The sequence below is a fragment of the Gobio gobio genome (assembly GCF_949357685.1).
Source record: "Gobio gobio genome assembly, chromosome: 19".
Classification (NCBI taxonomy): Eukaryota; Metazoa; Chordata; class Actinopteri; order Cypriniformes; family Gobionidae; genus Gobio; species Gobio gobio.
Genome location: NC_137112.1, coordinates 13,547,988 through 13,678,362, shown reverse-complemented (window position 1 = coordinate 13,678,362; position 130,375 = coordinate 13,547,988). Strand labels below are relative to the sequence as shown.

General features: G+C 39.6%; 3 protein-coding genes across 33 annotated transcripts; 2 read left to right on the top strand and 1 right to left on the bottom strand.

The window, feature by feature from the left end:
• Window positions 1-8,600: 8,600 nt before the first annotated feature.
• LOC307143596 (uncharacterized protein) lies at window positions 8,601-12,286 on the bottom strand. Its single transcript, XM_079845323.1, has 8 exons — window positions 12,210-12,286; window positions 11,888-11,987; window positions 11,710-11,790; window positions 11,530-11,586; window positions 10,654-10,686; window positions 9,864-9,885; window positions 9,661-9,767; window positions 8,601-9,571 (listed from the first exon to the last, which is right to left on the bottom strand). The coding sequence occupies exons 1-8, from the start codon at window positions 12,237-12,239 to the stop codon at window positions 9,534-9,536; spliced, it is 468 nt and encodes a 155-aa protein (XP_079701449.1). The 5' UTR covers window positions 12,240-12,286; the 3' UTR covers window positions 8,601-9,533.
• A 32,613-nt stretch (window positions 12,287-44,899) lies between these two features.
• Window positions 44,900-94,793, top strand: znf740a (zinc finger protein 740a). Of its 27 annotated transcripts, none has more exons than XM_079845017.1 (18): window positions 44,907-45,017; window positions 46,735-46,889; window positions 47,036-47,227; window positions 49,439-49,555; window positions 57,667-57,790; window positions 58,616-58,699; window positions 62,735-62,818; window positions 65,021-65,104; window positions 68,993-69,076; window positions 69,492-69,575; window positions 69,790-69,873; window positions 76,458-76,541; window positions 79,647-79,730; window positions 83,188-83,271; window positions 85,030-85,113; window positions 87,649-87,732; window positions 88,997-89,115; window positions 92,014-94,793. In XM_079845017.1, the coding sequence occupies exons 2-18, from the start codon at window positions 46,845-46,847 to the stop codon at window positions 92,176-92,178; spliced, it is 1,686 nt and encodes a 561-aa protein (XP_079701143.1). In that variant the 5' UTR covers window positions 44,907-45,017; window positions 46,735-46,844; the 3' UTR covers window positions 92,179-94,793. The 27 variants fall into 27 exon arrangements, with proteins under 27 accessions (XP_079701135.1, XP_079701143.1, XP_079701157.1 ...); XM_079845006.1 differs by having other exon boundaries at window positions 44,925-45,017; window positions 49,439-49,585; XM_079845026.1 differs by lacking the exon at window positions 62,735-62,818 and having other exon boundaries at window positions 44,925-45,017; window positions 49,439-49,585.
• A 7,888-nt stretch (window positions 94,794-102,681) lies between these two features.
• hnrnpa1a (heterogeneous nuclear ribonucleoprotein A1a) lies at window positions 102,682-122,243 on the top strand. Of its 5 annotated transcripts, XR_013818566.1 has the most exons (12): window positions 102,682-102,778; window positions 103,384-103,506; window positions 103,580-103,726; window positions 106,382-106,592; window positions 106,685-106,777; window positions 109,236-109,340; window positions 109,440-109,595; window positions 110,752-110,910; window positions 113,196-113,265; window positions 116,154-116,221; window positions 116,294-116,419; window positions 120,833-122,243. XR_013818566.1 is itself a non-coding variant. In XM_079844475.1 (10 exons), the coding sequence occupies exons 1-9, from the start codon at window positions 102,767-102,769 to the stop codon at window positions 113,255-113,257; spliced, it is 1,068 nt and encodes a 355-aa protein (XP_079700601.1). In that variant the 5' UTR covers window positions 102,682-102,766; the 3' UTR covers window positions 113,258-113,265; window positions 113,693-115,051. The 5 variants fall into 5 exon arrangements, 2 of the variants coding, with proteins under 2 accessions (XP_079700601.1, XP_079700600.1); XR_013818567.1 differs by having other exon boundaries at window positions 113,196-116,221; XR_013818568.1 differs by lacking the exons at window positions 116,154-116,221; window positions 116,294-116,419; window positions 120,833-122,243 and adding an exon at window positions 113,693-114,168 and having other exon boundaries at window positions 111,034-113,265.
• The last annotated feature ends 8,132 nt before the right edge of the window (window positions 122,244-130,375 follow it).

Sequence of the window (130,375 nt, the reverse complement as noted above, 5' to 3'; positions counted from 1 at the left end):
CCTGTATAGATTACCGGACCCTCAATTCTGCCACAGTCAAGTATAGGTATCCTCTTCCTCTGGTCCCAGCCGCCTTGGAACAGCTCCGTGGTGCAAAGGTATTCACTAAACTAGATCTCCGTAGCGCTTACAATTTAATTAGAATTAGAAAGGGAGATGAGTGGAAGACCGGATTCATCACTCCTGCAGGCCACTATGAATACCGCGTCATGCCCTTCGGGTTGTCCAATGCTCCAGCGGTCTTCCAGGGGTTTATGAATGAGATATTTAAAGATTATCTGAACCAGTTCGTTATAATCTACATCGATGATGTCCTTATATATTCTACCAGCCTGTCCGAGCATCGCCATCATGTCAAGTCAGTTCTCCAACGTCTTCGGGATCATCAGCTGTATCTAAAACTCGAGAAGTGTGAGTTCCATCAAGAAACCCTCCACTTCCTAGGGTATGTGATCACTCCTCAGGGAGTCACCATGGACCAGAGGAAGGTGGATGCCGTTGCCAACTGGCCATTACCCATCACTTTCAAAGAGCTGCAACGATTCCTGGGCTTCGCGAACTTCTACCGTAGATTCATTCAAGGTTACAGTCAAATCAGTGCTCCTATCACCTCACTCCTGAAAAAAGGGGCCAAGTCTCTGTCCTGGACCTCCGAAGCCACCCAAGCGTTTGATGTGTTCAAGCAATCCTTCAGTTCCGCTCCTACCCTTGTGCATCCCAATCCAGATCTTCCTTTCACCGTCGAAGTGGATGCGTCCAACACTGGGGTAGGAGCGGTCCTCTCTCAACAGCAGGGGAAGCCTCCTCGACTCCATCCATGTGCCTTCTTCTCCAAGAAGATGTCCCCGGCGGAGCAGAATTATGATATCGGCAACCGGGAACTGCTGGCTATCAAGCTAGCTCTGGAGGAATGGAGACACTGGCTGGAGGGAGCGAAACATCCCTTTGTAGTCATCACAGACCACCGAAATCTGGAATACCTTCGAGAGGCCAAAAGACTCAACACTCGTCAAGCTCGCTGGTCCCTTTTCTTTACAAGATTCAACTTCAAGGTAACATACCGTCCAGGGGACAAAAATGTCAAGGCTGATTCACTATCTCGTATACACCAACCCGATACCTTCACTCCAAAGCCAGAACCTATCCTCCCTTCAACCTTGATTGTTAGTCCCATCCAGTGGGGTATAGATGACCACATAGCCGACGCCACCCGAACCGAACCTGCTCCGCCGGGAGGGCCAGTGGGACGGATCTATGTTCCCATGCGTCTACGTCCGTCCCTCATGGACTCGGTCCATACTTCGCTGGGCTCTGGACACCCAGGCAGTCAACAGACCCTCTCGCTCCTTCAACGACGGTACTGGTGGCCCAGTATGAGCCAGGATGTGTCCCAGTACGTTAAGGGCTGCTCAGTCTGTGCCATGGCCAAGGTCCCTCGTCAGCTCCCAGAAGGTAAATTAGTACCCCTGCCTATCCCAACCAGGCCGTGGTCCCATCTGGGGATAGATTTTGTTACCGATCTTCCTTCTTCTCAATCTCAAACATGTATACTGGTGGTTGTTGACCGTTTCTCGAAGGCCTGTAAGCTCATCCCTATGCCAGGTCTACCCACCGCCTTCGAAACGGCAGAAGCATTATTTAATCAAGTTTTTCGTCACTTTGGGTTACCAGAAGATATCGTCTCCGATCGCGGACCTCAGTTTATATCCAGGGTATGGAGAGCCTTCTTCAACCTTCTGGGAGTCACAGTCAACTTGACGTCAGGATATCATCCCCAGTCCAATGGCCAGACTGAGCGGAAGATACAAGAGGTCGGACGGTATCTTCGATCCTACTGCCATGACCATCAAGACTGCTGGAGCAGGTATCTACCCTGGGCCGAGTATGCACAGAATTCCCTTCAACAATCTACTACAGGTCTCACGCCTTTTCAGTGCATACTCGGCTTCCAGCCGCCCCTGTTTCCCTGGTCAGGTGAGCCTTCAGATGTTCCAGCAGTCCATCATTGGTTCCATCATTGGTTCCGGGTCTTTCGGCCCTCAGGAGCTGGCCGTGGAGGAGGGGGTACTGTCACAGATGCATCAGCGTCAGACCTCTACACTCCGCCCATCCGCTCCGCTTCACCCAAGTTCTGATTCATCGCACCTGTGTTCATCACCTGTCCCTAATTCCCCATCACTGCACTTCCTGTTATAAGCACCTTCAGTTTCTACAGTCATTGTCAGGTCTCGTCGATACTACATCGTCATACTGACTCACTCACTCTATCCTTACCTACGAAAGACTTACCTGTGTTCCTTCATCCGACGATCCTTCCTCAACCAGCCTGCCTTCTTCAGATCACCTGCCTTGTACCATCACCATCCCGACTTCCATCCTGCATCAGATAAGAGACTCACTCAGAACACTTCATCAGTTACCGCTCCAGTTATCTCATCACTTCTTCCTGTCTGCCGTGACCATTATATATTGTGTTTAATAAATATCCTTTCAACTTACCTGTTTGTGTCATTCAGCAACCCTGACACATGGCAAATAGTTGTTGTTTTTTTAATACAATTTTTGAATTCTCTTTTCCATACACTTAAGTTTAAAATCACTAAGCTCAATACCTTATGCTATGGTCTAGAAGACTTAGAATGTAGCGCAGAATGTGGACTGTTTTAGGGTGTCTTTCTAGTGGTTATAGTATCTAGATATCTGTAATTTTATGGAATAGAGCTCAAATAGTGGAAAAGAGTTTAAAAATTATATGAAAAATACAGCATATTAAAATGATTTCTGAAGGATCATATGACACTGACTGAAGTGTGGAATAATGATGCAGAAAAGTCAGCTTTTACAGGAATAAATTAAATTTTACAATACATTCTCATAGAAAACAACTAGGCCTATTGGAAATTGTATTAATATTTCTTAATATTTGTGGTTTTACTGTATTTTTGATCAAATAAATTCAGCCTTCTTTCAAAAACATTTTTAAACTTTTTTGAATTATTTTAAAAACATTTTAATTATTTCAAACTTTTGATTACCAGTGTTTAAAATAATGCACGTGAACTAACTAGCAAATTATATATTTATTTTAATATATGACACTTTTCTACACGGCACATAGGCTACTTGAATATGAAAGTTGCCAGTTTTACCATGTATGTAAGCCTATGAATCATTTGAAAATTATTGTGAAATTACTGAAGAAAACCTGGAAACAGAAAGAGAAACATTCCCTCTGATAGCCTATGCTGAAAACTGCGACACCTACGTTAACGTTTCTTTGTGCATTGTGACGAATAACTTAAAAGGAATTCAAATCTGAGAAATTCTCAAAGGTCAGCAGTAGTTTATATCCCTGGAAATGAATGTCCGTCGTTTAACATTTTTAAAATCATTAACAGTCTGGAAATATTTCTGTAGCCTATTTACTCGTCATTTTCAGCTGTTTATCCTTCCTCGGATTGCACTCAATTGCTGTGCTGCTCGGCTGCTGTGGACAGTAAATCCCGCCTCCTATAATTTGATTGGATATCGCAAACATTTTGACATTGACGAGCGCTTTTGCACCACTGAGACAGATCAGGCTAAATAGATTAGAGTTATGATTCAGGTGGGCTAGACAGGCCATTGGTCTGGGCTGACGGAAGGATATAGGCTACGTAATTTTACTATATTTATTCTTCATATATATTTACGTAACAACGGGCCGGCCCACATTGTCCAGCGGCCCACCGGGAAAACGGCCGGTGTGCCAGATGGCCAGTCCCCCCTGCCAACAGGTCCAGATATTGAGTATGCCAAATACGGGCGTCTGCAACGCCTCTGCGATTCTCTCAGATTGCGTCTTTGATAGTTCACACTGTGTGATTGTCACTCTTATTGTCACTTTGCCCAAGATTTTGGGCATTTGTCTGCGATTTTGCAAAACTTGTTGGCGAGTGGAAATCGGGGCTAAAATCGTGCAGTGTGAACTGTGAACTCTGCATTAGTTACTGATTATCTCCACCTGTGTCTAATTGAGTTCTCGAGTTACCTCCTGTGTATTTATACCCCTGGTTCGGTTCAGTTTTCTGTCTGTTCTCGTTAATGTATGGTAGGCCTAGCCTACTTTTTTTTTGTTTTGTTGCATTTATCCTTTTCTTTTTGATAGTTAATAAAGCCTGCTATTTGAATCGTTTTTGTGTATGCTACCTGCATATGTGAAAAATAGCTTGGGTAGGTCAGAATTTTATTTTTACAGTCATTCATAAGAAAATATGAATCTGTATACATTTTGTATTTACTTTTTTATTACATTTACAAATGTTTGTTATAATATTATATAATTGCTTATTTGCTTATTTTATTTGCTTTATTTATTTGGGCTTATGGGATAGGCTATATGTTTGGAGTCATAAACAGTGGTTATCAGTTCTGGGTCTTGGGGAGCCACCGCTCTGCACATTTTGTATGTCGTCCTTATTTAACACATCTGATTCAAACCATTAACTCATTAGCAGAGAGATTCATAAACTGAACTAAGCAAGTCATAGAGGGTATGCATTGACGTCTCTTTCCTGCCGGAACACACCCCCTCAGCCGGGCCGAGTGGCAGAAGAGCAGCTGATGACTGGAGTTAATAGGGGGAAAACAATTTTCGGTTTAAAGGTCCCATGGCAATGGCATGGATTTTTTATTTTATTTTATAATGTATTCTGAGGTGTACTTATATTATTAGTATGATTTTTACATCATAAAATGTCATAATTTAGAAATAAAAGGCATTTTTCTATACTGATGTTTGTCCTCTGGCTGAATGCCCTGTTTCAAGGGGCGTGTCTGCTGTGAGATTTCAGTAAAAACGCCCACTGTTGTGATTGGCTGACATTTTTGCATTTGAAATGAGTGTCAGATCTTGTAGCGGAGGGGCGTGGTTTAACGAGGTCTACGGGGCACGAGCAGGCACGAGCCTGCCAGAGAGACGAATGGACCTGAGTTCACTTCTCATCAGTTCTCTCAGCACGTCTCAGTGAACTGTTGTAGTTACTAACATATACTTCAGGTTATTAGTTTATTTCTAGTCGGTGGGACTGTCACTCATGTCAGAAAGTTAGTAACTTTAGTAAATGATGGATCAGCGCTGACCATTTAGAACGATTCAGTTCGATTTGGTGAACTGGTTCGACTGGTTCACTAAAAAGAACCGGTTCAAAAGAACTTTTCGTTCGTGAGTTATATATTGTTATATATAAAGTTATATATTGTAACTACTGAGTTGTGAGAGCGCTGTCAGCACGAGTTTATTTTGTTTGTATCTGAGAGTTCTGAATAAACACGAGTCCCAGCCACGCCGAGCCCGTCTTCCTCCTTATTCCAACTTTGTAACACATGTAATGTACCATTACAACTGTCGAGATGAACGAGTTACGAGTAAGTGTTGATTATAGTATTATTTTTAGATATTTTCCTACGACTGTATGCACATTTAAGAACAGATAGATGCAACGAGGACGTACAAAAACACTGACTCACAAGATAGAAAACATGAAAACACCTTTCTGTCGGGAGAGAGAGAAGACGCAGCATGAATAATAAAGTTCTGTGTGAACTTGAATAATTAGCTACACATCAGAAATCACTGATCACAGATCAGAAGGAACTGAAAAAAGACTTCTGTTTTCATTTGTACATCCAAACACTGAGAAACTGCCAGTATTCACTCGTTCACAAGCCATGATCTCTCACGGACAAACAAATATGGCGCTCGCATGGGCGTGCCAAATTCTCTGGGCGGGGGAAAGGGAGGTAACCGTTCCTGTTATGATGTCATAACAGGAAAATTCAAGATCAGCTCGTCTGGGCTGTCATTTTCTCAAAGGCAGAGAAAGACAGCCAGAACTCGGTTTACACCGATCAAAATTTCTAGCCATCATAAAATGAAAATTTCATGCCATGGGACCTTTAAACTAAAGGTTGGACTCTATATAGTGTTCCTTAGAACTTACTTGCAGCCAGGAATCTTGTTTTCCTGACATTTATAGGAGTCTGATTTCGATACATAAATATTTATCACTGTCAGTCATCACAATTTCGAGAGTGAATCCCGCATTTATATGCGGATATGGGCCTATGTATTGAAGTGTATATGTGGCCGCTAATATTATGCTCTTATTACAAAGAGAACAGATTTTAGACCAGCAGTGTTGGGCAGCTTTTCCTTCTAAAATAAATCAGTAGCAGGAGCAGCAGCGGCAGTAGCCTGGCTCCGCCCTCCTACGTACTTCCGCTCAATTTTCATTTTCCTTCAGTACTACGTCTGGGACTGCGGTGTATGCTTAGGTTTTCCCCCGAACAATTTTTTACCGGTCCAATCAGCGAACAGAGGGAGTGGCTGAGAGCGATGACGTTGATGTCGTGCGCTAGTTTGAGTTGTAGTTCAGTAATGGCGGCGGTGAAAGATGCGAGTGTGTGGCAGCGCTGACGAATGTCCAGAAGTTAAAACCGGAGTGTGGCGAGGTGGACGAGCGAGCGAGATCGGTGTGCGTGATTGAGACACACCGGTCTCGAGTCCTCTCATGAGGGAGCACGGAGGCATATAAGGACTAGAGAGGACTAGGCCTGGATTTTAAGTTGGGTTTTGTTATGTTTGTGCGCGGCAGTCGTCCGTGAGGGGCTGCCGCTTTTACTTTCATTTTGTGTTTATTATTTGATTAAAAGTTGTTAAACGTTCGCCGGTTCCCGCCGCCTTCTTCCCTGAACAAACGAACTCCCGTTACACGGAGCAAGAACAATCACTGCTGTACTGCTGATGTTGTGGTCCGGGAAAAGTCTTTTCCAGCTCACTCCGTTAGTGGTGAAGGAGTTGCTGAAGCCGTCCGTCTCCCACCACCCGCCAGAAAAACCCAGGCTGAATTATCGACTGCTTTTGACAAACACCAAGGTCGTGTGGTAATGTAATTGCTGTCCGAATCCACATCTCTGAGTTTTCAAGAAAATATCACTTCAAAACTCACTGTTTATATCCTTTATAGACCCTTTCAGAGCACTGTACGGTTGCGTGAGCTGTAATTTGCATTTCTAGACTTGTATTTCTTTAAATACTGGCAAGTGTGTACAAGAGCAAAATATTTCATCACCGCTCAAAAAATAAAAGAAGAAAAGCACGTAAACATTTGAATTGGGCTGTTATTCACGGCAGTATTTATTCTTATCATACCAAGCATATGACATTTTATTGACAGCATACAATCATGTTATGATTGCACGAGATATGCACCACGAGAGCAGCGCGTTCCGATCACAAAAATCTCCTCTCCACCATGAATAAATAACAATCCGAATTTTATTACTGACACTGAGGTGGTGTGCACAGTTAATGTGAGAATCAAAGGCGAACGGCGCGTGACATACGTCACGACCAAACGTTAGTGATTGGTTAGGCAGATCCAGAGTGACTCTTGGCAGATCCAATAGTTTTAAACTTCAACAGAGTGCCCGCCTTCAAGGAAGTAAACGCTTGTCAATGGAGAGTGGCCAGACTCTAGGCGCTTCTCAATGTCAAGGAATGATCCTCGGAAGCCAGAATTCCGAGGATGCTACGTCATCGACGTCCGTCGAAGGGCTGTTCCAATGTCGAGGATCCTCGGGATTTCAACCAAGGTCTGAGTCCTTCGTTCGAAAGATATGCCATATACAGGAAAGGATGCATACGAGTAGACTTCGCGCACTTAGCGTTCTCAAATCACCCACAATCCTATGCGCGCAGCTTTGCTATCTTGTTCAAAAAATACAAAATATCAGACGTTGGCGGAGTGTTAACGGGGCAATATGCTTTCAAGTGTAAGTATTTACGTTACCAAACATTAGTTATAACCGTAGTAAATGTAAGTAAAGTTTAACTTTTAAATGCCAGTACAAATTACAACCGTTATACAAATGACGTTATTGATGGCTAACGGACCTTTTCACTGACGTAATGAGGCTGACGCGCACTTGCTAGCCTGTTCCATTTACCTGTTCTCCGAATGCTAAAGAGGAGCCTCGCCTAGCCTCTGAAGGAAGTGACTTGGAAGGACCAGTCCTGCAGAGGAAGGATCCTTGACATTGAGAAACACCTTCTATGTACAAATGAAATGTACGAGAGTCTGGTAAAACCAGGCTACAGCGGCAGTGGTTTGAGTGAGAAAATCACACGCTATTATCAAGTCCGTCTCCCGCGGTCCGGAGGGGAGCATAGGGATGTCCATGGAGTCTGTGGACAAGCCTCCCCCCGACACCCCTCTGGCGCTGGCCCTGATTTTGTGTGTTTTTCACTGCATTCACGCTGTCAACCAATGCTGCCGCTCAGCCTTTTTGCCACTCAGTGGGACATAACCGCAGTCACTCCAGCCGACTGTGACGTCATGTGCATATTAGAGAGACATGCAAAATGTGCAGTGCTGCGGGTCCCCAGGACCAGGACTGAAAACCACTGGAATAAACCACCCGCATCTGAGTTCTGCATCACCTGCCAGTATATTACAGTGTATAGGATACACATACTGCAAATTACTGGTGTTTTTGATGATATGTTGACCCTCCACAACACAAATACAGATAAATGAACACACAAGGACCGACTTATTAAAAAAAAAGCTAACTTTATTTTTGTCTTTTTGGCAGTTACACTTCATAATTCATAACAAAAGTCCACAATTACAGTTCGTTTTGCATTGTTACATCAATATAAACTTTTTTACTATGAATTTGCAAACAGATTGCAACATCTGTAGAAGTGTTTGTTCAGTACCTTTTTCTGTCCCGCTTCATATTAAGTGTCATGTAATAACATTTAAATATTTTGATACAATGCACCTATACATGTTTTTACATTTACATTTTAAAATTACTTTATTTAAAATTACCTCATGTAATCTGCAATCCCATCTATCTGTTGAACCTTCTTACACCTTAACCCACCCATACCACCAAACCCATCCTAACCTTACTCGTATCCCACCTCAATAGCAGAACAACATCAACACAATAAGTACATTGTACCAAACTATTGTTATTATTATTTGTAATGTAAGTACATAGTAGTTAAAGACGCTTAATGCAACGTAAGGCCGATTTTTCCACTGTGGAATAAACTATAACATATTTATTTGGACAAATAAAATTCTGTCGAGGTACAAATATCTGATACAAAAAAATACTTTATGAATTTAAGAGTAACAAAATAAAAATGATACACAGCATCATTATAAAATAAATCGGATATGTCTGAAGAAACATTTCTAAATAAACAGATGTGACCATACACATTCACAGCATGTTCTTAACTACAGGCCTCGGTGGCTCTATAGAGTAAACTCAAATCATATGATCTCCTGTCACATGAGAGATATGTTCTATACTGGCTCTTAGACAATTAAAACTTTCAAATAAAAAAATCTATACTAGCCTGCACCTTATGACCAACTATATAAAACGTATTGTATTGCAATATTTCTAATTTAATTGAATCCTTATGATAATTCACGTGATGTCTACTTTTTCCTGAGTTAAGAATTTCTTTAGACTGTCTCCGCATCTTTTATATGGAATGGTTCTCCTGAAAAACACAATCAACACACATCCGGTCAAGATTTCACTAGTGTTTGTTTCAGTACACAGAAGATGAAGAGCGGATTGGTTGTTTACCTGCAGAGCTTTCATCAGATTCACCAGATTTACTGATTCTGATCAAGCAGACTGCCACGATCACAGCCAGCATGAAGACAGCAACAACTACAGGTAAGCAACCATACCTGAGGATTGGTTCAATATTTAGTTATAAATGAAACATTTACCATAAATTCAGTTTTCACCAAGCAAAGAGGTTAAACAAGAGAAGATAAACTCACAAGGTTATCGATGGCAGTTGTCCTAGAGGGAAAAGAGGGGGAAAGCAATTAGCATATATTCATATATTTTATATATGCATGGATTTATTGAGGGGTATCTGAGGGTACGTTTACACCACAACAATGTACTAAACATGGAAACGTTTTTCATACATGGTTTTTAAAAGTTTCTCATACAGCCAGCAACGATCCATGATCACATGAATCCACAAAAATGACCAAAGACGCTGTATTCTGCGGCCCGGCCATCAGTTGGGGATCCCACTTTGTAAAGAAACACTGAGCGCCTATAGACTGAACACGTAATACGCGTGACGTCTTCTAAAATTCATGTTTTTTTGTAGTTTACTCAGAGATGATATTGTTAACGTTTTCAAAAACTTGCAGTTTGAAAGAACTTTTGTGTTTTCAGGCCATTGTTGTGTAAATGAATGGCCAACACGCATAAAAAGTTCTGTTTTTAGTTGAAAACGGTGTTGAGTGTACTACAAACGAGCATGTAATATGCAGTTGTTCAGAAATACATAAAATTTGACAAGTAGTCAAGTGTCAAGTCAATTAATTGCATTGATAGTGAAGATTATGAAATTCCATTCATAATATTTTGGTGTAGTGACCAACCCATTTCAGCCAGATGTAGGCGTTGTTTATCACTGCCATGATTAAAATTATGCATTTCAGGGTTTATGATTTTATCAAGAAGTAGATTAAAAGTCATTAAATGTTACTTTTATCTTTAGTTCTCTAAGCCACAGGTAACTGATTATGGATTATATGAAATATGACTCACCTTCAACCGATGCTGGTGTACGAAAAGGCTGGTCTGCAATAGGAAAGAAGAGAAACGAAAGAGAAAGAAAAAGGAAACTAAAATAAATGACAAAAATAAAATGCAACTGCAAGCAGCAGGTAAAAGGAAAAGTATATGAAAAGGAAAAAAACAATGTCAGGTACAAAGGCAGGAAAATTAGCAATCTAAACTACACAAACCATGGTGAATGAAATAATAATGGCTGAATGAATGACACAATATTTAGGCAGCGGTTAGCACAAAGCAGCATACACACGGGTTAATTGTACAAATTATATCAAATACGTTTGAGTTCCACCGAGAAAGTTTTTGCGCCCCCCAAAGAAGTTTTGTGAGCGAGCATAAAACTACTGATGGAAATGTTATGAATCAAATTACAAAAAACAAGTTACCGCTGCTGTGAGGGTGTTTCTAATACAGCGTCTATGGGAGTGATGGTAAAAATGTACATATTTCTCTCTTTTGACTGCCGTTATCAATCTCACTCTATTTTTTCCCTCTTTTTGAAACTATTGTGGCGTTTTTCTTTTGCTATTTGATCAAATGGGCACACAAAAAAATATTTAATGTATTCTCTCATTCACAGCTATAACATTTAACCCAACTATGAGAACTATGAGAAACCCGGAAATGTGAAAAGGGTCTATAGAAACATAATTTCACAAAAGTTTTGAAGTATATTTTTTTCCACACATCTCATACATTTCCCTTCACCATGTCCCTTTAGGGGCTCCGTAAAATTGCATACCAATTTGCAAAAAAACCCGAAAACATTTCAAGAGATTTTACAAAAACAGAAATGAATGACGCTGCAGTAATATATGAAACTTTTAAGAAATGAAGTATTATTCTCACCCATGCACTGTGTGTCTGCGAACTGCGTGCAGTTGGAAACAGTTATCTGTCCAATATCTGTAGTTTGAGAAAAAGAAATGTATTCTCAGAGAAGTGCTGGAATGAACAGTCCAGTCTGGTATGCCAAGGCATAGACTATAAACTCTCAGTCATGTAAACAGTAACGAAACCATTTCATACCTTCACATCTGCTGCATTTATTACAAGACACACCAGTGTGGACTCCATTTTCTTTGGAGCAGTTCATGGCAACATACCAACCTGTAGATTATTTGGATACATTGTATGATTATTTATTGATTAGCATTGGTCACCTCAGTATATTCAGATGTATTATTATTTAGTCAGTGGAGCTCACCTTCTGGGCAGTTATGGCAGCACAGCGAATCTGGAAGTTGGAAATGGTTCTCTGGGCATGTGTTGACACATAGAGTACTGAGCGCCCCTACAAATATTGCCTGAAGATATGAGAATAATGTTTCAAAAACTCTCAAATTACATATGTCTAAATCAGGGATTAGAAACAGGAAACGAAAAACATGAACAAAACCCCTTTCTGTGGTTCCAGAGTGAAAAGATTATATTTACATGCTTGGTAATGTTTATTATACAGTTTAAACCAACAACCAAAGACGTTTTCCCAGTAGTTAAAGTGGTTTGTTCGGACATGAAACACTTACCAAAACTCGTTTGCTGTCTGTTTGGTTCATGGTTGTAGGCTGAAACAAGTGTTCCTAACCAATGTCTTCTGACAGTCCTTTATGCTCGACTCGGCCTTTAATCTACCAGAAACAATGACGCATTTAAGGCGTGGCCTCTCTGAGTTCCTGCAAGCCACTTCTATCCGTCCCTCAAATGCAGGAAATCTGAGATAAGCCGTGTTTAACTGAAAGGTAGCTATGTGAGCAGGCGTGTCACCACATATGTGATCTATATCCAGTTACAAAAATAATCTTGTTTCTGATTGAAATCTGGTTTCTGTCCCAAACAGAAATAAGATTATTTTTCTTACCCCATTGGGAGATCATTTTGCTTGTTTTAAGCAAAAACTCACTTCACTTAGATTTTTTCCCCCCAGAAAAACAAGAAAAAAATACTAAATAAGAAGAGCATTTTTGCAGTGTATACACTCACTGGCATTGCATTATTAGGTACACTTTGCTAGTACCGGGTTGGACCCCCTTTTGTCTTAATTCTTCGTGAGAGAAATTCAGGTGCTGGAAACATTCCTCAGAGATTCTGATCCATATTTGACATTATACCATCATGCATTTGCTGCAGATTTGTTGGCTGAACATCCATGATGTGACTCTCCCGTTCCAGCTGGAGAATATCGCTGGAGAAGGGTTAGTGGCCCACATAGTCTAAACGGGACTGGACAAAGACTACTGCTTAAATGGTGCTGTTGACGAGGGTGCCGGCTACTCAGGAGACCCGGGAGGATTAACAGGGACCAAGAGATTTATCTTGAAAAGACTGATCTTGATTTAGCTGCCGGCGCCATCTTCTGGGGAGACTACAAATGGATGTCCCCTCAAATAGTACCCTATTAGTTTAGGGGTGATTTTGGACACAGCCCAAATTGTGTCCCAATTTGCCTATTTATACAATGACCTAAAAGTATGTACTCTTTTTGTGAAGAAAAAGTACATACTTTTGAGTGTATAGCAGAAGAGTAGGCAAGCTTTGGCACATACTATTTCGTCATCTTTAACAGACAGCTCTGCCGCTTAGTCACCATAAACTGCCCTGTCAATCATCTTGTCACAGTTAAAATCCTCCACATTCAATTTAATTCCATTTCATTTCCTACCGTACACTCTAAAAAAGTTCTAAATGGCACTAAAATTGGTTCTTCGCTCGTAATCATAGGGGAACCTTTTTAAGTGCTGTATAGCGCTTCAGCGGTTCTTCAGCGGTACTTTTGCTAAGGTGCTATATAGCACCACTGACTAAGGTGCTATATAGCACCGCTACCATATACAGAACATGTTAAGATATGGTGCTATATAGCACCAAAAGTGGTTCCTCTATGATTACGATGAAGAACCACTTTTAGTGCCATATAGAACCTTTTTTTTAGTTTTCGGGTATCTTTGGAATACTCTTTTCAACATACTACGATTTGGGACATACTAATTCTATTTCCGAATGCTATTTAGGACGGATAGTATATGCGAATGTCTCAATCAGCTCCCTGGTTCAGTAGTCAGGGCACGGATCAGGACATAAGTCAATGGGCTGACTCCCTGATCAGTGCCCTGACTACTGAACTAGGGAGCTGATTGAGACGCACCCAATATTCCTAGATGCATTGAGTTGCTGCCATGTGATTGGCTGATTAGATATGCGCGTTAACGAGCAGTTGAACAGGTGTACCTAATAAAGAGGTGGTTATTTAATCATTGAAGTGAATATTCTTACAGTGATCTAGTAAGCCATGATTTGTGCATCTAATGCTGCATTCCAGGCAGGTTTTTGAGCCCGTAAATTACAACTTCAAACCACGACTCACGACTTTGTAGTGTTCCAGGCAAAGTCAAGCCAAACTGCCTGAGCTCAAGGAATTGTGTGGTAGTTAGATGTAAACTAAGCATGGCGGACTGTACGGGGTGTATGCTCATTTACAATCATTTCTATCGCCAAAGGTGCTTACTCCTTGCTTATTTGAGGGAAACGGAGGAGAAAAACAGCGCAGACGGCAAGAAAAGCTGTTATACCTAAACACTGCATCCGTAGGGGGCTGCCATTGTTGCTTCGCGGGCTGTGACGTCAAAACTCGTAACTGGGAGTACATCGATCTAGTACGAGTTCACGGGTGGGAAGTCACGAGTTTAGCTGCCGTTCCAGTCCACTTTCACGGGTAGAAGGTTGGAAAAACACGGGTTACGGGTTGCCTGGAACGCGGCATAAGTATTATTTTCTGGGATTTTTTAAAATTCTGATTGAATCAGAAAGTCTCTCGATTGCCTTTTTTTCAACAGTTTTCTGGTCCTATGTTTAAAGCTAGAAGACAGCCGCTGTAAGAACCATAAGTTGTGTGTTTCTTTATATAAATGTGGAATTAATAATTGTGTGCATTGAGCAACGGTCAAATAATTATGAGTAAATAATTTAATATGTGTAAATATAATATTTCTTAGTGACAATGACATTTTTGTGACATTTTTTATTTTGTTATTAAACTTTACCTAAAAGAAGTTACTGGACTATCGGATGCTATCGGAAATCACACTGAAGAAGCAACAAATATGAGAATCTGGACAGATTGCTATCACAGCAGCATTTGCCTCTGACAGCAAAATCCAAACAGGAATTATGTGTAGTTGCATAGCAACACGACACATAGCAGTATCAACATTTGAAGTTAAAAATTACCACTCACTGTGTTTACAGCTCATACGATTAAAATGTAAGATACGGTTTTATTGTGAAACTGTTGTTTAACTGCTGTTATAGCAAAAAACATTCATTTGTTGTTTGATAGCTAGCTTGACATTACAAAAGTTAGTGGCGTACAGTAGATCAAGCAGCTCATAAAGGTGGGGGAGGGCATCAATCATGAATGGGAAGGACCACCTGGTGAGAAATCACCAAATAATTAGGGGATAGTTGTAACACACAAGGTTTAACACTTCCCACACATGCCAGCATGACGAAACTTAGTCTAGTTGCCATATCAACACTATATAGAGAAAAAATTGTCAAAATTATAAAATCTTTGGAAGATATCACTGAACATTTATTTAACCATAACAAAAGAAAGTACATTTCTTACATTCGTACATTTTTAATTTCTGTTTTTTGTGTTTTTCTGTATTTAAAATAAGACAAATCTGATATTATTTTAATCTTATATCAGGGGCCTGTTTCAATAACGAGGTTCAACCAACCCTGAGTTTAAACTTGAACTCTGAGTTGACTTATACTCTGAGATGGGAAACACTTGAGTTTTGTGTTTCAGAACAGCTGAATTGAGTTGGTTCAATCAACTCTGAGTAGACTGACTCTGAGTTAAGTCCCTGCACCACGACTATGATAAGCCAAGATCAATGGAGCGCCGAAATTAAGATTCACCATGGCAACAGCACCCAACAAAAAGACGTCTGCATACTTCTGGGTAAAACGTAAGTTTAAATCTTAATCATTGTTATAATATCAGAGGTGAAAACTGGCAGAAGTTATTGAACTAATATTCATTTACATGCATCCCACAGGCAAAAAAAAAATGAAGAAGAAAAAAGAATGTGGTAACAGTTAAAAATTAAGTATAAAAACAGATTTCAATCAGGTAAAGCTTTAAGCATAAAAGGTTCATGGGTGTAAGTTTCATGACTTTACAAACATTTGACATATTAAATAAATATCCTTCAGTGTCTTTTTCAATGTGCCGCAGCTTTTCCTCAGTATACTGCTCTTTTCACATAATGGGCCCTATCTTGCACCCAGACTTTGTACACCGACGCATGTGTCATTCCTATTTTGCACCTGCGCAAAGCGCGCTTTTCCCTCCACAGAAGCACGTCGCTAAACTAGTGAATGAACTTGCGCTCCCTGGGCGGTTCAGCGCAAAAAAGGAGGCGTGTTCCGGCGCAAACAATCCCTGGTGCTATTTTGCTGTTCCATTAAACAATTGCGCCACTGACCAGAAAAAACCTAGTCTAAAGTCAGTGGCGCGTTGCGCGTTGTTCATTATGCTATTTTAAGGGCGCATGCTTGACCATAATGTATAGCGTGCACAACGCGCATACACTTTGCTCATGTAATCTACACAGATGCAACAGTTATTTTTGCAAATCATAAATTGTTACACTAAAAAAATATTAACACATGAGATGACGGAAATCATTGTGGTGTGCCACGAAGATGTGAAAAAATAGGCATAAATCTAGCTTACAAATGATTCAGGCTAATTGTAATAATTAAGGATAAGACCTGTGTGCCCAATAGTGGCAAGACATATATGTATATAAGGACATCTGACAAATTGGTTTGTCCGTCAAGAACCAGGAAAAAAAATCGACTGAAAAACTGGAAAAACTGAAAGACTGAAAAAAAAAAAGACTGTGAAATCACCTTTACCATAATGTACAACATTACAACTTCACTTCTCTGTCTTTCACTGCTCTTACAAGTTCATCAGTCTCCTCGGCTGTGAACCGCTCCTGGCGTGCGCCTGGTAAATACGCCATAATAATAGCAATCCATTATGGAACTTGCGCACCTGCTTTTAAAGGGAATGTTGGATGACGCTCGGATTGGTTTATTCACGTTACGCCCAAACCACACCTATGAATAATGAAGCTACTTCAGACCAACCCATTTTAGATTTGCGCCGGGCGCAAGAGCCATTTATCCCGCCGGGAAAATAGCAACAGCGCCGAGACCCGCCCACAAAGTTACTTGCGCTTCGCGTTTTTACACTTGCGTTTCAGATCGTTAAAATAGGGCCCAATGTTCTCTAATCCAACCTGTTACATTTATGAATTAGGATAATGAAATTAACACTTGACTTCTACTCAGCCAACAGCAAGAAGGCAGAGGCTCACAAAATGATGGGAGGACCTGCACCAGCACCACTGACAGAAGAAGAGCAGGTGGAGGAAGAATATTAAAATCCAACAGGAAAAAAAAGAACTGATGCTTTTGTATTTATATGATGAGCAAAAGAATTGTGAATAATATTTGTTTATTTAACACCTGTGGTGTATGGCATGTATTTCAGACTACACTTCCATCTGGTATTCTTCCATTCCATATAGTAATCTGTTTCATTTTCGGAAGGTGCGATTGGAATATGCATCCAACCACATTGGAAATCCTAAAGGAAATTCTAATTAAGGTTACTTCCAGAGGTTGCAGCAAGATATCAAGTGAACATCATTTAACCTGATTTCTAGACCACTGACCTCTTTGATGCTCTCATGAGTTCTTGTGCCCAGGAAACAACACAAACATATTCAGAAAGAGCTCACGTGAGAGTGAGGTAAACTTTCCTTACCTCTCTGCATACAGTGGCCTTACTAATATGCTCCGCATCCCTGATATTATATAGAAAACTATCATTAAAACATGGTACTGTTCAAATAAATATGCATGTGGATATAGCAAGCAAAGAAAATCCTCTCCTGACATGAATGTAACTCCCTGCAAATTATTGCAGCCTCATACAGACTACAGAATGCTATTTTTGTCATTTTGACGGTGAAAATATTTGCAGTGAATGAATGTACCTACACTGCAAAAAATGCTTTTATTTTGTCTTGTAATTTCCAGTCAAAATATATAAAGATTCTTAAATCAATGTGCATTTTCTACGTAAGAGAAAATACTTAAGTATTTAGTTTTGTTTCCTAGGGGGGACAAAAAGCTAATTTAAGTGCATTTTCCTTATTTTGCACATTATCTGCCAATAGGGTAAGAAAAAATTGTGGCCCCACTTTATATTAGGTGGCCTTAAGTGCTATGTACTTACATCAAAAAATAAGTACATTGTACTTACTGTGTTCAAATTGTATTGCAAAACACCTTTGCTGATATTGAGGTGGGATACGGGGAGGGTTAGGGACCGGTGTGGTGGTATGGGTAAGTTTAAGGATAGGGTTAGGTGTAAGGGAAGTGTCAACTGTGTAATTACAAATGTAACTACAGAAATTAATTACAGACGTAATTACATGCAGGTATTTTTTAAAATGTAAGTACAATGTAAAAACATGTATGTACACAATAAGTGCATTGTATCAAATTATTAATTAAAATGTTAGAACATAGTAGTTAAGGCCACCTAATATAAAGTAGGTCCAAAATTGTCTGTATGAAAAGCATTTGTGCAGCGTGCATGAATGAATGAAGTATTTAAACACCGCTGGCACATTAAAAAGGGGGAGGAGACCGAAATAAACTCTGGGTTTACCAAAGAAAACCTGCTCCAGACCAGGTTAGGTTCACAGAGTAAGTCACCATGGTAACTGACTCTGAGGTTAAGTTACCTCTCTTTTAGAAACAGGCTTGACTCACCCTGCTTTCTCGGGTTTGACATACCTCCTATTCTGAAACAGAAAACCCAGAGTTTCCCTCATTTCAGGGTTAACATACTCAGAGTTTTCACTTAACCTCCTTTCTGAAACGGGCCCCTGGGTCATGAAAAGAGAGAGAAAAAAACACAATGAGAGTGAATTGTGGGAACAGCAATCAGGTTAACTTGTGTAATCTCCTCTCCAAGTTTGATGTCAGCAAATAACAGTAAAGTTAAGTTGATGTGCATCTCTCTTCTGTTCTGTCTTGCTTACCTAGCTGGACAGGCAGGCTATGCATCTCTTGGTCTGTCTAGCTTGCTAATGCCAGCCGCTTTCAGGGCTGTGTTCTGTGACTTTGAGCCTGAGAAATAAAATTATTTATTACGTTTTTGATAAATGACAAAGGGCAACGGTGTTTGTTTACTTTTCCAGCTCGGAAAAGATAACATGAACATGCGCTCATATGCGCGTGCACGAAATTAAACGCGCATTTTCCAGCAGAAATATCTGTGTGGAGACCAGACAGACAGAACAATTTATGGGCGTGATGGTCTTCCTCCTCATCATAAGTGCACATAGGCTACATACTTTTAAAACAAACAAATTATTATCTAGTCTTAGTCGATGTTTAGTTACAACTTTAAACTACTGCACAAATCATGTAAGATAGAAAGCAATGTATTGACAATTTGACATTGATTGACTATTGATTTATAGGCTATATTGAATTTAAAATGTTGATGTTGATTAGCTGGGTATACTGGTCAATATGGATGCACATCCCTCAGTAAATAATAACCATAAACATGCATAATATAAAACACAGTAGCATGCTATGGCAAGCCATTTTAGCTTTTATTCATTCACAGTTTATGCATTTTTGATATCAAGAATTAAATGTGAATTCTTGATATTAGGTATGGAATTTTTACTAGTAACAATGTCTATTTTGATATCAGGGATTACATGTTCACTTGTACAAAAGTGAATTCTTGATATCAACAATGATGTCATATCTGAATCACTAGTTCACTAGTTAAATATTACAAGAGCCAAGCCATAGTATAAACAGTATTTTATATTTGAAAATGTATAAAAGGAAATCCCAATTAGAAAAAATTGAATGGGTCTGATGCAGCTTATAAAATTTGTTGTTATCTATAATTTGCAGGTGCTATGCTTAAGTTTGTCAGAAGACGAGATGCCATATTTTTTTACAGTCTATGGCACAGACACAGTACAGCCAGCTTCACCAACAGTAAAGCCGTCTTCAGCAAGTAACACAGTGACAGACCCAGGTGAAGTACAGGCAGCCTCAGCCAGTGCTAGCACAAACCCAATACCCCACCAAAATTTTCTTTGGGGAATTCAGGGGTGGAGTGGAGGGCTCGTGGAATGGATCGGCCTCGTGGGCTGGAGCGGCCTTGCAGGCTGGAGCGGGCTGAAAGAGGGTTGGAGCGGCCTCGTGGAAGGCTGGAGCGGCCTCGTGGAGACTAGGAGCGGGCTCGTGGAGAGCTGGAGTGATCGGTTCACTCCAGAAATCGATGAGCGGAGGACGTCTTCGATGGTTGGGGCTGTGGGACGGGCAGGACAGAACAGGGAGGCCCACTGGAGGGATATGTGGAGGGAGCTGGCGATGGTTGAACTGGCCAGGCTGCTTGTTCTTCTGAGGGGACCGGACGAGGCTGACACCACTCACTTTGAACCTCAACAATTTCGGAATCGGAACAATTTAAAAATAGAATCAGATTAATTGTTTCTATAAGGGAGAAGGAACAGGCTGGTTCAATAAAGTGAATGGTGTCCTCGTCCAGGCCCTTCAGGAAGCAGGTGGAAAGTGGAGCATCTGACCAGTTCACCAAATAAGCGAGCTCAGCAAACTCCAACACGTACCTCTCCCGCGGGCGAACGTCCTGCTGAAGCCTCCACAACCAGTCCACCGCTGATGCCTTTTCCATGGGGAGCAGGGGAGAGCTGGGGGATGAGGAAGAGGCCCATCTTTAGAAGTCCTTTCTGTCTTGGTCCGTTCTTCCGTTACAAACCAGGGTGTTGCAGGAAGGAAACAGGAGGCGGACTTAAAATAAAGGTGAGGGATGGCTGACGCGAAACTGACGTTTCAGCGCTTTGCCGAGATATTTTCTTAATCAAGTAACTCAATTACAAATGAAAGTTTGTTGCTCGCGTTACTCTCTTTTGTGAAAAATGAACGCGGGCTGGAGCAGCCTTGCGGGCTGGAGCGGCCTCGTGGAGACTTGAAGTAGGCTCGTGGAGACTTGGAGCGGGCTCGGCAAACTCCTCCACGTAACTCTCCAGCGGGCGACCGTCCTGCCTAGGCCTCCACAGCCGGTCCACCGCTGATGCCCATCTTTAGAAGTCCTTTCTGTCTTGTACCGTTCATCTATTACAAACCAGGGTGTTGCAGGAAGGAAACAGGAGGCAGACTTCAAACTTCAAATAAAGATGAGGGATGGTTGACACAAAACTGACGTTTCGGCGCTTTGCCGAGATCCCGAAGCGCAGATGTTTTGAAACAATGCTCCGAACTGTGATTTGAAACACCCATGTCACGTGACTATGGCTTAATGAAGCTTCAAGTGTTTCATCTGTTGGCGCCTGTCGAAACTGCGTTTGGTTGAAAGGGGCGGGAACAAACCACACAGTCACACATCTGTATGAACCTAATTCCCCACTGTTTAAAAGTGAAGTTAATCCATCTTCACCTCGTGGGTTTTTGTGAGAGGAGAGAGGTTTTGTGATAGCAGTATTTTCCCTCATTTGTATATACTTGCTAAAAAATATTTGTGCATGCCAGCAACAAGTGTCCCTTGTGAGAGGATTTTTTCAAAGGCTGGAGAAATGATATGTAAAAAAAAGAAGTTGGCTAAGTCCTTCAACAGCATAGCAAATAATATGTTTTGAATTAAAATGTTATGTAACAAGTGTGACACATTGTAGCTTTATTTTATTAATCTTAATTTTTCATGACCAAAAAAACCTATAGTTATTCACAATGAGGAGGCTACAGGTTACAAAACCAAGATCATGTAGCTGTCAGACAGATGTTAAAAACATTTTTTTTACATGGATCATTGTCAAGGTTATTTCAGATCAACACGTGCAAGTGACCACTAGGTGTTGCCGTAGAGACGGGTGTCGGATTGATCTGAAGCTTCAAAACAATATGGCACATTTGCTTCAACTGTTTCAGTGCTTCACGAAGCCTCGGTCTGCCCATCACTAGAAGCAATGGGCTGCGAGCTCTCAGTGGTTCAGGAAGCCTCATTTTGCCATCACTACAAATAGCCCATCTTGCTGGCAGTGTCAAACTTCCATAATCCAAAAGACGAGAGGAAATGAACAAAATGAGTTTTAATAAATAGAGTAATACACTAGCATAATACTATCAACATTACATCAACGCAAGACAAAGGACTGAAGAAACTGAGTGCTTAAATACACAGGGATGGCAATCAACAGAACAATGAACAGGTGATGACTAATCAGGAACCATAGTAACAAACAAGTGGCGGGAAAACTGATAAGATTCAAGATTTCAAGATTCTTTATTGTCACTATTTGGTACAGCGAAATTAGAACAATTCTTCCAGTGCAGTTACATATACTTAGTGCAAGCTAAACATCTAATTTGAATAAATACAGATTGGAAAGGAAAGGCATTTCTTTTCAATAAATTTGAAGAAAATATGTCAAAAGTGGAATTAAAGTGCCTAATGGTTATTTAATCAGGTAAGGTTAGGGTGTAGGGATGGATTTGTTTTATTTAATAAACATGATCATTTATTTAATAAATATAATAATTTACCGTTATTATTGCTGTTTTATAATCTACTAAAATACAGAGGTGCAAATAGTATATAGCCTAACCACTATTTACACTTATTGCAAAGAAAATACTGCTATTGACTATGACTGAATGGGAAAGTGATTTTTTATGGGCAGTATGTAATACGAGTTAACTCTCTCCACATTCTTTAGAGCAATAAAATCAAATCTTATCAGATGATTTGTCTTGCTTGCCATGGTAACCCTTTTCAGTTTCAGAATGAGTCAAACCTGAGAAAGCAGGGTAAGTCAAGCCCATTTCTGAAAGAGAGGTAACTTATCCTCAGCGTCAGTTACCATGGTGACTTACTCTGTGAACCTAACCTGTTCGGGAGCTGGGGTCCGTTCTTCGTACCCCGCTAACTCAGTTAGCTGGATTTGATGGTTAACGATTTGGCATGATCTTGGATTGTTTGGTTCTTTGACGCTCATCCTGATCTTGCTGTCATAGCAACAGGTCCGTAAACTTAAACCTGCTCGGCAGGTTTATTTCATGTAAACAGGATTAGATTGCATTTTGAGGTGATACTTAAAATCTGTCCCAGCCACTGCTACCTTATTACAAGAGTTCATTGCTGAACCAGGGGCAATACTAATAATTTTAAATAATAGTAATAATATAAAAATGTTATAATGTATATGTATATGAGAATTTATATAATATTATGATGTTGTGTATAACACAGCCACTTGATTGAGCGATTTATTTGTGATGGAATAATTACTTTATAATTGTATTGGAGGTTTACACTGTTGTACAGTTAATCTGGAGCCGTGCATTAGTTTAAGTGATCACGGATATTATGGGAGGGGCTTGATGCAGCGCAAGAGATGCAGATAATTTGATCTTGACCCTTAAGAAAGCGTCTCACTGTCACCTTACAAATCTGCTTCAAATTGAAATAAAAATTAAATTACAACATTGAAATAAAAATGTAAAGGGTGTACAAATACTGGGGGGGGGTTGTGTAATTTGCCAAGTTTTTTGCCAGGTGGCTTTTTTAATTATATGATGTCATTACGTTGCTGTCTTGACGGCAGCCAATCGCTGAATTGCTGATCGTGGTTTGAGTATCGATACATCTGCCCTCTTCAGGCAACACAAGAACGCGCAGTAATCTTAGATAATTTAATCAAGATATTTTAATCCAATCCGCAAATTCGTTTGAAGAACCAAATTAGCCAGACATCCGTTATCGCGATTAAAAGATCTGGGATCTGTCAAATCATCTCAAATGTAGCTATTGACCTTAAGAGACCTTCGGGACAAATGTGGGCAAAATCTTTTTTTCTTTAATTTTAAAAATACTTCCTGTAACTGACAAAGAAATCAGTTTATATTTCATTCTTCTTTAATTATTTTGTTAAAGACTTTTAATTTGAAACCACTAAAGAGCTGTTTGAGTGGAGACTTTTATTATGAAAGAAGTTCAGAGTAACGCAGGAAGAGAGGTCTGCACCGCATGGCAAGATGAAGAGTATTCACAATTTCTAACATTATATTCTACTCATCTGAAGTTAAAGGGACATCAGATGCAAGATTTACTTTTCCTTTGGTAATAAGCAGCCATTAAAGTAAGTTTTTCATTTGTATTGTATGTGATTAATGTGGATTGTGTTGCTGTGTGGATAAAAGTGATATCTATACAAAGACTATTAAAGCGAACTTAACCATGTCTAAAATGTTTACAAAGACAACATTTAATTTGTGTCCTTTTATATTCTTTATTTTTGTGTATTCTGTTCTCACCGCATCTTGAGTTGGATGGTTATCTTCATGGTGAACCAGTCAATAAATTGCCAGTCATCAGAGAAATCCTTGTGTTCGTGAAATTACTGGGGGGAGCTACACTTCCCTTAATTGGAGCGGTACAAGGCTTGGCTACTTTTTCTAAGTTTGCCACCTGAACACAAAAAAAAATTTGACTAAATTTTACAATGTTAAGTGGTTGAAAAAAAAAAAAAAACTCCTTAATTGGGCCTTCGTGGACAAAAATGGGAACCCATAGGAATGAATGGGGATTTAATAGATTTCAGAGCTTTTTTTTTTATTTGTCCAAAGAAATAAAATGAATCCAACACAATGCAGATCATACATACACATAAATGAAGGGGTGAGTCTGTACAACATTCTGAATGTGGCAAATACTCACACACACACACACACACACACACACACACACACACACACACACACACACACAAAACATTCAATGAGCCTATAACAAAGCTTTTTTTTATTCATTGTGTCACTCACACATACAAAAACAAAGAATTGAATGAGCCAATGACAGAGAGCATTTATTTTGAATGTGCCAATCAGCCACTGCAAGCGCGCACGCACACACGCGCACACACACACGCACACACACACACACTTCAAAGTCAGATCCAAGCACTGCTGCAAGATTTGTTGTTGCCTACAAACAAAACATGTCTGCTGCATGCTACCTAAACCTCAGTGGCAGTTGCTTTTTCAGTTAATTCTGAAGCAGCACAATGCAAAGAAACGGTGCCATGTCTGTGTTCGCAACAGGAAAAAAAACAGCATTGTCTGTAAAAAATGCTAAGAACACTCAATCACTATTACCTCCTGCCACAAGTGCATGTAAGCATAATAAATATAAATAGTGTTTTTGTCAGGTTTACATTGTTTATACTTACCATAAAGTTAACACTTTTTTTTTTTTAGTTATGTTTATTGTTATTCTTACTTGTTTGGTACCATTAACCTTTTTGAGTTAATTAAATGTAATTATTTTGTTAAAAATAAAAATGTTACATGATCTCCTACTTCGTCTTTTCCTTATTGCATGGTCAGATTTGTCTAAGCATGTTTTGTCATTTTTGTATAGTCTAAAACAACACAGATGGTTTTTTTTTTTTTTTTTTAACAATTTTGACTTGTGATAAAATGCAAAACTTAAGAGGTTAAATTCGTTAAAACATTGGTTTATAGAGTTCAGCCTTTATGCAGCTGTGCAGCCATTGGGTACTATTGATATCTAGTGGCTTTATTTGAATTTTATACCAACATAGGTCACCAAAGTCATCACATTTTTAGGTTTTGGCTTTCTGAACATACTGGAATTTTTTACTGAAGTTAAATTAATTTTAAATATACATAAATTAAATATATAAAATAGATATATTTTACATAAAAATATGGTACTTTTAGTGGTAAATAAATTCAAAAATAAAAAACTGCATAAATTGATAGTTTTTATATTATTGAAGATATTGATATAATTATTTAAAAAAATATTTGGGATCATACCTCAGACCCCCGTGCCCAAATGTGTCCACGAAGGTCCAATTAAGGGCTGTAATATGAAGGTCCCTTGAGGGGTTAAAGGGATAGTTCACCCAAAAATGAAATGTAATGAAAATTCTGTCATCATTTACTCACTGTTAAGGCTGAAGGAAGATGGAAGACCAGGGAGGGGTGCAATTCACTGTCTTTTATTTAACAAAGGAAATCGTCCTCAATGGTAAACAGAACATAAATGTCCGGCAGCAATCAGAGCCAGAACCGAGTCTGGCAAGCGGCTGTGTAATGATAACTCAGGGATCCGAGAGGACGGAGGCCAGGGTCCCAGTGACGCCTATAGCCGGTCAGGGAAAACCTCAGTAGCAGAGAAGGTGAACAGCCACAAGCAGGCGCCAAACAGGTACTCTGCAAACAGGCACAGCTTGATAACAAACAGTCTCTAGGCAGAGAATAACTCACTAGAACAAAAGGCAACGGTCTAGCAGACAGGCGGGACAAGACAGGACAAGGTGAAGTCACGAACGTCTCTCATCAATTGTGAATGAATAATCCGACAACAAGACAAGAAAGTAGAGGGAATAAGAAGCTGAGATAATCAAGGGAAAAGAGGGAGCAGGTGGGGGAATCAGAGCGGGAAGGGGAAACAGCTGTAAAAGATAATGAGCAGTGAAGAGGATGAGTGAGCGTAATGTGTGAGTGAGTGTGTGAGTGGCCACAAGAGGGAGACAGAGAGAAAGGAAAGAGAAGCCCAGGATCATAACAGTACCCCTCTCTCAACGAGCGCCACTCGGCGCTCTAGAAGGCACCTGGCGAGAGGAAATCAGAGATGAGCGAAGGATCCAGGACGTCCCGGGAGGGAACCCAGCTTCTCTCCTCAGGACCGTATCCCTCCCAGTCGACAAGATACTGATGACCGCGTCCCCGCGAGCCCTTGAGCGTTTCATCCACCAAAGGAAGGGTCTCATGTGGAGCAGTCCCAGGGGAGAACCGGGGAAGCTGCGGCCATGAGATTCAGGAGCCTGCGACATGTACTCACAGAAAACATGAAGCCAAATCCGCGGATTAGCGCAGCTCCTTAACTGCTTCCGGTGTCAAACCGTAGCGCGCGAAAGTACGTCGACAAGCTCCGCGCATGCCGCTGAACGCCGCGCTTCCTGGCCCCTAGGCGGGAGAGCGTCATCATTACAGGAAGGCCCGAAATCCTCAGAGTCGGACGCTGCGGTAAACACGACATCATCATCCAGTCCGAAGGAAACCGCGTCACGTGCCTCCGGGCTGGGACACAAATAGTCATGTGAAAAACTCGACGGGCGGAGTCCCGCGCACGTGCTCGGGGGAGAGAGGGAGAGAAAGGGCGAGGCCCGTCTGCTGGCACTCCACTCTTCGAACTCTATATCCGAACCCCAGGTCGCGGATCCAGGAGAGGCCTGCGTGGCCTCGGGAGCGCGACGGGGAAAAACGGATGACTCCTTCACAAAAACCGCGAGCCTCGAGCGGAGGGTTTTGAGAAGGAGATTAACACAAAATTAGCATTTTGAAAACCCCTGAACCGCCTCGCGCGCGTGTGAAAACCCCAAACATTTAACACACTTACTGTGGGGGGGGGTCGTTGTTCGCGATGAAGCGAGTGCATGGCAGCGGGCAACGACGAAAATCCATGGCACTTCACCGCAAGGAGAACAATGTTCCACTATCCGCAGTCGCTGAAGTGCTGGTGATAAAGTCGAATGAAATCCAAGATATTTGGGCCAGAAAAACCGAAACCGAAGGGCATTAAATGGCCGCTTCGTGAAGGCAGAGAAATCTGAGGAGCAGATGGCGCGCGCGCGCAGTATAAGAGTGACAACGTCAAAGGGGGCGGCACGCGTGCCATCAGCCAATCAATTGGCGTGATTCTATAAGGGCTTCAGACAATCGGCACACCCAGAGGGCGTCCCATTACGTCATAAAGTGACGCAGCGTCGAGTGAACCTATGAAAGAGAACCTTATATCACGATGTGAGTAATTTTATTTCACGATAACGATATATACGTATATCACAATATAACTTTAAATAAGGTTTTAAATTTATATCCAAATTTGTTGATATCATTGAAATATCATAATTCTTATCACAATTTTCAATATCATTTAAAAAACGAATACTAACCTAAAAAAAACTCTCAAGCTTACTGAAGGCAATCAAACAGATAAAGAAGAGATTTTCTCTCTTTTTGTTGTTTGATTAACAGTAATAATGTCACGGTTCATCATTTCATTGTCTCCTTTTCTCTGTTCATGTGAGGTTGTGTTGGAGGCGTGGTCACTGATTACGGTGCTCATCACCTTCACCTGCTGACTCTATCACCAGGCTTTATATGCAGGTCTCTCACCCGCACTCATTGTCAGATAATTTCAGGCTTCCCTTGTGTGTTCGTCGGCTTGTGTTCCTGCTCCCTCCATGTGATCTCCGTTCCGGTTCCTGGATTCTGCTGAGCTGTGTTTGCCCGCTGCTTCCCTGCTTCGTTGCCTGCCTGGGATTGTCTGCCTGCACCTGCCGTTCTGCTGGGATCTGCCTGACCTGTCTTCATTGCTTCTTTTGTGACTTTTGTTCGACGTTCTATTGCAGTCATACTGAAATAAATGAGTATTTACTAATCGCTATTGGATCCTCCTGTCTCTCATTTGCAGCCGTAACAGAACGATCTGACCAACAAGATGGATCCAGTGAGGATGACTGAACTCCAGGATTATCTCAATTCAAGCAACCAGAGAATGGATCGACAGGATCAACAGGCGACCGCTACGGCCCAGGCAATGCAGACTCTGGCGAAGCAGGTGTCTGAGCTCACGAAACAAATTCAACAACTAAAAGCTCCCACTGCACCCCCACCACCGCCGCCGGTTCCCCAGCAACCAAGTAACATCAACCCGCATGAACCCCGGATCCCCACGCCTGAATACACGCCCTCAACAGTCAGACATTACCCACCATCATTCACACCACTGACAGGATCACACTCACCATTTCTGGCAATCACTCAGAGACTATCACGTTCCTCCTCACGGACTGCCCTCACGCACCCATTGTCCTCGGTCATCCCTGGCTTAAGAAGCACAACCCCAGGATTGACTGGGGACACAGTACAGTCGCAGCTTGGAATAATCAGTGCTATACCTCTTGTCTTGTGTCTACCCGTTCGTCTGTGTCTAGTTCTGTGTTTCAGGAGGAGCTAGTTAGAGTCTGAGCAGATGAGCAGTTCTCTGATGTCATGGGCTGATGCGATCTGTAGGGCTATGAGAATAGCTGCTATCTCTGCATATTGCGATGACTGAGGACCCAACTTGAAGTGTTGTGGTGGGCATGGCTTATCGTTCACCCACAGCACTCCCGCACCTGCCTTGAGGACGTCGTCGTGGTTGTAGGAGCACCCATCGACGTAGGCCGTGGGCATGCCCTGGCACGGATTCGGTTCAAAGTATCTGTGACAGGTCAGTTGTTGTTGTTGGGGTTCTTGTGCATCCGCTGCAGCAGCAGGCGTGTTATCAGAGCAGTTTTGGCATGCAGCCAGGCCATTGCCCAGGGTAGACTTGTGATTCTGTGCGTACCATGCCTCAACATTGCGTCCCTGGAGGGCCATTAACCACGTGGCTATACGTGAATTAGTGACAACGCCATCTCGGATGCGTTGGCTGTTGAGGAACATTACGGGCTGGTGGCAAGTCTCAATAATAACATTCTGTGCCCCAATGTAGTTGGAGAATCGCTGAATGGCCCACACCGTGCAGAACAGAGCTTTTTCACAGTCTGAGAACTTGCACTCTGGTGGAAGAAGCGTCTTGCTGGCATATGCGACCACCTTCTTGTCTTGGTCATGTCGTTGATATAGGCCAGCGCTGACGGAAAACCCGGCTTCCAGGTAGAATTCCTTCTGTGGATCGGGGTAAGCAAGGCATGGAGCTGTGCATAAATGTCTTTTTAGTGCCGTCATGGCGTGTTCTTGAGCGTCTGACCAGTCTTTCTTCAGCAGGGCTGTTAGAGGTCTGGCAATGTCTGAGTAGTTTTCGATGAACTGTCGGGAGTAATTGCATACCCCTAGAAAACTGCGCAGCTCAGAGATGTTAGTAGGAGGCTTGATGTTTTGAATGGCATGAATACGGTTTGACTTAGGTTCAATGCCTTGGGATCCGATTAGCAGGCCCACGTAGTTGACCTTGGTCCGGCACCACTGTCCTTTGTGGAGGGCGATCTTGGCACCGGCTGCGGATAGTTGGTTCAAAACATAGTCTCTTTCTTTCAGGTGGTCGGCCACCGCTGTGCTCTTCATGAGAACGTCGTCTACAAAGATCAGGTTGGTCTTGAGAGGTGTAGCAGGTTCATCAGTCTCACCGACAGGCTGGTGGGAGACTGTGTACTGCGACGTGACTGTCCTCGGTCAGCTCCGTTCGGCACACCTGGTCTTTGGTCATCGGCATGACAGATGTGATGGCAATGAATTTGAAGGGTGCAGTGAACAGTGTGTTATCTGTACTCCCTTCGGGTATCAGTGCAGGTGGAATGGGCCCAATGATGGGTAGTTCAAGTTCAAAATCATGAAAGTCATGGCTCACTAGCCATCCCAGTCGGTAGGCCTTGGGAATGTTGATGTCAGTTGCTGTGCAGTTGTTGAAGAGGATGTAGACTACACGAGATGACACTTCAGTGAGGGGTGTGGCTTCAAGTGTGAGTCCGAGTTCCACACATTCAGGTGAGGGTTGGAAGAAACCCAGCGTGTGGTTTAAGGTGTGGCCACATCGCATGTTGAGCCGAACAGCGACCCCTTTGGTGTATGCTGGTATCACCGTTCCCTGTTCGTTGACTAGGGTGCAGACCTCCGTGATGGTCTGTCCTGACATGACGTTGTCATGCCTGATGGAATCATGTGGCTGTAAAGTCAGTGGGGTTTCAAGTCAACCTTGCCTGAGGTCCACAGCAGCGATTAGCCCCATGTCTGATTCTGGATCAGAGTATTCACGAATTAAAGCTCGTCGTAGCTGTAGTCTGCTTTGACAGTCTCTGGTTGACGGTCTAGAAAGCTGCGTACGTCCCGGTTAGATGAGATTCTGAGTAGGTACAATCTGTCCCAAGTGTTCGCGTTAGCGACAGTCTGCAGGTGAAAGTCTATGTCTTGCAAGTAGGCGTGAACGTCGTGTCCTCCTGCAGGGTCTGGTCTGATCGTAGGGATATTTCTGGCCAGCTTGTCAAGGTCTTTATGAGCTACGTGGCTGCTGACCCTGACTTCCTGGAAGGGCTCCCCTTCCTTCGCCGCTGGCGGGGATTTGTGGAGGCTAGCGAGTGACAGTCTTAACAGTGAGCTGTCACCCCCCTTTCTAGCTCTTGGTTCTTGGCTAAAAGGTGCGGACCAGCTGGTCGGGGGAAACTCTGTGTGGTGCGTTTCCCCTTCCCGGTCACTTTGCAGTTTATATGAATGTTTCAGTTCTCTGTGAACAAGGTCAAGTTCATTTTTGAGCTCATGTCTTTGCTGGACAAGCTCATTGATCTCGGCTCGGACAGCCTGCAAGTGTTTTTCGTAGGCTTTGGCTTTAGCATCTTTGTCTTTAAGTGTAGTGTTGGCTCTCTCTAGGAGAGCCTCGCCTCGCCGGAGCTGTTCGTTGAGTTCTTCCCTGGTGTCCTTCTCCGACTGCTCTCTGCGATCTGTGTCCAGACGCAGATTTTCCAGGGTCTTTCGAAGTCTTTCTACTAGGGCTGGGCGATATATCGCATGACATTGTTAGGCGCATCTCGTCAGTAAAACCGGTTCCTTGATTAGTAGTAAATCGCCATCACCTGCTTTCAGATAGAGCGGCATTTACTACACAGAGCCGTAGTTCACTGACAAGCTGAGCCATATCGCATTAATTATCACGGACGTATCGCCTGCGATAATTAATGCGATATGGCTCAACTTGTCAGTGAACTACGGCTCTGTGTAGTAAATGCCGCTCTATCTGAAAGCAGGTGATGGCGATTTACGACTAATCAAGGAACCGGCTTTACTGACGAGATGCGCCTAACAATGTCATGCGATATATCGCCCAGCCCTACTTTCTACTTTTTTCTCTCGTTCTGTGTCCATTTCACCCTCTTTCTCAGTCTCTAGAAGTAGCTGATCTAGATGACGCTGGGTGAGGGCCTGGTTTCTCCGGGCCTCCTCGACTTGGAGCTTTAGCGCTGTCGCTTCCTGTTCCAGGTCGGTGTGGCTCTTTTCTCTTAGCCGTGCCTGGGCGACAAGGTTGTGGGTGAGGCTCCCGAGGATCTTGGCCAGTTCTTTGTGAGAGTAACTCTGCGTCGGGTCTTGTGCCGTCAGCTTGTCTAGCTCTGTGTCCAGTTCCTCCTCACTGGTGTCCTCGGACAGAACGGTGCTCGTCATCGCTTCCAGCCATATCGCTAGGCGATCCCATGGGACAGCGGGACTGGATGAACGGGACATACTGGTTCACTGTTGGCGAGAGAAACACAGCCCACACACACAAAGAGGCCAATGCAAGTTTGTTCTAAGGTTAACGAGCTCTTGTACGGACTATGCCGACGACAAGAATTTTGGCTAACTGATGTAGACAGTTAGACAGTTAGGCAATTAGGCGGGCCAATTTTTGGGTCGGCCTGAAATAGAGACTTTGACAGGCGGTAGCCCTGTGGGTCACCTGGTGACGCCGGCTGCTCGGTTGTCACTCTATTACTTAGCTTTCCTTGGGGTCTCTTGGTGAACTGAAAGAAACAAGATTACGACAGTCCGGACAGTGAAGGTAGGAAAGAGCACAGTGAAAACAAACACAAAAATGAATTGGTCTGCAATAAAAAGGAAAATAAGCGCGAACGCTGGGAGTGTTAGAGAAACACTAAAGGGGCTAAGCCTGCTACCTTTCGTAAGAGTTTCTGATAGGGCCTACAGCATGTGAGCAAACCTGAAGAAGGGCATCAAACAGGCCAAGCACTGCTACAAGCTAAAGATAGAGGGTCACTTTTCCAACTCTGACCCTCAACGCATGTGGCAGGGCATTCAGGCCATCAGTGACTACAAACCCACCCACTCCACCCCCGCAGCCACTGATGTCAACTTCCTGAACGAGCTAAATTACTTTTATGCTCGCTTTGAAAGAGACAACAGAGAAACTGCCACCAAGCTCAAACCCTCAGCTGACCCACCAATCACACTCTCCTCCACAGATGTCTGCAAGGCACTGAGCCGGATCAGCGCGCACAAGGCTGCTGGACCAGACAACATCCCTGGTCGTGTTCTCAGGGTGGTCCTGGAACACTTAAAAGACTCTCTACCATCCACATTGGACTCACACCAGTTTGCCTACCACAGCAATAGGAGCACAGAGGATGCCGTTTCCATGGCACTGCACTCTGTGCTCACTCACCTGGACAATAAAAACACTTATGCACGCATGCTGTTTGTTGACTTCAGCTCAGCATTCAACACTGTTATCCCAACCAAGTTAATAGCCAAACTTGGAGACCTGGGCATCAACACTTCAATGTATAACTGGATTTTGGACTTCCTAACTGACAGACCCCAGAATGTTCGTTCAGGACTCACCTGCTCCACATCCATCACACTCAACACTGGTGTACCACAGGGCTGTGTGCTAAGCCCGTTTCTCTACTCCCTCTTCACCTCCGACTGCAAGCCTGTGTATGGATCTAACTCCATCGTCAAAGTTTGCGGACGACACAACGGTGATTGGTCTCATCAGCAACAACGATGAGACTGCCTATAGGGAGGAGATCCAGCACATGGTGCACTGAAAATAACCTGCTCCTCAACACCACCAAAACGAAGGAGCTCATCGTGTACTTCAGGAAGGAGTCAAGAGGCACACACGACACCATCCACATTAATGAAATGGCTGTTGTACGTGTCTCCAGTTTCAAGTTCCTGGGGATCCACATCTCGGCGGACATGTCGTGGACGACCAACACCTCCAGCCTGGTCAAGAAGGCTCACCAGCGCCTCTTCTTCCTGAGGACACTGAGGAAGAATCAGCTCTCCTCGGCCATCCTGGTGAACTTCTATCGCTGCGCAATAGAAAGCATCCTGACCAACTGTGTGGCAGTATGGTATGGGAGCTGCTCTGTTGCGGAGCGCAAGGCACTACAGCGGGTGGTGAAAACTGCCCAGCGCATCACAGGGACTCCACTACCTGCCATCGAGCACATCCAGAGGAAACGCTGTCTGCATCGAGCTCGCAGCATCCTTAAGGACTCCTCTCACCCAGCCCACAGACTGTTTTCTCTCCTGCCCTCCGGCAGGCGTTTCAGGATCCTCCGGACCAGGACCAGCAGACTAAAGAACATTTTTTTCCCCAGAGCTGTCTCTTTACTGAACTCTAACCTCCGCTGATCCACTTCCCTCATATACTGCAAACTCTCCTACCTCACATCTGCCTTCACTTTGTTATTTGCACTACCGACTGTTTATTACAGTAACAACTGTTTACTTATGTATTTTGCACTACCATACCTTAACTGGATTATGCTCATTTACTCTGCCGACTGTTATTTACAGTACCAACTGTTTACATTTGCATTTTGCACCGTACTTCTAACTGTAATATGCAACCACTTTCCACTGCACTTATTCCATCATTTAGATATTACTATAGACCGTAATGTGAAAACGTTTTTCGTTTAATCCCATTCCCATATATGGGGCACTTAATTATTTTCATTCCAATAAAAAGATCTATTGGTTTTGAGTGAGAAAATAAAAGTTCTCCATATGTAATCCTGCAGTTTATTTTTTATCAGTGTTTAAAGTCGGCAATAGTTCCTTCCTCGCGTAATCATATTTTGGGTCATCATATTTAATATTTAAAGGTTTTTTCAGAGATGTTACTGGATTTAAAAGATTTGGAGGAAAACTGAATAACTGTAGGTTGTGAAACGGTTAATTTGGGTTAACACAGCATTGGTGGGTGTTCCGATAACTTTCCGATAACGTTCTCAGTGCTTTTGCAGTTACTGTGAGATCACACAATGTGAGTTTTAAAATGATGACCCAAATGTTTGTGGTCCACAGCGCATCCCTGAAAGTTAAAATTCTGCTGTTCGTGATCTACAAACTGAATACAGTCAAGACAACAAAGGCATAAAGATAAACTCTTTTCAATACTCATGTTTGCCAGCCTGGTCTCCCACCTTGTTTAGGCCATGACATATTTGACTTATCCAATAATGTTGCATTGTATTTTAAGTATTTCATTAAGAAGAAGCAATGGCTTACATATTCAATTTTGAACCGGCGCATCAAGCAGTTCAAGTACAGTTTGAATACCTTTCTCGTTTCCTTACTAATTGACGTCCTCATTTTCAAAAGATTTGCGTTTTTGTTGTTTACACAGAGACCATTTTCAAAAACATGCACTTTTCAAAAATTTGCGATTTTATGCACCCAAAAAGCTGTGTTTTAAGCTGTGTTAAAACGTTTTGTTTTTAGTTGAAAACGGTGTAGTGTAAACAGCCCCGTAAAGGGTTAGTTCACCCAAAATGAAAATTAGCCCATGATTTACTCACCCTCAAGTCATCCTAGGTGTATTTGACAATCTTCTTTCAGATAATAAAATCGGAGTTAGCCTTTATTTAAAATGTCCTGGCTAACCTAAGCATTATAATAGCATGGCAGTGAATTGTTGTCTCGTTAATGAAGTCCATAAAAGTGCATCTATCCATCATATAACTGCTCCACACGGCTCCGGGGGTTAATAAAGGCCTTTGTGTCACAAATATCCATACTTAAAACTTTATAGACTAAAATAACTAACTTCTGGCAGATTGCCATACGCATCGATTTACGGTGAAAGAGTAACCTTTGACCCTTGAATCCCTTACGCATGCATATTGATGAACGCAGAAGGGCAGAGGACAGAGCAGAGCAAAAGAAAACACGAATTAGAGTCTGAAATGAGAATTTTTAAAGAGAAATGGCAGAGGATTTCGATATAAAAGAAGAGACTGGCTTGAGTTTCTTGCCCAGCCCTAGCCGCGTCAAAGTGTGCGATACTCCTGTACATCACGTCAAAGGATACTCTTTTGCCGTAAATCGAATTGCAAATTGCGAATCGCTTCAGAAGGCCTTTATTTATTTATAAGCCATGTAGAGCAGTTATATGATGGATAGATGCACTTTTATGGACTTCTTAAACGAGACAACAATTCACTGCCATTATAATGCTTGGATTAGCCAGGATGTTTTTTTTAATATATATAACTCTGATTTTATTTATCTGAAAGAAGAATGTCATATACACCTATAGGATGACTTGAGGATGAGTAAATCATGGGCTAATTTTCATTTTTGGGTGAACTATCTCTTTAAAGTCACCCTGTAGTCAATAATTGTATCCCTTAAAACTCTTTTTTTATCACCAAAATGACATATTTAAAAGTTTGGTCCCACTTTATATCAGGTGGCCTTAACTATTATGTACTTACATCAGAAAATAAGTACAATGTACTTATTGTGTTCATATTGTATTGCAAAGCACTTTTGCTGATAATTGAGGTGGGATACGGGTAAAGTTAGGGACAGGTGTGGTGGGATAGGTAAGTTTAAGGGTAGAGTTAGTGACAGGTGTGGTGGTATGGGTAAGTTTAAGGGTAAAGTTAGGGACAGGTGTGGTATGGGTAAGTTTAAGGGTAATGTTAGAGACAGGTGTGGTGGTATGGGTAAGTTTAAGGGTAGGCTTAGGAGCAGGTGTGGTGGTATGGGTAAGTTTAAGGGTAGGGTTAGGAACAGGTGTGGTGGTATGGGTAAGTTTAAGGGTAGGGTTAGGGACAGGTGTGGTGGTATGGGTAAGTTTAAGGGTAGGCTTAGGAACAGGTGTGGTGGTATGGGTAAGTTACAGGGTAAAGTCAGGGACAGGTGTGATGGTATGGGTAAGTTTAAGGGTAAAGTTAGGGACAGGTGTGGTGGTATGGGTAAGTTTCAGGGTAAAGTTAGGGACAGGTGTGATGGTATGGGTAAGTTTAAGGGTAAAGTTAGGGACAGGTGTGGTGGTATGGGTAAGTTTCAGGATAAAGTTAGGGACAGGTGTGGTGGTATGGGTAAGTTTCAGGGTAAAGTTAGGGACAGGTGTGATGGTATGGGTAAGTTTAAGGGTAGAGTTAGTGACAGGAGTGGTGTTATGGGTAAGTTTAAGGGTAGAGTTAGTGACAGGTGTGGTGGTATGGGTAAGTTTAAGGGTAAAGTTAGGGACAGGTGTGGTATGGGTAAGTTTAAGGGTAATGTTAGGGACAGGTGTGGTGGTATGGGTAAGTTTAAGGGCAAAGTTAGGGACAGGTGTGGTATGGATAAGTTTAAGGGTAATGTTAAGGACAGGTGTGGTGGTATGGGTAAGTTTAAGGGTAGGCTTAGGAACAGGTTTGGTGGTATGGGTAAGTTTCAGGATAAAGTTAGGGACAGGTGTGGTGGTATGGGTAAGTTTCAGGGTAAAGTTAGGGACAGGTGTGATGGTATGGGTACGTTTAAGGGTAAAGTTAGGGACAGGTGTGGTGGTATGGGTAAGTTTCAGGATAAAGTTAGGGACAGATGTGGTGGTATGGGTAAGTTTCAGGGTAAAGTTAGGGACAGGTGTGATGTATGGGTAAGTTTAAGGGTAAAGTTAGGGACAGGTGTGGTGGTATGGGTAAGTTTCAGGATAAAGTTAGGGACAGGTGTGGTGGTATGGGTAAGTTTCAGGGTAAAGTTAGGGACAGGTGTGGTGTTATGGGTAAGTTTAAGGTTAAAGTTAGGGACAGGTGTGGTGTTATGGGTAAGTTTCAGGGTAAAGTTAGGGACAGGTGTGGTGGTATGGGTAAGTTTCAGGGTAAAGTTAGGGACAGGTGTGGTGGTATGGGTAAGTTTCAGGGTAAAGTTAGGGACATGTGTGATGGTATGGGTAAGTTTAAGGGTAAAGTTAGGGACAGGTGTGATGGTATGGGTAAGTTTAAGGGTAAAGTTAGGGACAGGTGTGGTGGCATGGGTAAGTTTCAGGGTAAAGTTAGGGACAGGTGTGGTGGTATGGGTAAGTTTCAGGGTAAAGTTAGGGACAGGTGTGATGGTATGGGTAAGTTTAAGGGTAAAGTTAGGGACAGGTGTGGTGGTATGGGTTAGTTTAAGGGTATGGTTAGGGACAGGTGTGGTATTATGGGTAAGTTTAAGGGTAAAGTTAGGGACAGGTGTGGTCTTATGGGTAAGTTTCAGGGTAAAGTTAGGGACAGGTGTGGTGGTATGGGTAAGTTTCAGGATAAAGTTAGGGACAGGTGTGGTGGTATGGGTAAGTTTCAGGGTAAAGTTAGGGACAGGTGTGGTGTTATGGGTAAGTTTAAGGTTAAAGTTAGGGACAGGTGTGGTCTTATGGGTAAGTTTAAGGGTAAAGTTAGGGACAGGTTTGGTGTTATGGGTAAGTTTCAGGGTAAAGTTAGGGACAGGTGTGGTGGTATGGGTTAGTTTCAGGGTTAAGTTAGGGACATGTGTGATGGTATGGGTAAGTTTAAAGGTATTGTTAGGGACAGGTGTGGTGGTATGGGTAAGTTTAAGGGCAAAGTTAGGGACAGGTGTGGTATGGATACGTTTATGGGTAATGTTAAAGACAGGTGTGGGGGTATGGGTAAGTTTAAGGTTAGGCTTAGGAACAGGTGTGGTGGTATGGGTAAGTTTAAGGGTAGGGTTAGGAACAGGTGTGGTGGTATGGGTAAGTTTAAGGGTAGGGTTAGGGACAGGTGTGGTGGTATGGCTAAGTTTCAGGGTAAAGTTAGGGACAGGTGTGATGGTATGGGTAAGTTTAAGGGTAAAGTTAGGGACAGGTGTGGTGGTATGGGTAAGTTTCAGGGTAAAGTTAGGGACAGGTGTGGTGTTATGGGTAAGTTTAAGGTTAAAGTTAGGGACAGGTGTGGTGTTATGGGTAAGTTTCAGGGTAAAGTTAGGGACAGGTGTGGTGGTATGGGTAAGTTTCAGGGTAAAGTTAGGGACAGGTGTGGTGGTATGGGTAAGTTTCAGGGTAAAGTTAGGGACATGTGTGATGGTATGGGTAAGTTTAAGGGTAAAGTTAGGGACAGGTGTGATGGTATGGGTAAGTTTAAGGGTAAAGTTAGGGACAGGTGTGGTGGTATGGGTAAGTTTCAGGGTAAAGTTAGGGACAGGTGTGATGGTATGGGTACGTTTAAGGGTAAAGTTAGGGACAGGTGTGGTGGTATAGGTAAGTTTCAGGATAAAGTTAGGGACAGGTGTGGTGGTATGGGTAAGTTTCAGGGTAAAGTTAGGGACAGGTGTGATGTATGGGTAAGTTTAAGGGTAAAGTTAGAGACAGGTGTGGTGGTATGGGTTAGTTTAAGGGTAGGGTTAGGGACATGTGTGGTGTTATGGGTAAGTTTAAGGTTAAAGTTAGGGACAGGTGTGGTGTTATGGGTAAGTTTAAGGGTAGGGTTAGGGACAGGTGTGGTGTTATGGGTAAGTTTAAGGGTAAAGTTAGGGACAGGTGTGGTGGTATGGGTAAGTTTAAGGGTAAAGTTAGGGACAGGTGTGGTGGTATGTGTAAGTTTCAGGGTAAAGTTAGGGACAGGTGTGGTGGTATGCAGAGCCGGCTCTCCCTATAAGCGAACTAAGCGGCTGCTTAGGGCCCCGCCGCCACTAGGGGGCCCCCTAACTACAGATTGCACTCGCCAGCGTCGCCGCAGTTTATCACGCAAGACGCTCAATTCGCGTCATTCGCACCGCGCGAAAAGCTCCTTCCGCGCCGCGGGACCTCTAGACGCGCGTCAACGCGCCTTTCCATTGACTTAACATTGAAATCAAATCACTCGCTCCAGACACTCTGTTTTCGTTTGGTGTGAACGCAGCATAACGTTAGCTGTCCATCGATTATGCTGAATCAACATTGCTTGCGCTATGGTCCAGCCGTCGGCCCCAGCTCTGGGCTACAGACCGCGGAGAGACAGACCCACCTCCTTTGAATGTATTTTCTTTTTAACAGTTAACGTTACATGACCTACACTAGTTCTGGGAAAGAAAAAACCGAAAAATCTTTGTCTCAATAGACGCTTATTACAATAAAAAAATAGTTTAAGAACATTCGAGAGAAAGAAAGTAATAGGAAGAGAAAGAGCAATCATTTGACAGTCAAAATCAAAATGAAGTTTAAAATAAAGCGGTTAAATACAAGCTTTTTCTTATGGTCTTAATTGAATAGGCAATTAAAGATTATTAATAAATATTAATCTATATACTATTATGAAATATTTTATATATTGTTAAGCTAAATCGCCCAGACCATTTAAACCTAAAGAAAACACAGTGTCCTCTCTGAAACATTATTGAATGATGATCGATACAAGACACCTAAAAGCAAAATGGATTTGTGGTAAATTTTAGTAAAGAACACTGTAAAAAAAAGCAGGTCCCCAATTGAAAATGTTCTAGTGAGCGATCACATCTAAATTTTTCAGTTGGCCAAATTGAATTAATGTGAATTGATGCAATTTAATTCAATTAAAATTCAAGAAATTAAATTTGGCCAACTGAAAATTTTAGATGTGATCGCTCACTAGAACATTTTCAATTGGGGACCTGCTTTTTTTTTTTACAGTGAATGCAGTCCAAGCTGTGAAGGTTTAAAATATGAACAGTATGTAAGAGTTAATCAACCAATAATTAAATAATATAATTTAACATTGGATTTCTTTTAATTTACCCTTAACATAATTGTAAAAAACTAAATGTCACTTTCTCAGGAGGAGCCATTCTTAAATATTTTGGTGGTCATGGAGAAACATTTCATGAGGCTGACACAAGTAAATATTTCCCACTGCCTTTCTTTTGAATAGTTTTGTGCGCAACTTCAACATAGCTAATTTTCCTCTTGCAAATAAAAAATTTAGTTTTATAATCATAATTCACTATGTTGTCTAATTGTACTTTAATATTAATTTAAAATTAATGTGTTTTATCTACTCTGCATACTGTATTTATTATTAATTATATTATAATCTCAACAGCTGGAGGAGGTGACTCTACTGCTGCTTCAGTAGAGCATAGCGAGCCGCATACCACTATGGCTAATGTTGTAAGTTAGCTATATATTGTTAATGCTAAATTATTAATATTTATTTGTTTACAACAAATTGACCTTAAATTTGCAAATCTATAATCTTTACTTTTACTGTTTCAGTGAGTGTACTTTAATAAGCAGTAAAATAATTGTAGGCAATCATGTTAAAAGATATACAGATGAAATATGTAAGTGTTAGATTGTATACAGTTGCTGGTTTGCAGTGCAATACTCCATTATTCACTGCAAGGCAGGGCCCCAAAATTATCCTGCTTAGGGCCCCCAGATTTACAGAGCCGGCCCTGGTGGTATGGGTAAGTTTCAGGGTAAAGTTAGGGACAGGTGTGATGTATGGGTAAGTTTAAGGGTAAAGTTAGGGACAGGTGTGGTGGTATGGGTTAGTTTAAGGGTAAAGTTAGGGACATGTGTGGTGTTATGGGTAAGTTTAAGGTTAAAGTTAGGGACAGGTGTGGTGTTATGGGTAAGTTTAAGGGTAGGGTTAGGGACAGGTGTGGTGTTATGGGTAAGTTTAAGGGTTAAGTTAGGGACAGGTGTGGTGGTATGGGTAAGTTTAAGGGTAGAGTTAGGGACAGGTGTGGTGTTATGGGTAAGTTTAAGGGTAAAGTTAGGGACAGGTGTGATGGTATGGGTCAGTTTAAGGGTAGGGTTAGGGACAGGTGTGGTGTTATAGGTAAGTTTAAGGGTAAAGTTTGGGACAGGTGTGGTGGTATGGGTAAGTTTCAGGGTAAAGTTAGGGACAGGTGTGATGGTATGGGTAAGTTTAAGGGTAAAGTTAGGTACAAGGTAGTTTGTGACGTTAGAAACATCAGTGATTTCAAACTGTGTTTTTGAGACTGTCTTTGGTTCACTGCAGTTTTAAGCAGAAAATACTCAACAATGGTGTTGACTTATGAATTTGCATGATTTGTCTTAAAGCATATTTAAACACCACATATAAACAACATTAAAAGCTTCATTTTCACCACTAGGGGACTTTAAATACACAGTGATGACAAAATAACGAACAGTTGAGAAGATGCATCAGAGTCCAATGAAACTAATGAGTGGCGGGAAACAAAGACAAAGAAACACATGTGGCCGATGAAAACAAACTGAGATCTTATGAAAACTACAACAAACTGATTTAAACATTGTTGGAAACATTTGGGATAATGTAAGTACACAAGTCAACAAAATATTTTAATCCAAAAATCTTACATATTGTCCCTTTAATTCATAATGTTAATGTCTTCACTGTTGAAAAGGGGTGAAATGTGCAGAAGATGCTAGAAAACCAAAGAATATGAGAAACTGTGCTCAGTTTAACTACTCAGGACAAACAAGGGACTCATAAATCACAATAATCACAATTCAAAACATAAAAACGGAAGTTGATCATCAGGGAACAACTCACAATATTACAATTCAAGGGTATGTATACTCTTTGAACTGGTTAATTTGTGTCAATTCAGTTATTTTGTCTTGTGGACTATATGTCAACATCTGTGAAACAGCTCATTCAGGACAGTACTAAATCAAATCTAACATGCGCTATAACACAGCCCTGGACTCAGCAAAGGTGCTCCTGATAGCAGCTCAATGGCACAGCCTAGTGGTCAGTGTGAAGGAAGTTGTGAGACATGCTGTGGACTGAAGACATCCAGACAGACAGAAGGGATTTTAACATGATCACTCTGAGGGCTCCCAACTAAAGTGGCACAAACAGGGATGTCCTGAGACCAGAGAAGGACTGGTGGGAGCTCAAGGATGCTGGCTGCGGATTTTGACAATACTGGCCTTTTGACTAGAACTGGCCACCATGGTGGAGCCTGGTTTCTCTGTCAAATGGAGAAACTACATTCACCTTTGGGTTGCACACTAGGGGATTAACTGTGAGAGAGAGATACAGGCAGAAGGAACAGTGACTTGAGAGCGTAGTGGTTAATAAATAACAGCAGTGCTATGAACTGAACTCGATGAGAGAAGTGGATGTCCTTGACTTTCGAAAAAAAAAAAAACTTGACCACCAGCTCCGCAGACAAGCAGATGATAGTTCATTCTATGCTGTTGCTTCAAGGATGTTAAGGGAAAATCTGAAAAATTAAGTTTAAATCTGATTGGACCTCTATCTAACATAATTAGTTAGATTGCTTCTGTTTTATTGAACTGTACCTGTTTCACAGTTAAAATCAGCAATAAACCCCTGGGCCCAGTTGTTCAAAAAGTTTAATCTGGATCAGAATGATCTGGATTTGTAAATCACATGGTTTGCTATCCAGGATCATCTAATCCATTTTACCTTTGGGCCGGTTTTTCAAAGCAAAATTGGATTGGATCACGCTGATCCAGATACACACCTTTTCAGATGACCAAATCTGGATTACTAGTGCTCTACGGAGCCCCTAAAGGGACATGGTGATGGAAAAAATATGAGATGGCGGGAAAAAAATACTTCAATGCTTTTGCGTTCTCTCAGAAAAGTTTTGCGAAGCGTTCACCTGGGAAACTTTGCATTTGCTCGCAAAGAACTTTTGACTGGGTCATCTCTTATTGTGCCAATGTGGTTTACAAACAATGAAAAAAAACCCACTTTAAATTAAATATATATTACTTTAACAGTTAAACTAATCAAGAGCAAAATAAAAAATGTATATGTGTGTATTACATGATACAAATGTTGTTTTTTAGTTTTAAAGTTGTATTAATTTTTTGTTCCTGAAATCCACCCTTCTGCTGGGGTCAGTATAATCCTGATTTTTTTGGGATCAAAGGCATCCCAATCTTACTAAAAAGTTTTGAACAACATTGAGATTGAACCCTTTTTCAAGATTTGATCCAATCCATTAGCCAAAATCCGTTCAGATTACTTTTGAAAAACTGGACCCAGTGTGTTAATAAAGGCCTTCTGAAGCAAAGTCATGTGTTTTTGTAAGAAAAATATCCATATTTATAACTTTATAAACTATAATCACTGGCTTCCGGTAACGGCCGTATGCGAGTTCTGGTGGAAGAGTGACCTCTGACCTCTTAATATATAACTCTGATTGTGTTAAAACTTAAAAGTCATATACACTTATGTCTTGAGGGTGAGTAAATTATGGGATAAATATCTTTTTTTTTTTGGTGAACTAACCTTTAATGACTTAATTTGTATCCGATGTAGCTATAGGTGGGTTTCACATCAAAATAGAAATGTTTTTTTATGCCACAAATCTAAAAAAAAAAAAATGTGTCCCCAAATGAAATACATGAAATCTTTAATATTTAACATAACTAGTTTCCAGAGACACAAAAGATTACTTCAAGACTGTTTTGACTGACTAATGATGAAATTCAGATATAGCCATTCATTTCATGTGTTGATATAATTATAATCGAATTAGGCTAATTATATTATTATGAAAAGCTAATTACATCTTCATTGACACCTTTCTCCAGGGTGACCATGTAGCAAAACCTCTTTATACTTTTGTTCCATATGTTCCCATTTTTTCTATACAATAACACGGGCCAGCCTTCGCTCCCCACATGCATCAATAAGCCTTGGCCGCGACCATGACCCAGTTCACCACTGTTCCTTCCTTGGACCACTTTTGATAGATACTGACCACTGCAGACCAGGAACACCCCACAAGAGCTGCAGTTTGGGAGATGCTCTGACCCAGTCGTCTAGCCATCACAATTTGGCCCTCGTCAAACTCGCTCAAATCCTTACGCTTGCCCATTTTTCCTGCTTCTAACACATCAATTTTGAGAACAAAATGTTCACTTGCTGCCTAATATATCCCACCCACTAACAGGAGCCATGATGAAGAGATAATCAGTATTATTCACTTCACCTGTCAGTGGTCATAATGTAATGCTCGATCGGTGTATGCTATAACTATTTTCACAAAAGATCTAATTACTTCAAAACTGTTTTGACTGACTAAATGATGACATTCAGATTAGCCATTCTGTTTCATGTGTTGATATTTTGTACCATCTATGGTCATGAAAAAAAAATGAAGTTGGATCTGGCATCTCTCTACATCTAATTAGGCTGATTATATTATTATGAAAAGCTATTTACATTTACACCATTCTCCAGGGTGGCCATGTAGCATAACCTCTTTATACTTTTGTTCCATGTTCCCACTTTTTTTCTATACAATAATTTTTTTTTGCTGCCGTTGTTGCTTCGCTCATGAACACTAGTGACGTTGCAGCCAGTGTGCGCGTTCTCGTGGAGCTTTTCCGGTGGCGTTTCCTGTGTTTGTAAACTGACCTGAGCTGGAATAAAAGAGCAAAATTGTGCAACACGAAGGTAAGATTCATACGCACTACATGTATCGTTTCAATACAAATGATAGCTGTTGTTCTTTTATCCCGAGGGATGATGTGGTCTGGTGCGCTTTTACAGGCCTCGGGAGATAGAGATCGGATTATAGAAAGCCATATGTACACGAAACACATTATCACACATGAACGCGTTTTAAATAAACTCCATCTCGAACTAAAGCACACATGACTGATACGAGACCTGCGGTGACATGTTTAGAAGGGTTTAAACTAAACATCTTTCGAGAATGAAAGGATTAGTCGTGTTAGATGAGGATTGTTTGTTTGCGGGGGAGTTTAGTGCGAACATCAACGCACTGAGATGTTTTTCACATGCTTGATGTGTGTGTGTTATTCCATCTGTCCTCATGCATTAGTCTACAACATGCATGTATGTCTTCGGTGTTTGCTTTTAAACGCATAATTAAATGATGTGGCATTAAATATAGTCGTTATATGTTGCCCGCAGCACCTCACTTTGTGGCTCTCTCGCATTAGCTAACACACCTCAATCAATTCCATACTTCATGACCTGAATTGGTCATGTCAACTGAGCAGGGTTGAGAATCTTCTGATTTACATATGCCTCCCTTTTTGAAAGGTCTTGACACCGCTAATCATGAAGAGTGTGCTCACAAGGACTTTTTTAAAGGGATAGTACACCCAAAAATGAAGATTCCGTCATTAATTCCTCACCCTCGTGCCGTTCCAGACCTGTAAGACCGTCGTTCATCTTCGGAACGCAAATTAAGATATTTTTATGAAATCTGAGAGATTTCTGTCCCTCCATTGACAGCCTACGTAACAACCACTTTGATGTTCATAAAGAGATCAAACGCACTGCGTAACACGAGAACGAACCTCATTGGTACTTGCACATCAAGGGAACATGCTTGAGCTTCTGTTTACCACAACTGATGTGCGAGTTGAGGAATTTTTATGTGAATGTAAACATTTTTCCCATTTTTTAACTTTCACCATTGGCATATAATGAAACAAAGATTGTTAACGTCAACAGATTCTACTAATAAACCTACCAATCTCTGTAAAAACAAAATAATGATGCTGCCATCTTCATAGTCATTTTTACACAAGGGTTGGGCACCGACCGAATTACGTCGATACTACCGAATCACATTAACTCAATCGGTGCCACATTTCGGTACCTGAGAACGCATCTGGAGATATAGTGTCTGCATGTATTAAAAACACTATTTAAATACGAATCCTGCATGTCTCTGTGTGAATGAATGGCACAGATGTGCGGTTTAATTTACCACACACACACAATAAAGTTTTAAAAATTGATAGTTTTCTTACTCAAATGCGCCTCTTCGCTTCAGAAGGCCTTTATTCACCCCCCGGAGACGTGTGGAGCAGTTATATGATGGATAGATGCACTTTTATGGACTTAAAAATGACCCAACAATTCACTGCCATTATAAAGCTGGGAAGAGCCAGGACATTTTTTAATTAAACTCCGATTGTATTCGTCTGAAAGAAGAATGTCATAGACCTAGGATGACTTGAGGGTTAATTTTCATTTTTAGGTGAACTATCCCTTTAAGTGCTGCCTTCAGTGGATGAAAGCCTGTGGTTGTTCTAGTCTAGGTTCTAGGCTCTAATCAGCCTCAGAACATTTGCTGTGTTTTCTTTGTGAATGTCTCATGTTTCTACTCTAATTCATCTTTGTCACCACAAAGAAAAGACATTGCTGCCCCATGATAGAGTCCGGTGAGACTTGTGTGACACTTGGTCCGAACTGACGTCTCATCTGCACATCTCGCCTGTCTCTCAACCGCTGTCTGCCACCATGTCACACATACCCGGCAGCTCGGTCCGGGACCACATGAAATGGGTTAGTCCTCTCCTCGTTTCATACATGTGTATGTTTTTTTTTTTTTGTGTCTTATGTTGTCTTTGCTTTTCGCTTTAATTCCCAAACTCTTCCAACAACAGCTGCTCTTAGTCTTATATTCTCCGTTCTGTATTTGTTTTCTTAAGGCAGGGCTGTTAGGTTGTGAAGCGGTGCTGTCCAGCATGGCTCTGATGCAGGCCAGTTCCATCGGTGCTCCTAAGAAAATGATGTCGCCGCTGGGTCCAGCTTCAGGACACGGATCTGCCCAGAGGGATGTACAGGACCGTGGGACGCAAGGACACATGGTCTTACCAACGAGCATGACCTGTCCTCCACTGGTTAGACACATTCAGATTAGTGTACAGCTGCAAATAGGTTATTTTGTGCCATCTGTAAAAGTTTATACACTTCATATTAACTGACGATCGACTGAAATATCGCTCAATCTATTTAATCGTCTCATACTTAGACATTTTCAGATTTGGCTCAGTTGAAACACTGATTGGACGATTACTTGAGACATGATACGGATTTTGGAAAGTTGTAATGTATCTTTTAACATACCTTTAGATGTTAATTCATGTTTATTTCGCGCTGTAACGGGCATTAAAGCGGAGGAGATGATCAGTTCACGTGAGCTGCTGCTTCTCTTAAGCTGAGGCGCTACTGCGATCTGTCACACCACATTATACAGCGCCAAAACGGTATTTAATTTTTAAAAATTTCAAAATAAAATTTTATTTGAAATCTGAGACTTCATATCAAAAGTAACAAAGCTAAAGATTATTATTATTTTTTTTTTGTATGGGAGGCGTGCTAGAATGATCCGTTCATTCATCATCTGAAAACGGGATGACTGATCGATTCTTGGGATTTAAGAATCGATATCGGTTCCAAAAAATGAGAATTTATTAAAATCGAAAAATCTATATTTATTTACCTAGCCCTAGTGTTTTACGCATTGTTTTTTTCAACAAACCACCATATAAAAGATGCTTTATCAGATTTGAGATGAACTGCGGTGCAAGTGCATGCCGAACCGAGAATGGAGAACCGTTTTTACACCGTTACACCCCTAACACCATGTCCTAACTACACGCGATGTGCCGCGACACGCGATAAAAGGTATCTTAATTTGAGTTTTTGTCCTAACCAGCCGCGCTGGAACAACAACACAAAACATGGCAATGATAATCTCAGGTAATGTTTATGTGATTTATTTATATTAAAAGTGTGCAATGTGACTTTGAATATCATTTAGTGCTCCCAGCTTTGTAGCGTAGTCGTACTAAAAGCAACAATGGAGAATTGACCTCATATCTTGAAATTAAACGCATTGAAACAAGAACGTTCAAACTGTGAACAAACAAGCATATTCAATGACAAAGATTGTTTTAGCAACTCTGTATGTATTTTTTACTAATGCTTAAATGGTGTAATATTTGTGAATTTGATTATGTACTTATTCATTTCTTTGCGAGTGCCGGCAAGATTAATCTCTGGTGCCGCACACTTGCCCGCGAGAGCCCGCCCGCACGCTGTTCTGATTGGCTGTGGCTTTTGGACAGACATGTTGCTTGTCTCTGGAATCTTGTCGCGTGTTTTTTTTTCATTTGGAAATTGGGCATGTCCTCCAGTTTTTGTTATTCATTCTATATTTCTTCTGAAACTAGCATAGAAAATGTTATAAATATACAATTTTCCTTTAATAATTGAACATACTAATTTGCATAATTTTTTACAACAAAAATCTGATCATTGGATAATGCATTAAGAGTCAAGGGTTTTTACTTAGGGGATTTTGTATATATCTTTTTTTATCACTCCATAGATCAGAAAATACTGTCAACAGCCAGAAAAATACATTATTTAAAAAAAAAAATTATGAAGAAAAAAAAAGTATAAAATCAGGCAAATTAAATTTAAAAATCTCCTTTCTTAAAACCTTAAGAATATAGATAGAAATAAAACCCTACATTTATTTATTTATTTTGGGCAAGTGAACATTTTAACACAAAGAAACATAATTTACATCTTTTTTTGACAGTTTGTGCGGTTAATCCACAAATAAAAAACAAAAAACACAACAAAAAACCCCCACAAAAGACTTATATGTAATGTGCAAAGTTATTTTCCCGTTTGCCCAAAAAGGAGTGGGAAGAACTTTTTTAATCCCACTCCCATTTCTCATAAATCATATAACAAAATAATAAGCTTCCTTTTTGTTTTCATTGGACCATTACTTCATATCATTACACTTGAGGACGAAAAGTAACTGTTTTATCTTTGCTAACTTAATAATTAGATTGCAATAATAACTATAAGATACCAACAATGGTAAGGAAATTGTACAGATACCAACACTGTATCTGTACAGTGTCTGTAAAGATCTGTAAAGATTGATGTATGTAAGTGTTGCAGATTTCTACACTTTTAAATGCACTCATTCAGGTTGATGTTAAAATGTATTTCAGAAATCTCAACCCCACCTATTTCAGAGATGGTAGTTCCTTCAAAGGTTTGTAATTTATGTGTTTGTGTGTCTGTAGCTTCTGCGGAAGGAGGGTGATTTTACAGCTCCTCGACTGCTGGATGAGAAGGAAATGAGACCCAATGAAGACATGGGGCTGAAGAAAAAGAACAGGAAGTCGGGAACACCCTCAAAAGTGAGAGAGCAGGACGGGCAGGCGGGGAAGGTCAGTGTGTGGGGGTGGGCGTGTAGTGTAGTGTAGTGTGTCAGTCCTGTGAATGCATTGTCAGTCGGCCACAAATAACACAAAGTTTACTCCAATACTCAGTGAGACATTTGCAGTGTTGTTTGGTCGCATTGGAGGGTTTCTGACAGTATTGTAGAGAATGTTTCTTCGGATATATAACGTAGCACGCATTTGGACGGGCTGTCCCTGTATGGTAATGGTGTGTTAGTGTTGTTGTGGGGGAGGAGATGGCTGGTTTGGGTCGGGGGGTGGGGTGTCTGTACAGGGAGGGGACCGCCGTAGCACAATAACTGTTATTGTGTTTTCACGGCAGCAGTTTCTACTGTGATTTTTAAAGGGCTCTGATGTTTTAGGACAGGAAATTAATACCAGAAATGTTTTATTTTTTTGTGGGGAAATGTTTGGTCCCCAAAACATAGGGAGGGAAAATGGCTTCTAAATCATACTATTGAGGTTTTTTAAAAATATAAAATAGCATAAGTTTTCTGTGATGGTTAGGGTTGTGAGAGAGAATATATAGTTTGTACAGTACAAAAATCATTGTCTATGGTATGCATGTGTCCATAAAACATGCAAACGTGTGTCTACAGGTTTAGCTCTACTTGTGAGCAGGGCTGTATTTGAAGGGGGATGGCATCCCCCTTGTTGAAAGAAAAAAAGACAAAACTCATCCCCTCTGTAAAACCACCACCCCCCTTACCATCCCCATTAGATTGACAGTGTTGTGTATTATGTAGAACGTGACATTTTAAAATGATCTATATGATAATTAGCATACTATAAATAACAGCGATTGACCAATCAGAACTCAATATTGTAACGCGTTGTGCAGAGTCAAGCAAGCTTTTGTCATTTTTCGTTCTTGTTTGAAATGGCCAGGAGAATGGTTCAAGCTCATCTTTTGATGTTCTTTAAAAAGAAGAGAACTAAAAATATATGATATTTCTTTGATTAGTGTTTAAGGACATCCCCCTGACACATTACAAAGAATAATGAACAGGGCTGGGACAAAATATCGACAGGGGAATATATCGTTGTCCTTCTCTGTGATACTGTTGCTAACTTGGACAAACAAACGGAGTTGCTAACCAGTGTTGTCAGATTGGGTGGTTTTTAATTTGATTGTGCATGTAAAAATGGGCTTGGGCGTGTGGACAAAATTTGGACCGGTTTGGGGTCAGTGCGGCGGTTTCAAACATCTGCATTTTATAGTCAAATTGGTTAATAAACAACTCTCAAGTGTGCATGTACTGCATAAAATCCGTCATCATGACACACACAGGCCCACGCAGAGTCAGCTGGCTGGTGTTGACAACGAGCACGCACTTTCAGCCAATCAGCAAGGCAGACGTGCTCATTCAGTACATGACCTGACAGGTTTTTAGCGCGATAACTCATAGCTGTTTATTTAAGTAATCATTATGCGAAAGTAAGTTGTATCTACAATAAAGAGTGGGAGAGTGATTACACCTGTGGTGTGAGATGTTGACTCGAAGACTCTTTATAAATATAACCAACTCTGAGAGCACAGTTGACTGACTTGAATTGAAATTGAATATGGGACTATATGACTCTTGTCCATCATCATGTGAACACTGACCAGGAGTCCAGGAAATCTGCAAGTTTCAAACTGTCTAGTCTGCACTCTACTCATCCCTGACAGCTGCTGAAAGAGGTTTGAATAAACAATCAGTTTTGACGGTGCTAAGTGCGTTATGTTCTATTACTTGAAGCCAACACAGCCCTATACTCCCAAATATGTAACTTAATTCATGAAAGACATACTGTAGTTCTCAAAGCGCAACACAAAGGTAAGCGCATTGTTGTTTTTTGTTGGCGGATTATCGTACAGTATTAATAAATGATGCAGTTTGGCAGTGGTTTGTGCATGTGTAAAAAGCCTGCTAATGTCGTTGTTTTTTCCGATCTCTTATATTGGACACTTTTTGCACTTTAATCGGTTTATTCTTACTGTTGACATTAAAAATCGCCGGTTATTTCTTGATTGACATTTTGACAGTTTCCAACTGGACATTTTAGTCATATTTGCTAATTCCATTTAATGTATTCCCAGTTTTGATTCGTTTTCCTGGAAATTGTTTTATTTTATTTTGTCATCAACATTGTTTTAAGGAGATAAAATGGTACTTAGAATTTTATTGCCATACCAATCAAGGTTTAAATCACATAATTTTGGCAGTTAGGCCTAAAGTTTTGGGCGGGTTTTAGGGCTGTAACGATTTGACCAAAAATAAAAACCTCAATTAATTGAACATTTGACCTCGATTACGATTAATGAACGATTATTTTGCTTTTTTTTTTTTTTTTTGCCCTCAAGTTTTTTGAGTAAGTTCCTGATAACGCATTTACTTGACAAACTTTACGAGCACGAAAGTGAAAGCGGCTTCGGGGCTTGCGAGCGCCGTCTCTCTGTGTGTGTGTGTCAGCGCAGCAATTAACTGACCTGTATAAACTGTGTAAAACATGCAGTTACTATAGTGATTCTGGGCATCTATAAACACAGATAACTGCTCCTGCATCTCTGTGTGCCTTCAAACTGCACTTGATGTGACTGACGGGGCGGAGTCACGTGAAAACCGAAATAACCCACATGGGAAAAATACGTCGGTTAGAGGTTCTGAATGTCGGTTTCGGTTATTTTTCGATTAATCGTACAGCCCTAGCGGGTTTTTTCTTGGAGTGGGCTGGTTTCGGGAATCGTCGACCCAATCTGGCAACACTGTTGCTTAACTGTCTTATGATGACCCCTGTCAGTTTGAAAACCTTATCCCAACTTTTTTTGGACACAGAATCTAGCGGGCCCCGTCTGATTGTTTGCCAGACTTTACTGATGGTTTATTGCGTCGTTTTTCCTCTCCAAAAAAATCACTGTAAGAGCTGAACAAACAAAGCATGAGAAGTGCCGGCAATGTCTCATTCACAAACGCTCTCTCTCGGTTGCATTATCATTAACATACACAGCAAATTACACAAAAACACTCATACAACTAACAGTAAACAAAAATATTTTTGATGTCTTAAGTGTCTAAACTTTAACATGGGAGAGATACAAATTTGACTCCCTTTTGGAGTCTGTCTCTAGCGGCTAGTCGGGGAGTTTCAGTCACTTCAGTGTTGGCTTCGAGTGAGACGGGGTAGAACCATAGACTGTCAAAAAATATGGACGTAGTGTCAGTGACGTCACCCATAGGATTCTGAAGAGCCGCTTTGAAGCGCAAAGTAGGGACGAGCTGGCAGTTGCCATCTTGTCAGTGCCTCACTCCCGGATAATAGAAAATGGGCAAAGAGGCGGGACGTGGGTGGAGCTGACGTGACGCGATACGGACTACCGGCACATCCGGGAACTTAACTGTTAATTTCGTCAACGCCCCTTTTTAGGGGAAAATAAACTAGACTTCCTATAGACTTCCATACAAAATAGTGGCACAAAACAACGTCCGTACACAGCCGGCAGGCTTGAATAACTTAAGAAATCACTCAGATTAAACATGTCAAGTAATTATATGTCCACCCTGCCTGCCAAGAGCGTGAAAGATACATCCACAAACTTAATTTGGTCAATTTAAAAACATCTCCATTCATTCACCAGCTCCATCAGCTTCAAATTGGTGTAACAAGTGAATGATTTTACTTTTGCTAGTAAACATCTTTAAATGTATATATTATGTCTCTATATTTAGAGTACTGAGAGCACTTTTCTGTCCAGCCATAGTTACTAGCCTGACTTAACTTCCGATAGTATCATACGTACTTCATGATTCAAAAACGAAGTTAAATCATTCACTGGCTTACCTGGTGAATCGATGAGGTACGTGTAAATGTCCGGGTAAGACACCTCTGCCCACTGGATGGGGTTGTTACACCAATTTGACGGTGGGAGAATGAAGGGACATGTTTTTTAAACTGACCAAATTAAGTGTGTGGATGTATCTTTCACACTCTGTGGCAGGCAGTGTGGACATACAATTACTTGACATGTTTAATATTGGTGATTTCTTAAGTTATTCAAGCCTGCCGGCTGTGTACAGACGTTGTTTTGTGCCGCTATTTTGTATTGAAGTCTATGGGAGTCTAGTTTATTTTCCCCTTAAAGGGTAACTAAACCCCTGCTCAGAGCTTAACTCCACCCACTGGCAATTTTCAAAAAATGCTGGAAAAGTGGGCAGAGCCCGGCGGACACAGAGGGGACGAACCGAGGGCGGGGCTGAGCGGAGGGCGTGCACCTGAGACCCGCAGTGACGGATTGATTGACAGCTGTCAGACTCGCGAGTCGCAAAGATGGAGAATGACTGGAGTGACGCCAGCTTTGCAACAGAGCGGTCATTTCTCCTACCTTCACCTGAAGTGGAGGAGGGTGGATTGTCTGTAGACATAAACCCGGAGCCTTATCAATGCGAGCCGCTGCTCAAACTGCGTTAACTCCCGATGCCGACGATGCTAGTGAAGCAGCCGCGCAAGAGAACCGACCTAATCTATCTGCGTCCGCGGCAACCACTTTCGTGTCAGGGTTTGAAAGCGCGTCTCATGTATGAAAATTATCTGTACACATGACGGGCGGCAATAAAATCGCAAGAAAAGCCTGACGTGTACTGACAACTTCATTATTTAACCGTATTTTCTTCAATACAATGTTAAAGCATGTGTCAAGTGAGTTTCATTCATAATGTTTCCACTTCATGTAATATGACAGTTCATACTGGAGTAAAGCCGTTCTCATCGTGTGATTGGGGGAAACATTTCTGAGGGCGTGGTGAGCCCGTGCCAGGGGCGCGGATAGTGAGCCGTTGGAGGTACCATCCTACGTCACGATGTACCACAACGTCCAATAGGAAAATTCAACTGCAGTAGCCACCGTTCAACCTTAAGAGGGCAGCACTTTGGCGGTTTTACACCATATTTTATAGAATTAAAACACTTTATACTCAAATGTCAAAACATTTACTCGAATCAATGAACAGCATTAATAAAGCCCTAGTATTACAGATCATTAACTAAAAAAAGTTGGTTTAGGGTTTAGTTACCCTTTAAAGTGGGTGTGAATGTGTTCATAGACATTCTATGACGTTGTGCGTATGACTAACAGACAGCAGATAAATGGCTATCCACCTGTCACTCAAAGTGACCACGCCCTAAATTATGCAGGACTTTAAAGCTTTATATAATGTAAACGAATGAATTATAAAAAAATTCACCCCCTCACAGTTGTCATGAAGGGCAAAATTAGCCGTATAGACCAAAACCACAATTTGTACCAGGCTGTAAACATGTGTTTTTCTGCTCTAAAGTTGGGCATTTTAACATGGCACTCAATGAGATTCTGCTCCCTTCTGGAGCCTGTCGATGAATTGCAGTTTAAGTCACTCACGTATTGGCTTCAAGAGAAACTGTGGGAGGTTGCCTAGAATGCTTAGGTTGCTTAGAATGAGCCATTTCTAACTACACACACCCCGGGTTGCTTTACAGTTAGGGCTGGACCAGAATATTCAAATATTTGAATATTCATTTGATGGGTTGGTATTCGATTTTCAATTTTGGGATTCGAATATTGTTTTTTTTTTCGCAAACCCGGCCCCCCCGAAACGGTCCTCATTCGCGCTTGAATATGTTTACACTATAAGCCGTTTTTAATAGGATTGGACAGTTGAATAGGAACCCAACCTTGTTATACTTAATAAATATATTTGCTGCTTCTTAGCGTTCCCTGCAACGGAGTAGCTATTCTCTGTCAAGAGCGCACAACTGCATGAGCTTATATGGAAAAAGCGCTTGCCTGAGCTTGCAGTTTGGGTTAAGCTGCGTTGGTTTGACATTGTGGAAAATAGAATAATAGAATCAAAATGTATTCGCCTTTCTACCCTTTAGGGATGTGACAGTGAGAGAATTTTCCCTCACTGTCACTTTACAGTACCTGTGCACTGTGCGGCCGTGACTGAATGACGTCGGTTTAGAATTAGCCCCAGTTCGGGGGTTGGTATCTTGAATGGTGGGTTCATTAGCCTATTATTCTTAATGAAAAACACAACAACAAAACAGTACAATGACAAACTCCCTTAAATAGGCACTTTTACATTTTGCGCTGTAGATATCAAATCTTTTGCGATCATCTTGTCAGCTCCTCACTCTCGTGATGAATGAAATCTGACTCCTGTTCGGCTCACGCTGCACGTTCAGTTTTTAATTGTAGTTAATCTGTTCTCTAACTGAACTAAATGATTTACTACTATGATATGTCAAAATGACGGTGGGGGGCGGTGCCGCAGTGGGCAAGTGAGGTAACCGTTGTCATGCCTGAACACTGGTAATACCAACTATCACAGCAAGCCTATTACCCGTTATTATCAATCTAAATGAATCTACTGCAAAATATAGGAGCTTGTTACTGGCAGTGTTGGGGGTAACGCATTACAAGTAACTTGAGTTACGTAATAATACTTTTTCCAAGTAACAAGTAAAGTAACACATTACTTTTCAAATTTACAACAAAATATCTGAGTTACTTTTTCAAAAAAGTAACGCAAGTTACTTTTTCATTCATTTGACTGACAGCTCTCCTGCCCCCATGTTGAGAAAAATAAGTGCAGAGGCGTTGTGTGTAAACATGAGGGTTATTGTAGTTCTAGACTAAATGTGAGCATTTATTTATCTCACTTGCACAATAAAGATTCTGTACTCCTCAAAATGAATAAAATCAGTCAAATGCAAAATCAGAGTACTATGCAAACCTCCAATAATTAAATGTTAAATAAAACAACTATTTTTATGCATTTAATCTACCTTTATATATAATTTACCAATGTCTTGCTGCTGACCTTTGATGATGAAAATTACTCGATGTTTTGTTTTTATTGGTAACTTTTTTCTCCTGCATCCTATTCTACCATTATCCAGAATGGCAGCAGAGCTACGCCCTCTACTGTTCATGCGGGAATCTGCATTTTTACCTCAGCCTGGGGCTTATTTCAATTTTTGGTATGAAGAGGTCTTTACCGTTGCACACAAATATAACTTTTTTGTTATAAAAAAACAAAAACAAGCCCAGCCCAGGTGAGAAAAAGTAACGTAACGCATTACTTTTCTTAAAAAGTAACTAAGTAACTCAATTAGTTACTTTTTAAGGGAGTAACGCAATATTGTAATGCATTACTTTTCAAAGTAACTTTCCCCAACACTGGTTACTGGGACGTAACAGACCTGTGTGTTTTGTAGCTTATTACTAGTGCAATGACCATTCTCGAAACATATAAGCCCTGCCTGTGTGAGGCGCGCCGCTTCTCGAGATTCCTGCCTTTATTAGAGAGAAGAATATGTTCAGCCCCCTCCCTCCGACGCTTCGAATATTCGGTGTTGATCACTATCGAAGCTTCGAAGCACAAATTCAGACCAGCCCTATTTACAGTGACTTTGCCATTTTGTGCTGTCATATTTCTACAGTAAACGGACAAACTTCTCTACAGAGCGCTAGCTACTCTCTGCTGTCTCAGGCGACGACATCTTTGTCCTGTGTTGGCCACCGTAGCTTCTCTATGTGCTTCAAAAGGGAGGGGTGGGCGGTTGCAATTCAGAACCGCGAAAATCTACACAAAGCACATTGAACTGATTTGTAATTTTCCTAATGATACGATGAGTGCCTTGTCAGTGTTTCATGCATTTAGTGGTAAATGTATGATATATTTGAAAAATAATATTTGTATGTTTTCTGGATTTTACTCTTATGCATGCAGTATAATAAAAAAATATATATATATTTTTTTGTCCTTTGAGAAGCATGTTTTCACAGTTGTTATTGTCTGTTTTGCTATTGTTTTCTCCCTTCCTGTCCTGTCCTTTCTTGTATAACTGTCAGTGATATAGATTCATAAGTAATAATAATAATTATGTCTTTTGTAGAAGGGATGTACAGATACCTTTAAAAAAAAAAAAAAGGCAGAGTACGAGTTGCGACAGTTTTGGGTACTCGCCCTTATTGAAAAGTAAATCGTACTTGCATGGAAAAGAGTGATCAGTACATTAAACATTTCTTCCATTATTTTCCCTTATAGGCGGTTGTGGATGAAAATGGAAATTGTCCACTTTCAAAAGTCCAGAAGAACTTTATCTGTGATCACTGCTATGGGGCCTTTAGGAGTGGATACCACCTGAAGAGACACATTCTCATCCATACTGGTATGAATATCACAGCTTTATGGACTCCTGCCAGAGGTGTAAATATATGTACAGTAACAAATACATTCATGGATTATCCACATATAACCTCATTGACACGCATCCACATTTTCACACATATTTATTAGGGGTGTAACGATACACTAGCGTAACAATTCGATACAAATCGCGATACTCAACTCACAATACGATGCGTATTGTGATATTTTAAGCCAAAATAAAGATTTTTTTGTTTTTTTTTCAAAAATATAATTTTTTTTGTATTATTATCGGGACCCACAAATATTCCCCCATTGCATTATTATAAATATAATAGGCGTATAATAGGCCTTATAGGCGGTTGTGGATGAAAATGGAAATTGTCCACTTTCAAAAGTCCATATATATATATATATATAATATTTTCAAAATATATATTCAGTTCATTAATATCAGATAAATTAATAAATCAGCTCATAAATGTTCACAGAAAAGACGGCAACAGCTGTCACTTGTAAGAGCCAGTAAGGAGAAAGTAAACAACAACAGATTTGATGGTGAAACCCCGTGATTGAATTAGATTCAATTAGTTTTAGATGGACATACAGCAAACAGGGACAGTTTGTTTGCAGTTTTTGTACTATTCTCTCATTCCTGCACAACACAGTAAACTGAGCCTTGGATAAAACAACTCTATAACACGAATCATATTGTTTACATCAATGATACATATCGTTGCATTTTTATATTGCGATATCTCGATATAAAGATGTTTCATTACACGCCAAATATTTATCATGTTATATTTTGGTGATATGTCAGTGTGTTCTGTTGTTTTTCTCACAGGAGAAAAGCCGTTTGCTTGTGCTGTGTGTGACATGAGATTTATTCAGCGTTATCACTTGGAGCGACACAGCCTCACTCACACTGGTACGTCTTCATCCACTTTACATCTGCTATCTGACTTTTAACAGTGCGTGTTACCTTCAGAAGAAGTAAATAATGTACTTATAAGAGGCAAATTATTTGTATGCGAGCAATAAATTATTGGACTTTTGTGGTTTATACATAAAATACCCAAATGTCCAAATACCAGAAGAGAAACAAAAGTTTTCTTAAAACTGCACTACAGAAGACTCCATTATTGAGCAAATAAGTGTTCAAATGTGACGAATCACAGCTGATGTAAAGCTGATTTCATGTTACTGCCACAGATAATGAAAGTATGGAAACTTGTTTCTGCCATGAAATAATAATAAAAAAAATAAACAATTTACTTTTTTTCTCAGAATTGCGAGATTATTTCTCGTAATTGCGAGTTTGTATCTTGTAATTCTAGAGCTGCACGATTAATCGTTAAAATATTGTGATCTCGATTCAAACGCCCAAACTATCTTATTCCTAAATGACGAAGGTTCGCCTGTCTATTAATCTTTTGACAATTACGATCACAGTGAACATTCAGATCCGTGTCGGGGGGGTGCAGTTTTCATGTTTAGGTATGAAACCGCTTTACAACCACACAATATCATTATTTCTAATAATTCAAAATATCGCAGAAGTTTATAGTTTGGATATAAACACTGGTGTCTATGGTAGCCATCAAAAAGTAAATCACCGTTTGAAAGTAACTTGACACTTCAAATAAAGATTGTATCAAATACATCATTACACCAGTAGGTGGCGACAAGTGACTTTTAAAATGTGTCATTGAATCATTCATTCAAGACATTTGTTCAAAAACGTTGATTCATCCAATAATGAAACGAGTCACTGAATCATTGTAGGGATGAAACGATTACCGGTTTCACGATAAACCACGATAAAATTTAGTGACGGTTAGTAATATCGTATAAAATTTTATTATCATTAAAACCGCGTGTGATTATCACGGTTGTGAAAACTCGCGGTAAATCTTGTCCAGTCAGCGTCAATCTGGCGCACCGCTGTTTTCTGAATGAGGAGAAATGGCAGAAAGCAGTGACAGCACTCGGGGGATTGTTCTGCCTTCTAAAAGGACCAAATCTGAGGCGTGGTCATATTTTGGCTTTTACAAAAGTCCTGAGGGAAACTTAATCTAAGATGGTCACCCTGTCTGCAAACATGCCAGAAGAAAGTCGCTGTAATAAGGAAAACACTTCAAAACTACGAACGCAAGGCAAGTGGACTTTGACCTCAATACCAAAACTACGTCTGGGAAATAATAACGTGAAGCGAACGAACAAGTTCAGTCAAGACTAGGGTGACGTTTAAGGGATAATAATCAGGGTTTGACATTAACAACCGCCATTTGCGAGTGTAACGTTATTTCGGCTGCACACTAGCCACTCTGACTGTTGAACTTATAATAGTCTTCTCAAAAGCCATCTGTTATAATCGCGTTGCGCATTATAAGCACTTACACGTGTTTATATTGAGTTTATGAATGCAATATCTCATAATCAGAGGCGTTCAGATTAGCGGAGTTTTGTTCAGAGCGCGCGCCGCTCACTCGCTGAAATCTGCACTCAAAGCAGAGAAACGTGTGCTGTACGCAGGAGATTCATTCATCATACAGTGGATGACTGCTTTTGTTCTATTTCAGCAGCGAAAATGGTTAAAAAAAAAACACAGCAGAACCACAGCGCATCTGATATGACTGGCATAACGCTGGCGAATTTAGGGACCGTCTCTAAAGTTACACACAACATTGGTAACGTTATACACGTTTCAAACTTCAATAGCATTTGAAGAGAATGACAGTCATAAAAAGACTGTAAAGTGTTCATCTAGGTGCCAGGTATGATGCACACATTTTGATATTTAATAAAATAAACTGTCAAATCATATGGAAATATGGATATGCATTATTTCACTAGGATACTGTTTGGGCTCTAACACAAAATATGCTAGATTTAAATGTGTCTGATAGAACACTGATGAGAATATTGCTTGGGAATATATTTACAGTGATAATATTAGAGATTATATTTACGACAAATTATTATTATTTATGTGTTATGCGTTGCTATTGATGACGGCCATTAAGGAAGGAAATCCCACAGAATCTAGCTTAAAAAAGTGCTTAGAGCTGCTTTAGTTATTTGTTTTTGTTGAATTTCAAATATAAAACTTGTTGAAATGTTTTAAGTGTGTGCATCTATTCTTTTTGAACACTTTCATTTCGTTTGAACAAAACCGTGATAATATTGATAACCGTGATAATTTGGGTCACTATAATCGTGATGTTAAATTTCCATACCGTTTCATCCCTAAATCATTGATTCATTAATTCATTCAAGAGATTTGTTCAAAAACGTTGATTCGTCCAATAATGAAACAATTAAATCGATAGGTGTGTTCGACATCGGCTGCGGCCGGATGCAACTGATCAGCGAGAGTAACCGCGTGTAGGCGGGGAGGAGCTCCAAACGGAGACATGAAGTCAGACACTTTCTGCGTCCCGTAGTGAAGCTTGCGCTGTTTGCATACTTTATCACAGCTGAAGTGAAATAAATGCAATATTTGGCAATGCACAGAGGTTTCAGAGACATTATTGTAATACTTTATGCACTGCTTAATACAGCGTGTGTTTGTTTAAGAATGAAGTTCAACATTCAAGCCTACACTATCAATGAAGTGGGGTCTACGTTTTTAATCAGTTTTATTTTGATAAACATGGCAATATAACATCGCGACTACATGAAAGGAGGTTTTACTGTTATAAAAAACAGATTTGTGCACATTAGTGGAGCTGAAGGTTTTAGAATAAACACGAAACACACGTGATCGCTGTCATGTGGTGAATCTGGCCAATCGTGGAACAGCTGTGTCGTCATCAGAGTCCGTGCAGCCGCTCTGGAGAAACTGCACCGGCTGTGTTAGCCGGCTTCTCTCGAAGCGCTCTCGCTGCACTTTGTTGACATGCGTCACTGTCACGTGGCGTCTGCGCTGCCTCAAGTCGGACAAAATTTCTAACCGGCATGCACTGCTTCAAGTCAGCCGCCGATCGGTCTGCGCATCGCTGGGTGAAGTCGAACAAGCCTATTGAATCATTCATTCAAGACATTTTTTCAAAAATGTTGATTCATCCAATAATGAAACAAGTGAGACATTGAATCCATTCATTCATTCATTCGTTCATTCATTCATTCATTCATTCACGAGAGTTGTTCAAAAACATTGATTCATCCAGTAATGAAACATGTGAGTCATTGAATCATTCATTCATTCAAGAGATTCATTCAAAAACATTGATTCATCCAGTAATGAAACAAGTGAGTCATTGAATCATTCATTTAAGAGATTAATTCAAAAACGCTGATTCATTCAGTAATGAAACAAGTGAGTCATTGAATCATTCATTCAAGAGATTCATTCAAAAACGCTGATTCATCCAGTAATGAAACGAGTCATTGAATCATTCATTCAATCAATCATTTTTAAAATATTCATTCTAATTAATTGAACATTTTAAATAGACCGCAGGAATTAACATTTTGTCAGAACCTAATTATAATTGTTTTGTTTAGTTTTCTGTTCAAAATCGTGGGAAAATCATGATCTCTATTTAAAACAAAAAAAACCTTCATTCTCAATTTATCCAGTATCGTGCAGCTCTACGTAATTCTTACCTTTTTTTCTTACCTTGTTATTGCAAGAGAGTCAGAATTTATTTCTCAAAATTGTTTTGCAGTAGTAAAAAAGTCAGAATTGTGGAAGAAAAAGAAACAAACTTCCATATAAAAGAGATGCCAAAGTTCTATAGTGCAGTTTTTACAGTTTACAGCCAAGTCTGTTCCCTGTACATTTTACCATCATTTAACTTTTGTACCAGTGGTGTTCAGACACTTTTACATCAATCAAAGTTTTATGAACAGTGCAGAGCAGCTAAACCCTTGCGGGTGTTTTAAGCTTAACATTTGTTATGAGCAGGGTTTTGATTCTGTGTAGACGATCATTGAATTTGCCACTCTGTGCGTTTAGGGGTGAAGCCATATGCTTGTTCCATGTGTGACATGCGGTTTTTCCAACGTTACCACTTGGAGAGGCACAGCCTCACTCACACTGGTATGTGTCATTACATTGGACAATCCTTCAATATTTGATTTTTACACTTACACATTTTAAACATTAAGTGTCTTTGTTCACCTGAGCTATAATTAAATAGAAAGTCTTGCATACAAATCCCATTATGTTGTTTTTGATCTACGTTGTTAATATCCTATAAGGTTTTTCATTGATTAAATACATGAGTATCCATTCTGGGTTTATATCAGAGTTACAAATTATAGCGTCTACACAGAACTAAACCTTAATCTCAAAAATAATCTTAATCTTTCACACCAAGTACAATGGGACAAAACTAGAGATGCACCGATTGCAATTTTCTTATTTTTGTAAATGTGACCTGCCGGTACCGATTTTTGCAGATTTAGATTTTCTTTCTAAGAACTAAAACTGACAGCATATAAAAACAAATATCTACTTATCTTCAACGCATAGTATTATTCTCATAAAAAACACATACAAATTCAGTTATAAAATAAGAATAAATAATCAAATTGCATACAAATAAATCCAATAGAATAAAGAGAGACATGAAATATACGTGTCTTTAAGCTTTTCAGTTGGTTCTAACAGTAGGTTAGTAGTAAAGTAGTAAAGAAAAACTACAGAACTTAAAGTAATCAGATGTAAAATAACACTGGATAGTCTTCATTGTAAATATTAAATACAGATTAATGCTTACAATTAAAGTTGATGAACATGACAGTTTGAGTTTTGAGTCACTTTTAGAGTTTATGCACGGTTCCAATATACTGTTACACAACATCCATTATCTTTCTCAACTATATTTACATTCCAAACTGACTGTGTAACACTGTTTAACTCAATACTTGCCAAGACAGGCTTTTTGACATAATTTTGTATGTATTTAACCGTTTAAGTGCAGTGAGCCACTTATTTTGGTACTTGCGTGACTCACAAGCTGTTTGTGCGCCCCACATATACTCCACATGCTTTTGGTGTGAGTGCGAAACAATCAGTGCATCTCTACACAAAACAAGTGTAAAATGCTTTTCAAATAGTTGTTGTACTAAAGCTATTCACAACGCATACTAAATTTCTTAATGTATTTTTAGCATTTGAGCCATTACAAAGTTGACCCAGCATCTTATATAATATAATACATAATATAATATATTAAACATTCGTTAAAGGATTAGTTCACTTCAAAATGAAAATTTCCTGATAATTTACTCACCCCCATCTCATCCAAGATGTTCATGTCTTTCTTTCTTTCGTGGAAAAGAAATTAAGTTTTTTGAGGAAAACATTCCAGGATTTTTCTCCATATAATGGACTTTAATGGCAACCAATGGTTGAAGGTCCAAATCAATGCAGTTTCAAAGGAAGGGCTTCAGAGGCTCTGCACGATCCCAGACGAGGAATTGGGTCTTATCTAGCCCAACCATTGGTCATTTTCACAAAAATGTTTTTAAATGTATATACTTTTTAACCTAAATTGATCATCTTACTCTGCTCTGCGACTGCGACACACAATGGATTGCACAATCACGTCGGAAAGGTCACACGATGTAGGCAGAAGTATCGCCCCAAGCGCTCGTGCGAAGACTAATACAAACATCCTTTAGCAAAAAAGGTTAAACAACCATGTTGGATGATTTTGAAGTTGAAGTTGAAGGTTGAGTTCTTTTTGTAAAGGGCCTTTGTATTAGTCTTTGCACGCTCGTATGCGGCAGTACTTCCGCCTAGTCTAGCGTGACCTTTCCGACGTGATTGCGCAATTTGTGGCACGTTGCAGAGCAAGATGAGCAATTTAGGTTAAAAAGTATGTTTTTTGGAGGGGGAAATGGCCATTGTTTTGGCTAGATTAGACCCTATTCCTCGTCTGGGATCGTGCAGGGCCTCTGAAGCCCTTCCTTTGAAGCTGCTTTGATTTGGACCTTCAACCGTTGGTTGCCATTGAAGTCCATTATGTAGAGAAAAATCCTCAAAAACTGAATTTCTTTTCGACTGAAGAAAGAAAGACATGAACGTCTTGGATGAGATGGGGGTGAGTAAATTATCAGGAAATTTTCATTTTAAAGTGAACTAATCCTTTAAAACGGAACCCAGTAGTCTGATAATCTGACTGCCTACAGTTTCTAGTTAACAGAATTGCTGTGCTTTTGAGCAAGTTATCATATGATGTTATGCAGAACTACAATTTGAAGATGGCTTATTGACATTTTGTTCTGCGTTTAGGCGTCAAACCATATGCTTGCACCATGTGTGACATGAGATTTTTCCAAAGATACCACCTTCAGCGACACAGCCTCATTCATACGGGTACAAGTCATCTCTTGCCCATGTGCTGCTGCAGCTGTATGCTTTGCTTTTTGTTTCTTTGACTGGCATTTTTGAACCATTGCGCTCACTTTGCAGTTCTACCGCTTTCTGCTTTTGCTGAGAATTCCTGCACATCGCCATGCACATGAGCTTCTTTTAGCATGCTAGATATCATCTGCATGACGTCTGCTTTGCAATCACAAGTCCCAGTTCATGCTTCATATTTAATCTTCACAAAAACTACTTTTCTATTTCACCTTTATATTTGAAAGGGGGCCCTGCTGATCTTTGTTCTAACAGCTAATTTCCATGAACACATGTATGTGATTATGGTTGGGTTTTGGGCAGATGATGTTATGGTACACTCAAGGTATATTGTTGAAGAACGACATCTTATTTCCCTCCCAGTCTCCACCAATGATTGTGCATTTTTACTAGGGCTGCCCCATAAGAGTCGACCAATCGTTAGTCGATGATAAGAGGCTTGATTGACCAAATTTGAATTGATCCGGTTGGTCCCTGAACAAAAAACTCTATAGGAAATGGCGAAGTCACACACAGTCTGTGACGGACCCATCGTCAACATGGCTGGCCCATGTGATAATTATGTCAGACAGAAAATCCAAAGTGGGTTAATTCAGAGAGGGTAAAGGGTTAACCTAAAAAGATGACGTGCAAACTCTGCAGGCAAACATTCGCCTACTCCGACTTTGCTTGTTTTTTTTTAAACATGTAAGTAGTAGTCTAATGTTAGCCACTTTACAGGGTTTCTACGTAGTTTGGAAAAGTATGGAATTTAATTAGTCATTTCCAGGTCTGGAGAAGTATGTAATAAAAGCAGAGTATGGAAAAATATTTGCATTTCCAGACTATTGCCCCTATTTAGTTTTCTACAATAGAAAATTAAGAATTTAATAAATACATTTATCATACAAGAAGTGTGTTTTTTTATGGCAGCTGTTTGGTAGTGATTCTTTAGTGATTGTCAAACACGACTTTTTCATTATGCAAAAATGTAGGTTTCAAGCGTTTGGGTTTTTTTCCTCACCATATGTTTTGCACCGTTACAGAGCCTCTAAAAGGACCTTTGCAAAAATAAAAAATATACAGACTTTCGTGTACGCACAAGAAACCATACACATTGAGCGACCAATTGCACCATCAGCCCATTTTGCTGTGTGGTTTCTTAGCTGCCACGGAGTAAGCGTTAAAGCAGACCTAAGGCCTTGAAATACGATGTTCTGCCCTAACAAAAGCCACATTTTGAACTTTTTATTTTATTTTTACAGTACCAGTCTTTTTTATAGACCCTTGAACTTGGCAAATAGGACAATGCACACAGCCGTATTGCACCATTAGCCCATTTCGTGTCATGGTTTCTCCACCACCACCACAGAGGATGCGTTAAATTGGACATTATGCCTTGATATTAGAGGTACTACCATAAGGAAAGCCAAATATTGAGCAAATAGATCTCTTAATTAATGTGCATTCATGATCTCGTTTTCTTCATAGTAAAATAGCAGTGACACACAAAGAAAATGTTATATAACTAGAAATTGTAATGTGTAAGCACGCAAAAAAAATAGTTTAGTGAATAGTTTCACTATGAATAGTGCAAAAATAGTTTCTCGAGGGCACAAAAAAGTTTCTTGAGTGCATGCAAAAGTATTTTTTTATTTTAGGGGCTCTGTATGTTGTCACTTTGAGAAAATCAATGAAAAAACCTCTTAGAATATAAAAATATTTACAGATGACTGTACTATATACCAAATATAAAGCTGAAAATAATCCTGTGTAAAGCATTTATGTTAAATATGGTCTGAAAATCTATAGAGAGTAAAAGTATGGCATTTTGAAATGGAAAATGTGTAGGAACCCTGACTTTATGTAGCCGCTCGCTCTACACTTTAGCGTTAACCTAGAGAAGTTTGCACTATTATTAGACGCATATCCAAGTATTCGTGCCGAGTATGGAAGCACTTACTGTTTTTCTCTCTTCATAGGCGCATCCACTGTATTGCAGAGATGAGAGTCGGCATTGTCAACTAAGCAGCCGATAGAGACTCCGAAAACAGTAGTTATTGTCATAAACTTGTGACTAGTCAATTAATGGCTTAAATGTATGACTACCAGTCGACTAGGAAAATCTTTGGTCGGGGCAGCCCTAATTTGCCATGCAATCAAAATCTCACTGTCCAACCTGGCGATCATTGTTCATGTGGATATTTTATATTGAGTCTTATAAGCTCAAATTAAGCTCACAAATTTCATAGTGTTACATTTAAAATGGAGTGAATGGTTTGTCTACTAGTTGCCCGTCTTAAGTTATATCTTCTGCACCGCACTTTATTGACTTTTTGGTCTTGACGGTATGGCGAGTATACAGTGGCAAGAAAAAGTATGTGAACCCCATGCAGAATCTGTGAATAATTTTAACAAAATAAGGAAGATAATTTAGCTAGGGATGCGCCGATACGATAACCGATAATTCTTTATATTTGAAATCCAATAACCGAGATATATTGACTGATAAATCTAAATCCAAATTTTTATATAATTTGAGAGCCTGATTACAAAAACAAGTCTCACCATTAAATCCACGTGTCAAGAACACAATTATAATTTTATGTAGCCTGTATGAAAGACTTGCACTGAAATGTATTTTCCTTTTTTATGGGAATCCAATCATATTTCAAGCAAGTCATAACCATCATGTCGAACAGTGCGCATCTGAAGTGTCTCACCTGAAGGAAATAATCCATTATTTATCGGTTTTAATATATCGGCAAAATTTTCTTATCGGGTCAATAACGATAACATAAAAATCGGTTGATACCGATATGGTGGCCTAGATATTGTGCATCCCTATATTTAAGCAAAATGCTCATCAGTAGAGATATTTTTTCTAGCTACCTAATGAGTTTATGGACATTTGAATAGCTTTATTCAGCGAAACATAAGGTTAAGTAACATTGTATAGCCTACAATCTGTTTTCTACAAGCTGTCTTTCCCCGGTGGAAACGCTGATTGAGCGGATTCATTTCAGCAAGTTCTAATGTATCTTTCAACATGTTTATTTAGTGCAGTAAATAGTAGTAAAGCGCAGATGAGATGATCGTGTGCTTGATCCGTGCTGCCGCTCAAACGGAGGCGCCTCGCTACAGTGATCTGCCAAAATGACATCTGTTGTTTGAATTCATAATAAAATCAACAGAATTTTTCAGTTGAGACTTTGCTTCATATTAAAAGTAACAATGCACAAAGCTTTTTGCTATATATTGGATGGCAAATGTCTTGTTTATGCACAGCACAGACTAAAAGATTTTAGATTTAAGAAACCATATCATTACCGATTAAAATGGAGAAATTAATATTGTCTATCCATGTTTAATTGCTGTAGCTTATCCACATCATGCACAGTAAAACATGCCATCAGAGAAGTGCAAAGTAAACATCTGTTTCGATCACTGATTTCGGACCTCCAAAACCATTTCAACCTGAAACCGGAAACAGCTGTACAGCTTTGCATCCCTATTCGCATGAAATAAAATTCCTAATATTCTAAGGTTTTGGTCATATCACCCACCCCTACTTCCAATCATTCCAATCATCCTGGTGTGCAACACCCACAATACACTTTTTGATGGATATAATTTTTCTTGTTGAATATCCCATTTCACTTATTTGCACATGGGTTGTGGGTCAGCTCCCCCATAAGCTGTGTAACCATCTTTCATGCTCTTTCTATGTGCTTGCAAGCATCTATTGCGCTCCGTGAAGCATGCGATTTCAGCATTCTGTATCAATGTGCAGCTCATATATTGACATAAATGTGTTGCATATGATGGTTTAAATCTTACACATGATTTGCTCTGTGCATTCAGGGGTGAAGCCGTATGCTTGTTCCATGTGTGACAGGCGTTTTTTCCAACGTTACCATCTGCAGAGACACAGCCTCACTCACACGGGTATGAGCCGTCTCTCCTTACCCTTTGAATTGTTCTAACTGACTACACCGATGCACAGATTAGCACTGTTGCTAACTTGACAGTGTCAATATATTCAGACATTTTTTCCCAGCTGTTGCCTTTACAGTAAAGACAGTTGTACATGTATATTTTTTACCGGTTTGAAACCTTCTACAAGATTGTAGAAGATTGCAAACATGGGGGAACATTCATATATTTCCTCATATTACTAAAAAGTTGGCAGCAATGCTTTTGTACACATTATTTTTTATAGTTGCACATAACAAAACAGTTTTCAAATATAGGTTTGGCTGCAACAAACTCGAGTTTGGGCATAGTTACAGACAATGCATTGGGGTGTTGGACATACTGAAAGTTTTTTTCAAAACGTAACACTCCGGTACTCTGTGTTTAGGGGTGAAGCCGTATGCTTGTTCCATGTGTGACATGAGGTTTTTTCAGCGTTACCACCTGCAGAGACACAGCCTCACCCATACGGGTATGAGTCCAAGGGGGCAATGCACATTAAAGCATATCTAACACTTTAGTCTGCAGCCTTCACTACAGACATGACAATCACACTCTCCATGGTTCTCCATGTGCATTATGGGGTATTTTTTGACCAAAGGAGTAAACATTAAAATTTTTATCGTCGTCTCAGTTGCACCAATTTTATTTACTTGTCCCCATAAACTGTTACTTTGTTTATTTAGGGGTGAAGCCATTTGCTTGCACAATGTGCCCAATGAAGTTTTTTCAACGTTGTCATCTCCAACGACACAGTCTCACCCACACGGGTATGTGTCATGTCTTGAAATTGCTGGCCCATTCTCAGGGAACTGTGCCATATCCCGGCACAGCATTTAAAAAAAAAATGTTTTTATTTGAAGAGGTTTCTATTGAACCTCCAAGAAATATTTTCCCACCTCTAGCACAGTGATAGATGACTACTAATCTGAATACTGTGATCACAATACGTGTGTATACGTGTGCCACTCTCCGGTGGCCGTTTCTTAAACTTTAACCACACTACTAAATTTGCACGACAAGGTTCAAGTAATTATTAGAGCCTAAGCACCGATGGTGTGAGGACCCTATTGTAATTTCTCAGTCCGGTCTTCTCCTGAATGAATTGCGTTTTTGAGGAAACTTTGCTCACGCCTCAGAAGTGGTGAAAATTTACATCTGATATGGGTTTCAGAATTAGGCGTGGCAAAATGGCTTGATAGTGCCACCTACAAAATGTCAATTAAGCGTTATTCGCGCTACGTTTCACGTACAAGTGTGAAATTCGGTAGACACATGTTATGGCCCGATACCTACAAAAACGTTCCTGAGAGCAAAATCTGAAAACCAACAGGAAGTGAGAGATTTAGAATTTTATCTGCCAAATTTTTGCAGTTTTTGCCATTTCCAGATGTTGTACTTTAACAAACTCCTCCTAGATTTAATCAGATCAACATCAAATTTGATTAGTCTAATCTAAAGGCCTTGGTGATGTTAAGTTGCGAAGATCCTTGAGTTTTCCCTGAAGGGCGTGTCCATGGCGGCCTGACAACGTTTGATGTTTCGCCATGAAACTGGAAGCTGTTGTAAGTCAGGCATACAATGTCCAACCTGCCCCAAACTTCACGTTTGATAAGAGTCCTGGCCTGAAGACCTCTACATGCCAATATTCAGTTAGTCATAGCGCCACCTGTCGGCAACAGGAAATTCGATGCTTTACACTGTAATTTACTCCCTGAAACATATGCCATGAAATACCAAACTTGCTAGAAGCATGGTAAATCATGCAACACTTGGCTAAGTGCTAATTTATGCGATTAACGCCACAAAACAGGAAGTTGTTCTAACTCAGGCATACAATGGCCTGGCCTGAAGACATCTACAAGCCATAATTGAGTTAGTCATACCGCCACGAGCTGATAGCAGGAAGTGTGGCAAATGTAAATGACTGGCATAGTCCTTCTATTTTTATATACTTAACTGCATATTGCCCACCGTTCTGTTTTCCTAAAGCCACCTGGTGGTGGTGGCGTGGGTGCAGCTTTAATTATTTATTGTTACTAACACTAAATGCTATTATTGACCTCCTGTCACAGTAAAATTAGAATCCTTATGCTTATAATTTGAAAAACATGACTGGTATTTTCACTTGGGGTGTGTTGTAGTTTGGTTCTCTTGATACATTTAGGGTATGTTCACACTTGACATGTTTGGTTGGATTAATACAAACCCTGGTGCGATTGCTCTGTTGGTATGGTTCATTTGAACGTGTAAACGCTGCCATCTGAACCCTGGTGCACATTGCTCTGCTTCCAAATGAACTCTGGTGCGATTCGACTGAAATATAAATGTAACACAGACAAAAGACATGTAAACAAACCAAAAACCAGAAGATGAGACCATGAAAAGGACAGAATGCTCATGCATGTTGTTTTTTTTCTCTCGTCATAGTCGTGAGTTTGCCTGGTACAGTTCGGTACAGGCGTCAGAACCGTGTCTCCTTGCAGCAGATATTCGTTTGTGTGTGTGATATAGGGATTCCTGCCACTGTTTTGACTCCTTTAAACATTTTTATAAGCTCTTCACGAGTTCTCAGTTGGTCAAAATACCATCATATGTAGCTACGCACAACAACGAGTGCATTTAGCCCAGCGCACAGCATTGTTTCGGATGATTGGTAAGTTCAGTCTCAAAATAGACAAAACGTCAAAAGCCGACCAATCGGGTTGTGAACGTATCTTTTGATTCGGTGATTAAACTGCCAATCAAAAAGCTAATCGGACCAGGACTAAAAATAATTTTTGGTCCGGACCAAATTAACCAAGCAAACCGAACTACAAGTGTGAACACACCCTTAGTCCTGATCTGCTTAGCATTCACAATGGCTATGTTTACATGCACAACCTCTGTTTCAGTCAGAATTAATTCATTCCGATTGATGAATCCGAACGTAGTGTTTACATGAACGCTAAATAAAGTGATCGGGTTGATGTGCGCGTTTATAAGTCACAAGCTTCAAATCGGAAATTAGTTTTTGACATGCGCACACTGCACGAATATACAGAGTTTCCCGTTGTTTGTGCATACTATTCTCCTACATTGCTGCTTTTCTTTGTTTTAAAGGCTCTGATTAGGAGATGCAGAGCACATGAACTGTTGTGCCATTCTGCTTATATTTATCAAACTGTAAAACACCCCTCCGCACCCAAAATAAAGTGTCTGTGGATGAGAGAATGAAGTGAGGACTGATGGGATGTTGTTCTGCTCCACAGTGGTGGGGGAGTTTTAGAACAGGAGTCATTCAGACATTTTAATTTAACAACTGCAGCTTATTCCGTGTGCCATTACACCATTTCTACGTCATTGCACATGTGCAGAACTTTCCAGTTTTGGTTTTCAATCCGATCAAGTGTTTACATGTTCTCTTGATCAGATTAGAAGAGGAATAAACCACCCGTTTCAATCGAAATTTCATTCTGATTGAGCTCAATCGGATCAATTAAGGTGTTTACATGAAGGCTTTTCTTTCCGATTGAGGCGTGAATCCAATTTACTAATGGATTATTTGGTTGCTTGTAAACATAAAGATACACATTATGAAATGTGTAAAGGAGCCAGGATTTCCTCTGTTTCACACAAACAAATATCTGCTGCAAGACTCGTTTCAGACACCTGCACAACGTAGCTCATATGACAAGAAAAAACTGGTGCGCTTGAGCATTCTGTCCTTTTTAGAGTCGCATCTTGTGCTTTTTGGTTCGTTTATATGTTTTTGGTCCGTGTTGCGTATTTCAGTCGTGTTGTCATATTTCAGTCGAACCGCATCAGAGTTAGTTCGGAAGCATCTCCAGAACTGCAGCTCTTGTGAGGTGTTCCCGGTGCAGTGGTCAGTATCTATCAAAAGTGCTCCAAGGAAGGAACAGTGGTGAACTGGCAACAGGGTCATAGGCGGCCGAGGCTCATTGATGCATGTGGGGAGCGAAGGCTGGCCCGTGTGGTCTGATCAAACAGACAAGCTACTGTAGCGCAAATTGCTTTAGAAGTTAATGCTGGTTCTGATAGAAAGGTGTCAGAATACACAGTGCGTCGCAGTTTGTTGCGTATGGGGCTGCATAGCCGTAGACCAGTCAGGGTGAATGCCCATGCTGACCCCTGTCCACCGCTGAAAGCACCAACAGTGGGCACGTGAGCATTAGAACTGGACCACGGAGCAATAGAAGAAGGTAGCCTGGTCTGATGAATCATGTTTTCTTTTGCATAACGTGGATGGCCAGGTGCGTGTGCGTTGCTTACCTGGGGAACACATGGCACCAGGATGCACTAGGATGCACTATGGGAAGAAGGCAAGCTGGTGGAGAGGGTCCTTCTGGGGTCTAGTGGAGTCCATGCCTCGACGGGTCAGGGCTGTTTTGGCAGTAAAAGGGGGACCGACACAATATTAGGAAGGTCATAATGTTATGCCTGATTGTTGTATTGTACAATATGCATAAAATCCTCAGCTATCAGTATTATCTCTGAGTTTCCCAGGGGATTGAAATTCTTATAGCACATGAAGGCAGCATTATAATCAAAAAATATATATAACTCCGTTTCTCTTATGATAGTGTTTTGTGATCATGGTACAAAATATATTACCCCAAAATAGGGTTTAAGATCAGTGCAATGATGCCTCCATAATGGCCTTAACTAGAAAATAAGGAGAGAGCATTTTCTTGTGGTGCCCTGTGCACAGCGCGTGGTGGGAGCGGCGGCGCTGCTGGCGGTAGCACTTTTAGCATAGATCATTGAATCTGATTAGACCGTTAGCATCTCGCTCAAAACAAAATGACCAAAGAGTTGTGATATTTTTCCTGTTTAAAACTTGACTCTTCTGTTGTTACATTGTGTAGTAAGACCAACGAAAAATGAAAAGTTGCGATTTTCTAGGCCGATATGGCTAGGAACTATACTCTCATTCCTGCGTAATAATCAAGGAACTTTGCTGCAGTAACATGGGTGCGGCAGGCGCAATGATATTAGAGAATCCTAGAAGCCATAGAGAATGTATAGAGAATCCGACAGAAAATAGTAACTTTTAATTTTCCGTCGGTCTTAGTACATGATGTAACTACAGTAGAGTCAAGTTTTAAATGGGAAAAATATTGAACCTTTGCTAATTTTTTTGAGCGAGATGCTAACGGTCTAATCAGATTCAATGGTCTATGCTAAGCTATGCTAAAAGTGCTACCACCAGACCTGGTGATTGGCTGAATGGATTTGAAAACGGTAAAACTCAACAAGTCGGAAAATGCAGTGCTCCTTTAACACAGAAGACAAGATAAAGATAAGAACAAATAAACAAATGTCAAACAACAGCACAAATAAATGCAATAGAATAAAGAGAGATATGAAAAACTCCAAAGTATTAATTTGTTTACAATAATAGGGCCCAATGAAATGTTTTTTTCTTTTTCGTTTTTACAGAAATTGTGTGTTGTGTATTTTAGTTTTTCTGGTAATCAAATGAAGGCATAAAACATTCAATTGATTTTTTATCAAATTAAATTTAAATAACTTTATTTTTGCAAACAAAGTGCTGCACAATAGAGGTGTACTGTTAAAATTAAAACATGGAAGAAAAATTTCAATTTATTCTTTTTAAAGATAAAGTTAATTATTGTATTGTTGTTATTAGTAGTAGCAGTATGTTCATACATTATACTGTACAATAGTAATTCAATAGTAATATTCACATGTTCATATTGTAAGTTCATCTGTTCGTCATCATACAGTAACATAGCGAGCGGCACGTGTACAGGAAATTAAATTTCAATCATTCACACAGAACATGTAGGATTCATATTTAAATTGTCTTCTTGCGGTTTAATATTCACAGACACTATTCCATATTGTGATGTGATGCATGTTTACTGGTGATTGATTCCTCAAATTTGATGCAGTATACAGTAAATTTTGTTTTTATGACTGGATTCTGTCCATATTTTCCACTTCTATAGATCAGTGGTGTGCGCTCTTTTGGTGATAGTGTGAAACTTGTGGGAATTAGTAAAATTATGCGCAATACAAGCACTATTTAACTGGTCCAGGCACAAGATTATTATGCACATTTTTAGAATTGATGTGCATCTTGCATTTCCATCCAGCACTTTTTGATGCGATATCCCCAAAATACACATACAAATAGGTGGATGGAAACATAGCTACTGGAAATCATTGCAGTTTCTTTTTCTAAAGCATTTAAATATGCTTTTAAATCCAGAAAGCTCACTGAATTCTTCCCTCTTGCGAAAACTCTTGTTAGATTTAAAAAAAAAAAAAGCTATCTTAATTGTACAATGAATCTCTTATTTACATCGTGTTTACACTTTGTTGGTTATAATGGAAGGATTCATGTTGAACAAAAATTAAACCTAGTGCGTTTTCAGCTGTGTTTCTGACTAACTTACTGACTAGCACATCTGGTCATAAGCCATTCATGCGCTCAACAGATACGATTGTGGCTGGCTACAATGCTCTACACTTGTAAAAACACGCTATAAATTGACACAAATGCAAACGAGAGCATTTTAAACAGCATCTGTCAGCGGGTACTGAAAATACCCGGTACTCCGTTCTGCAGAAATGCTGGTACCGTCAACGTTTTATTTTTTTAATTACCAGTACACTTACTTACAACAACCCTTAATATATCTGGTTTTTTTTTTTACCATTATAGTACTTTTTACAAATATTTTTTTAGTTAATTCATGGGGCACAAATGGCACCATTTCCTGAGAATGAGCCTACTGTAATGAACACTGTTTTTAAGGGACAAGTATAGAATTATTATTATTATTATTATTTTTTCCTCCGGACCCAGTTTGCATGGAGGCTTTAGTTGCTATTTTCAACTGTTTTAGAAATGGAGGATTAACCATCTTATATGTGGGTGTTTTTGTGGCTTGTTAAAGAGATAGTTCACCCAAAAATTTAAATTATCCCATAATTTACTAACCCCCAAGTCATCCTAGGTGTATATGACTTTTTTCTTTTAGATAAAAGTCATATATTAATAAATATATGAATAAATGTGCTGGCTCTTCCAAGCTTTATAATGGCAGTTTATGATGTATTGACGCACTTTTTTTTTGGGGCTTCAAATTTTGGGCTCCCATTCACAGCTTGGAAAAGCCAGGATATTTTTTTATATAACTCCGGTTGTATTCGTCTGAAAGAAGAAAGTCATATACACCTAGGATGGCTTGAGGGGGAGAAAATCATCATTTTCATTTTTGGGGGAACTAACCCTTTAATTTACTGTCATTTTTGATCATGAAGTTACTTCGTTGAAGCTGATATCCGCAAGTGCATTCTAATGCTAGTACTCTGCATCTAGGGGTGAAGCCATTTGCGTGCACAATGTGTGATATGAGGTTTTTCCAACGCTACCATCTCCAGAGACACACCATCACCCATACGGGTATGTGTCGTCTCTTTATACCCCTCTGCTGGTTCTCTTCAGCATGTAGAAGAAATTACCATAAAATAAAAAATGATGCGCTTTTGCCATTTATATGTTTGAGATTTTTGTAAGGGGAGCAGTCAAGTACCACATTTCCCTCGTCAGTCATGGGCATTCTTAAAGTTTGACAAAATTACAGTAGTTCATGTTTGAGTTAGACTAAGAGTAGAATATTTGTTATTTGGTAGAAGCTAATAGGTAGTTATTTTACACATGCAAATACAAATTATCTTTACTTTCAAAGCCTTACCGATTCCTTACATTTTATATTCTTTGTGAGGGAACAAAAAGGTTTTCAGGGCAATAAACAGGCAATAGGCAATAAACAGCAGTGCTCACTTTTTGCCGCAAAATTTTCAGTTGTTTTAGAGGGTGAAGAGTCCTCTGCTCTGACAAGTACAACTAGAGTCACACAATGATGGGAGAGATATCTGTATTTGGCAGCTATGAAAATATGAATTTCCAATATTTGACCTTAATGCACTTTGTTGGAGAGTTAAAGGCACAATATGTAAGATTTTTAGATTAAAATATCCAAAAACCACTAGAACAATGTTATATATTTTGTTGACCTGTATACTTGCAAAATCCCAAACGTTTCCAAAAAATTTTAAATCCAGGGAAATCAAATAGTCAAACCAAAATTAATTCAGACACCTTCAACATTTTCTCACATTATCACAGTTTATTCGCTATAGTTTAGAAAATGGTAATAAAATATGATGAGCTCCGAGCTCTGTGTCAGAACAAATTCATCTTGATAATGTCATAACTTTGATGGAAATGTATGTAATGGATTACTTACAATCAACCAGTCAGCTGTTAAATTCAAGCACACAATTAGATAATACCAATTTAGGTCAACCAATGACCAAGCAATGCTTCATTTAGTTCAGTCTGTGGTGTAAAAGGTTGCATTAGCTATTAAAGAAAAAACGCTTCAGCAAAACATGATCAGGTCAAAGTGTCTGAATCATTTTGGTCCCAAATTGTTATCATTTTTACTGGTAGTAAAGAATTTTTGGGTGTATGTCACAATTTACTTTATTTTGCTAATCCTTACTTACATAAATTAACTATAGTATCCTGCACCCACTAGTAAAAAATTATATCTGGTGTCTGAATCATTTTTGGTTTGACTGTATTTTAATCAGGACATGAACGTGTCCGTGTGTGGTCTGTCAATGACGCCATATCCGTAGAAACCATGGAAACCCCAAAGGCGCTTTATTATATGATGTGTTTTATTAGATAGCCGAGCAACTGTTTGGATACATTTATCAACAGAAAACGAATCATTGTTATACAACGCAACACAGTTAGTCTTATTGTTTGATTCACCCCAAGTAACGTTTGACCCGCATCTCAGAGACTATTTTATCAAGTGGCTAACATAGCATTATCAGAGAGAGCTTTCTCCATTAAACAATATATATTCAAATTAATTGTATGTCATTTACTCATCCTGTTTTTATTAATATGATATTCTAATGTCGATCTAGATTTGAATTCACAGAGGAACGTTATAACATAACTTTCAACACTCTTTTGAAAGTTGAAAGATTTATTTAGTATGATTGTTTTAACCATGTTAAACAGTGCTGTGTTAGCCCACATATACAGTGTAAAGAGAGGAAGCGGTGACTGCAGCATAAGCAGAATAAAAACAGTGTTTTGCGCAGGTCTCACTTATTAGCATTCGTGCCCAAGGGCTCTTGCGCGTCCTGCTTCATACCACCATAACGTTAATAAAACTAGTTTTTTCCAAAGTCAGGCCCGGGATGAATTTCAAACGGCCTACAGCTTGTCTTTTAAAATATATTATATGTGGCCCGCCACTCATAATTTACAAATCGTGCAGTTTCACAATGTCGATACAAGGTGGCAGTAATAGATTTTAGGCTAGGGAAACATTAACACGGCAAAAGCGTAACCAAACAGTGCTACTTGTGCGCACTGCGCGACTCACGACGTCTCGACCCCACCACCACTAAACAGCCAGTGAGAAGTGTGTGAGTTCGGCGTAGAGGTCTCCGGTACAAGCTGCAAATCTGTTATTTAATTTAGCCAGTTGAAACAGCGCTGACTTAAATCAACAACACTAACGTGCAAATCAGGAGAAACACTGAGCCGATCCAGAATATTTTTCAACCAACAATTCACCATCATAGATTTACTGTGTTAACACCATCTGTAACTGTGGTATTTTGTCAGAAATGTATCTAATTTTATTTCATTTTTATTGTACACGTTGTATTAAATGGGTAAAGGCCAAATTACAGACTATTTTTGGTCATATATTTGCAGTTTTGTGCATTTGTATTTATATTAAAAGTGTTAGTATAGACTAAATACAATAAAGCCATTCTAGATATAGAAACAATATTTAAATTGAAGAGCATGCGCTACAAAAACGCAGCTCACCGTCACCAAACGTGTAACGTTATGTGTTTAATTGCACACAAAAATGTGCGCTGTAGCCTATATCATTTCATATTATAGCACAAAAGAATCCCCGAGCATGCAATGCCAGTTATGTCATAAATTAAGTCATGAAGTTACCAAAAAGGCAATTAAAGTTGCCTCAATTTTTTTTTTATTGATTGACAGCAATAATAAAATAATAAATATATATAATAGAAATGGAACCGGCCCCCAGGTGTGTCCACAACATCGAATCTTGCCCCCTTTTGAAAAAGTTTGGACACCCCTGCTTTAATACATTCACTCATTCATGAACATGATTTCTGCCTGAGTCCGTCAGATTCCTTTTCATTGGCTGTGGAGGTGGAGTCAAGACTACAACTCCCATGATTCCACGCACGTCATCAAGCTCCGCCTTTGTTTTGAATAAGCGACCTCTAGCGGCGAAACTTACATACTGTGCCTTTAATGTATAATTGGACTCTTTGTGACACTCTTGCTAAAAAATAATCATGATGTTGTACTAACATAACTGGGACAGAATGTAACATTAGGCTGTTATCTTTGATTCTTAGATGGAATTTTGTTAGATGATGTTTAGTTGATGCGTTTGGTTAATATTTTGCTTTGGTCATTTAGGGGTGAAGCCGTATGCTTGTTCCATGTGTGACATGCGTTTTTTCCACCGTTACCATCTGCAGAGACACAGCCTCACTCACACGGGTATGTGTCTTTCTGTCTTACCCCCCTTAGATGATATATGAGCTATTGCCATTGTGTAACAGAAAATTGCAATTTCATTATTAGTTTCAGAAAGGAAAAGAAATGGAGCGCCGACAAATTATAAAATTGTATTTATTTATTTATTTATTAAAGGAACACTCCACAAAATAGGCTCATTTTACAAGTCCCCTAGAGTTAAATAGTTGAGTTTTACCGTTTTTGAATCCATTCAGCCGATCTTTGTATCTGGTGGTAGCACTTTTAGCATAGCTTAGCATACATCATTGATTCTGATCAGTCCATTAGCATCTCATTCAAAAAATGACCAAAGACACTTTCAATATTTTTCCTATTTAAAACTTGACTCTTCTACAGTTACATCGTGTGCTAAGACCAACTGAAAATGAAAAGTTGCGATTTTCTACACCTATATGGCTAGGAACTACTTTCCCATTCCTGCGTAATAGTCGCGGATATTCGCGGCCATACCATGGCTGCAGCGGCGCATTGATTCGTTGGTATTCTTTGAAACATGGTGGTAGTATACACCTTCGACTTACTATCACAGCCCTTTACAACACACAGAACCATGGCTAATCATACAGGTAAATCCACAACACAATTGGTCGGCTGCAAGCCTGAAACTTTCTCTGCAACTACACAAACTTAGTGCCGGTCACATTGAAAGTTACCTAGCTGGGGGCTACTTTAAGGCGCTGTAATATCATTGCGCTGCTGCAGCCATGGTACGGCCGCGAAGATCCGCGACTGTTACGCAGGAATGAGAAAGTAGTTCCTAGCCATATAGGTGTAGAAAATCGCAACTTTTCTTTTCAGTTGGTCTTAGCACACGATGTAACTGTAGAAGAGTCAAGTTTTAAATAGGAAAAATATTGAAAGTGTCTTTGGTCATTTTTTGAATGAGATGCTAATGGACTGATCAGAATCAATGATTTATGCTAAAAGTGCTACCACCAGATACAAAGATCGGCTGAATGGATTCAAAAACGGTAAAACTCAACTATTTAACTCTAGGGGACTTGTAAAATGAGCCTATTTTCAAAAAAAGTGGAGTGTTCCTTTAATATTAAACTAATGTGCTCTTGGGTTAAAGTGCACTCTATGCTCGACACTACAGATATATACATTTTCATATTGTATTTATAATTAAATTAATATTTACTATGCAATTACAATGCATGTTTTCAGTAACAATAATTATATTAATATTGATATGTAAAATTACTTGTTTCAAGTCCATATTCACATACGCCTATTTACTGCTCCTGTAAAACACCAAGATAGATGTTTAGGGCATGAAAGCTTCGGTCACATTTACTTTTTTTCTCTTCTGTTTTTTCTCTATTTTACTGTCAATGCACAAAAATAAGTTTAAAGGGATAGTTCCCCCAAAAATGAAAATTATCCCATAATTTACTCCCCCCTCAAGCCATCCTAGGTGTATATGACTTTCTTCTTTCAGCCAAACACAACCTGATGGTTACTAAAGAGAATGTTACCCGAGTCATATTGTAGTTACATTTTAAGTTGACTAGTTAATTGGGGTGTAACTATATCGTGTCACAATATATTGCAATACAAAACTTCAACAATATGTATCGTAGATAGCGACAATCAGTATTGTGTATAGTTCACCCAAAATGAAAATTACTGTGTGAGAGAATTTGTCGCCATTGTCCTGTGCATTGGGTTACCAGCACCAAGTCCAAGCCTATTCATTTCCACCCGTAATGTAATACCAAAACTAGCATTTTAATTAACTGTACACCTTTTTGTTAACCTTTTACCATATGTCTTGGAGTATCGCAATAATATCGTATCGTGAGTTCAGTATTGTAATAGGTATCGAATCGTGATATGAGTGTATGGTTACAGCCCTACTAGTTAAATTTTTTGAATCAGTCAATCGTTCTGAAAAAAAATATCAAGATTTCATGTTTTGCCATATCGCCCAGCCCTAGGTGGAAGAGTGACCTCTGACCTGAGGCATGACGTATGATGCAGCGTAAGCTTGGGTGAGAATTGACGAACCACCATATAGATAAAACATACCAGAGGATGGAGCCAAACAAAACGCTGGTTACTAATTAGTAGTCTAAAATTACCATTTTTAAAGAAAAATGGAATTCAATATAAGAGAATAGGAGCTACGTCATAAGTCGGGTCAGAGGTCACTCTTCCGCCTGAACTCGACTCTCCCGTGAACGCGTATGGCCATTGCCGGAAACCAGTGGCTGGGTTTCCGCAGGTCTTAAAGTCTTTAAAACTCTTAATTTGACCTTCCCCAATTTAAGGCCTTAAAAATGTCTTAAATTGGATCATAAAGTCTTAAATTCAATATCATGGCATTAAATTAGGGCCGTATGATTTCTGCGATGCCGAAAACGTTTACGAAATTGCAGAATCCATTCATAAAAATTTTATTTACTGTATAATGAGTAATGAGTAATATAATGAATAATAATAAGTTTTGGATGAATAAATCTGAACACTTTAAAGGGACAATTCACCCAAAAATGAACATTCTGTGATCATTTACTCACCCTAATGTCGATCCAAACCCGTAAGACTTTCATTGATCATATAAAGCCATCAAGTCTCTTCAGGAAATTTGAAATGCGTATACGTTTTACGATCTCTTTATGAACTTTCTGAAGCAACAGTGGAAGTTGCTTAGACTGTCAATGGAGGGACATATATCTCTCAGATTTCATAAAAAATATCTTCATTTGTGTTCTGAAGATGAACGAAAGCCAGTCAAATTTAATTTAACCATTAATACAGATTTCAAAGAGCCCTACATTTAACTAGAAAATTAAATTGCATGCACTGCAAAAAAACCAACCATTACAAATTCAAACCATCCTTAAATCAAGATTAATTTAATGACAAAAAATATATATTTTTTCGGAGAAATTTAACAAAATTAAGTGAGTTTGTGCTTAAAATAAGAACAATATCTGTTATTGGGTATGACCATTACTAACTTTTGAATTAAGTTGATTTTTATGAACCCATTGGGAGACATTTGTTCTTGTTTTAATCATAAAATCACAAGATTTATTATCTCAAACGAAGCTATTTTTTGTCAAATTATTTAAAAGTAATGGAGATGCTTTGGAAATTGAAATTTTCCTTCATAAAACCTGCATAAACCCTTACACTATAAGCTCATAGTTGACACTTTAACCCAGAGTTTTTAGCCGGAGCAAAAAAATTTGAGATTTGAGGTGGCAGCACTGCTGTGTACTTCATGTTCAATTTGTGAGCTGCTCTTATCATTCTGTGCATAACTCACACTATTTGGCTGATGAGACTCTAGTAAAAATGTTTGTTTTTCTTTACATTGTTGTATATGTTGAGCAGTTCCCATGAGTGCTTGGTTTCAGTTAACATGTGGCGGTAAGGTTAATACACTGCTACTTTGTGCATTCAGGGGTGAAGCCTTATGCTTGCACCATGTGCGACATGCGTTTTTTCCAACGTTACCATCTACAGAGACACAGCCTCACCCATACGGGTAGGTGAAATCTCTGATTATGTATTTTTATGAATTGCCTCTCAAAGCTCTCAGTATGTTACAGAGAGAGACACAATCTGTTAAAACTACAACAAACTCGAGTTTGTATTTTCCTAATTGCTTAAAATATATTCAGCAGGCTTAAAAAAAACAGTCCACGCTGATAATAATGCCACCTCTTTTTTCATGACTGACACTTTAGATTGGCAAGCACATAAGGTTTTTGATCGGTAAGATTTTTTTCATGGTTTTAGAAGAAATGTCTTAGAAGGCTGCATTTTTTTTATAAAAAAAAATAATTAAAAAAAACTGTAAAATTGTGAAATATTAAAATAACTGTTTTCTATGTGAATATATAGTAAAGTGTAATTTATTCCTGTACATTTTCAGCATCATTACTCCAGTCTTCAGTGTCACATGATCCTTCAGAAATCATTCTAATATGAGGATTTGATGCTCAACAAACATTAATGATTATTATCGTTTTTTTAGGATTCTTTGATGAATATAAAGTTCAAAAGAACATTATTTATCTGAAATAGAAAGCTTTTGCAACATTGTACAACCGTTCAAAAGTTTTGGGTCAATAAGATTTATTTTTTATTTTTGGAAATAACTTATAATGCATTTATTCAGCAAGGACGCATTAAATTGATCAAAAGTGGCACTGGATCATATTTCAGATCAATGCTGTTCTTTTGAACTTTATAGGCGGCAGTGGCTCAGTGGTTCATGTAGGTTGTCTACAAGCTGGAAGTTTGGTGGTTCAATCCCCGGTTCCACCTGACCAAGTGTCGAGGTGTCCATGAGCAAGACACCTAACCCCAGCTGCTCCCGACAAGCTGGATGGCGCCTTGCATGGCTGACACGGCTGTCGGTGTATGAATGGGTGAATGTGAGGCAATATGTAAAGCGCTTTGGATGGCCATGGGTCTGTTGAAAGCGCAATATAAATGCAGTCCATCATTAAAGAATCCTGAAATTTTCAACATTGATAATAATCAAAAATGTTTGTTGCTCATCAAATCATCATATTAGACTGATTTCTGAAGGATCATGTGACACTGAAGCCTGGAGTAATGATGTTGAAAATTCAGCTCTGATCACAGTAATGAATTACATTTTAAAATATAGTCAAATAAAAAAACTGTTATTTTACATTTTAATAATATTTCACAATATTACTGTTTTTACAGTATGTTTAATCAAATAAATGATGAGCATAAAAGACTTCTAAAAACAAAAAATCTTACAGATCAAAAACTTTTGAACGGCAGTATATTCACTATTAACTATGATTTCTTTTTGCCTCAATAAACCCCTAATTTGCTGATTATTAATAGTTAGTAAATGTAGGTATTTGGTAGGATTATGTTCATGCAGAAAAAGGCATTCATATGTGCTTTTGAAGTACTAATAAACAGTCAATATGCAAGAAAATAAGCAACTAGTTAATAGTGAAAATTGAACCCCAAACTAAAGTATTGCCAAACAATGTAGACGTCATAAAGCATATCTGTTTTACTTGAAATGTTACAGAGGAGGTGATTATCAACAGGCGTGGTTAACAACTAATACTTTGTGGCACACACAATTTATGCTAAATATTGAGTAAATGTAATACACGATTAATACATCTAATTAATGCACCTGCTGAAGTTCTGCAAATGCACTTGCTATGAGCAGTATTATTTTTAACCCAAAAATGCTATATTAATAGAAAGGCATGCCTGAACTGTTGGTGCTCTGTGCATTCAGGGGTGAAGCCGTATGCTTGCTCGATGTGCGACATGCGGTTTTTTCAGCGTTACCACCTGCAGAGACACAGCCTCACTCACACGGGTATGTGTCATCTCAAACCCTGTCTTTGTGTACTTAAAGTTAGTTTTGTGCATGCTAAATTACTTTCAATTCAGTTTGAGCGGCAACCATTTTCAGCTTTTAAAATCAGTCGTCAACATTTAATAATTTAACGAATAGTGCTCCATGAAGGTACTAGTTTATCTTTTACGTCACACTATGATATTGAGAACAAGTATCACAATTACTATGAGCTGAATAAATGCTTAAATTGATTTTGAATTTAGATTAATGTACTTTAGCTGCCCCAATTTATTTATTTTTTGAGATTGAGGTGGTCAGGGTTCAGTACAGCTGAAGCTTTATCGTGAACATCGTTTGATTTTAAGATCATCGTCCCTCATGAACTGATTTAGTCCCAGAAACATAATTTGACTATATTGTTTGGAAAGACTTCTTTCCATTTTTAAAAACTATCCAAGTGCGAACTGTAATGAGTAAAATGGACGTAATAGCTGTCGCCATTCAGAGGCTGCATCCTTCGAAGTGTGTGAAGCAGAACGGTCTGAAAATAAAGCGGGGTTCACAACATGTTCACCTTTGTACATAATAAAGAGTATATAAACTTTGAGATCGCATCTTAAGGCCAATTCACACTGTGGCGACAGTCACCAGATTGCAGCATGTCACTTCTCAGATATTCTGATGCCAATTCAGCATGTTCAATTGGCGAAAACAAGCGCCAACGGACAGCAACAGGTGTAACACAATGATCTGACAAAACCAGAACAAGGCTCTGTTTACACCTGGTATTAAGATCCGCTTTGGTCGATCGGCTTTCAAGTGGACGAGGGAGACACATGCCCGTTTACACCTGGTGTTTTAATCCATCTCTTTTGTCCACTTTCAACCACTTCTGTCCTGATTTCTTCGAGGGGGTGGTCTATGGGCAGGTAAATGTAGGCCTATGTGTTTTTTAGATCTTTCGATCTAATAGACAACATAAGATCGTGCAGTTTACATATGAACGTTTCCAGAGATTATGAAAAACATACGGAGAGCAGCAGCTTAAGTGTCTGCTCTGACAGCCGCAAGACGCTGTGAGTGTGTGTCTGAAATCAGGAATGGTGAGAGAACATTGTGTTTGGTACGTTTTTTTTGTCTTTAAAACGAACTTGTGTCTCCAGCCGACAAAGTTTTAAATCCCGTCTGGCTAGTGCGCTTCCCATAATGTTTACGCGTTAGGTCAGTAGGTGGAGAGTAGACGATCTTTTGTGACACATTTGACCACTTGAGCGTTTACACTACAAAAGTAATGTGTTTTCGACTACCTCTGGAATTGGTTGAAAGTGGACAAGCTCAAAACGTTTTAGGCCCAGTTTACACCTGTATTTAGCGTCGTCCACTTGTGATCCCATCGACCAAAATGCATCTTAAAGGTCTCATTGCATAAAAATGTCACTTTATGAGGTGAACAATAATATGAGTTCCCCTAGCCTGCCTATGGTCCCCCCCAGTGGCTAGAAATGGTGATAGGTGTCCGCCTTTGAGAAAAGGAAAGCTCAGATGGGCCAATCTGGAATCTGCAACATGAAAAGCCAACAAGATAGGCTAGCTACTTGATAATAACTGTAACGGCATACATAAACAAACCAACTAAAGTACTGTATCCCGACAATATTTTAAACTTACCATTCGGAGACGTCCTGCTGTAGCCCCTGAGTGGCAACTTCTTCAGGTGCTTCTCCATCCGGATCAGATTCTGGGTCAAACTGGAAAGCATGAACAACTGCGTGTCTAGGAGCCATTGCGATACATCCACTGTAAACATTAGCGCATGGTACCGTGGCCGCAAGCTGGTCTAGGACACACCCCCACCCTCCACCTTTCTCCTCCTCATTAGCACTTAAAGCTACAGACACAGAAATGGCACGTCCTAAGGAAAGCTCATTGCGGGACTGGCTCGTAGTGGCTGGGATTCTGCACCAAGGCTGAATTTCGGGAAAGAGACTTAAGATACAGTATTAGGGGACCACTAAGGCCTATATAAAAGCAGCATGTCATAGGACCTTTAATCCCAGGTGTGGTGTAAACAGGGCCCAAGTGTCTGTTGCCGTCTGTCGGTGCGGCGTGAATTGGCCTTTAGTAAGATATGTTAACATTTGAAACGCTTTAAAGTTTGTTTGTTTTTGTACATTTCTACCGTTAGATATTTGAGTAAATTGAAATCCAATACTTCCATTTAAAAATGTAATCTGGCGTTTTCTCTCCAAAAAAATCCAGTCGTCACTGGCGTGCAATGAATCTTGGGATTGGCGAGGTTGCGAAGGATCCATTCATTCTATCCTTCGTGGACCAGGAAAATGAAGGACCCCTTCGAAATAGGGCAGCCTTCGTTGCGCCGCTGTGACGCTTTGCGCTTTCGAAGGATGCAGCCTCTGAATTGGGACACAGTTAATGTCAGCATGCAGAATAATTTAGAAAAATAAATGTTCTACATTTTTAAACGGCTTTAAAATGGTTTGCTGCTTTGAATGTTTTGTAAAGACATTCACTAAAAACTGACTCTGCATTTAGGGGTGAAGCCATATGCTTGTTCGATGTGCGACATGCGGTTTTTCCAACGTTACCACTTGGAAAGACACAGCCTGACTCATACTGGTATGTGTCTATTCTTTGTACCCCAATTTACTAAGTGTTCCTGGATTGGAGTTTGTCTATATTGTGTGGTTGGGATGTTTAGGGGGGGGAAACAATGAGATAACAATGACTTGTTCAAATTGACATAGTTTGAATAGCAACTCTATTACTTTTGAAATATTAAGTAGCCATATCCTGCATCCTATAAGATTTGCATCAACATCAAGACATTTAAAAACGTTTTTACCTGCTCTTGGGGCCAAGTTTTGCGAGTCATTTGAGACTTAATGAATGACTTCAGGTTTTGCAATATCCATGTAGTTGCTCCTGCCTCATGTTTCTCCGGGGGTTGTTTGTCTTTGTCTGTATTAAAGGTTCACCCAAAAATGAAAATTCTTTCATTAATTCCTCACCCTCATGTCGTTCCAAACCCGTAAGACTTTCATTTCATTGACAGATACGCAACTACCACTCTCAAGACCCACGTTAGTAAAGATATCATTAAAGTAATCTATGTGACTCCAGTGGTTTGACCTCAATGGTATGAAGCGACGTGAGTGCTTTGTTTGCACAAAAAGACAAAATGTACCACTTTATCTACAAAATATTAATCTGCAACAACGCATTGACTGCTGTTGCATCAACATAACACGCATATGTCATGGTGCTCTCGTGAACGTGTGTTGGAGATTAATATTTTGTAAATAAAGTGGTCAATTTACTTAAACTCAGTTTACTCTAAACTACTCGCGTGGTAGAAAGTGGTAGTAGCTGTCAATGAAGGGACAAAAAACTCTCAGATTAAAAAAAAAAATTGTATGATGAATAAAAGATGAGCGTCTTGCGGGTTTGGAACGACATGAGGGTGATTATGACAGAATTTTCATTTTTGGGCGAAGTTTATTTGCGGGAACTTAAGGGTTGCAAAATCGATAAGATAAAATGATGCTAGCTGTTTCTTTTGAACCATTTTAATGCTCAATCGTGTTAATTCTCCAAGTTGAAAGAATATAACCTCAAGTCTCAAAGCAGGTTTCTGATCTTTAAAACCAAAACCCCAGTGTGCCACTTTACAAACAAGCTGTTTTCATTCCATATTAAACACACTCTACAAACTCGAGTTTGTATGAAGTCATCTACTTTATTTCTAAGCAAGAATATACTCTGTATTTAAGGTTTCATGGTTTCAAAGTTTCACAGTCTCTGTGTTTCAGAATCTTTGTTGTGGCATGCTGTGAGAATTAATGTGTTGGAGAGCTTTAATAAAGACTGTTTTCCCTGATAGGAGAGAAGCCGTTTGCATGTGACATGTGTGACATGCGGTTCATTCAGAGGTACCATCTGGAGAGACACAAGCGTGTACACAGTGGTGAAAAGCCTTACCAGTGTGAGCGCTGCCAGCAGGTAAGAACACGCTTTATAACATGGCTTTACTAAGGCAAGACCACCTATTGTTGATCCTGTAGTTAAAGGGTGCATGACACACACAGTTTCTGCCAGTCTCATATTAATTATCTATAGAGTAGTATTGCATCCTTCATATCTCCCAAGAGTCTTTAGTTTTATCATATTTATAAAAGACAGATACGCTGTACTGATTCTTGCTGAAAACAGTGGGCGGCGCTAAAGAGTCACGAGCACACACACACACACACACAAAATACATCATGGCATGATCCCTGGATAACTTTCGATTCACTATACGTTCGTGTTGTTGACATTATATGCACTTATTTGCCAACAAAACACACATTTGATGCAATTTCGATCACCGCCTGCGGTTTACACTCCAGGCCGGGAACAAACACACACACTTGCAGAACTCCGGAAACACAAACTGCATCCACTGTTCCCTTAACGCTGGGTTATTTGGGAAGCTGAACAAGGATATCTTTCCCTCACAACCAGAAATGCCAGCGCTGCCGACAGCTTCTGTAACCCGAATGAAGCTCGTTGATGGGCGCGATCTTGCTCTCGCTCTGGGTGTGTGTGCGTTTGTGTGTGTGCACACGCTCATCCGGGATAAGTGCCCATATAAGGAATTTCCACCCTTTATGACATTATACATGGCCATACTCTAAATTTTTTTTACTTGTTTGAATCCTAAAGGAGTGTATTTGGCAATGAATATGTCCGTCATATGTCCAAATCGTTTTGTGAAATTGTGCCCATGTTTAGCATGAGAATCAACTCTTTAACAGTGTAACTAAGTCAGAATACATAAAATGGCATTAGCCCTCCCCCAACCCCCTAAATTGAAGATTACTAAAAGTTAGGAAGTTATTGTTACTAAGGTGTATACATTTTAAATCAAGGCTACTTACCACACACACACACACACACACACACACACACACACACACACACACACACACACACACACACACACACACATTGTCAGGGAAAATGACAGTAGAACTGGACATTATCCATCCGCAGCTCATAACTGCAATGTCAGTGCACGCATTATTAATTGTTCGACTTGGATTTTATGCCTTGATTTAATTTATACACCATTTAATAACTGCATGCTATGAATAATTTTAGCATTAGTAAACAGTTAATTCATCATTTATAAAGCATTAATAGACATTAATAAGCAGTTTATAAATACAGCTATAAATGCTTTATTCTTGATTTATAAGCATATCTATAATGTTTAATTTGTAGTTTTTTTTAAAGGGGTCATGTGATTTCTTGTTTTCCTTTCTCTTTAGTGTGTTATGTAGTTGTTTGTGCGTGTATAAGATCTGCAGAGTTACAAAGCTCAAAGTCTCAAACCCAAAGAGATATTCTTTGTAAAAGTTAAGGCTCAGCCACACGTTCCTAAAACGCTTTGTTTAAACACACCCCCACATCACTACGTCAGTCTGTGGGGGCAGAGTTTCTTAACACCGCCCAAATGTATACGCAAAGAAAGAAGGCGCAACTTTTATGCGCTGTAGTATTGTTGCCGCCAGCACCACCATGTCGTGGAGACAGTGTTTTTCATGTGAAAGCCAAACTACTTTGTTTGGCCTTCCAAAAGAGGGCACAATTACAAACCAGGGGCTAAGCTTTAGTTACAACACTGTTCCAGAACAGTACAACACAAATATTCGACTGCGTACTGCGCATTTTTCGGAGGACTGTTTCTAGCACCTGGGAGAGCACAGACCGTTTCTACGTCTTTGTCGTTTCTACGATAACCAATGCAAACTTACCAATCTGATACTTTCTGGTCCAGTCGAACTGGCAACGGCGATCGATCAGTTTGGTCATCTGCATCATCCGGATGGATGGATTCGGGCTCAAACTGATACGATAGGACGACATTATCATCTGTCAGCGAGCTGATGTTCCAAATATGGTAAAGGTTATGACATTTCAGTCACACGCTTAAGGTATTCGGGCCAATCACAATGCACTGGATCGTTGGCCAATCAGAGCACACCGCGCTTTTCAGAACAATGAGCTTTGTAAAAATCGACGCGTTTCAGAAAGGAGGGGCATAGAGGAGCAACAATAATGTACAGTATGTGTAAAATAATGACTTTTTTAATTTTTTTACCTAAAACCACGTAAACACATTGCATTAAGCCAAATACACAAAATAATGTTCTTTTTAGAACCATCATATGACTAGCCTAGAAATCTAGACGCACCCTAGCGGCAGCAATATAATTTGCGGCCAGGGTAGTCTAGCAACTCTCCGTTGGCTTGCGAGCTGGAAAAAAAAAATTCTGGTCAGGCCAATCACATCGTGTATAGAGTCGGTGGGCGGGCTTAACATAATGACAGCAGATTTGCGGCGGTTCCGCGTGCTACTCGTAAACAAATAAGCTGGCAAACAGCGGTCTTTCGAATCAGCTTTGGCCGCGACTTTGGAAGACTTGGAGTTAAGCTTTTCTCTGAGAAAAGAACAAAGAACGGCACTGAAGTCATTCTTAAGAAAGTGAGAAATGTGTTCAGAGTTTTGCCGACCGGATACGGCGAAAGTTTAATCTATCAACTAGCTCCGCTTCACCTTCTTAGTTGCTCTGGTTGGTTGTAGCGCTATCCTATTGCGTGCAGAGGGAATTTGAAAGACAACCGTTTATCCCGCCCCTCGGATTGAGCCCTGCCAATGGTGAGTTCCCAGACCCAACATCTTGATGTGGGTCTGGCTTGTCAGGCTATCTCATGACCCCTTCTAATAAGAATAAGTTCTGCTTACGTAAACTTTAAACTTGCAACTACTGATTGCCTCAATTATTTTGAAGTTTCAACCCCTAAGGTGAACCAATATAACAAAGTCAAACTTCTGTGTTTTTCCACCTTAAGAACTTCTCACGGACGGACAGACTGTTGAGACATCGGCGGTTGTGTCAGGGTCGCGGAGTAGCAAAAGTCGAGGCCCAGCCGTGCTCTTTCGCCCAGGAGCCTCCCCCCGCCCCTCCGTCCACATGGAGTCCCCTACATCCTGCCCCGGGCCGGCTCGCCGTCTGACACTACGCTCTCCAAACAAGCCCTGAGAAGACGGCACACCCAGACCTCCCTCTCAACGCCACCGGCACTGCGGCCCACCTGCTGACAGAGAGATGCGCTACAGAGAGGACCAGGAAAATTCCCGTCTTTTTGTTTCTTCATGGAGAAACACACAAGGCTCTCTTTTGATCATCGAAGGTTGTTTTATACTTTTTGGTAATATAATATGGGGTTAGAAGGGGTTTCATGGTACTTTTAAGATGCGAGGAACAAAAATCACACCTAACATGGGAATTTCATGTGACTAACCAAAAAAAGAAAAGGTACAACCCATCATCTATCGACTGACACCTATTGATACACACTTTATGTAAGTTCAACAGCATTGTGTGGTTAAAATCAGCATCATGTGTGATGTATAGGCCTGCTGTAAAGTGCTCAGGGTTAGCGCCCTACTGTCCTGAGGACTCGGGTAACGTCCTACTACCATCGCAAGATCTGTTTGTAACACTGTACCCATGCGTGACCCCGTGGAAATGCACTGCGCGCTTCCATATATTAATTCATTAAGCATTCGCAGGCTTTTTCTCAATGATAAATGTTTGATCTGATATTGTAACTATGTATTATGAAAGATGTGTATATTACTGTGTGTAACAGCTGGTTTGTTCTCTATCATTGCCGTGAGCTGGTGGAAATGACACAGGAAGTGACATCACTCGCTTAATTATCTCTCAGAACCTCTCAAGGTCATGTGTGGGGTCATTGGGTCCTCGAAATCACATTATTTTTTGCATAAAGAAAATGAGGTCTTTTTAAAGACCATTCAGTTTTTGCGTTGCACTGATGCAAAAATATTATTTTAATTATACTTTATATTTAAGTTTGAACTGCCTTTATGGGAATTTATTCATGTTTTAATTCATCAGTAAGTCGTTATTGACAATTACAGAACCAACGAGAATTGAAGGGGTGAAATGGAATATTGCTCGTAAAAATAGGCTTCATTTTCTATATGCGAAATATATTTTTTTCTGATTTTAGAGCGATATATGGTTCTTGTGAGATTCACTCAAGTATTTACTACACTGTTAATACATCTACATTACGTGAAAACGTCCAAAAGACCCACAATATTATGTACAGATTTATATGTGCAACATATAAGATCTTGTGGCCTTAGGATGTGTTAGTATTTTATGTTGTACTTTTTTTTTTGGTTATGAAATAATTATATACATATTATTTTACTGAAATACTGACACGAGGACAGACACGCTGCCTTTTGTTTTCTTTCCAAAGTCATTTTATTTTGACGCTATTGCCTGGTGTTGAAGCACAGCTGTTGTTGTTTTGTTGTAATTTCTGAGTTTGAGGAGGATAAAGGCCAGGTTTCCAGTGTGAGAGAGAGCGGTGTTCACTCAAATGCGAGTCTTTGAGGCGTCTTCAGCACATGTGGGCCACTAATAGAGGAAAATGACACAGATCGGATGTTATTGTTGTACCAAATGATATTGTATTTGCCAGTTTATTAACTTCTCATCATATCATTAACATATCTGCTGTGTGACGAGAGTCTCGTCTGTTTTTTTTTTGTGTGCTGATGGACAAACAAGGGATGGATTTGGGCATTTCAATGCTTTCTGGTTATATGGCAACTAAAGACAGGATATATATTCAGAGGAATGTCTTCTGTGTATTGGCAAAAGATTGCAAAAGATTGCAAAAGATTTTCTGTATAACGACTGATTCACCCCTCCCCCTTTTCTTTTTAATGTTACATGTATGTTTATATAACTGAATTGGTTAAAACTCTTAGTTCTATAGCAACAAACTTTGTGTATTTTAAGGACCTTTTTTATGCTAATATAATTTTTAAAAACACTGGAGAGATGTGTGTGAAATGATAAACTATATAGACATATACACTGTGTGTGTGTGTTTGTGTGTAGCATATTAGACACTGTTAAGTACATATAGTATTTCACACAACTTATCGGCAAATAATCCTTTTATTATATTAGGCACCAACATTCACTGATGCTCAAGGCAACGCATTTTATAAAGAAGCTAAAAATCTTGTGTAGCTCTTTAAAGGACAGTGTTGAAAAAAATATGTAGGATCTTTTATCTGTTATATGCAGGGGGCTTATAAGACAAAGGGTTATGCACTCAACATCTATGTATGTTTATGCACACACACACACACACACACACACACACATAATTAGCCTGTAGTTACTAGATAAAGCCTCTCTCCAAAGCTTTGGGAACGATGTTGCATAATTTGGATGTCCATGAGTCCAAATTGAAAAGAAAGAAGCATTAGAAGTCATACCTCCAAATGGTTTTTGGGAGTTGTTTGGATGGAAGAAGAGACTGCATCAGTAAGGCTTATCAAAGCAGTTTGCTTTTTATTTCTTGCATGATGTTGCAGACTCCGATGTAAACACTTCACTGAATTCCTTTTCTTCATCCCAAGGTGTTTTCCCAAATCTTCTAAATGCAAAAAAGGACAGGTTTTGTTATTTGTTTCTTTACATAGACTTCAGACACTTCAGTGATCCGGTGAATTGTTTTTGTGTGGAGACAAGAGAGGGGCTTCCTTCATGCATAAATAAAATACTACATAAAGTACATGGTTTTCATATTTTACTTAATGAGTATTCACTTTTGTTGTAAATTTAAAGGTGCAGTGTGTAGTATTTATGATGGTCTATTGACAGACATGCAATATTATATACATAACTATGTTTTCAGTGGTGTATAAAGACCTTACATAATGAACCGTTATGTTTTTATTACCTTAGAATGAGCCATTTCTCTCTACACACACCGCGGGTCCCCTTACAGTGAAGTCGCAATTTTGCGCCACCATGTTTCTACAGCAGCCCTAAACAGACAAACTTCTCTACAGAGCGCTAGTCACTCTCTGCTGTCTCCGACGACAACACTTTTGTCCTGTGTCGGCCACCGTAGCTTCTCTATGTGCTTCGAAAGGGAGGGGTGAGCTGTGGCTCACTAGATGCCACTGAAATTTACACATACACTGCACCTCTAAATGTAATGTGTTAAGTAAGTTCACTTCCAGTTCCATTGTCTTGAAGTCAATGGGGGTTTTTTAATGCCTGAAATAAGGTCTGTTGAGAACAATAAGCTCAAGATATTTTTATGTTTTATCCTACAACATAAAATACATCAGCAAAACCCCTTGGTTTTTCTAAAGCTTGTCTTGTCAAGACTTTTCCAAGTGTTTAAATGGGACTACAGAGGGAGTGACGTGACGTGTCTCTCTCTCTCTCTCTCTCTCTCTCTCTCTCTCTCTCTCTCTCTCTCTCTCTCTGTTTTATATATATATATATATATATATACAGTCATACCTCTGTTCCCCTCCCTTTAGTTTTATGACTGTAATCTGACACACCTTCTGTGTCCTATCAGCACCAATGACATAATTCATCTCAAAGAGGCCCAACAGCAAATCACAGTATGCCAATAAATTTCCCTGTCAGAGCTCAGCCAATAGCTGTCGAGCATTAAATCACACCTGTCGTATTGGTGGCCAATGGCACGGCAAGGGCAATATATCTGTCAGGAAGCAGAGCCTCTTAATGACTGCTGCTGAGGATCTGGAGGAAACATCCATGAAGAAGGAAAAACAGCAGGATCAAAGGAGTGGAAACATCCACTGCAGTTTGGCTTGTGTTTCTCTTGTGGTTTGAAGGTTAAGGTTATGTGTATGTGATCCAGCGTGTGCCTAATAACAGCAAAGTTAGGATTAGAAGACAGCAGTCAGAACAATAAAAGTGATTCTACTTATTTAAGTGCCTTTAACTAATAACATTTAAAATCATTTGATACAAAATGCTATTGTGCACATATGTTTTTACATTGTACTTATATTTAAAAATACCTGCATGTAATTACAGCTGTCATTAATTCCTGTAATTACATCTATGATTATACTTTTGACTCTTTCCGGTTACACTCTTATTTTAAGGTGTCATTGTTACAATGTAATTATACATTTAAGTAGTGAGCAATATTAGGTAACTACATGTAGCTACTTAGGGTTAGGATTAGTGTTTGATTTAGGCCAGTTGCATGTAATTATGCATAATTTATAGGTATTACTAACTGGCAGTAAGTAACTACATATAACATATGTAACAATGACACTGTAAAATAAAGTGTTTCCTTAACCCACCCGATGTCACCGTTATGTTCTCCAGTTTCAAGTTCCTGGGGATCCACATCTCGGCGGACATGTCGTGGACAACCAACACCTCCAGCCTGGTCAAGAAGGCTCACCAGCGCCTCTTCTTCCTGAGGACACTGAGGAAGAATCAGCTCTCCTCGGCTATCCTGGTGAACTTCTATCGCTGCGCAATAGAAAGCATCCTGAGCAACTGTGTGGCAGTATGGTATGGGAGCTGCTCTGTTGCGGAGCGAAAGGCACTGCAGCGGGTGGTGAAAACTGCCCAGCGCATCACAGGGACTCCACTACCTGCCATCGAGCACATCCAGAGGAAACGCTGTCTGCATCGAGCTCGCAGCATCCTCAAGGACTCCTCTCACCCAGCCCACAGACTGTTTTCTCTCCTGCCCTCCGGCAGGCGTTTCAGGATCCACCGGACCAGGACCAGCAGACTAAAGAACAGTTTTTTCCCCAGAGCAGTCTCTTTACTGAACTCTAACCCCCGCTGATCCACTTCCCTCGTATACTAACTCTCCTCTCCCACCTCACACCTGCCTTCACTTTGTTATTTGCACTACTGGAATGTCAATTTGCACTACCGACTGTTTATTACAGTAACAACTGTTTACTTATGCATCTTGCACTACCTTACCTTAATTGGATTATGCTCATTTGCACTGCCGACTGTTATTTACAGTACCAACTGTTAACATATGCATTTTGCACCGTATTACATATTACTTCTAACTGTAAAATGCAATCACTTTCCACTGCACTTTTACACTTTTTTCGGATAGCTTCTGTCCATACTTTATTGCACTACCTTAATCCACTGCTATATTCCTCATTTTAGCCTAACATATCATTGTATACTTCTATCTGTAAAATTGTTTATAGTAATAGCCATCGGTATATTTATTCACTGTACATATTCACCTGTAAATTCTGTTTATAGTAATAGCCATATGTATATTTATACATTGTACATATTCACCTGTAAATTCTGTTTATAGTAACAACCATCTCTCTCTATATATATTCAGTACATATCCATGTCCTGCACTTATTCATCCATTGTATATCCTGCACTTATGCAACCATTGTATATCCTGCACTTGCTGCTATTGCACTTCTGGTTAGACCTAAACTGCATTTTGTTGCCTTGTACCTGTACTTGTGTAATGACAATAAAGTTGAATCTAATCTAATCTAATCTAATGTTCTGTTTTGTCCTTGGACTTTCAGTGTGTTTTCATTTGTCGCATGCCTGTCAGTTTGTGTTGTCGTTCTGTTTCCTGATCACATGTTCCTTTGTTCCAGTTTCCCCCCACTCATCTGTCACCATGGTAAACCTCATTAGTTAGTTCTGTTCAGCTGTGTCTTGTCTATTATCTCATTTGTGTTCCCTATCTGCCGTTTCTCAATATGCGTTCTTGTCTGTACTTGTGTTCTCGTGGATTTGTGAAATGTCATCAGTCGCTGCGCAAGTACTGTTCCAATTCAAAGTTCACATCTAGCCAAGTACAGTTCAAATCCCCTAAAACTTCCTTTGAAATCTCCTGCCGCAAATACCCGTGGTAGAAGATCGAACCGCCCAAAATGGACGATAGGGCAAGAATTATCATAGTGGCTCAGGAGAGCCAAAACCTTTTTTCTTTAATTTTAAGGTTTGTTGATGTGGTTATCGCTAGTGCTCTCGAGGACGAGACACTAAAGACTCTATTCTGGATCGGGGCTAATTACCATCACCCCGTGGACCTCCCAGACACCATGGGACTGAGCTGGAGAGAAGCTGTAATTCAGTGTCTGGAGAGCGTCGCGCCCCAATCCAGGACACACCCTGTCTCCATCCAGAGCCCAGTGACGTCCCCTGTCTCCATCCAGAGCCCGTTGGAGGACCACTGGCTCATCGATTTTTGGACAGAACCATCTCCCATCCCCGTCCAGTGTCCTGCAATGTCTCCTGTCCCAGTCGTGCGGTGGCTCCTGTGCATGTCGAGAGGCCAGCGATGGCTTCAGCCCGCGACAAAAGTCCAGAGAAGGCTCCAGCCCACGACGAATGTCCAGTAAAGGCTCCAGCCCATGACGAAAGTCTAGAGAAAGCTCCACCCCATGACGAGAGTCCAGAGAGGACTTATTCCACCGTCCAGAGGACTTCTTCCGCCATCCAGTGTCCAGAGAGGACTTCTTCCGCCGTCCAGTGTCCAGAGAGGACTTCTTCCGCCGTCCAGAGTCCAGAGAGGACTTCTTCCGCTGTCCAGAGTCCAGAGAGGACTTCTTCCAGAGTCCAGAGTCCAGAGAGGACTTTTTCCAGAGTCCAGAGAGGACTTCTTCTGCCATCCAGAGAAGACTCTGTCTGCCGTCCAAAGTTCAAAGAAGACTTTGTCTCCCGTCCAGGGTCCAGTGAAGACACCAGCACTGCCAGAGCGTCCTGGACTCCCACCCAGCCTCCCACCTCTTCCCATCATCTATACCTTATCCTCACCTCCGCGACTTCCTGTCAGCCCTTCCGCTCACCTTCAGTCCACCATAGGAGAGGTCTGTTCGCCATGGGTCTACCAGTCCCCAAATACATAATTTCCGCCTCCGGCCTCCACGACCAGAATTCCACCTCATCCCGTCAAGCCATCGGCGCAGCCCTGGCTCTTACCTCATTCAGCTCCACCGCGTACCATCATTCCCCCAGCGACGCCATTCTCCCTCGCCCCCTGATGTCGCCTTGGTCGCTCGTCAACCCACCCTTGCCTCAGGACTTCACTCCTCTGGCTTTGCCTCCTCCCTTCATCCCTCTGGCTCTGTTGGGCTCCTCACTCCCTCCAGCTCCATCTTGGGCCTTGGTCGCTCCAGCTCCACCGTGGCCTTCTGGATCCCCGTCGGCGGCTCGCTCGGCAGAGCCACGGGCATCCCCTGGCCCCGCCGGATCTTCGGCTCTGCGGCAACACCCTGGCCTCCACTGGCACCTGCTCTGCCTCCGTCAGTCGGCCCCCTGAAGTCATCGGCCGTGTCTCCTCCATGGTTCCTCCCTCTGTCGTTCTGTTTCCTGATCACATGTTCCTTTGTTCAAGTTTCCCGCCACTCATCTGTCACCATGGTAACCCTCGTTAGTTAGTTCTGTTCAGCTGTGTCTATTATCTCTTTTGTGTTCCCTATTTAAGTTCTGCTGTTTCCCTTAGTCTTTGTCTGATCTCCGTTGTGTATAGTGTGTTATGCTACCTTCCTCTATGACTTACCTGAGAATCTTCGACATTAAAACTTCCTTTGGAATTGAATCTGCCTGTCTTTGTCCTCCTGCCTGCAAATACCTGTGACACCCATACCATCAAACCTGTCCTAACCTTACTCGGTACCCTAACCTTATCCCACCTCAATAGCAACACAAGTAATTTGCAATACAACATCAAAACAATAAGCACTTTTTTATGTAAGTACAGTTAAAGACACAAAATATAAAGTGTGACCACAGAAGCAAAGACAAAACTGAAAAATTTAGCCAAACAAAAGGAATGAAAAGGCAGCAACTGGATAAAAATAATACCATTCACAAATTTGGAATCAGTAAGATTGTTAAAGGGTTAGTTCACCCAAAATGTTTAATTACCCCATGATTTACTCACCTTCAAGTTATATGACATTCTTCTTTCAGATGAATACAATCTCAGTTATATAATAAATGTCCTGGCTCTTCCAAGCTTTATAATGGCAGTGAATGGGAGCCCAAAATTTGAATCCCAAAAACAGTGCATCCATCCATTATAAAAGTGCCCCATACGGCTCCGGGGGGTTAATAAAGGCCTTCTGAAGCGAAGCAATGCGTTTGTGTAAGAAAAATATCCATATTTAACAAATTATAAAGTAAAATGTCTATAGCTTCCGGCAGACTGCCATCCGTATTCAACTTACGGAAATAACGTAACCGGCATGACGTATGGTGAATAAATCATGATGATTTGCTGCTCAAGAAACATTTATGCTTATTGTTGAAAACAAGTTTTTAATGCTTAATATTTTTGAGGAAACAGTGACAGATTTTTTTTCAGGATTCTTTGATGAATAGAAAGTTCAAAAGAACAGTATATTTGAAGCATACATCTTTTCATAAATGTGTTTACTCTGTCATTGCTTGCTGAATAAAAGCATTCATTTATATTTAAAATAGAAAGGAAAAAAAAGAAAAAACCTACTGGCCCCAAACTTTTGAAAAGTAGTGTAAATATCACTCAGTTAAAAGCAATGATTGACAACAAAAGCAGGGCAGTTACAAGAAAGTAAAGTTACATTTCATATATTGTTACTGGTCTTGAACTCTGTAAAACCTTGAGTCAAATTAGTCACCATGATATCAAAATTGAAATAATGTATTAATGTATTCTGTATTGTGCACAATGGAAATTACAAATAAAGAAAAGGTTTGTCTTGGTCATCTTTCACTGCAATAACTGTGCCTGTGAAATTACTTTAATGCTTGCTTTTGAATCACCTGATTAAAGAAACTGGACATGTGAGGAAATAGGCTACACCTTTACGCCTTAAATGTAAAATAACCCCCCAAAATTAAGCAAGTTCTCTGAGCACACGTAACAGCTCATATCCATGTTTTTTTCTTTCTTTGTTTTTTGGCATTCCAACATTAACATAACAGGCTAAGAGGTATAGCAATTTATATTAAATAGTGCAACCTAAAAAAACTAAAACAACAGCAATAAGATTATAAAATACATAAACATTATAGGGGGTTAAACAAATCAATTAAATTCTTGGCTTTATAAATTTACATAATTTTTAAGGCATCAGTAGCCTATATGGGGCTCTTTTTAAAGATATTAAAATGGTGTGCAGTTTTTTTTTTACATTTGTGAATAAATTATTTTTTAATTAATAACAAAGTCAACATTTTTGTCCTCCAAAATTTACTCCAAATTTCACCATATCCCAAGTAGCCATGCATTTTTAAAAAAATCCAATTAAGCTCCTCATTCCAAAACGGATTATATTACATTGAAAAAATAAATGTTCGACAGATTCAGTATCCTCATTACAAATCTGACAAGTGTTTGAATCCACATTAAATCTTAATCTTATAAATTCCTTAGCTGGGTAAATATGATAAATAATTTTAAAATGTATACATTTAAAATGTATACAAAATGTAGAAATGTCTTTACATTTGGGTGGAAGGAGAAATAAAAGATATTTGCTTCTGAATTACTTTACTAATTTCCTACTGAGATGTTAAAAAATGTAATCACTTCTTATACGACCAGGATAGCTTTATAGCCTAATCATACTCCTCACCAACAAAACTTATTTTATCTAAATTAAAGGGATAGTTCACCCAAAAATGAAAATTAACCCATGATTTACTCACCCTCAAATAATCCTATGACATTCTTCTTTCAGACGAATAATCAGAGTTATATTAAAAATGTCCAGGCTCTTCCAATCTATAATGGCAGTGAATGGCTGTTTCTGTTTTGAAGTCCATAAAAGTGCATCTATTCATCATAACTGCTCCAAACAGCTCCGGGGGGTTGATAAAGACCTTCTGAAGCAACGCGATGCGTTTGTGTAAAATATCCAAATTTAAAACTTTACACACTGTAATCTGCTAACTGTTGTACGCGTGTTCACGAGAGACTGGCGTTCCAGCGCATAACGTAGGACCCAGGCGTAGCGTAAGTTCCGGTGACGAAAATGCAGAGAATATAGAGCAAAACAAAACTTGGTTCTCGCAAGAACTAGCATAATCTCACCAGAGCGCCCTACTACATATGCTGGAACGCCAGTCTCTCCAGAACGTGCGTACGACTGTTAGCGGAAGTTAGAGATTACTGTTTGTAATGTTTTAAATATGGATATTTTTATCACACAAACGCATCGCTTCAGAAGTCCTTTATTAACCGCTGGAGCCGTGTGGAGCACTTCTACGATGGATAGATGCACTTTTATGAACTTCAAAACAGAATCAGCCATTCACTGCCATTATAAAGCTTGCGTCAGGATATATAACTCTGATTGTCATATACGCCTATGATGGCTTGAGGGTAAGTAAATCATGGGCTAATTTTCATTGGGTGAACTATCTAACTTATCCCTTTAAGATCAACTATCTTGGGGATAAGCGTGGAATATATTTTTAGTATGTTAAAATCCTTTTAACATACTAATCATTGGGAACATAAAGGAACTTTCATATAATCTATTTTGTGCAGAACTTATATCCATGTTAGGCGGCAGTGTGTGCACGCAATTCGCCATTTTCTCACACGAGAGAAGAAAGCGAGAGAAGAAGTCCCGCCCTTGCATATGACGTAATGACGCACAGGGACCTCACGACGTGCATCCAGCGAGCGACTACGCGCACATTCTCTGCGAGACTGCGCGAGGTCTACTGTCAGTCACCGGGAGACCGCCATGTCCAAAGAGGTAAAAAAAACAAGAAGATATTATGCTTGTGGCTTACAGATTACATTATAACTGCGAAGTTTTCTGCGGTTGTTTTAAAGTAAAACGCTAAAAAGTATATTAATTTATTTAGAAGGTTGAATTTGTGATTAAACGGCCTTTTCTTCGCAGCTTCGTCTCATTTCTTTGTTCGCAGCAGCGGCTCGTAACGATGCACGAGCTGAAACGCATTTCGTCTATTCTGAATTGTTTCAATCAGTCGTCTTGCAGTCATTTGGCCTTATTAAGAACACTGTTTTGTTTGTGTACATCTATTGTACCATCGGCTTTTTGAAAATTCGTTTTGTTTGTGGTGGCGCTGTAGGCCGCGCGCTGCGCTCGTGCACCGCGGATAAAAAATATAGGCAACGTGCCCTAGCATGGCAATTTTGATGAGGATGAATAAACAAGCTGGTTCAAGTCGAGTTTTTCTCTAAAGAAACTTGTTTTTCAGTGTATATTAGGAATATGTTATTGCAAAACGCCTAACGAGATAGGCTGCTTCTGTTTGATTACGTAAATAAACGTAGATCTATTTGTAGTGTTGTCATTTAATGCATTTCCTTTAATGGTTTTGTTTCCCACAGCAACAGACCCCCCGTGAGCCTGAGCAGCTCCGAAAACTCTTTATCGGGGGTCTCAGTTTCGAGACAACAGACGAGAGTCTAAGGGCCCATTTCGAGCAATGGGGAACTCTTACAGACTGTGTGGTGAGTCCATCTGAATGCATTCACATGCTAATGACTGACCGAAACCAGCTGCTTAACCCCTCTCTACTCGCAGGTGATGAGGGACCCCAACACAAAGAGGTCGAGGGGTTTTGGGTTTGTGACCTATAGTTCGGTGGGTGAGGTGGATGCAGCGATGGACGCTCGTCCGCACAAAGTCGACGGAAGAGCTGTCGAACCCAAGAGGGCGGTTTCTAGAGAAGTAGGTTGCTTACTTTGAGAAATCTTACTCTCACAACAACTATTCCAGTTTTTATAAAATAGTTAAACAACAACCTGGTATTTGCCACTAGACATTTCTCTCTCAATTCAATTAAAGGAATAGTTCACCCAAAAATGAAAATTAGCCCATAATTTACTCACCCTCAAGTCATCCTAGGTGTATATGACATTCTTCTTTCAGGCGAATAAAATCTGAGTTATATTACAAAAGTCCAGGCTAATACAAGCATTAGAATTGGATTTTGAAGTCAACAAAAAGTGCATCTGCCCATCAAATAACTGCTCCATGCGGCTCTAGGCTGTTAATAGAGGCCTTCTGAAGCGAATCGATGCATTTTTGTAAGAATAATATCCATATTTAAAACTTTATCAAGTAACCGGCCGACCATCTTCCCTGTTCAATTTATGGAAAAATTGTTGAAAGTTCCCCTGCCGATCGAAAGACTAACGCGACCAGGTACGCTCGTCATGACGTCACGTATTCAACACTTTTCCACGGAAGGCGGTGGGCTGAAAGTTTACTTGACATATTAACACCCCAGAGCCGCTTGGAGCACGTTATTTGACGGACAGATGCACTTTTTAAGGACTTCAAAAACAGAGCAACTATGAATCAAATTCTAATGCTTGGATTAGCTGGGACATTTGTAATCTAACTCAGATTTTATTTGTCTGAAAGAAGAATGTCATATTCACCTAGGATGACTTGAGGGTGAGTAAATTATGGGCTAATTTTCATTTTTGGGTGAACTATCCCTTTAAGCTTTATTGGCATGACTGGGGTAGTACAATGTTGCCAAAGCAATAAACATGTAACAAGTTATACAGGTATAGATAAATAGAAAAAAAGAGGGGAAAAAACATATATGGCTAAATTGTACACTCTTATCTATCTATCTATCAGCGAGAGAGAGCGGCAAGTTTTGTTAAAGGGTTAGTTCACCCAAAAATGAAAATTCTGTCATTAATTACTTACCCTCATGTCGTTTGACACCCGTAAGACCTCCGCTCATCTTTGGAACACAAATGAAGATATTTTAGTAGAAATCCGATGGCTCAGAAAGGCCTCCATTGGCACAATGCACTGTACACTCTCAAGACCCTTAAAAGGTACTAAAGACGTCGTTACAAAGTCCATCTCACTACAGTGGTTCTACAATAACTTTATGAAGCGACGAGAATAGTTTTTGTGCGAAAAAACCTAAATAACGACTTCTATAGTGATGACCGATTTCAAAACAATGAATCATGAAGCTTTGAAGCGTTATGATTCAGTGAGTCGATTCAGTGGTTTGGATCGCCAAAGTCTCGTGATTTTTGCAGTTTGACACGCGATCCGAATCATGATTCGACTCGCTGATTCATAACGCTTCGAAGCTTCGTGATGCTGTGTTTTGAAATCTGCATGATTCAGATGAGTGCACACACAAATCTCTTGCCACGCGTGAGTTCTATTTCACGTCTTGCATCCATCGACATAACGCATAAAACAGACAGAGTTTGGCTAATATGTTTGTTTTCAACAAACCTTATTAGATGCGTCGTCAGATTTTAAATGGACCGTGGAGCAAGTGAGTGCCGAATTGTGGGTGGGTTTTTTTTTTAAGATAAGTTACACCCCACATACTCACTCTTTCACTCAAGGGGTTGTACAGAATAGTCAACTTTAATGATCTGCCATGACGCTCTAAGCTTGACATTGACTAATCGTGGATCATGGCCTATTGTAATCTTTGAAGTCCTCTTTTACGCTCCATTTCCAACAGTTAAAGTAACAAATTAATGCATTCTCTGCGATCAAACAACAAGACATGTTTGATTATACCATCTGGATGCTCTGTATTGATCGGGTGAATGCACGTTTTAAACTGCTTATTGTATTGTAAGTTTAAACACCGCTCTAAACTAATGTGCTGCTGCATTGTAACACACACAGACATTAGACACAGGAATATTCAGTAGTGCAGAAATGCATTGTCAACACTGTTCTGTTATATATTAATAAAATAGCTTGTAAACTAACAATGTTCTAGCATACATTTCTTAGTAACTGAAACCCACAGCTTCACTGTTAGTAGACAGATTCTGCCAGGTAGTATTAATTCTTAATCACTCTCTCACTAATGTATTCATATAAATGTAATATTTATCTGTATCTGATTTTGAAAGAGCAGAAATCTGAGGCACCGCTGTGTCATATGCCATAGCTGTGCATGAGGCAACCCGCGTTCAGGCTTATTTATTCATCGATGACGTCATCGTCGACTAGTTGACGTTGACTTTAATCACATAAATCAACCCCTAACACACACACACACTTGTGGCCAAAGTCCGGAGGGGATTTTAGTTTGGATAAAACCATAAAATATATATTTTTTTAAAACCTTTTTGCATGTACGATCACACCGGTGCGATTAGAACATGTGATCAACTGCTTAATTCAGTTATGCTTTCGCACTTTGCCTGGTGCTGAGCCAGAGACGGACACGCTCAGCGCTCGTCATATACAACTATGCAATGTCATAAAAATTCTAGTGAAATTTGTGAATGAATACATTTTTTTCTTTTCTTATATTTGTTATTGAATAATTAATTTCAGGCCTCTAATTTCACTGATTTCACAAACTTATTTCAGGACTCCAGCAAACCAGGCGCTCACTCCACTGTTAAAAAGATTTTTGTGGGCGGAATCAAAGAAGACACAGATGAGGAACACTTGCGCGAGTATTTCGGCCAGTTTGGTAAAATTGAAGAGGTGAACATCATGACAGAGAAGAACAGTGATAAGAGGAGGGGGTTCGCCTTCATAACATTTGATGACCATGACGCCGTTGACAGGATTGTCAGTAAGTGACTGCCACTCATTTGTGTGTCAGCAGATTATAAAAATATATTTCTTTTGAAACCTTCTAAAAAAAATTCCCCATTGACCCCACAGTTCAGAAGTACCATACGGTGAATGGACACAATTGTGAAGTCAGGAAAGCTCTCTCCAGAGAGGAAATGAACAGAGTCTCAATGACTCCACGAGGTGAGAATTGCACACTGGAAATGGAATGCAGTGAAATATACCTCTATGCAAATAAAATGTACCTCAGAGTCAACCATTTTCAATTTAGCTGTCGCGTAGCCCTGTGATTGTTTTGTTCTGACTATTAAAATCTTTCATAAAACCCATCTTAGGTGGGCGAGGGGGTGGTGGCGGTGGAAACTTTGGCAGAGGAGGAGGTGGATATGGAGGAGGTATCGTTCTGCATATCATGTTCTTGTTTTTATTTTATAGTTGTAGTGCTCTAGTGCAGAGATTCTTTTATTTTTTTGTCCCTAAATATTACTTTAGTAAGCATTCAATTTAAAGTACACACATTTTCTCAAAATACAATTGCGTACATCCCCAAATGTGAATAATTGTACAAAATGTACTAGATGGATTAGTTCTAGTGCTGTCGCAGTGAAGCATTTTCCTGTGCGCTGATGTTGAGTGGCTCAATATTGCGATAAGCGGCATTTAAATAAGCGTGGGTGGCAATATTTATAGTAATTTATTGTAAATGAATAAATAACGAGCAAACTTAAACTAGTTTGCTTAATTTCTGCAAATACTTTGCTGACGCAGGTAAAAAAATAATTTGTACCTGCGTCCCCTCCCAACTCGAGTAAATGTCGGCCATGTACATAAGTGTTATGATATGGTCAGCAAGCACGAAGATGGAGAAACAAAAACAAAACTGGCTTTATTAATAATGCAATGATATCTCTGAATGAACATGGAGAATAACGCAAACTGAACTGACCAAGAACAACCAAAATGCAGGGTTATATAAACGGGTAGAACAAAGAAAAGTAAACTAGACGCATGTGAAACTAATCATAACTATAGCAACAAATGAGAACATCAGTAACCAAAAAAAACAGCAACTAAATGGAGCAGGGGAAACTGAAAAGATTGTCAAAATAAGGGTCCACATAACAGAACCAAATCCTGGCAATAATACACACCAAAAACCAAAATGTGACAATGTGACACAAAATACATGACATGTTGTCGCACAAGCCAATCAGCGAAGAGCTTTATTGACACATTATCAAACTGGGCACCCGTCATCATCAAGTAGCACTGGAGAAGAAATTTTTTTCAAAATTTTTTTTGCAATGATCACTCAAATGTGGTGATCAAACACTTATAATGATGTGACAAAGATATGTATTGGAGACAGGGTATTTAAGAATATAACACTAAATGAATAAAACACATAACCGACTGTGTTTACGAGGTTACTTGCAGAGATGGGCATTTTGAATAAATTTTGCGTGCACGTGTCCGTTTAAGCTCAAATGAAAATGAAGTCAAAATGCCAATGAAAACGCAGCACGAGTCCTCTTGTGCTTCAGGCCTGACTCAACTTAAAAACACTACTTTAACTCTATGATATTTTAAACTTTGCAATTAATCCGCAAATAACATTAGTACTGAACCGGGGTGCAGCGGGCCTTAACAGGCTCACATCGGCCGATAAAATCGGTCGGGATATAGTGCACACATCACAAGGCTATTTTTTGTATAACAGTTTGTTCCGATCCTCGAATCTGACTGGACAAGAGGCTTTCTAAGACTGCTGATATTTCGCCAGTATCCGCACTGCTTGCCTCTGCGCCTCAGTTTCACTTTATTTCGTCGCGGTCTGGAGGTGTGCTGTATAACGCTTACCAATCAGACCTCAGGTACCGCGCAAAATGACGCAATAACCAATAAAAAAAGAGACCTTTTTTTTAAAGTCAGGGCGATCATCGTTCTCATGATCAATGGTCGCTGTCACGTTCGAGTACTCGATTACTCGACCACTGTTGCCCATCCCTACAAGAAACGGTCTTTGAGTCATTAAACCGTTCATTCAACTAATACGTTCAAAAACATTGAATCATTCATGAATTAAATATGGTGTTCAATTATTTTAATGCCGTAAAATGTTGAAATGATGCTACAACAAAGATATCCTTTCCTCTTTGGACAAACTTTTTTCCCCCATTAATATATGATTTGACCTGAAGAAGGACAGATGCGGGTAATTGCACACGCTCAGTCTTTTGTTTAGGCTTGTTTAGTGGAAATCTACGGAGCCTGTGTACAAATCACAATGGTACACAGTGTCTTAAGTAGAAAGGAGCCAGCTGGTGGAAAAAATTACATTCTTCAATTGATTATTGTTTTTAACTCCTTTAACATTTTATACACGCATGAAGTGTAAAACAAGGGCATTGCTTTACGAAAAAAGAAAAATCATGAACATTTCGGCTTGTCAGTGTCACGGTATTGTGATAAACCTAATTAGTCCTTCATTTAAAAAAAAATCAAATGCATATTTTTTATGGAATAATTTGAAACGGTTATTTGGGTTGTAAGGACCAAATCCATGGCACACCTGTTTGTGAACTACTGGTTTGCAGTGTTTTTTATGAGTTTTTAATTTTGAAATGTTTGTCATTTGTAGGGGGATATGGAGGAGGTGGTGGAGGTGGTGGTGGAGGAGGAGGAGGAAGAGGAGGTTACGGTGGTGGAGGTGATGGTGGATATAACGGCTACGGCGGAGGGAACGGTAAATCAATAGGCTTTTAAAAATGTGATTCACATTAGGCTTGACAGTTAAACAGTCTTTCCATAATAATGTTTGATTTATCTCCCATCTGTTTATCAGGCGGCTATGGAGGAGGAGGCGGACCGAATTATGGTGGTGGTAACCGTGGTTATGGAGGCGGTGGCGGCGGTGGCTATGGAAACCAAGGTGGAGGCTACGGTGGCGGCGGCGGCTATGATAACTACAACAATGGTGGTGGAGGCAACTTTGGAGGAGGTCAGTTTTAGCACTTCATTCCGTTCCCATTTTTGGTTTCCTAGGTTTACTCGTCAACGCTTTGTTTTAAGTAGAAATGCACCGATCGACCGGCCACGGACCGGAATCAGCCAGTTTTCCTTATGATCGGACCGGTGACCGGCTAGTCAGTCTCACGTCTTTACAATTGAGCCGTTTTTTTTTGCCAGCAAGACTGGCAATAACATTAACTGTGCATTCTCGCGAGTAACAAACACCTGCCTCCTCTCACTCACTCGTCTCATTGGCTCTGGTTAAACAGTGCTTGTATTGCGCATAATTTTAGTCATTCCCGCAGATTTCATTCACACCGAAAGCATGCGCACTATCTAGCTATATAAGTGCACAAACCGCTTGTGAGTCGCGCAAGTACAAAAATCAGTGGCTCACTGCACTTAAACGGACAATGCATACAAAATTGTCAAAATGCTTGTCTTGGTCAGTTTTGATCTAAACACAGTCAGTTTTAGAACATAAATATAGTTGAGAAAGATAATAGATGTTGTGTAACAGTATATTGGAACCGTGCATAAACTTTTAAAGGGACAGCAGCCTAATATTCCTGCTGCTGTCTGTCATGTTCAAAGAACAAAAGACAGAAAATCACTGTTCTTGTTTTATAGCTTTAATTGTAAGCCTTAATCTGTATTTCATTTTTACAATAAAGACTATCCAGTGTTATTTTACATTTGATTACCTTAATTTTAGTAGTATTTCTAACCTGAATACTAATCTACTGTTAGACCCACCTGAAAAACTTAAAGCCATGTTTATTTCATATCTCTCTTTATTCTATTGGATTTATTTGTGCTGTTGTTTACAATTTGTTTTTGTTCTTATTTTATTACTGACTTTTTAACTTGTGCTTTTTTTAATTAAAATAATGCTTTGCGTTGAAGAAAAGTAGATTTGTGTTTGTATATGCTGTCAATTATAGTTCTTAGAAAGAAAATCTGAATCTACAACAACAACAAAAAACAGTAGCGGCAGGGTAACACTTACAAAAATCGGAATGCATCTCTAGTTTTAAGTCATAAAATATTAATGCGAAGTACATAGTGTAAAAATAGTTCTACATATGGTACCATGCTGCTTCTGTAGCTAATAAGATTTTCAAAGTATCACTGAATTTTCACAGGCAACTTTGGAGGTGGAGGTGGAGGTGGTGGTGACTACAATGACTTTGGCAACTACAACAACCAATCTTCCTCTAACTACGGCCCAATGAAAGGAGGAAACTACGGAGGTGGTGGAAGGAGTGGCGGCGGTGGCGGCGGCGGCGGCGGCCCATATGGTGGTGAGTGAATATTTCAGTGTAGAATTAAAACTTCATATTTGAATTCAAATTGTTGCATTAACTCCGTGTCTTAACCGGATGCGATAAAATTCCAGAAACAAGCAATTTGTCTGTCTTCACCAGACGTGACGCAACTACAGGACATGACAAAATCAGTCATAAATCACAGCCAATCAGAAGAGCGTGTGGGCGGAGCTCTTTCTGCAAGCGCACTGCACTCGCACATAAACAAATTCATAAATGTTTCGCCATTTTAGCACTATTAAAAATACATACTGAGTGACTGAAACAATCTTTGTCATAGAATACACTTGTTAGTTCACATTGTTCAGTTTGAACGTTCTTGTATATTTTCAATATCTGAGGTGAATTATCCATTGTCGCATAGTCAAACTCACTTTGTGTGCTTGCTTTTATTTAATGTTTAAAGAATTGAATCATTACCTCAGATTATCATTGTCATACTTTGTATGTTGTTGTTCCAGCAGGGGCATCGCAGAAATACAAACCACTTCTAAAAGAGAATCCTCTGTCGCTCCTAGCATATTTACAGCTAGTTTGGACAAAAAGTCTGATTAAAATGGAAAAGATACCTTTTATCACGTGTCGCATATGGTTAGGACAAAGGCCTGTTCATACCAAGAATGATAACTAACTATTTTAGCGGAGAATATTGTTCTGTTTATTGTAAGAGCGTGCTTGACTGCCACTTTAAATTTTCGAGCTCTTTACAGCAGGCTTGATTCTGATTGGCTGTCAATGTTTTTGTAGGGCTGCACGATATTGGAAAAGCCTGATATTTAGTTTTTCTACAATATATGTTGCGATATGAAAACCGTTTCACCAGATGATTTGAATCGCTCCATTTGGAACGAATTCATCATTCTAGGATGATTGGACTATTATTTTCTATGCAGATGCCCTACCCTACAAAATCAAACACATTGCAGGCATAGATAAATGCAATAGAACAAAGATACAAATTAAATAAGTAGTGCTTTATGCTTTGAGGTAAATCTAACAGTGTTCAGAGATTGAATAATCAAATGTAAAATGACAGTCTTCTCTGCATCAATTAAATTTAATTAATACAATTTATCTTTGTTAAAGCTACAAAATGTATTTTCTTTTTCTCTTTTGTTGTTTTTTTTTTAAATTGGTGACAGACAGTAGGAATATTAGGCTACTGGCACTTTAAGACGAACGCACGGATCCCATATAATAAGCATCCGTTTTCTTTCTCTGTTTACAACATAACCGAATGCGTTTATGAGGATACTCACCGAGATGGGCATTTTTACTTACTTTTGCGTGCACATGTCAGTTCAAGCACAAATAGACGAGAAAGAGAACGGAATTCGGTGTTCACGAACTTCACGTGACTGTGTGCGCACAGAAAACAGCGTGCGAGTTCCAGTCTTGCGCTTGTTTAAATTAACAGGACTTAAAAACACCTGAAAATGATAAACTTTCACTCAATGATGGTTCAACTTTGCAATTAAACCGCGAATCACATGCATTATGAACCGGATCCGGTTAACTTTGATCCCTATACTTGACATCGCACAACCTGCGATGTGACTAGGCGACCTCGTGGAGGCGTGCAGTGGGCAGAGCTAAAGAGTCACGAGCCAACACACACACAATACATCATGGCATTATCCCTTGATAACTTTCGATTCATTATACATTCGTGTTGTTCACATTATATGCACTTGTGTGCCGATTGCCAACAAAACACACACATTTGATGCCGTTTCACTCACCGCCTGCGGTTTCCACTCATGACCAGGAACAAACACGCACACTTGCAGAACTCCAGAAACACAAACTGCATCCACTGTTCCCTTAACACTGGGTTATTTGGGAAGCTGAACAAGGTTGTCTTTCCCTCACAACCAGAAACACTTCTTTAGTGACAGTGTTGATTTTGTGGTCTAAAAGCACAATGCCAGTGCCGCTGACGGCTCCCATAACCCGAACGAAGCTCGTTGATGGGCGCACGCGCTCCTTCGGGAGAAGTGCCCATAAAAGCAATTCCGCTCATTTGGCCATGTTTAGCATGAGAATCAACTCCTTAACAGTGTAAATTAATCAGAATGCATGAAATGGAATGAAATTTCTCCCCCCTTTAAAACTATATCTTTTATAGTTATCGTCCTTGGTGTGAACTGGCCTTGAGGCTCTTTTGGAAGTTGGGATGTTTTGAAGCCTATCGAAAGCAGCAATTATGGAACTATTATGACTGGATTTTTGTCATAGCTCGATCATGCTTCTTTTTATAGGTGGTTATGGAGGAGGCTCCAGTGGTGGTTATGGAGGCAGCTCTGGCGGGCGAAGGTTTTAAATTCCAGGGTAAGAATTGCCCCGCTTGTGGAAAGAGGCTCTGAAGTTAGCCACTAGTTTGTTTTAACTCATCCATGTCCAAACATCTCATAAGATGCATAACCTATGCAAATGTTAGCCCCTAATCACTCTTCAATTGGTCGGTAAATGAGTAAAACCATTGAGTTTTCAGTGCAGGGGATCCAGCAGCAAACCTTCAAATCTTGTTAAGCTAAGATCCAGTATCACAAGACGAATGTTGATTTTGAGTTGCTCTCCAAACCTTCTGGCTGCAGCACATGCAAACTCACCCTCATTGTCCTAACCATGCAGTCTTAGCTGACCTGAAGGTTTGCTTCTGTGCTACTACTACTCATTCCCCTCCAGTTCAGCTCTTGATAAAGACAAAGCCAGGTTGCAAAGTGTAACTGAATTTATGTTCCGTATTGTCCAACAGGCCACAGTACTTAGAGGAGAGCCAGAGAGAGATGACAGGGAAAGGAGAGAAGCAAGCAGGTTTACACCTAGATCTGCCCAACCAAGCGGCGTGGTGGCGATATTAACGTCTGCCACGCGAAGAGAACGTGTTCAATAGGGGAAGAAAATCATGTGGGAACGGGGTTGGGGGTCTTGAAAGTGTAAAAAAAGAAAAAAGGAAAAACAAGAAGAAAAAAAAGGAACGTTTCAAAAGTACTCTTGTCCTGGAAGACATTTACTAGTTTGTAGTTTTCCCTTTTCTTTTTTTTTTTGTCTGTGAAGTGCAAAGCATTCCAATGAGGTTTTATGCAGGGTTTAATTATTGTGTTGGCTTTTCTCTTGAACCAGTAGGGTGTCTGTCTTTTGCTTTTCTTTCTTTCTTTCTCTTTTTTTTTTTTTTTTTAATGTAAACAGTCACCAATCAAGATTAAATAAACCGCTCCAGTTTTTTTATTTAATTGCATTCGTCAGTGTTTTGATTTGGTAAATGATCAGGGTTTCCGCGGGTCTTAGTTTTAATTTGACCTTCCACAATTTAAGGCCTTAAAAATGTCTTAAATTGGATCAGAAAGTTATAAATTCAATATCATGGCATTAAATAAGGGCCCTTTGGTTTCTGCGATGGACAGTATGAATCCATTCATAAAAAGTGTATTTACTGTATAATGCAGAATGACACAGAATTTGTCGAATTTTAGATGTATAAATCAAAAGTAGGTCAGAACGCTTAAAGGGACCGTTAACCCAAAAATGACAATCCTGTCATTTACTCGCCCTAATGTCGATCCAAATCCGTAAGACTTTCCTTCATCGTATAAAGCCATCGACTCTCTTCAGAACATCTGGAATAAACCGCTTTATTCGTATGGATTAGTTTTACGATTTCTTTATGAACTTTCTGAAGTGGAAGTTGCTTATAGACTGTCAATGGAGGGACTGAAATCTCTCAGATTTCATTAAAACTATCTTAATTTGTATCCCGAAGATGAATGATAGTCAGTCAAATTTAATTTAACCATTAAAGCAGAAAAAAAAAATTATAGAACCAATTTATTTGTAAAATTAAATTGCATGCACTGCAAAAAAAATGTCTTCCTAAGAATTTGTTTTCCATTACAAATTCAAAACATCCTTGGATCAAGATTCATTTAATGAATAAAAATGAAGACTTGTTTTCTGAGAAATGTAACAAAATTAAGCGAGTTTGTACTTACAAGAAGAACAATATCTATTATTTGGGTATGACCATTACTAACTTTTGAATTGAGTTGATTTTTATGAACCCATTGGCGGATATTTGTTCTTGTAATTTTATGATTAAAACAAGATTTCTTATCTCAAACAAAGCTTATTTTTTTTGTAAAATTAATTAAAAAGTAATGGAGATCTTTGAAAAACTTTGAAGCTTCACTAATATAACTCGTTGTGTGCTTTAGAAGTTTACATTTAGAGAGCATATTGACGTGTTGTGTTCCCTACAATTTATTCCTTAATTTTTCTTTAAAAGGTCTTAAATTTACCTTCATAAAACCTGCAGAAACCCTGATGATGATCTTCAGTACTCGGACCCACAGCGTATTCTGATGCCGTTGGGCATTTCTGTCTTTTGTAGCTTTACCCTAAGGTCACATTGAAAATGAAGCCTTGGTTGCAGCCAAATTAATGTAATGCTGGTTCGTTTTAACTTCCATGTGAATGGCGTACATGAACAAATTTAGCTGAATCAGCTTGCTCATTTACTGTTATAATTGGGCCTAGCACATGTTCCAGTGTTTCTGTATCGTATCAACACATGGGTAGCACGTAGTTAATCTTTTAGAAAAACTGTTCCTGTGGTCAATGAACTCCATAAGAGGATGTTTAGCAACTCTGAATTGCCACCTGAAGGCAATCTCGCACGTAAACGGTCAGAAGTGCCAGCAAAGGAGGAAGGAGCCAGCTTAAAGGCTAGCCAAAGAGAAGAGACTGTTGAGAAGCGCTCCATCGAAGAGAGGCTAGCCATTGGGATGAGCCAGCTGAGAGGCTAGCTTATTGGGATCGCCAGCAGTCTTATTGAGAACAGATGATTGCTGTTGTAAGACTAGCGAGAAACAGCTACCAAAGTAAGGTGTTTAACATGCCAGACTGGTAGGTAAGAGGAGAATTTTAGTTTTCTTTCATGTGAATTATTTGTGCTCATCAAAATGAGGTAACAGTGTAAAGATTCTGTTGCTTGGTTGTTTTCGTGGTTGTGGTGAAAACATGACTGCCGAACTATCACAGTGACCACATTTTCAACTGTGTCTTAAGTAAGGTTCGGTATCTAAATTTTATGTTCTAAAAGTAGTCTTTTGTGTCAGTGGTGCATGAGACACTTATGACTTCAATCTTTCTGTGCTTGGCTACATGTCTTTTTGTTTCTCTCCTTGTTTTGGTTTTAAGTCCATTTCTCCTTTTTCCAGGGATATAAACTGGTGGATTTTATACCTGTGACAGTTACAGCAAATGCGAATGGCCGGTGATCTTGAAGGTGAGTTCATTTCATTAGATTGATCGTTGTTTGGTTCGTTGTTTCACAAAGGATTCTTTTCTTTACCTCTAGGGTAGTTAAAGACTGTCGCAAACACCTGCCCTAAAACAGCGACTGCACAAACATTTTAACATTCATTCCTATTATGAGACTGTGCTGTTTTCCCCACGTTTGCAGATGGACAGAATATTTAAAACGGTAAGCTGAATTTGTTTTAAATGTATACATTTTGTGTGTGTGTTTTTTCTTTTGTTGTCACTGCACTGTACAAAATGTTATGTGGTACTTTGGTAAAATAATGGTAACATTATTACACATTATATTTTTTAAGGCTTGATTCCTTAAATGGATTCTACTTTAATAAATCATGTAAAATCTCGTAAATTATTTAGTCTTTTGCCCTATTCGGACAGTAATTGTTTCACATGGGGTCGTATGGTATTTTCATCATTTACAGGGGCTAGTCAGTGATTTTATTGCCGTCTGAATCCAGCATGTGTTTTTCTCCCACCACCCGCGTAAAAATCCCCGGCCAACTTGCATACTGTTTTTGAACGAACACCAAGGTCGTGTGGTAATTTAATTGCTGTCTGAGGCCACATCCACATGAAGCCAGAGCTTTCCCTATCCAATCTTTTTTTTCCCCCCTCGTCTCAAGAAATATCTGTGTACACACGAAACCCCTAAAACCGACTCGAAACGATGTAGTATACATGCCAGACCAGTATGTGGCACTGTAATTCTGCCACAGAAATATACTAAAAGGGGTACAGCAATGGTCGGAAGTAAGGCAAAATCTCAAGCTAAAATAACAATACATACATTTGCTACTTACCAGATTGTCTACACCTACCCCAACCCTAAACCTACCCTTACAACAAAGCAAATACAGTAATTAAATGACGCAATATTGATGTGCGCATGCCCAGTGCCCGTAGCTGTATCCCTTCTAGTCTTTACTGTGTGGAACGTGGTGTGATGACATCACCATTTCACAAAATATACAGATTGGCTGTACACACAAACGCAACGTGTGTCGGTTTTAGATTTATCCACTCTGGGACCCGGTTTCAAAAAATGTTGGTATATAGCGAAACGCTGATACGATACAATTTTCTTTACGTATACAGCTAAACACGTCTTTGTGTGGACGGGGCCTGAGTTTACAAGAATATATCACTTCATAATTCACTGTTTATATCCTTTTTGACCACTGCAGAGCACCGCACTGTTGCACTCCGCTGTAATTGGGATTAGTGATGCACCGATCATGATTTTACATGGCCGATTCCGATACCGATTTTTTTTTCAAGAAAACTGGCCGATTCTGATACCGTTTTTTTTTTTTTTACACAATAAAAGAATGAAAGTTAACATGATCAAGATGTTTATTTGGTATTTAACAGGCTAAATTGGCTTTTGGCTAATGAAAACAAGTCCGCAATCTGAAATTAACAGGAAATTGAATTGGAAATTAAAAGGCTGAAAGGTGAAATTAAAGGCAACAACTGCATATTCTGCAATCCAAACAAAGATGTTACTTAAATCAGCATTTGTTTTTAAATTCAGTGTAAAGAAAAAAGTCTTTACCAGTGAAATTAAATAAAACCAAAGTATATAATTCTTCCAAAATGTTAAATCAAATAATGTTTAGTGCAACGAAAAAAACTAAGATGCTACAGCAGGTGCTTTTTAAATCAAATTAAGTCAATGTAATTTTAAGGTAAAATAAGCTAACACTTTAGAATAATGGTCATTAGTTAACATTAAGCTTGCTCAACTTCAGCTCGCGCAGGAAAGCGGCTCTTCATTGCCTTCAGCGTATCTCGTCTCTTCCCTCAGTTCTCCAGTTTCCGTTTGTAACACACAAGTGACATGTTCGCGAATGATTGCAATATAGGCGAATGTGCACGCGGGCGCACTTCCGGAAAAATCGGCAGAAAAATACACAGAAAACCGATCGCGCGCTAGAAGCAAACCCAGAAAACCGATCGCGCGCTAGAAGCAAAAACCGTCCGGTTCCGGTTTTTGGCCGGTCAACCGGTGCATCCCTAATTGGGATGCATTTTAAAGATCAAACCTTTTATTACTGAAATGCTGGCAAGTATTTACAAGAGCACTATTTCATCACCGCTCAAAAAATAAAAATAAGAAAAGCACATAAGCATTTGAAATGGGCCGTTATTATAGTGTGTTAAATAACCAAGCAGCATTATATTTATTATTAGGCTGTATTCCCTTATTTCAGCTCATTTCCATGTGGAATAAAATTACATCCTTTATTTTGAGATAAAATGCAAGACAAACCATTTTAACTATAATGTGCGTCAATGGATCTTACTATTTTTAAACCGATTTAAATTAAATAATTATAACATTTTCCTATTATTAAATGAAATGTGCATTTATTTTTATACCAAGCATATGACATTTTATTTACAGCAGACAATCATGCAACTGACCACGTCAGCAGGTTCCCAGGTGCGCAGGATCACAAACTCACTCCTCCACCGTGAATAAATCACCATCCGAATGCACAAGTTTTATCACTGAGGTGGCATGCAAATGTATTTTTACGGACGTCCACGTGAGAAACAATTACCGTCCGAGTAGGGCTTATGACGCAATGAATTTTAATATTTTTAGTGAAATGTGCTTTATTTTAAGTTGTCTCAAAGGGTGTGAATTAGACTGAATGGAAATGACCTGTTAATATTTGACTTTTATATTGTACAATTAAAAGACTAGCTAGCACAGCACAAGTAAAAACAAACGTGTTACTGCACCAGGTAATGCTCATTGAACAAAGCAGCTTGCATCATATTTAGGGGTGTAACGATATTCAAGCCAAACTGAAAAACCGCAATACACTACCCACGGTTCGAACCGAACGCCCCCTGCTGCCCCAGCCCAGCTCTTTCACCTTATGCCACAAAATATTTTTTTTCTTCATTGACATTTGATTAAATAGTAATTAGTACACTTTTAACAACTAATAAGAGTATATTTTACTAAATATTATAATAACATTATTTACTAAATATACACTAACTTTTGTCTTTTAAGTGTATGTCACGTGACTTCGGTGATCGCTCGAGCTGCATGGTGGAAGGACAGAGCCAGTTTCCCCATTTAGCCAGATAGGCAAAATGCTACCTTGGAGTCCCAGCAGCATCGTCATATTCGTAGCTGGTTACAAAATAAAAAAACATCTCACCTCAGAAAACCGCGTTCTTGTCCTGTCAGCCGTTATACTGTGCTCGTAGCGCACACTCTTTAGTTACACGCGCGCATGCGGCAGCATATATCACTTCATATATAAAGCGCAAGAGAAACTGAGCATGCAACAATGATGTCAATTCGTAAGTCATGAAATAAAAGTAGCCTTAAGTACCAATAAATCGCGTAACTGGTTCAACGCGTGTGAGCGGGGATGGATTTGCATGCAGGTTTGATGTTCATTCTGGTCATCAGGAGCAGTTTTCATGTTTCATTAACAGTTCATGATGTAGGCTACTGTGTATTAGCCATAGTAACTGTTGTTTCCATAATGACACTTTATTTTCACTTTATTTATTTTGAAATGAGTGTGGTGTACTTTATTGTATTAACCAAAACTGCTATTTAATAGCTTTAACTTATCGGCCTATCATAAGTATTTGTCAGATTATATTCATACAATTTGTGTAAAGTGGGAAATTACGTGTCATCAATTTTTATTAAATAAATGTGCTTGTTTTATTTGAAACATTATGGTAAAATTAGTAGATTATTTCTGACTATTCTACAGTGCAGACATTTATTTCATTTTAGTTTACTCAGGTATGTAAACTGCTCTAAAGAAAACGTGAAGCCAATGTATAAAGTTAATAAAGATAAAGTTAACATGTTGAATTATTGCTGTTGTTATTAAGTTAAAAGTGAATCTAGTGTTATTATTGCTGGTGCCCTGCCATGAACCATGACTCCACCGCAAACAGAACCGAACCGTGGCTCCAAAACCGTGGCATTGGTGTATCGTCGTCACACCCCTAATCATATTAGTACATGCAGTTATCCACAACCTAACCATAAGATCTGCTCTTCTGCACAATGACCTATTCATTAACAAACTGTATTCTTACTTCTATGCCATAGCTATTATATTGATTAATAATAGATAGTTAGCTAATCTGTGTGCTTGTATATGTGCAATTCTGAAATGCATAACATGTTTCAAAGCAGCTTCATTACAATTTAATTGATTTGTACGATATATATTGTGAAAAGCGCTATACAAATGAATTTGAATTGAATTGAATTGAATGGTAACGGTCAGAACTTCAACATAACTTCCCCCTTAATTTTATCAGCTTATTCGGTTCCTCTTTTAAGTTTCCAAAAAAGAATTTGGAAAATGTATCTCTTTGTTGTATTAGTTAAAAATGTTCTCTATTTTCTATACAACACTGAACCACAGTTTTCTTAAGAAAATATGCACTCTTTATTTATCACCTGATAAATGATTCATTTAGATGCATCTGAATGTTCAGTGAGTAGTTGAAGCATGCCATTTGTGTTAGAAAGGTTTCTAGAACTTTTGATAAGTTTTTCTCTTCTTTTTCCCTTCAGGTTATCAAATCATGGAACCAAACAATAGCTGCAGGACAGCATTCGAAAAATGTATTTTTTTTAAACATTACTTTTAAATTGTAAATTTTTTTAGTGTCTTTTAATAAAAGTTAACATTTATGGTGTGGAATTCTTCACATACGTTTCATTGTCTGCCATCAACTGAGATTAAAAGCATAACTGGCCATAGAAAAATGACTTCCATGTCGTCCAACCTATCTGATATGGTCCAGTGATGAGGTACAGGTTATTACGTCAACAGTGTGAACAATATTATACATTTTGAATAAAGAAAAATGAACCCTTTCAAATCAAACAGATATTCTTGGAAAAAAATACATTTGGATTCTGAAATCCACTGCTGCTTCAATATGCATATATAAATCCTAATTCAATTTATAATCAAAGCCTTAATTAATATCTATCCTCCTACATATTAAGACGATTTCTTCTTTGAATGTTCTCTTGAATGTTTGGTTTTATTCCTTTTGACTGAATTATATGCTTTTATTTTATATTTTATTCAGTTTATTTTTTTTTTTTACTGAAACGCTAAGAAATAAAGATGAATATTGCCCGTACTTCTCTCTGAGGAGAAGAACATGTTATCTGTATGTTTTGGAGAACTGTTGTTTTCAGTTGACGCTCCACCAACTCCAACCTTGGAGAGACTGTATCAGTGTATGTGCGCAGTGTTCTGTGGTACAGATCAGTATTGGAGGTGGATTACCGGCATCCTAGGAGATGGGTGGACTTGTTTTCTGGGCAAGCTGGCACCTGCTCCAGAACTGGAAGGTCACTATGTGCCCAATTCCGGGGTAAAAGCGTCAACAAGTGATCTATGGAGACATGTATCTGGTTAACTGACAAAGTGTGGAAATTTACTATGACTATCTATTTTCTCTTGGCCAATCAGAATAATTCAACCTGCAGTAATGACGTAGCTAGACCTTGAAAAGAGTATAACTGTTGAGAAATTGTATGTACGGAAAGGTAGAGAGGGAGTGCGGCCTACGAACTTCTTGTAGGACCTAAAGCTGATGAAACTGCAAACTATTCTTAGTTTTTTTTCTTTAATTAATTGAACTCCTGACTCTTGGTCTTCGTTCTTCACACTGGTCTTGGGTCCTAAACTGTTATCCCCTAACTATTCAAAGCCTAACTTCATTGTTTAAACCACTGGCACAACAAGCCATATTCGGGAACTTTTGTTTCATGGCCAACTACACTCTAAACACTGGGTTAAGAACAACCCGGTTTGGCCTGAAATGTTGTTTCTCACTTGTAGCCAACATGTGCTGTGACTGACTCCATAACCTGTACATAAACAATCAGTACAGTTTTGAGAACACATTTTAACATCAAATGCATTTATATTCTGTATCTTTTTGAATAAAATCTTGTGTAAGCCATCAGGCGTTTCCATCACATGAAAAGGCCGATGCAACACTCGTTTCGGTGACTCACATCGCACCCCTGTATGTTGCTTTGCATAAAATTAGTATACGATATAAAGCACAAAAAAATGTAAAGATATAAAATGTACACATCTCATTTACCAAAGACGTGCACCAATTCAAGGGCGCTGCACTGCTCTCTCCTGAAGAGGGTGCAAACAGCCTACACTAAATAACCCCTGGGTTACGTCTGACCCAGGAGCTGGATAACACAAAAACAACCCAAACACTGGGGTGTTACGTCTGACCCAGGATCTGGGTAACACAAAAACTACCCAAACACTGGGGTGTTACTTCTGACCCAGGATCTGGGTAACAGAAAAACTACCCAAACACTGGGGTGTTATGGCTGACCCAGGATCTGGGTAACACAAACACTGGGTTATGTTTGATCCAGGATCTGAGCAACACAAAAACTACCCAAACACTGGGTTCTTACGTCTGACCCAGGATCTGGGTAACACAAAAACTACCCAAACACTGGGTTGTTACTTCTGACCCAGGATCTGGGTAACACAAAAACTACCCAAACACTGGGTTGTTACGTTTGATCCAGGATCTGAGTAACACAACATCTACAAACACCGGTTTGTTACGTCTGACCCAGGATCTGAGTAACACAAAAACTACCCAAACACTGGGTCATTACGTTTGATCCAGGATCTGAGCAACACAAAAACTACCCAAACACTGGGTTCTTACGTCTGACCCAGGATCTGGGTAACACAAAAACTACCCAAACACTGGGTCATTACGTTTGATCCAGGATCTGAGTAACACAAAATCTACAAACACCGGTTTGTTACGTCTGACCCAGGATCTGAGTAACACAAAAACTACCCAAACACTGGGTTGTTACGTTTGATCCAGGATCTGAGTAACACAAAATCTACAAACACCGGTTTGTTACGTCTGACCCAGGATCTGAGTAACACAAAAACTACCCAAACACTGGGTTGTTACTTCTGACCCAGGATCTGGGTAACAAAAGCTACCCATACACTGGGTTGTTACATCTGAACCAGGAGCTGGGTTACACAAAAGCTACCCATACACTGGGTTGTTGTCTCTGATCCAGGAGCTGGGTTACACAAAAACTACCCGGACACTGGGTTGTTGTCTCTGATCCAGGAGCTGGGTTACACAAAAACTACCCGGACACTGGGTTGTTGTCTCTAATCCAGGATCTGGATAACACAAAATCAACAAACCACAGTTTGTTACGTCTGACCCAGGATCTGGGTAACACAAAACTAACCAAATACTGAAAAATCACTGCTCTCTCTGCTCTTATCAATGCTAGACTGCATGGATGAGCAAGGAGTTCTTGCCCAGAACAGAACCATACCGCCAATCTAAACTATGCTAATTGTCTATCACTTTGACGATAGTGATCCTGACAGAAATGTATTTACCTTATATTACTTGTTCATTTCTTAGGTCAGTACACTGCATGTGTGCATATCATAAAATAAAGTACACCCCATTTATCAGCTGTACATGAGCTGCATGTTTGTTTTAATCATTGGTCATATTAGTCAATACATCAGATTTTGGAAGAAGCATATGGATTCAGATGGGATAATGTATGTCAAGCTATACAGGCTATATACAGGTATAAGCTTCTCCGTACCAGAAGGTGGAAGTAGACAAGAAGATTCTTGTTTATTATCCGGGTCATTAACGCAAGAATGTCATCATGGAAGTCAGGCAAGAGGCCTCGAGTTTTGACAAAGCCATTCCTATTTCTTCTCCCCTGTTGGGTGAGAAATTAGACAAAATCTAGATGGGGCAAAACAGCCGCCTGGACAGCCACATATTCAGCAGGACGAATGAATGCGTTTTTTCATTCCTCTCAGTTTTTCCATATGGTTTGTTTCTGTCTAGCCCTCCACATGTTCTTACATGAGGCTGAAACGAGACCTGGGGCTGTATATATAAAGCTGGTCAGAGTAAATGTTAGTCTTAAGTGTGTCAAAATTCTAAGAATGACGTAATTTTACTCTTATTCCTATTCTTAAGAATACGTGTGATTCATAAAGGTTCCTAAGTGTTAAGACTAGGTCTCAGCTCCTAAATTATTTAAGAGAGCTGGAGAGGTATTCTAACCGAGTTAGGAATAACACAATGGCAGCAGAGAGGAGGAGACACACCTTCCAACGAAAATATATCATATTGGAGTTAAATGATAAAAGCTTGATCGTCAAGAAATTCTTTTTGTGTACCTGAACAAGTAAGAAATGTAATAACTTCTCTCACTTTACAAATCAATGCTCTTATCTGCAGAACTGAAAGTAATAATTACATATTTTGGGCACAGGAAAAATGCAGCAGTGATGACTTGGCTCCACCAGTGGGTCCGCACACACATTATACAGGGTTTTAAATATCACCATTGTGCCACTGACCACACCAAACATACAGTAGTGGCCAAAAGTGAGTTTAAAAAAAAAAAGACACTACAAGTTTGCTTAAACCATCAAAATATGAGGACAATGCCTTTATCGGAGTGTCTATTTACACCAAGTGCAAATAGCATGTCTTGTTGGCAAGCACTATTTGCACTAGCTCCAACCAACAATGTCTGGTTGGGCCACACAAGATTAAAAAAGAAACCCTGTCTTCAATGTCATTAGTGGTGTAGTCAGTATAGTGTAAGGTTCATGAAACTATGTTTTGACGCAATCGACCCAGGTTCGAATCCGCCTTTTGCCGAGCTCGCTCTTCTCCCTTTTCCCATCACATATCACATCGGAAAGGCGTTTACTTTCAATAAAAATTAAGAAAATGTTCTAAAAGTGGAGATAAAGTGCCTAATGAAATGTTAATAAAAGTATTTATTGGATAGGGTTAGGGGCAGGTTATTGTCTCATTAAGGCGGCATCCATATGAAAAAATTAATATACATAATCATTTACACTATATTTTTATTTTATCCTGATAATGTACAACAATACTGATGTGCAAATAGTATGTATCTGTCAAAATAAAGTATAAATAGCATCTAATTACTATTTACTCAAATTGCAAAGAACTGCTACTTTTACATGGTGTAAATAAAATATATCACCATGTTCAAATAGTCGTTGCCTATTTCTATGCTTGTATATTTTAAAATATGAGGGAAGAACAAAACACTGAACTTAGTGAAGGTATTTATCTGACAAAATAATTTGGCAAAAAAGGCAAAGCTACGTGTTTTAGAAAAACAAAAAAGCTCACAGGAAAAAAAGCCTACATTGACTACAACATAATCAGTTATTAATATTTCATTGGTCCTCTCTTGTTTTTACATGTGTTCATAAATTATTTGTATGACAACCTGGAAAATTATATCTGTACAAATTGGCATGTTTTATTGTTTAATCACATCATTGCTCCGACTGTAAATGAGGAGACAGAAAAGGATCTATAGAAAAGGATCCCACAGCATCACAATCATGATCATTTTGCACAATGCTATTTTTTTCTAATAAATTTAAATATTAAAGTTTCTGTGTCTTAATGAAATTTTTATACTATAATTACATAAAATGATTGGTGTCATGCTGCTGTGACATCACCCTTGTCATTCACTATTGACTGATTCAGTGGTTGAGGGCGGCCATTTTGTGTCGACATTGTAGTCCTTAGTTTGCAACACTTAAGTGTCACCTCAGTCAGCAGCACTTAAGATTCAGTCTTAGACTTTACTGAAAGTTGCTTTTAGCTTCTTTATAAAAGTCTCCTATACTCTTAGACAAGACATTTTTGACACTTAAAAGGGTAACTTCAGTGATTTAGCATTAAGCTTTGTATCAGTAGAAACCCGGTAGTATATTCGAATTATGGTACTTTTCCCCCTGAGACGAGATAATTAAGCATTTTATTTCTGGAAAAAATCCTCCGATGATGCAAAATGACGACATTTTTGGCCAGAGGCTAAAGACTACAGGAGCTAGTTCCACATGTTTTCAACCAGCCCACAGGGGAGGGATCTCACTCACAGAATGTAAATGCACACGGCGGCTGCCACTCGGCTCGGGCATTAATAACGGAGCGGTTAATAACAAACTTTTCAATGAATTCCTATGAAAGTTTAGCTTCCACATGCGATCTGATAATGTGCCAGACTGGACACGCACCGAGAATGATAGCCGCGCTTACCTCAGCTCAGCTCTTCTCGTGATGAATTAAATCTGACTCCTGCTGCGTCTGTGATGTGACTTTGGTTCGGCTCACTCACACTTTATTGAAAAGACACATTCCGTTTTTAATTATAGTGTCTGTTCTCTAACTGAACGAAATTATTTTATTACTATGAATATCAAAACAATGGTGGGGCGGTGCCGCGGTGGGCAAGTGATAACCAATAGCCGTGGCTTTGGGAGTGGCCTCGTAGGGCAGTGAAGCAAGTGCATTCTGGGAGTTGTTGTCTTTCATCCACATGAGACAAAAATACTTTATATTTTCTGTCTTTTCTCAGTCTAGAAGGCACCAAATTCAAAAATAATTTCACATTTCTACTACATAAATGACACAGTTTAAATACACATTCATCTTCTCAGCGCTGAAGTGCCCCTTTAAGTCAACACTTAAGACTATTCTTAAAGGGATAGTTCACCCAAAAAATAAAAATTCTGTCATCATTTACTCACCCTCAAGCTGTACAAACATTCTTCTAAATATCTTCTTTTGTGTTCAGCAGAACAAATTAACTCATGGAGGTTTGGAATAACTTGAGGGCGAGTAAATGATGACTTTTGAGTGAACCATCCCTTTAAGAGCATTTCTGAGAAGTTTTACATACGGGCCCAGATTCTTCATCTGGGAATTACAAACCCGCATTAAACAACAATGCAACAGAATAACACACAAGCTTGTATATGGTGTGTTGTTAAATGATTATAACCAGATAGATCAACTCTTGTGGTTTCTATTCAACTCGACAGCACTTTTCTCTAAAATGTTTTGGCACTTGTAGAGTAGCTTAGTTCTGTTGAATTGGGCCTTCATCCTTTAGTTTTAACTATTGTTTATTTTTGCCATGTATGATATCCGTTAGTCTATGTAAGATTTTTGACAAAACAGGGCTTATTCTTCAAATGTCTGTTAAAGTGAGAGAAAATAATGTACCTGTATAGCCAGATGTCTGCTTTAGAATGTTGGAGCATTTCTTCTGTCCAAGCATGGGCCGGGCCCAGTGTGAGTTAGAGGAAGCGGGGCCCCCTCTGCCGGTCTGTCACCTGCTTTATCCCTCGATCTGTTCGTGTTCACCGCAGGGCCCCCTAAAGTGTGGGGCCCAATGTGGTTGCACCACCCTTAAGACGGCCATGCATACGGCAATGCATCATTTCATAATGTGACCATTTGTCTTTTTGCTTTAACCCTAAATGGTCCTTGGGGACAAATGTGGCCAAAATGTTTTTAATTTTTTTTCCCCCTTTAAATAGTTTTCTTAAAGGGATAGTTCATCCAAAAATTAAAATTTGGGGGGTTAACAAAGGCCTTCTGAAGCAAATTGATGGGTTTGTGTAAGAAAAATATCCATATTTAAAACTTTATAAAGTAAATTATCTAGCTTCCGCCAGACCACCTTCCATATTCAACTTACGAAAAAAGCGTAACTGTTTTGAACTGCGAGAGGAGTTATACTTTATTCATAAGTTGAAAACGAAAGGCTTATTTTACTTTATAACATGTTAAATATGAATATTTTTCTTACACAAACGCATCATTTCAGAAGGTCTTTTATAATGGATGGATGTGCTTTTTTGGGCTTTAAAGTTTGGTCTCCCATTCACTGCCATTATAAAGCTTGGAAGCATCAGATTGTATTCGTCTCAAAGAATGTCATATACACCTAGGATGACTTGAGGGTGAGTAAATCATAATTTTTAATCATAAACTGAGTGGTACAAGACTTGGCTATTTTTTAGAGTTTGCCATCTGAACACCAAAAAATTGGACTTGATTCAACAATGTTAAGTGGTTGAAAAAAAAGTGGTCCTTCATGGACAAAAGTGGGCAACCATAGGAAATGAATGTGTGAGACTATAATTCAGAGCAATATTTTTTACTTGTACAATAAAAATCAATAAATCCAACACAATGCAGATCATACATAGGGGAGCGCGGGCCACAACCTAACATGGGGTTAGTTACACATATGGTTCCACACATGTCAGGATGACAAAACTTGGTGCATACTAGTTGCCATATCAATATAGAGAAAAAATTGCATCAAAATTTAAAAAAATATTTGGAAGATATCACTGACTAGAACTAGAACTTTACTAGAACTTGTAATTGCAACGTGTAAACTCGTAATTTTCTTAGCTACGACGTGACGCGCTGTAGGCCTACCACCTGAAGAAGTGGTGCTGTGCAGACCGATCGGTTTATGACATCAAACAACCGCGAGAGCGATTAGCAGACGGAGCGATTACGAGCTATATATATATAAAAAAAGCTATCGAAATTGGAGGGTATTCGTGTGCAATTTTTACCTAGAAAACTCGTATTTACGATAATTCCGAGAGCACGTGAAGACAGCCATCACAAAGTCGTGGGGAAACTCGGGATTTTCTTTGCCCCTAATTTACGAGCTGTAGGGCGTGTCAGTGAGAAACCTGTGAGAAACATGGCGGAATACTAGCCCATGTTATTTAGCAGTGACATTATCAGGCCTTTTATTTACAACAACATAAGCCAATTGCCTTGTAACGATAACAAGTAGCAAATTAAATAAAAGTATAAAAAAGCAAACCACACCCACTTCATGTGCTTTTTTTTTTTTTTTTTTTCAAATAGTAGAGCTTAAAATTATTTCTGTATTTTTGTGTGGTTAATTACGAGAAGGAACACCGCCATCTTTCACTGACGAAATTTAATTCCCCACCTGACGTCATAAACACGACATCCATCTCGTAATTATGAACTTAATTCCCAGGAGAACTTCCAGGAGACTGAGATTGCTATTTAATTGTAGGCTATTACAAACTTTAGTGACACTGTGTTTTTGGGATTCGACACAGCAAAACCTCAGATATTTAGAGACAGAGAAAGATCTCATTGATGGCATTGTGGGTCGTTCTTTAATCTTTTTAAAGGCTCATTTTTATTTAGTTTACTTGAACTTACTGTTATCGAAAAGTAAAGAATCAACACTGATCTTCATTTTGTTATGGCTTCTAAAAATAGCCTACATATTAGCAGTTTTATTAGAGGCAACAATGCCAAATACACTAAAATCACACATCATTATGTCCACGTGATGGCGCCAGAGATCTTTAAAAAAATCCCTATGCTCTATAATAGCATATTTTGGTCCCTGTATAGCTTGGGATTTTTTCACCAACTTTATTGTAGGCAGAAATCTAATTTATAAGCCATTGTTTGCACATTCTTTCAGCCAGTAGTTAATCTGTGGCCCATTTTCTGAGGACTACAGAAACACTAACAAATACACTGGACATCACCATGCATGCTGCCTCTTTGAGAAGTGTCATTGCCTCATAGTCCACTCTGTACACGAATAATGATTTACAAGCCCCGGTTTTCATGTAAGAGGTAGCCTATAGCCTACTGGTCCGAATTACAGACATTGCAAGTACGCATATTGTTGTAAAGTCAACCTGTGTGTGTGTGTGTGTGTGTGTGTGTGTGTGTGTGTGTGTGTGTGTGTGTGTGTGTGTGTGTGTGTGTGTGTGTGTGTGTGTGTGTGTGTGTGTGTGTGTGTGTGTGTGTGTGTGTGTGTGTGTGTGTGTGTGTGTGTGTGTGTGTGTGTGTGTGTGTGTGTGTGTGTGTGTGTGTGTGTGTGTGTGTGTGTGTGTGTGTGTGAATACCAAGCAGACACATTTTATAGGTTTTTTAGGTTATCAGTTTTAATGCACTACATATGCAGGTGGTCTAAGATTAAAACAGTTTATTTTAACACACAAGGGCTTTTGAAGGTCCTGTCTTTTACCAACTGACAGATTTGTGACGCCACACTCGCACATGAATGTAAATGTTCTGATGTATTATTGAACATAATAAACTCTTTTTTTTGTACATTTGTACAATGTGTTGTAATAGTGTGTCACATTTGGCTGCAGTAATGCAC

Bases quoted from the DNA above. Each gene is read 5' to 3' on its own strand.
- LOC307143596 (XM_079845323.1), bottom strand. From the start codon at position 12,239: ATGAACCAAACAGACAGCAAACGAGTTTTG. The intron at 11,587-11,709 runs GTATGAAATGGT...CTCAAACTACAG, and splicing joins TAAATGCAGCAGATGTGAAG to ATATTGGACAGATAACTGTT. The intron at 9,572-9,660 runs GTAAACAACCAA...TGTGTTTTTCAG, and splicing joins ATCTGATGAAAGCTCTGCAG to GAGAACCATTCCATATAAAA.
- znf740a (XM_079845006.1), top strand. From the start codon at position 46,845: ATGTCACACATACCCGGCAGCTCGGTCCGGGACCACATGAAATGG. The intron at 46,890-47,035 runs GTTAGTCCTCTC...TGTTTTCTTAAG, and splicing joins TCCGGGACCACATGAAATGG to GCAGGGCTGTTAGGTTGTGA. The intron at 89,116-92,013 runs GTAAGAACACGC...TTCCACCTTAAG, and splicing joins AGTGTGAGCGCTGCCAGCAG to AACTTCTCACGGACGGACAG.
- hnrnpa1a (XM_079844474.1), top strand. The intron at 103,727-106,381 runs GTAGGTTGCTTA...AACTTATTTCAG, and splicing joins AGAGGGCGGTTTCTAGAGAA to GACTCCAGCAAACCAGGCGC. The intron at 106,593-106,684 runs GTAAGTGACTGC...TTGACCCCACAG, and splicing joins CGCCGTTGACAGGATTGTCA to TTCAGAAGTACCATACGGTG.